The sequence below is a fragment of the Panthera onca genome, chromosome F2 (assembly GCF_046562875.1).
Source record: "Panthera onca isolate mPanOnc1 chromosome F2, mPanOnc1 haplotype 2, whole genome shotgun sequence".
NCBI lineage: Eukaryota > Metazoa > Chordata > Mammalia > Carnivora > Felidae > Panthera > Panthera onca.
The window spans coordinates 12579751-12723929 of NC_138356.1; the positions used below are offsets into that span (position 1 = coordinate 12579751).

Consider the following 144179-nt stretch of genomic DNA (forward strand, 5'->3'; position numbering starts at 1 on the left):
GGGCCGATTACGCTGGGAGGCCTGGGTTTCCACGGCAGGCGGGAGGCTTCACCGTGGCCCTGGTCAGCTCTTCTGTCCGTGCGCGAGCCTGGGGCGTATGGGACGGGGCCCACCAAGTCCCCAAGTCTTACACTGGGGCCAAGATGCGAGGGCCTGTTTTGCGGGGAGCGGAATCATTCTCTTGAATTTTTAGGGGTGATGCTAGCAGGCCGATGCCGGCAGCCCAAGCGACGCCTTTTTGGCCCACGCGTGGGCCCGGGACCCCCGGGTGTGACGTGGGCCTAAAGCACGCACCTTTCCTCACGCTCCTCACGCGTTGACGTGCATTAACACGTTAGTCCCCACAACACCCCCGCGTGGGGGGCGCTATTGCTGCCCCCCTTGCACAGATGGAGACAGGAGGCACAGAGAAGTCAGCCGGCTTGCTCAGCACCACGCTGCTGGTTAAGCACGGGCCCGACTCCGCACCCAGGGAGTGAGGTCCAGAATCAGTGCTCCTGACCGCGGTCTTCCCCGCGAAGATACAGCTTGCAAATCAATTCACGTATGTTTTCAGAGAAGACAGAAGAGGCAGTATGGTGGAAAGAACTGACTTCCTGCCCTGTCTCTGGCTTTTATAAGCTCTGAGATTTCCAGACGGCCTCTCGAAGCTTCTGCTGGGGGCAGTGGTTGAGCGCACCGATGCTGGACCCGGACCACTCTGGGCTCGCACACCGGGCTCGGCCACTTCCCAGCTGGGGCCCTGGGTGGCTCTTCCTCTGTAAATGAGGACAAAACCAGGGCTGTCCTCATGGGGTTGTGAGGGGTAAACAAGTTTATATAATTAACAGGCTTGGTCTGAAGTAAGCCCTCAATGAATCTTACCCGGTTTAGCTATCAGATGGTGACCCTTTCTATTTTATATGCTAACTGTAGGGATAAGAGATAATGACTGTGAAGGTGCTTTGTAAAATTTTCTGCGCTGTGCAAACGTTAGTGCTGTTGTTATTAACGCTGCATATAAGGTACGTGGAAGGGACGTAAATTAATAGCTTTAGCACGGATCAGCAAGACAAGGAGACTACCGGGGGTGGGGGTGCTAGAGAGAAGGGCCAGAGAGAGAGGAGGCGTAGACAAGTGCAGGCATACCCTGGAGGTACTGTGGGCTGGTTGCAGACTACGGCAGTAAAGTGAATATTGCAACAAAGTGAACATCACAACAGAGCAAGTTAAATGAATTGTTTGGTTTCCCAGTGCATGTAAAAGTTATGTTTACACTATACTGCAGCCTGTTAGGTGTGCAATAGCATTATGTCTAAAAAAACAGTGTCCATAACTGAAAAATATTGCTAAAAAATGCCAACCATCATTTGAGCTTTCAGTGAATTATAATCGCTGATCACAGATCAGCATAATATAATGGTAATGAAAAAGTTTGCAAGATTGCAAGAATTATCAAAATATGACACAGAGACATGAAGCGAACAAATGCTGTTGGAAAAATGGTGCCGATAGACTTGCTCGACCCAGGGTTGCCACAAACCTTCAGTTTGTGAAAAATGCAATATTCATGAAGCACAATAAATATTGCAAAATGCAATAGATCGAGGTATGCCTGGTAACTGTGATACAGAGTATAGGAAGTCACGCAAAAGAATCCAACACAACAAACTGGGGTCCAGTAGAAAAAGGGAGCAGAAAAGGCTTAATTAAAGGACTAAGTTTTGTAAAGGATATGAAAACCCATGCATTCGATGCATGTTGAGTCTCTACCCTTTGCCGGTCATTGTGGTAGATGCTGGGGGTACAGTGATGACTGAGACATATCATGGCAAACAGGACATGGTCTTTGGGATGAGATCTCAACTGGGATCCATTTGGAAGGGCATTTTCAGAGTAGAAAATAGGGTGAGCAAAGGCATAGAGATAAAAAAAAAAAAATAAGCAGGTTGTGTAAAGCTTCCAGGAGTCATCTGTGGCTGGTATGAAGTTTGTAGAGTAATAAAAGGTGAAAACAGAAAAGGTGTTTGGGGCCATATTTGGGCAGCTTTGAATGACAGTTTGTAATTAATTTGAAAGGCAATGGGGAGCCATTGAAGGGCAGTAATGTGATTGCGGCCACATAAAGGCCATTCTCAACTACAAATTCACATTAATGCAACTTATTTTAGCTATTTTAGAGATCATGTCCTAGATATAGATGATAGTCTATCCCAGAAAACACTCGAAACATTTTCAGGGCATGAACATGTATATTCAAGTCTTGGAGAGTAACATTAAGCCAACTGCAATAAACCAGCAATACCTTGCAATTTTTACAGATTTATTGCAGCACTTGCTCATGCACACGCGTGCGCGTGCACGTACACACACACACACACACACACACACACACTAGTAGACTATATTTTAAAGTAAGTCAGTTCTCCTTTTGGGGGTATTTACAAGTGTCATTTTCTCTTTCAGCTTCAAAATTTAGTGTGTCAATATATAAAATTCAAGAATAAATGTATATGGCAGGGTAATTGTTCAAGAATTAAAATATATGCCAACAGAACATTGGCAGGCTTTATTTCATGACATTTGGGGCTCCTTTCTTTGCACTGTTTCTTTGCAGTGAAAGAGGTAGATTGAAGATCATTGCAAATCAAAGTGATGCCTTCAACTTCTGAAATGAACGCCAGCTTGTCTTTTTCCACTTTTCATACATTTGCATAGATCTGTCAACCGAATTCTGAATTCTTCTAAGAGTAATCTTTAATACAAAGTTAGGAACACCCGCGTGCCACAAAATTGCTTTGCCCCTCTTTTCTGAACTTCCCACCCCCACTGCCCTTCGCTTCACCCTCTCCGGAGCACGTTTCTCTCGGAAGATTTCGCAGGAGCTTCCAGAGATGGAATCAAAGTCTTAAAAGCAAACCAATAGCTGCCAAACAGAACTTGCAAGTACACACTGACCCCTCCCTGTCACTGACCCCTCCATGTCAGTTTCTGTGTTTAATTGCCGTGCTGCTGACAGCTGGAGAAATGTGTTTTCAGATGTTTTCCAGTGAAATTCCTGGCGCATCTCCTGGTGGGATCTGAGTAGGCAGGTGTGTGTTCCTCTGGGGGTACAGGATCTGCTGTTGCCTTGGGTGGGGTTAAAGGCCCCTGAATAAGAGAGCCCTCAGCAGTGCGGGAGGATGGAAAGCCCTCTTCCCCCACCCCAAACCTGCCGCTTGCCCACCTCTTCCAATCTCATTGGGCAGTCACAGGGATCCAGTGGTTCCTTGGATTCTGATTGGCTGTCAGTGGTTCGTTGGATTCTGATTGGCTGTCAGCTGCCAGACACCCCTCAGGTTTGCCAGAACAGCTCTGCTTGTTATGGGTTACTAACCACAACTGTCAAGGGCTTGAAAGAAAACAAAACCCAGGGCAGGCAGGGTCTTGGTTTGGTGTATGTTCTCTTGTCTGTTATTTTTAATTCCAAATTAATAGCACAGATCAAGCCCACAGTTAAATAACACATCTGCCTGGGGTTTGGGTAGCGATTCACAATATGTTTTTATTCATTATTGCTTTAATTATGGCTCAGGATTCTTTTGAATCTCTCCCAAGTAACAGGTGGTTTTCTGACCATGATAAATGCTAAATGCTGTGGAGGATAAGGCAGTTAGGCATTGTTTTCCTAGCTGTGGTTACACCTAGGCCCCAGGCAGCTTCTGAATTAGCAGCCTGCAACAGATTGGAATTCCTGGGGGAATTCACTTAACCCTTAGTTCTCCCGAACCTGTTTTCAATGTGCTGTGGGTTGGGGGCTCCCCGTTACACCCCGAGGCACAGCAGATGTACTTTTTGTATCCTGGGAGGTAGCAGGAGGGTTCAGGGTAGGTCAAAAAGTTAATATGTCAATGTTCTGAAGGGTGACGGGAGTAAGAACTTAGTGTGATATTAAAGATGACTTGAATTTAGATTTTTTTTTTTTTTAGAATAAAAGCATTCTTTTATATATCTGCAATAGATGGTAACAATTAAATAAGTCACACATGAATCATAGAAATTAGAGTGAGGGCAAAGGCCTATTAGATCATCTAGCCAATTCCCCAGCTAACAGAATTATTCCCCACAGTATTTTCAGGAGAGTTTTGTACAGTCTCTTTTGTAAGATTTGAGCAACTGGGGCCTTCATTATTTCCTTAGGGACATACTTTCCCTTACTATAAAAGGCCACAGTGTTTTTCCTCCTTAGCCTGATATTCAAGTTTTGTTTTTTTTTTTTTAAAGTCTGCATGTTACATGCAAAATCATTTGCACAATGAGACTGATCAGTGGTAGTAATTATACCTACAGTTCGCCTGGGAAACCACGCGTGTATTCGGCCTTCTTCTGTGTACTCCCATTTCTGGTTTTTATGCTTGAATTTGCATACTCCTTGGAGGGGTAGTACTGAGACATCAAACAGAGGCCTCCCTGTTTCCAATATCGCCATCAAGAACTGGTCAGAGGTAACGCCGACCCCCTCAATTTGAAACGAGGGGGAAAGATGTTTTTGAATAAATTCTGTTCAGACTGTTCATGTTTCCAGGGTAAAGAACACGCAGTCATCCAGGAAATGGCAACTGCTTAGAATTCCTCTCTCTTTGGAACAAACTGGTATTGTCTTTCCAGGGTTGTTTGTATTGGAGAGGCTACTGATTGTGCACACACATGACCCGGGGCTCCAGGGCAGACACTCCCGCTCCAGATTCTCGGTAATCCGGGCAGAGAGCTGCTGATCAAGCAACAGCGGGCCCCCGCACACACAAAGCTTCCTGCTGAGTTGCCATGGTTTGTGTCCCCGTACCCTGAAGGGGCAGTTTTCAGTCTAAGAGGTAAGATTTTTGTGCTTGGAGAGTTAGAGACACTAACAGGGATAAAGCGCATGGATTTCCAGAACTCAGATTGCCGTGGTTTGAACACATTCCCCTTTCCCGTTCCCCTTACTGGTCGTTGGAGGCAGGTCAACGTGCCAGGCACTGAGTCCGGAGATGGGGGGGAACAAAGACTCAAGCTCCCTGCCCTGGAGGACCTTCTGGACAGGTGAGGCAGGCGGGAGTGGAGATAAGGGTGTGAAAGTGCCACAGGGGAGCTGCACTTGCAAATAAAGAGGGGGAAAGAAGCAGGGGCGCCTGGGAGTGACTCGGGGAGCCTGCAGGGATGGGCCCGCCTGCCAAGCCAGCTTCGAAGGTCTCCGAAAGGGGCTTGTTGGCCACATTTTGCAGATGAGGACGCCATGGTTCAGAGCCACGTGCCTTGTCCAAGGCCACAAGCAAGGATTGGACCCGCTGACCACGCTTGTCTCAGACGAGGCGGCTGGAGTACAAATTCAGGGTGGGCGTCTTTGTGGTCTCCTGGAGAGCGCAGGGGGCCGAGGAGCTGCAAGGCCCTGTGGAGCTCCAAAGGCAGTGAGAACGTTTTGGAATCCGCTTCGAAGGGACGGAGGCAGGGACCTCGGTGCCTCAGTTCACAGGAGAGAACCGGGCTCCTGCAGAGTTCCTCCGCTCTTAGGATTACTAAGAATGACTCATGTCCAGACAAAACCATGTGCCTTCTGCAGACTGATGATTCTGACCAGGGCTGAGACAGTGGCCGTGGTCAAAGCAAATGCTTAGTTTTGTGGTTATGGCCTTCTAACAGGCTTGTGATATATGGGAAAGCCATGGGGAGCGATCCCCACCTCAGAATTGAGGGCAGGGAAGAGAAAGACGAAGAGGAGGCAGCAGGAGGAGAGGCGGGCGTTGGCGTCTATGTATCATCAAATGTGGGCACTTGTGCTGGAATGATCTTCCCAGCCTCTTCCCTCAGGCCTTCCTCATCCTTACCTCAGCCTGGGTGTGGGAGGTTTTGATCTGATTGGTGAGACTGAGAGAAGCCAGCATGGCATCTTAGTGCTTTTCCACTCTTGAAGATTTTCTGGCATGTTCCACGCCCTCCCTGCTCTAGGGCTGAGAGGCCAGGCCTGCTGCTTGCTGTGTGCTTGTCATGCGGAGGGTACGAGGCCGTGGTTTGGGCTGTCTTCAGGTGTACACTTGGTCTTCCATTAGGAAGACCCATCGGGGACCATCACTAAACGGTGGTGTTCAGTTCTGACTCACCAGTAATAAAGATGCTGTTTGGAACACCTGTGTCTGCTTCGCATCAGTTCTGGACTCAGAAATGGAGGCGTTGTGATTATCACTGCTAATACATTGATGCTGTAGGATTTCACACCAGCCTCTGAGACAGAGGTCAGGTGAAGATGAGGGTTAGAGTTGGGGGAATTGCTTAAAGTAGACGCGTTAGATTATAAGCTCAAAAAACCAAGACAAACTCAGTATCTGACAGTGAGATTTTTGTTAACTAAATTTTGGCACATCAATACAATCAATACAATCAATACAATACAATCAATACAATACAAGATGACAACATTAAAAGTGATTATGTGTACCTCTAGATTGTCATAAAATAGTCACACTCTATTAGAGGCCAAAGCAGATTATAAGACAGTACAATTGCATTTTTGGTTAAAAGATGCATGCGTAAGAAAAAATCTGCAAACATATACCTAGAATATGAATAGATCATCTCTGCGAGAGGGGTTATGTGTATTTTTTTTCTTTTTCCTCATTTATTGTGTTGATTTTTTTCCTAACATAAATTTGGATTTCTTGAGTTGTTAAAGAAAATGAAAGATTGTAAACATTTTGTCATACGAAAGAGAAGATGTGGCAGAAGAAGGAACAGCATTGGATCTGGAGTCAGAAAGGTCGGGTCTTGAATCCCAGCTTTGCTCCTATTCTCGGGGTGGCCTTGGTGGTTGAGTCTTTTGTTTCTTAGTCCCCCTGTTGAGAGCTCACAGCAAAACACAAGGAGACGGGCTGTCTTCTGGCCAGTCCCTGGAGGTCCGCGGGTGCTGATGTGCGGACAGGCCCTGTGGCTCAGGGATTGACTTCCACTAACCAACTTCATAAATGACTCATTAGAAATGAAATTGCATGCATTTTACTTGATAGTGGGGTACAGTGAGCTGGCAAAAGGCGCAAGGACTTGAATTCTCTGTTTGATTCACTCTTCCCATGTAAGCAACTACATGGGAAGCCAAACTGTAATAAAAACCTTGGTGGGTGAGCCTGAGATTTTCACGTATTCGACAAAAGACGTCCGATCACCTAAGACGTGCTAGGCTTTGGGCTAGGTGCTGCAGATGTAAGGCTAACCAAATCGACATTTCCTTGTTGGGTATAACGGTAGAATATTAATGACTGTATAAGATAGTGGCTAGGAGCTTTGGAGGCAGGAGGTGCAAGACTTGGGCTTTTCCACTTACAGTGGAGACTTGGGAAAGTCACTTCACCTCTCTGAACCTATTTTTCACCTCTAAAATGGAGACAGCACCCACTCATTAATACTTTTGCTTTGTGTATTACATTAAATAATGTATGTAAAGCGCTTAAGTACAATGCCTGGCGTACAGAGTGCTCGATAAAAGGTGCTGTAACAACTACTGATATGCTATTTTAACCAGATGCATCCATTTCGCCACAGATCCTACCGGGACTTGCGAACCCCGGGCCTTCATCAAGCTAACGTAGTAAGTTAGTACTTGCAGGGGCACATCTGGCTTTAATTTCCTTTATTTTTTTTCTTGATTTTTAATTTTTTAAAATGTTTTATTTTTGAGAGACACAGAGACAGAATGCCAGTGGGTTAGGGGTAGAGAGAGAGGGAGACGCAGAATCCAAAGCAGGTTCCAGGCTCTGAGCTGTCAGCACAGAGTCCGACGCGGGACTTGAACTCACGAGCTGTGAGATCATGACCTGAGCCGAAGTCAGACGCTCAACTGACTGAGCCACCCAGGCGTCCCTTGATTTTTAATTTTTTTGATTTAGTTTTCTTGATTTTTAAAGCTTTCTCAGTTTTCTTGATTTCTTAAACATTCACTGACCTTTCTGATTATTTTTTTTCTCTAAATATGTTAATACTGTTAGTTAGGCTGAGGGTTGACAAACACTTTCTATGAAGAACCTGATAGCAGATATTTTGGACAGAAAGGAAAGGGAACAGAAGCAACAGGGGAAGGTGGGGGCTTGGGACACCTACATCACATACTGGGGGACCCTCGTTGCCATGTGGGCACTATTTCCTCTGAAATAACCCTCCCGTCCTCTTTCCTCGCTGCTTACTCGTTCCTTGCCTGCCGTCTCTGTGACAATGCGTCAACTCTGCCGTCACGGGACAAGAGCAGAGATCACTTGTAAATGAATGAGCATGACTGTGTTCCAGATAGGTAGCTGGGTTCGGCCTACAGACCGTAGTTTGTTGACTCCTGATTTAGGCAACAGTCTGGTTGCCACTATTTAGAAGCCTTCTTAGATCATTGATCTCATCCATTATGTATTGATTTTATAATGTAATTATTAGGTGCAAATTTATTTCCAAATCCATAGGGCCTAGCTCACTGTGGCTGCACCCTTCTCCACACCCCTGTGCCCTCACGTAATGGCCACCTGTGTCTTGTAGACCAGATACACTTTATATTTGAGGGCTACATGACAGAACATGGATTAAGAGTGGCACACAGTGCCCGGTCATGTGGGTACTCAGTAAATGTGACTTTTCTGATTTCCCTTTTCCCTTAAGGTCGTGCTTAGAACCCGTCATCAACACTGAGGACTGAGTGGGGTGAAAATGGGGGTGCTGCCCTAACTTTTAAGATAAGAAGGATGCTTCCTTTACTCCACACTCCCGCCTGGTAAGTAATCTCTTGTGCTCATGATGAGTGGTATGGAGAAAAGAGCCACGATAGTGCACTGTGGAAATCATACCATTAGATTCTTCCAGAAAATACTCAGGTTGAGGTCATCGGAGCTCGGACCACATCTAGAGTGCCCTCTCCCCTACCAACACTTCATGTATAAGTAACCCTGTTCCTGCCTTGCTCACAGGTTAAGCATATATCTGGCTCCTAATCCTATCTTGAGAGAGAAATTCAGTGCTACAAAATACTTAAGACAGAGGTGTATTGTAATGAAGATACGGTAGAGATTCAAAAGGAAGAATTCACAATATATTCCACACTGCAAAAACACAATAAAACATCCTATGAGACATTCATTTTGACTCCCACAAATCGTTTCTTGTTTTGGCCAGCTTTCTTGTTACCCTTTCTTCTCTGGTCTCAAAATCCTCTCTATCTTCCCAAGCAATTCAACTCAGCATTTCTTGTTCTATTCCAGAGCATTCTTTTAGGATCCTTTTGTTCTTCTAAAGTTTATTTATTTATTTTTGAGAGAGAGAGAGAGAGAGAGAGAGAGAGCAAGCATGGGCGAGGGGCAGTGAGAGTGGGAGAGAGGGAATCCCAGGTAGGCTCCATGCTCTCAGCACAGAGCCCAATGCAGGGCTTGAACTCATGAGCCATGACGTGAGATCATGACCTGAGCCGAAATCAAGAGTCAGACGCCTAACTTTCTGAGCCGCGCAGGCGCCTCTCATTTGGTCCCTTCAGATGCTCCCTTGATGAGTCTGTAAATTGTAAACTATATTAGTTTTTGTTTGGCCACCAGTTTTTTGTTTCCATGTCATTCTTGAAAGATACTATTTCCGAGAACACAGTTCTAGATTGACAGTTCTTTCTTTCCATCTTTTGAAAACATGGTTCCACTGTCTTTTGGCTTCATTGTTTCCGTTGTAAGTCCACTGTCAGACCACAGTCACTCTGCGGTAGGTAAGCTGTCCTTTCTGTCTTGTTGCTTTCAAGATTTTCTCTTCGGCTTTGGTGCTTTGCAGTTTCACACGGTCTGCCCGGTGTGTGTGATCGTTGAGCAAAAATTTACCCTGCTTCAGATGTATTATACTTCCTATCCCTGACGACTCATGGTTTTCATTAGATCTGGCATTTTCTTAGCTATTATCTCTTCAAACAAGGTTTCTCTCTTTCATTCCTTTTCTTCTTTCTTGTGTAACTCTGGAACTACGTTAGAAAGGCTTATTCTTTCCTCTCTTTCTTGTTCTGTTTTCTATTTTCTTATCTTTTTATGCTGCATTCTAAGTATTTATTTATTTATTTATTTATTTTGGCTCTGTCTTCAGTTTACTAATCCTATGTTCCCTCACGTCTATTTGCCTGGTTCACCTATCCATTAGTACACACACACACACACATTTTAATATATATAGCTTTAATTATATATATACATATATATATATTTTTACATTTATTTATTTTTGGGAGACAGAGAGAGACAGAGCACAAGTGGGGGAGGGGCAGAGAGAGAATGAGACACAGAATATGAAGCAGGCTCCAGGCTCTGAGCTGTCAGCACAGAGCCCGATGCAGGGCTTAACTCACGAACCGTGAGATCGCGACCTGAGCTAAAGTCGGACGCTTAACCGACTGAGCCACCCAGGTGCCCCTAATTGTATATTTTTTAAATTTCAATTTCTACAAGTTCTGTTTAGTTCTTTGTCAAATCTTTTTTTGGTCACTTTTGATAGCCCTCTTTTCCTTGTTCCTTTTCTATCATATATTTCTTTCAACATTTCATACATAGTTCTTTTATGTTCTATACCTGATAATTCCAGTATTGAAGTTTTGGCGGTTTAAATCATGCTTGTTGCTTTTGCTGACTCTCACTTATGGTGGTTGGTTACTTTGTGGTTTGGTAAATTTTTTTCTCTTTTTAAAAACATATTTAATGGGGGCACCTTGGTGGCTCAGTTGGTTAAATGTCCGACTTTGGCTCAGGTCATGATCTCATGGTTCGTGGGTTCAAGCCCCGCTCTGTCGGGCTCTGTGATGACACCTCGGAGCCTGGAGCCTGCTTTGGATTCTGTGTCTCCCCCTCTCTCTGCTCCTCCCTAATTCGTGCTTTGTCTGTCTGTCTCTCTTAAAAATATATAAACATTAAAAAAAATTTTTTTAACATATTTTATTGAACTTAAGCTATGAGGATCCTCACATGACTGGGTTAAGAAGGCTTTGTTCTGGCGTGGATTTGCATTTTCATCTGCCAGGCACACAGGTGTTACCAAATGGGGATTGCTTTAACTTGTTTTCTTTGTTTGGGATTTTCAAGATTAGGTGGGTAATGAAATATTGAACCTGAGATTCATGGGACAGGAGCACATAGTTACACATTCCCAGGGAAACCATTATTAGTCTTTTATTATTAATATTATTATTATTAGTATTACTATTATTGATAATATGATCCACCTGGACCTATGGTAGGAACAGATTTCCTTCTGACTTATTTTGCCAGGAGGCATGTTTTTCTAGTCCACCCTTTTCCTGGACCATAAGCTCCTTTGAAGGTTCAAGCTTATCTGAGACTCAAGTTCATCTCTATTTTGTGCAGGCCCAAAGACCCCATTTCCCTGCACAACCATTGGAGGTTTTCTTAAAGGATCAGTTAAGAAATATTTTAGGCTTACAAGCCATATGGTCTCCGTTGCAACTACTGAACTCTGCTGGATACATAAGTAAATAGGCGTGGCCATTTGTCAATAAAACTATTTACAAAAGGGGCTCCAGGGTGGCTCAGTCGGTTGAGTGTCTGACTCTTGATTTCGGCTCAGGTCATGATCTCATGGTTTGTGAGATCAAGCCCAGCATCGGGCTCTGTGCTGACAGTGCAGAGCCTGCTTGGGATTCTCTCTCCTTCTCCCTTTGCCCCTCCCTGCTTGTGCCCTCTCTCAAAATAAATGATAAAATAAACTTAAAAAAAAAAAACTATTTACAAAAGCAGGTGGTTCGCCTGCATACTGTAGTTTGCCAACCTCTGCTTTAGAGTCCCTGTGTTGGCATTTGTTTCCCCAGCAGCCCCAGCTTTTGAACCTCTTACTTGTTTGTTCATGGCTTATTTTGTTTTGTCTTATCTTACTTTATGTTAAATATGGGAATTTCCCTTATTATCTGGAGAGTTCATCAATTTGTTTACCATCACAGTTCATCCAACACATCAGGGTTTTGCAGTGGAAGGATTTTCACCGTATCTAGTCTTCTGTATTTCCGAGAGCAAACCCAACAACTTGTCTCTCCCCTTTAGCTTGCATATGCTCTCACCTGAAAAAAAGCCGGTGAGTTGGCTGTGACCACCATCCGTTTTTCTTGAAACATCTCCCCGAGTCCTCTAGCAGCTTGTTGCACTGATTTATAGCTCCGGTTCCATCTGAGAGCTTATAGCTTCAGTTAGCAAGATTTCAGAAGAGTTAAGAGTTGAGGTTCTGGCCTCTCTTCTACCATGTCAGATGACAGCGTAGAAGAAATTTGGGTGTTATATATGGATGTGGCCTTCCACAAGTTCTTTCAACCATGTCTGTTGCTGCTGTAGGGGCCAAGGTTTCCCAGCAGATGAGACAAAAGAAAATCCTGCTCTCTTGGACCTGGCATTTTAATGGAGAGGAACAGGTAATAAATAAGTGAATAAAACCAGAAAATATCAGGAAGTGAGAGTGCTATGTTGAAAATAAAAGAAGCCGTTTTAATGGAGTATGGCTGGCAGGTTGTTTTTATTTGTTTGTTTAGAGTGGGGGGCGGGGGGCGGGGCTCAGTGACGGGGTAACATTGAAACCTGAGACGGGTAACATTGAAACCTGAGACGGGTCATACAACGGAACAAGCTCTAGAAGGATCTCAGGCAGGGGATGAGGGAGGACCGTTCAACACAGGGCAAGAGCCGTGCAGAGGCCATAAAGTAGGAGCAGTTTGGGTATTTTCTGGGGGCAGAGAGGATGCTAATGTGGCCGAGATATAATGATAGCAAAATTGACACTAAAAAGTCTCAAAGGAAAAAAAAGTGGGAATCTGAGAAATGGTAGAATTAACCCAGGAATATAATGAAAAGTGGCCCTAGGGTGATGGTTGAGTGGCAGTCTTAGAAAGCAGTTGGTCCAAATGAGTCTAGGTAAGCATAGGGCCCAATAAAGAATGGCTTCCCTAAGAAAGGGCTTTCTATCACAGACACTGGATGATTAAGAACCTAGAAGATTTTCATGATAAGACAAGCACATACGTCTCCTGTTAATCACAAGACAAGAAAGGTAATAGAAATTGTGAGAAAAAATAAACATTTTATAAGAAATTTATAGTGTAAATATGGAGCAAGCTGAGACGCGGCACGATTCAGAGCAGCTGATGTCATTCAAGAGAAGAGAGCACGTTTGATCTTGACGTGTGGGACATCCTTCTTTGGGCAGCACAGAGTGAGTTAGTGGCCTTCGGTCCAGTTGCTACACTGGCTTTTTTTTTATGAGCGCAGTCACATTTCTCAGTGCTGCCGTGGGCGATATTTATGCAATAATAGTATTGTTTTTAAAGTCTATTTACTTATCTTGAGGTAGAGAGCCCAAGCAGGTGAGAGGGGTAGACAGAAGGAGAGACAGAATCCCAAGCAGGCTCTGAGCTGTCAGTGGCGAACTGGATGTGGGGCTCGAACCCAGGATCTGCGAGATCATGACCTGAGCCAAGATCGAGAGTCAGATGCTTAACCGACTGAGCCACGCAGGTGCCCGTGTGCAATAACGGTTTTATTATAGATGTTGTTTTCGGGTTTAAAAATTTAGACGCAACCTTTATTAACAAAGCAAGAAAAACTACGACTGAGTCAAGGACAGAAGATAAATGTTATAAACCGTGACGCTGCGGAAGTGTGCGCAATAGCTGAAGAAGGCAGGAAGGACCATGCTTGTTTCCTTATCTCACGTAATGTGTCTCGAGGGCACTGAGGGAAATTCAAATTTTAAAGCCTTTGGTACACCAAAAAACTAAAAAACTCCCTTCCTGTCTTATTTTTGTAACTTATTTTAGAAAGTTCTTTTATTGCACAATATTTATGGGATATTTACTGCCACTCACTGGAGAACAATTGCAGAACAAGGCAAGACGCGTCCCTGTCCTCATGCAGCTTCTATTCCAGTGGGCGAGAACGTGCCTTACTGTAAGTATCAAAAAGACTCCTGTTAAAGACATGGGGTATTAGTAACCTCTCAGTCATGCTGCAACTCCCACAGTCCAATTGCTTTGTATATATTGGTGACTCCTAAAACTTTATCTTCAGAGCAGATCTGGTTCCTGAGCCCGAGAGCTGCACATCTGAATGCCTAATGAACATATCTAAACCTGATCTTCCACATCCTGCCGCTCCGTCAGAAAACATCTTCCTCGCCTGCACCCACACGACACCCCACATCCAATCAGACACCAAGCTCTGCCGACCTTGCCTCCCGGGCAGAATGCAATTCCCGGGTGTACGCCCCCTGCTCCTCCTCGGTCCTGGCCGTCATTTCTCGACTTGGCTCCTTCCAACCCTTCACTGCCTTCCGATCCATTGCATGCTGCAGCCAGAGCAACATTTCAAACAAACAAATCTGATCATCTCATTAATCCGTCTAAAGTCCGTCAGTGGCTTCCCATGGCCTAGGAAAAAGTTCAAATTCTTTAGTGTGGTGTGGCTGGCAAAGTCCCTCTCTTTTTCTCTCTCTCTCACGGATGTGTGTGTGCCTGCTTGCGTGAGTGTGCACCCACCTGAGCCTACACATATGCTGCTTTCTCTTTCCAGAATGTTCCCCCCATCACCTTGCTCTCTTCTACTGGGGTCCTCCGGTTCCTCCTGTGAGTTCAGCTGCTTGTGTTGCCGGCAGGTTATGGGCCTCACGCTTGGCTGTGAGCATCTGCTTGTTTTGGTGTTCCCTCGGCTGTGCCTGACTCAGGGGAATTAGAGAATGCCGGCCGGGGGTCCCACCCCTTGGTTCAAATCCTGCTTCTGCCACTTCCTTGGGCTGTTACCTAACTTCTCTTAAGCTGTGTGGGCATCTGTAGAATGGGGATCATGGTGAACTTAACCTCCTAGATTGTTAGAAGACGTGTGACATGCCCAGAAGTGCATCTCTGTTCCTGCTGTGACTTGCATGGTGACTCTCACGCTTCTGGTCTTGGCTTAATGAGGCTCTCAGGTCGTCCTTGAGATGCCCTCTGTTTTCATGGCTCCCACAGGTGCCCTGCACACAGGCACCCCCTCTGTGGGAGTCATTCGTAGATTATTGCTAGTGTATAGTTACTGATTGCTGGTGTGTGAGTGCCTGGGGGTGGAGGGGAAGACCAATCTCTTGTTTCCTACGAATTCCTGGTGTTCGATACAGAACATGGGACCGTGTAGTTTGGTACACGTGGAGGTCAATAAAAAAGGAGAAGCTGTGGAATACATGGGACAGATGCAGGACTTGGCTAATGTGACTTGAGAGTCATAGGACCCTGTAACACCTGAGCAGGATACTCCACATCTGGAAACGCACTCTGTCATTCTGTAGCAGAGAAGAGCTTCCACAAATGTATTTCTATATTAGTTAAAAAAAAAAAAATCCTTGTTTTCCAGCCGTGTTTCTAACTTAGAGACTGTTAGAACATGTGACTGGATGTCCAAATGGCGGACCCACCTTTGCCAGCCGGGAGTAGAGGGCTTTAGAGCTGAACCAGAGGAACCCCACACGCTCCTCAGTCTGCAGTGTCTCTCCACTTTGGGAGGCTCCTCTTTTAAGGGGCAGTGTTATCTACTTATCGATGCCCCCCCCCCCCCCCAACCTGTCCTGGGACCAGCCAGTGCTCCTTCATGTCGCTGTGCCCTGAGGCCCACGTCCAAGTTGGGGGTGACCCCAGCTCACGCGGCGATTTGGCTCCTTTAAGAGCTGGGACAGGCTCCCAGAGCCCTGCAGCTCCTCCGCAGCCCAGCCGGGAGCAGAGACCAGCTGTCGGCACCCCCCTGCCCCCCCAACCTCTCTGTGTTTACATGCACGGTCACATGGTAACCTCTCCCAGCTCGTGGGCTGGCTGCACAGTTACCTCATCTGCAGTCCAATGACCTCATCCACGTAAAATGTGGCAAGTGCGAGACAGGAGCAGAAAGGGCCCAGCTTCTCAGAGCCCCCAGGAGAAGCTGTCCTCCGCACTGGCTCAGGAAATCAGCCAGAGAGCTGTCCACTCGGTAATTACTCCCGGCCAGGAGCTGATTCATAAGTCGAGTGGATGTGTCTTCCTGGGGTCGGGGGGGAGGTGGGGGCTGGGAGGGGCCTGTGCAGAAATGTGGGTGCCCACACCTGGGAGCTGCTTATCTCAGGGGCTCGGCATCCCCCCCTCCCTGCCAAAGGACCACTGACCGCAGGCTAGGCTGAGCCACTACTCCTCATCCTCCGGCAGCTCAGGCGCTTTGAAGATGTTGACACACAAACAGGATGAGAAATGCACCACAGAAGCAGAGAAAGGCACGTGTTCTCTTAACTTGGGGGTGGAAGTGTTGCCAGACATCATGGTTTTTTGGTTTTTGTTTTGTTTTGTTTTTTTTTTTTTTGCTGTTTATCACTTTCTTTGAATTATATTTGCTCTCCCCCTCCAAAAAATATTGCATGTGATGACTAGGAATATAAAATAAATTACCTTTGCCATAGGCTGCTGGGTTTATTAGCCCCTTTCTAGCTCTTCACAATGTAAAGGACAGGCTGACCTAGAGTGATCTCCTCCTTCCAGTGGGCTCTCTCTCCTCTCAGCAAAGGGAGCTCTGCTATTTGTGCATTTAACAGCTTAACCCTTTCAGTGACTCCAGACCTCCGTATTCTTTCAGGGATTTTTTTTTTTTTTTTTTTTGGAGGGAGAGTGTTCAGCTTTGGGGTGGCCTTTAAAATTTTAAGGCAGCTGATTTATATTGTCCATATCCTGTATATATTTTTAAAAAAATAAAGAGAGATGAAAACCAAGCCCAGGAAATAAACATGGAAGAAAAACACAAAAGTCCAATAGCTTCAGAGGTCGAGAATTTATTTGGATAAGGTCTGCACAGTGAGGGTCTTGCTGGAGGGGGCGGAAGTTACCCATTTTAAAGAGCAAATGTTAATAAACGTACAGAAGCCTATCCCTGACTATATGGAGATCAGTTAGTGAAATAGGACCCATTGCTCTTTTCCTTTAAATGCCTGACAAAACCAGTTATTAAAGGTGGGATCTAAGTCTTCTAAGGAGGGAAGCAAATGCTAGGTTCTAATGAGCAAAAGAGCAGAGGTCATTATTTCGCTGGGGTGTTTGCTATTTACTCCCAGTCATGCACTTGACATAGTCCTTCTTATTAGCAAGGCTGGGGCAGCGCTGGAGAGTGTTCAGATCATCTCCTCCCAAATCTGGACTCCTGGACAGTCCTCCCCCGCACGGATGAACGCCCCCATGAGTAACTCGCCTCCCCAGCCTGTCCGGAGTCACCTAGACTGCTGGCAAATGGTTCCTCGGAGCAAGGTACTCACTACGGAGAACCGGAGGCTGTATATTTAAACAATTATGGGCCTCCGTGTGTCTCTGCCTCCTGCTGCACAGTTCGGAGCAAGATGGTGTAATATGTGCATTTTACATATCAATGGTAGAAGAGGCTGTTTCCAGATGGCCGTACCTATTTCAAAGCCACCTTTTTATGCACGAGGAAGACTGGGTGACCTCCCTCCAAGTAAATGTGTTTTGTGAGCCCTGGGAATGAATGCTTAAAAAAAATGGTCCTGGGCTATATTTCATGTCCAGTCCATCGCGTTGTGTGTGCACAGCTGTTCGGGGCTGGCATGCGGTAGCATATTAAAAGGAAGATTACCATTTCCCGTTTTTTCCCCCTTCTGAAGGCTTGATCTGCATATATGAAACTTGTGGAAAAAATAGGCATAATGAGACAAGGAAGCTGGGTCTCAAGGCACTAGTCGGTGCACATCTGGAGTCTGTAGCATTCTAGAGATAGTTACTTATTCCCAGGAGTCCCCCGCCGGAATGGGAATGGTAGCCCGGTATCCATGGTGAGCTTCCCTATCGCACCGTGCCAGGTGTGCGTGTGTGTGTGTTATTTCTTGGAAAGGCCGTCCTCTGAGGGGTGGGAGGGGAGAGGACGAGAGGAGGGAAACAACAGAAGGGAGGTAATTAGGCGCCACCTCGCCCAGTGGAGCCAGCCCAGGCGTCTGAAATCAGGAGTGGGTATCGCAGGGGCGCTGGAGGAGTCAGATGGTGTGCATGGAGCCTTCTCGGCGCCTGCCAGCTCCACGCTTGTTTCTATGGGGACAGGACCGGGGAAGAGAAGCCCTGGGGTCAGAGGAGGCACACAGATAACAGTACCAAGCAGGAAGGGTCTGGGAAGGTCCTAGGCAGTGTGATTCTGTTCTTGAACTGACCATCTGAATTCATGCTGATTATTTCCCAGTTAAGAAATCGGAAGTGGTTCAGACCTCCTAGGCGGTAATTTAGAAAAAGACTTCATGGGATAGCCTTTTTGTTGGATAGCTGGCCGGCCGGTCTTTGTATTCCCATTTAATGGATGGAGAGGTGGGGGTCTGGGACTGTACGGACCTGCCTCACCTAAGGGGTAAGGCGGGAGGGAGTCTGGGAAGTTTTCCCAAGGAAGAGAGTTCATTAGGGTTTCACAGATTCATGGGATTCGTGGCCTTTTTTTTTTTTTTTTTTTTTCCTTTTGTGCTGCAAGATTGCGAGGTTCCAGATGCTCTGTGTAAAACAATGCCCCACAGGGGAAAGCCAGGGAGGGGAAGTGTGAGGTCCAGCTTGAGGCCACCCTAAAAAGGGCTATAAACAGCAGCTGCTTCTATTGTGTGTTGCACTTCTATTCCAAATGCTGCCTGTTAGTTTAGGCCTTCCAGCTCCTTGTTTCTTTCTCTGAAACCAGATGTGGCCAACAGGAGTCTGTCAAGTCAGGGGTGGACCCCAGATGGTGGGAGTCCGGGAAAGGAAGCCTAGGGGCACACGGAGGGGTTTGGGTGCCCAGCGGGAGAGAAGGTCGTCTCCCCTTTCTCGGGGACTCCCCCGTCTCCACATCTGATCTGCGGTCCTGCACCCAGCGCTCGAAGTTTGGCAGCTGAGGCAAAGTGGGAAACGGGGGCCTGACTCGTCTGATCTTCTGGCTCAAACGTGGACACCTGGAGGGCACGGGACACACTTGAGGAGGAGAGAGGACGGCAGAGGAGTCTCAGAGGAGCCACGGTTAGGTAGCCCCCCCATGCAGGGCAGGAAGACGATAAACAAAAGAGCTCACGCCCTGGGACCAGGCAGACCTGGGTGATGAAACAGGAGGACGTGGGCAGGAAAAGACAAGTATTACGCTCAGTCCCACCAGCAAGGGGCTCCTCAGTTCCCCTGTGGGTAGGGAATCGACGTCAACTTCAGAGCCATATCACTTCTAGTTAATTGTGTGTGTGTGTTTACCATTTCGGAATCTGTGCGTTCAGTGTTCTTAACTAACGCCTCCTTTCTCCTCCTTCTTTCTTTCTTTCCCGAGTTCGAGGACCTTTTGAAATATGAATCAAAAGAACTGTCTGAGATAAGTGGTACCCTAATAGCACAGCCAAGAATCAGAAGCGCAGAATGGGGAGATGATAAGAATCCTATCTGCCGAGGTCCTCAACAATGCTCCCAAAGCTATTTTTGTCATATTTTGTTTGACAGCTATTTCCGAATCACACAACTGAATTCTCATCTACAGCTGGTAGAAGTGAGATGGACGGAACCATTGTAGAGAGCAATTCAGAAATATTTAGCCATATTGTCTATTTTTATATTTGGAAACACGGCTATCCCGATATATGCCAGAGAAAGTCTTGCACAGGTCCAGACGAAAATAAATGTGCACGGATGTTCCTCACGGCCTTATTTTGGGTCCCAGGGAGTTGGAGGTGATGTAGGTATCTATCATTTGGGGAACGGGTAGATGAAATCTGATAGAAGCTGATGGTGGAAGATGATGCAGCAGTTGAAGCGATGGAAACCATTTTTTAAAACATTTTTAATGTTTTATTTTATGTCTGAGAGAGACAGAGAGAGAGAGAAAGAACATGAGTAGGGGAGGGGCAGAGAGAGAGAGGGAGACACAGGACTTGACACAGGACCCAGGCTCCACATTGTCAGCACAGAGCCCGGCATGGGGCTCGAACCCACTAACTGTGAGATCATGACCTGAGTCAAAGTCAGATGCTTAACTGATGGAGCCACCCAGGTGCCCCTCAATGGAAACCTTTTTTAAGAAAGAGTGCTAAATGAAAAAGTAAAAAATAGAACAGGATCTGTAGCATGATATTATTTTAATGAAGTTAAGAAAAGCGTACATAGACAAGCCCTTTACTTTTAAGATATGTGCATTTCCAAGGGTAAACTCCTAATACATTAGAGGGATGTAGAGAGGAAAAGAGACAGGTCATGGGGATCAAGAATAAAGGGGAGAACAACCCAAATAAAGTTAAAGACGGGGGAGGTTTTTTACTGACCAATTACAATGTTGTATCATGAACTGAAGGGAAAATGAACTCAGTTCTGTGCCTGAGTTCCTATGTATAGAAAATTCTCTCTCTCAGCGATCTACATACCTATAAAATATCATAGTTTCTGAAATAAGAGGTACGATAGAAGTTCATAAACACATTTCAGTATCATCACCTAGCAATCTATCATCAAATACTCTTTAAATCTATACGATGGGTTGAATCGTGTTCAGTATGATGGGACAGGCGGTATTGTCTTTGTTCTTATCATGAAGCTTGGAAACCATACATGAAATATTTGCAATTCTACAGTTTATAATTAGGGTTGAGACGGTGTGAGGCATACCACAGGAGTTAAAAAAAAATTTCATTGGAGAGGACAGGAGTAGTCAGGGGAAATGTAACAGAGGGAGAGCCTCTGTACCGGGCCGTGAAGGATGGGGCGGCCTTGGCTTAGATGGGACAGTCAGCAGAGTGGCCAGACCCAGAAAGGGGCAGGTGTGAGGTGTGGAGAAGAGGGGATGCAATGCCTACTTCCCCTGTCACGTGTGTGACATTCATCTCCTGAGAGATTCCCTTCCCCGGCTCCTCTGCCCCCTTGGGATCCTCAGGAGGCCATTTTGTGTTACTTCCTCAAAGCCTCTCTTGCGCCTGGTCAGGGCGAGGGCCGTGGAGAGTGGGATTTGGGATGTGGCCCGGGGGAGGCACGTGCTGTGTTCTCTGTCAGCTTTCTTGTCCATCTGACATTTGGGGCTACCTCCCAGCTTTGACAGGACGACAGGAAGGGGTCACGTTTTAAAGTGACAATCCTGCATTGGTAATATTACACAGAAAATCCTTAACCCACACACTTGCGGACAGACTGTCCACCGATCATTTGTCAAGATCTTTTCAAAAATCAAAATCCCGGGCGGCTGTGTGGCTCGGTTGCTTAAGCACCAGACTCTTGATTTTGCCTCAGGTCATGATCTCACGGTTCATGGGACTGAGCCCCATGTGGAGCCTCACGTTGGGATTCCCTCCCTCTCTCTCTCTGCCCTTCCCTGCATGTGCTCTCTCTCTCTCTCTCAAAATAAAATAAACTTAAAAAAAAGAATCAAAATCATATAGGCATGAGTTTGAAGAGTCAGCGAATACCGTGATGTCTCAGAGAAGCAGGAGTCCCAAGCCCGTTTTCCCTCCATTTTCTCCTCACCCAGAGGCATTCAGTTGGAGCAGTGTTGATAAATTCCTTTTGTTTTCACTTGTTTCTATTTAATAGGATTATACTGCTACTTTTAATTTTCCAGTTTCAGATGTTTAGGATTTAGCTTTCTTCTTCTTCCCTTGACACAACGAATGTTTCCCCTCCCACACCTTCCCAGTGGAGTTCATATTATAATTTTGATTAAATGAATACTAAGGCTATGTTACTTGGAGCTGAGCTATAGAGTGACAGGGATTACGTTTCCTTTCCCAAATAACTTTTGGAGCTCTCTGGATGCCAGCTGTCCAATACAGTAGCAAACAGGGACATGTGACTATTGAGTTCTTGAAATGACTTAGTGTAACTAAGAAATTTATTTTAATTTTAATTAGTATTATTTTTTAATGTTCACTTATTTATTTGGAGAGAGAGAGAGAGAGAGAGAGAGAGAGAGAGAGAACTTGAGCGGGGGAGGGGCAGAGAGAGAGGGAGAGGGAATCCCAAGCAGGCTCCGTGCTGTCAGCACAGAGCCCGACACGGGGCTCAATCTCACGAATTGTGAGATCATGACCTGAGCCGAAATCGAGTCAGACACTTCACCAAAAGAGCTGCCCAGGCACCCCGGGAATTAATTTATAGTATTATTTAATTTTAATTCTTTTACATCTGAATTTAAAAACTGATGGCATTTGGAAAGATTTTAAGTATGTTTGGAACACCTTTGGTATGTGAACAACTTCTTCAAAAGCTGCAAACTTAATGAAAATGAAATTCAGATAAAATCAAGTATTTCTGAGAAATTTTAGTGTGCAAATTGAGGTGGGCTGTAAGTGCAAAATATACACGGGATCTCAAAGACTTAGTATGAAAAAAGAATATAAAATATCTCATTAATAATGCTGTATTGATTTTACCGTGAAATAATACGTTAAATATGTTGGGTTAAGTATGGTGTATTATTAATATTAATGAATTTCAGCTTTATTTATTTATTTATTGTTCTATTTATTTTTTATTAAAATTTTTTAAAAAGTATTTATGTATTTTTGAGAGAGACAGAGGATGAGCGGGGGAGGGGCAGACACACACACACACACACACACACACACACACACACAGAATTCGAAGCAGGCTCCAGGCTCCAAGCTGTCAGCACAGAGCCCGACACGGGGCTCGAACTCAGAAACTGTGAGATTATGGCCTGAGCTGAAGTCAGATGCTTAACCAACGGAGCCATCTGGGTGCCCCTATCTATTTTTTTTTTTTTTGTTTCAGTAAACTCTGTACCCAATGTGGGGCTCAAACTCACAACCCCAACACCAAGAGCCACATGCTTCAGCACCAGAGCCAGCCAGGTGACCCTCAGTTCTTTCTTCTTAAAATGTGATTACTAATAAATGTAAAATTACATATGGGGTTCACACTTTCTTTCTACTGGAAAGCGCTGCTCTGGATTATAGTGGTGTTGTTTCTTTATTTGATTTTCACTACACTTATCAACCTCTGATACTGTACCAGTGTTCTAGATCTCCTCTTGAGCTGTGTACTCACTTCAGACATTCTGTCTCTTCATCTTCTGGGCAAGTCTTTCCTGGAGTCCTCTGATGAGCTCTTGTCTGAACTGGCTGCTGTCATTCTGAGATCCCTCTTCACTAACGTTCTGGAAATTCCCTTTATTGTTCTATTGTGTTGAAACCCGTTTCCTGGATTTCATATTTTCTTCCTTCTTGGTTCATTCCTTTGTTTTATGAAGCACACTCTCCCACAGTTTCCTTAAAAAAGTGTGTGGGAGATTCATTTCTCGTATGTCTGCAAACGTCTTCATTCTGCACATGTTCATAGTTTGTCTGGGTAAGTTCAGTGTGGGGATAATTTTTCAGAATTTGGAAGGCGCTGCACCATTTTGCTCCCTGTGTTGCTACTGAGTAGTCGTTCCATCATTTATCATTTGTATGTGACTTTTCTCTCTCTCAATCTCTGTCCCTCTTTCTCCTCCCTCCCTCTCCTTGCAGACTTTTCTTTTTCTAAGTAATGTTAGGAGGTTTCGTGATGATGTGACTTGGTTATGTCATACCCATCAATTCTGGGAAGTTCCCTTGAGTTACTTTATTGGTGATTTCCTCCACTCCATTTTCTCTGTTCCTTCTCTTTGGAGCTCTTATTATTCGGATGAAATAGATACTTGCTGGGCTGTACTGGTCCTCTAATTTTCCTATCTGATTCTTTTATTTTTCATCTCTGACTTTTGCTCTCCTTTCCAAAAAGTTTCCTCAGCTTATTCCCTCACCCTTCTGTGGAGTTATCCACTTATACGGTCATAAATGTAATTTCTGAAAGCTCTTTTTTGTTCTTGGACTACTTTCTCTTTTTAATAACATTCTGTTCTTGTTTTATGGATGCAATGTCTTCTGCCGTATCTCCTTCTTTATGGACAATAATGATCATTTTGCTTTTTAGCTTTCTCCTCCCCTCATAATCTATTTCCTCTAAATCTCCTTTCTTCTGGGTGCTTCTCATGAAAGATGTTCTCATAGGTCTGGTGATTGTGGCTTGTTTGCACATGGTTAGGGTAGGGGACCGAGAGGTGATTGGAGGCTGTCTGTAGGTGGTGTCCTACAGAAAAGAAGCTTCTCTGTAAGGTGGCTGTGGGGAGCTCTCAAGTGAGTCACTTTAGGTGTTTTCTCTAGAGCTGGTCAGAATTCCCAGAGGAGAATCTGCCTGTGTTTTTTTTTTTAGGGTAACATCGTGGCTGCGAGAATTCTGGGAGCTGAGCTGGAGAAGATGGCTTGGGATTTCAACACCCATCACGTATACATTCACCAAACCCTCTTGTCTCTGTGAGACACCCCAGGCTGCTGTTGGCTGCCTTTTCTGTTTAATAAACTACCCTGAAACTTTGTGGTTTGGAGCCACCATTTTATTTTGCTTCTAATATGGAGGGTCAGGAATTTGGCAGCTTAGCTGGGTGGTGTATCTCTGATCACATGGCCTTGGCTGGTGCAGCTGGGATGGATGGTCTACTTCCATGCTGGCTTCTCACTCCCAAGGCATGGCCTCTCTCAGTTTCTTTTTCTCTCTCTCCATGGTGTCTCGCTCTCTGGGATCTCTGCATGGCTTGGGCTTCTCACAGCTTGGTGTTCTCAGGGTGGTCATGCCTTTTAAATGGATGCTGACTTCCAATAGGCAGGAAGCAAAACCTGTCAGGCCAGTATAACCAGAGCTGTCACAGTGTCACTTCTAGCATATTCTATTGGTCAGAAAAGTCACATTGTTCCTCCGGCCCCCTGCCTAGATTTAAAGATGTGGAGAAATAGACTCTTCTCCTTGATAAAAGAGGAAGGTCACTTTGTATATGAGCAATTGTGTTTTGGGAGATTTGCCATCTTTGGAAATTTTAATCTGCCACACTGTTCAGATTAAAGTTAATTAAAAAAAAATTCTAATGTGGGGCACCTGGGTGGCTCAGTCGGTTAAGTGTCCAACTTGGGCTCAGGTCACGATCTCTTGGTATGTGAGTTCGAGCCCCGCATCGCGCTCTGACAGCTGCGGGCCTGGAGCCTGCTTCGGATTCTGTGTCTCCCTCTCTCTCTGCCCCTCCCCTGCTTATGCTGTTTGTCTCTCTCTCTCAAAAATAAATAAATGTTAAAAAAATTTTTAAATTCTAATGAAAAAAATTTTAAAAATTCTAGCGAGCATGATTTTCACCAATAGAAATATTTATCAATTGTTTCTTCTTCATAGCTATTCTCCATAATGACCTTTCAACATGTCGAAAATCCGAATTAAAAATCCCTGCTTTTTGGAATAAATTCATAAGTTCATGGATTAAACATTTGCTCTGATTCTTCAAAATGTGTTCTTTTTTGTGTACTAAATCTTTTCATATATTTTGGGGGTTTTGTTTTGTTTCAATTTGCTTTTTCCTTTGAAAGGAGATCTATATTTATCTGGCTTGGAAATTTGAGACCGCCTTTTCCGTGATTGTGTTGGTTCCTGTTCTCTGCATCCCAGGGGGAAAATTTTAAGTTTTTATTTCTTTGGTAACTGATGAGGGCCTTCCCCAAATCCCTCCAGGAGGCCCGCAGCTCTGTGTACGAGGCACTGGGTGTCGTTGCCAAAGTGCCCCACGTTCCACCCACCAACCATCTCACAATCCCATCTTTTAGTAGTTCACGTGTGAGTTTCCCAGGGCTTTGGGGAAATTTTACCCTCTTAGTTCCCACATGGCCTTTCTCTGTCAGCGCTGCCTCATTCTTGTTAATACTTTGCCCCCTCTGTTTTCACCTCCACCAAATCATGCCCGCCTCCTCAAAGTTTCTAGCACATCAATATTTTCCATGAAAGTTGAAGACTTTTCTCCCTATGATTCTTTCCGTGGGATCTGAGAAGGGAAGGGCATCCAATGTGCCATCTATAAGTCTCATTGGTCGCTTTGTCATTGGTTTTCGTCAACCAGGCTTACTAAGACCTGCTCCAAAGATTTACTTATGCCTGACACAATGAATATTTTCCATTCTGTGGCTAATAAGAGGTGCAACCGTTATCTGTAGAAGTGGTTCTCAATCCTGGCTGTGCGTTACAGTCACCTGGGGGGCTTTGACAAAAGGCTGAAGTCCAAGCTGCACCACCAGGTGTCATGATTTGATTGACCTGGGACGGGGCCAGTCATCAGGATTCATAAAAGCTCCCCAGGTAGTTTTGGTACTCAGAGTGCTCTTAGAATCATGGGTGCATGTGCGATGCCTCTGAGTGCCTTCGGAATGGGGAAAAGGAGAAAAAGGAAAGAGTGGGAGTAGAAAGGGAGTCATCACAGGGCTGTAGTGCCTGCGTCCTATTTTTGCTCCAGAACCAAATGTCTGCATAACCTTATATTATTACCTCTTTGAGGCCCCATTTCACTCTCTATAAAGTATCAATAATGATATCAACCTCATGACCTGGATGCAAGATAAAAATGCATGTCTGTGAAAGCAAATGTTTGTTATTTTTAGATTTTCATTTTAGAGAGAGAGAACATGAGTAGGAGGGATGGGAAGAAGAAGAAGAAGAAGAAGAAGAAGAAGAAGAAGAAGGGGAAGAAAGAGAGAGAGAGAGAATCCCAAGCAGGCTCCACACTCGGCATGGACTTCAACGTGGGGCTCTATCCCATGACTCTGGGATCGTGACCTGAGCCTAAATCAAGTGTCAGGTGCTCAACAGACCGAGCCACCCACACACCCCATGTTATTATTTAAAAAAAAAGAAAGAGAGAGAGAAAGAGAGAAAATGTAGTGCTAGAAAAGGAAGAGAAATGACATGAAAGAAAAGGAAAATTCATAAGATTGGGAACAATGAATGGTGTCCCTTCCATTGGCTGTTGGACTTTGGCATGAATATAAGTCACTTGTCTTTTTTTTTTTTTTTAATTTTTTTAATGTTTATTTATTTTTGAGAGAGAAAGCACAAGCAGGGTAGGGGCAGAGAGAGAGGGAGACACAGAATCCAAAGCAGGCTCCAGGCTCTGAGCTGTCAGCACAGAGCCCGACACGGGGCTCGAACCCACAGACTGCGAGATCATGACCTGAGCCGAAGTCGGATGCCCAACCGACTGAGCCACCCAGGCGCCCTATAAGTCACTTGTCTTTTAATGGTGAGAAACTACAGGGAACATTCCAGGAAAGGAGTCAAAGGTGCCTAAATTTGGGCTCCAAATCTTTGAATGCTTCCTTAGTTCTACCAGCAGGAGCTCAGAGATTCCACCCTCAGTAAATGTTACCGGTATTTCCTGCCTATCTTCCTAAAAGACCACTTGCGATGTAAACTCAGGATTGATGGGCAGGTGACATAAATACTGAGGAAGTCTTGTAATCTTTTATATAAAGTTTGTGCAAAGACTTCATGTCTAACTAGGGGCAAGAGAAGTCTCTATCGTGAAGCACCATTAACTTCTCTGCCCTCATAAGTCGATTGCGTTCGTAACACATACACACGTTTATTTAATATGTACTCAGTATTATAGATTTTGGGAGAATACTAGGATCTTGCTTCTTTCCATTCTCCTCAATAAGGAGTTGAATTATGTATTCCCCCAAAACATACATCCAAATCATAACCTTTATTGAGTGTTGTCTCTGACACCAACCAATTCTCCAATTCTTCAATACCAAAAATTGGTTGCCCAACAATTCAGTTACATTCTGGCGTGGATTACCCAGTTAGTGCAGACCCCACAGATTAAGGGCTCAATCCCACAAGACTGCCCCACTCCAGATGCCAGTTGTGAGTCTCAGGTCACCAATACTTCTGACCATGTATAAATGGAGGGTATCCATCCAACCTCCTCAGGTTTGATAATTTGCTAGAATGGCTCACAGAACTCAGAAAAACAGGTTACTTATGTTTATTTGGGTTACTATAAAGGATGCGATTCAGGAATAGCCACCTGAAAGAGATGCACAGGGCAAGGTCTGGGGCAAGGGCATGGAGCTTCCAAATCCTCTCTGGGAGCGCCACCCTCCCACCTCCTGGATGTGTTCAGCAACCCAAAGCTCTCTGGATCGCATTGTTTAAAGGCTTTTATAGAGCTCAGTCTCCAGCCTTCCTCCTGACCCTTCCCCAGAGATTGGTGGGTGAGGCTGAAAGTTCCCACCGTCTAATTACTTGGGTCTTCCTGGTAACCATCCCGATCCTGAGGGGATCAAGAGGCCCTTAGTTACCTCATTAGCATAAACTCCAGTGTCATTGAAAGGGGTGCATTATGAATAACAAAAGACACTCCTACCACTCAGGAAATCCCAAGGGTTCTGAGAGTTCTGTGTCAGGAACCTGGGGACAAAGACCAAATATATTTTTGTATTATAATACACCCATGGTACCTGTGCATGTGATCCTATTTGGAAATAGGTTTTTGCAAATGCAATTAAGTTAAAGATCTTGAGATGAGATTATCTTAGAGTTAGGGTAGGTTCTAAGTCCAGTGATTGGTATCTATAAGCAACTGGAATGGAGAGACAGACACACAGAAGAGAGGGTTTGTCATGACCGAGGCAGGGTAGGAATTATGCTCCCATGAGACAAGAAATGCTTGGAGCCACCAGGCCCCAAGGCTAGAAGAGGCAGGAGAGAGAGATTGAGAACTTTGAGAGGGAGCAGCACTATCCTGCTGACACCTTGATTTTTGACTTCTAGTCCCCAGAACTGTGAGAGAATAAACTTTTGTTGTTTTGAACCATCAAGTTTGTGGTAATTTGTTAGCACAGCCCCAGGAAATGAATACACCCTTCCCCATACCCTAGTCTTTCTTCTTCTTCCTCCTTTAGCTTAATTATAATGTTTAAGAAATTATTCATGTTTTCAAGAAAGGTCTAATTATGCTGGAACAAAGCACACATGATGTGCAAGTTAAGTGACCAAACAGGACCATAAGATGGGGATGTCAGGAGCCACCAGGTGGCTGAGTGCTAAGTATACGGTACATATAGTAAGTACAGGGAGGTCAGAGACTCCTTTGTTGTCAGACTCAGTGTACTCTTTTTTAAAAATTGTTATTTAAAAAAAATTTTATTTTAAGCTTTTGAGAGAGAGAGAGAGAGAGAGAGAGAGAGAGAGAGAGTGTGAGGTGGGGGGAGAGGGGCGGAGGGAGAGAGAGAGAGAGAATCTTTTTTCTTTTTAAGTTTTTTAAAATGTTTATTTATTTATTTTGAAAGAGAGAGAGCCGGGAAGGGGCAGAGAGAGAGAGAGGGAGAGAGAGAATCCCAAGCAGGCTCTGCACTGCCAGCACAGAGCCCGACACAAGGCTCGATCTCATGAACCACTCAGATCATGACCTGAGCTGAAATCAAGAGTCAGCCGCTTAACTGACTGAGCCACCCGGGTGCCCCAGACTCAGTGTTCCTCTTGATCAAGCATTTCTTGATCCTGAGAACTAGCTTTCCCTCTTCATACCCTAGAAGAAGCGTTTTATTCAGAAATATCGCTTTGATCTCTCAATTCTGACCCTCCTGTTAGACTCTTCTGGGTCAAAGAGTTTTCTAGATCATGCTTCCAGCATATTTTATACTTTGCTTGCCTCTGAGAGGGATTTTTAGAATATGTGACTTAAAGATGGCTGACAAAAATCACTGGGTCTTTAATCTCTCGTGAGATACCATGAGATGGTCAAGATCCACACTGATAAATATTTTTTCACGTTTGGTAAAAACATGAAAGACATTCGAATTAATTATTATTTTCTCTCTCTTGCTTCTAAATTAAAACCAATCACTACTGGATGACATCACAAAAAGATGGTAAAGTAGGTAAAGTTCTAGGAATCTGTCCCTTCACCAAAACAATGATTGAGGTGGCAGGAAATGTCAGCCCATTCACGGGCTGAAAAGTGGCTTCCGAAAGGACTTAAACAGAAAGAAACTATTTTTTTTCCCTTCCTTTCACCCCTTTTGAAAGGTGGACATTTATAGAAATCTTTGTCAGGTTGCTGGCTGATTACAGGCATAAAAGAACAGAAGAATCGGGTGCCTGGGTGGCTCAGTCGGTTAAGCGGCCGACTTCGGCTCAGGTCATGATCTCACAGTCTGTGGGTTCGAGCCCCGTGTCGGGCTCTGTACTGACAGCTCAGAGCCTGGAGCCTGCTTCCGATTCTGTGTCTCCCCCTCTCTCTGACCCTCCCCCGTTCATGCTCTGTCTCTCTCTGTCTCAAAAATAAATAAATGTTAAAAAAAAAAAAATTAAAAAAAAAAAAAAGAACAGAAGCATCAGGGACCACACAAAACAAGGAATACAAATGTTGGAAAAATAGTTTGGAAAAGTAACAAAAGGTTGGCTTTAGCTTTTAACAAGTAAGATTTAGGAATTCTGAGGGTGTGGGAGAGTTAAATTTCAAGAGTTACCATAACTTAAGACTCAATGTCCAGTTCCTAACAACAACAATACAGGATCGACCAAAAACAAAACAAAACAAAAACAAAACAAAACAAAACAAAACAAAACAAAAAGCACCCACCCCAAAAAACAAATAGGAAACCTCAAACCCAAAGAAACCCCGAGAAAATATGGCCCATTCACAGGAGAAAACTAATTTGATAGAAATCATCTCTGAGGAATCCCAAACATTAGAATGATGAGTCAAAGCTGTTCAATCTGCTGTGTTAATAAAATAGTGACTAAGAGAAACTATGGACAAAGAACTAAAAGAAATCGGGAAAACAACATCTGAACAAAATGAGAATATCGACAGCCAAAAATTATAAAAAGGGAATCAAGCAGAAATTTTGGAGCCAAACCTACAGTAACTGAAATGAAAAACTCATGAGAGGGGCTAAGCAGAAGATTTGAGCAGGCAAAATAAAGGGTCAGTGAACTTATAGGTAAGAAACTGAAATTATCTAGTCTGAGAACCAGAAGGAAAAGAAAGTGAAGACAAGTGAACTGAGCATGAGGGTTGTGTGCAATAGCATGAAACATACTAACATACACATTTAAGGAAGGAGTCCTAGGCGGAGAAAGAAAAGGGAAGAAAACAATCCGAATGATTAATGGTTGAAAATTTCCTAAATTGGAAAAACCATACGAGATACACGTCTAAGAAACTCGATGAACTCCATGCAGGATAAACTCAAAGAGGTGCATTAGAGTCAAACTGTCAAAGCACCAAGGCAAAGAGAGAATCTTGAAAGCACCAAGAGAAAAGGGAATTATCCTGTTTGGGGAAAGCCACAGTAAGATCAACAACTTATTTCTCTTCAAAAATCATGGAGGCTGGAGGCAGTGGGAGGACATTTAAAAAATCCTGAATGAAGTCGGTCAACTGAGAATCCTGTATCTGGCAAAACTGTCTTTCAAGAGCGAAGGCGAAATTAACACATCTCCAGAAAAACCAAAGCCAGGGGAGTTCAGTCCTAGTGAACCTCCTGTACAATAAATGTTAAAGGGAGTCTTTCAGGCTCATGAAAGGACAGTAGACTTTAAACCAAAACCATTAGAAGAAAACCCAAAGAACACTGGTAAAGGGAACGGTATAGGTAAGTATAATATCCTATCATTGCACTTTTGTTACGGTTTATAACTTCTTTCTTTTTCCTATGTGATTTAACAGGCAGATGCATGAAACTATGATTCTAGGTCTATGTTAGTGGGCGTACAACCTGTAAAGGTGCAATCGGTAACAATAACTATGTAAAGGGGGAGAGCCGGAGACATTAAGAACAGAGTGTATACTCTTGAAATTCAGTTGGTATTCCTCAAACGAGGTTGTTATAGTTTTAAGACGTTAACTGCAATCCCCAAGATCATGACTAATAAAACAACTTAAAAAAAGGCAGGGGAGGCCAGAAAAAGGAATGAAAATGATGTTACTACAAAGTCACACACTACCAAAACATTCGACAGTTTTTTCAGAGTACCTTGTAATGGTTTTTACATATGAGTTCTCACAACCCAACCTGTGTGAGGGGAGTCAGTCCCGTACTCTACTTGGGCAGCTTGGATCAACTGGCCGTGAGGTAGTAGCACACTGAGCCAGTTTGACCTCGGGTTCAAGAAAGAGCACAAGAGAATGGAGAACGTGCCAGAAGACAGAGGAGGTGGGTTCTAGCTGCCTGCCGTCTTCGTCGCTAACAAGCCATATGACACTGGGCAGCCCTGAGTTTACTTTTCCCTAAAGAGAGGACCTTGAGCTAGATAACCTCAAAGGCCTCTCCAGGCTGCTAATGAACACCAGGCTCGCACAGCGTCCCCCTTGTCAGGGCGTGCCCTCCGAACTGAAGAGCGTGAGTAATGGAGACGTCTTCCTACTCTTTTCCAGCGCAGAGGTGCATTCTCGGAGACTAGTTTTAAGAGAGATGAAAAGTGTCATGTGGCTGGAAGGGACCTTGCAAAAGGACTTAGTGCGAGAGGAACCACAACTACAATACTGATAACTTCTGCCTGTGTAGTTTCTGTGTAGTGTTACCTCCAGAAGGAGCCTGCCACACACACACACACACACACACACACACACACAAATATACTTTTTTTTTTTTTTTTTTCTTCTGGTGGTTAAATGGTTTTATTTTCTGAGGACGCTGGGAGCAGGGGCTTCAAGGTGAGGTGCGCGGGGGCTGGGAGCCGGGTAGGGCAGCAACGAGCCGTGGGCGCTCACTCTTGACGTTGGCAGGCAGGCAGGTGCAGGCGCCGCCTCTGGCCAGGGCGAGGGCGAGGCCACCAGGCGGGGCGAAGCAGTAACCGGAGCTGCCCCGGCAGGCGCTTGGCCAGCATCCCCTGGGTGTGAACCAGAGTGTGCCCAATATCGCTTCGAGTCTGTGAGTCAGGGAAGGCAGACGTTCGGTTCACGGGAAGGAATATTTGTTGACGGTCCTCTGTGCGTCAGGCAGTGTGGTCAAAGCTGCGCACGAGAAAGAAGACGCGTGTCTTTACGGAGCCCGTGTGGTTCGTCTGCCCCGGGAGAAGAAAGTGGCGCTTAGTGAGGTTGGGTTTCATGAGTGACGTTGCTCATGCACCGTTTCTGTGTTCTGGAAGAGGCTGATACAGAACTTCTTTTGGAAATAAACTCTGGTCTGGCACACCTGCCTGTAGGGATGTAGCTCTATTTTTTTTTTTTAAACGTTTATTTATTTTTGAGAGAGAGACAGTGTGTGTGAGCCACGGAGGGGCAGAAGAGGGGGAGACACAGAATCCGAAGCAGGCTCCAGGCTCCGAGCTGTCCGCACAGAGCCCAAGGCGGGGCTCGAACTCACGAGCTGTGAGATCATGACCCGCCGAAGTTGGACGCTTAACCGCCTGGGCCACCCAGGCGCCCCAGCCATAGACTGTAACTCTAATCAGTAGGCTGAGTATCTCATGTTGAAGTTAACACTTCCTCTTGTTCTGTGTAATTGAAAAACACACAGTCCCTGCCCTTTTTCACTTCTGGTGGGTGGCATAAGTTCCTCATTCAACATTTTGCAGAACACGTAAATACATCCCCCTCGGGGCAGGATGTGAGGCAGAGGGGAAGAAAGCAGTTACCCACCCAAGCTCTCCAGGACAGTCTGGGCCCGAGAACCAAGCACGCTCCAGCGGGGAGGTTTGCAAAGCCTGCACTTTCTTCCCCTGGCTGTGAAGAAGCAGGCCTGATTCTCTCCTAGGCCTTGGTGAAAACTGAATTTTTTTTTTTAATGTTTATTTATTTTTGGGACAGAGAGAGACAGAGCATGAATGGGGGAGGGGCAGAGAGAGAGGGAGACACAGAATCGGAAGCAGGCTCCAGGCTCTGGGCCATCAGCCCAGAGCCCGATGCGGGGCTCGAACTCACGGACCGCGAGATCGTGACCTGAGCTGAAGTCGGACGCTCAACCGACTGAGCCACCCAGGTGCCCCATGAAATTTTTAAAGGACTTACATTCTCTTTAACCATCCCATTAACTCTTATCTAATTATTTCAAAGGGCTTTGGCATGGACATCTATTTTAATTTGGTGCCAATTTTGTCACATCTTCAAAACAATTTTATGTCTCTTCCTGAAGGCCAGAATTATATGGTCAATAAAGAATTAAGGAAGCACAGAAACTGTAGTGGGCTGAATGGTGGCTCCCAGAATACCAGGCTCTCATCTCCAGAATCTATAAATGTTACCTTACTTGACAAAAACAAGAACAAAAACCTTTGATGATGTGATTAAGTTAAGACACTTGAGGTGGGGAAATTACCCTGCATTATCCAGTAGGGCCCTAAATGTAACCAAAAGTGCCCTTATAAGAGAAAACAAGAGGCAGAGGGAGCTCACACACACAGAAGAGGAGAAGGTGATGTGAAGACAGAGGCAGAGGGGCACCTGAGGTGGCTCAGTCGGTTAAGCGTCCGACTTCAGCTGAGGTCATGATCTCAGGGTTCATCTGTTCGAGCCCCGGGTTGGGTTCGCTGCTGACAGCTCAGAGCCTGGAGCCTGCTTCGGATCTGTCTCCCTCTCTCCGCCCCTCCCCCGATCAGGCTCTCTCCCTTAAAAATAGGCAAACATTAAAAAAAAAAAAAAAAAAGACAGAGGCAAAGATTGGAAAGATGTGGCCACAAGTGAAAGAATGCTGGCAGTCATTAGAAGCTTGAACAGGCAAGAAATGGACTCTATTCCAGACCCCCCGGGGGGAGGACAGCCCGACAACATCTTGATTTCTGCCCAGGGAGACTGAGGTTGAACTTCCGCCCCCAGAACCGTAAGAAAATATAAGTTTCTGTTGCCTGAAGCCACCACGGTTGTGGCTGTTAGAGCCGCCACAGAAAACTCAGACAGGGACAGAAACGTTCAAGGCTCTGTTGTTAGAGCAGTCTGGCAAAGCCTATGGCTCCTTTCTCAGCAGAATGGTTTCAGCACATGAAACAAAACATGTAAGCCCATGCGGAAAGCCACGTCTATTGAAATACAGTTGTTAGGAACCAACCCTCTACGGCCTCGAGTGCCCTAACCAAGAGGACACATTTCAGATACAGGCAAGTTAGAGCCGATGTTATTTTTGAGAGACACCAGTGCGGAGAGCCCCTGTTGCCCAGCCCGCTGGAGTCCCACCCTGTGTTTTGCAGCGGCCTGCCCTGAAGGAGGCTGAGAACACGCGCGATCCGCTGTGGGGTCCAAGACTTGCTTTTGGTTTGAAGTAGTGACCCAAGTACAGCGTTCCCAGATGTGGACATTAGCTGCTACGCCATCAGGGAAATAGCCGATGCTCTCTGGCCCCGGGTGCCACAGACCGCTGATGCTCTGTGCTTTGCTGCCTACCCATGGAAGGAAATACCGCATTTCAGATGCTGCACCTTGGGCGCAGGGCCGCTGGCTCAGAGAAAGAGGAAGCGGGAGCACCCGCTTGAGCGGCCGCCGTGTGGGGCTGCAGGGAGGCCGAGGAGGGCTGCTGGGCAGGCCTTCAGCCTGCGTGGGACCCGGGCCCCTCGGACGGGCACTCTGGGAGGCGACAGCTCCAGGAGCTGCCCGGCGATGAAGCAGGCACGGCCGATCGGACAGGGTGTCAGGTTGACTATGAAATATGATGGATTAACAGCCGAGGCTGGTGGTATGACCTGCTTTCCGACACTTCATTTAGAAGTTATCATATTGCTGGATGCTTCCTATAATTTGTGATGATGCTGATTGTGATAAATCGTGAGTTGCTGGCAAACTCCCCCAGCCCGCTCCAATGGCTGAACAGAGAAAATGTGTAATTCTGTGGGAACATTCGTGCCACGAATGAGAGCGGGATCTGGCTGTAAACAGAATGCTCAGGCCGTGAACAAAGTAATTAAATCGAGCTAATTAAATCACAATAAAAATAATTTTAATTTAATTAATTTCTCTGCACTGATTGAACATTATGTTGCAACCGTGAGGCTTTCTGAACGCTAATAGAATTTAGGGGCTGGGACACTTGAAGTTGTGGTCACTGGTGTGGTACGTGGGTTATTGTTGAGGGAATGAAATTAAATACGTTTAACGAGATGCCGAGATGTTGACTGAGCCACAAATAGAAAATGGTTTTGGAATTAAGATAATGAGGTCTTTTCCTTTCCCAGTTAGGCTTCTGTATTAACTGGGGCAATAAATGTCAAATTTGGTAATAATTTAAAAGGTCTGAATAAAGTCGATGGAGCACAATTGCTTCACTATGTCGGGAGGTGGGAAACCATGGTCAGTATCTCAGTTGTCAGCAGAAATGCTGGGGATATTTGCTCATCGTCAGTCCTACCCCAAAGTCCGTGGTACCTGATAAAGACCCTACAAACCCTGGAACTAGAATCCTGTGAGGTCCTCGGTCAAGGACTAAATGAATGGCAATGGGCTTTTAACAGCAACATAAAAGATTAAGGTGAGACATACAGAAGGACTTTTTATCTGGGACAGGTATTAACCAATAGCTAGTTACTTCTCATTCTTTTTCTTCTTTTTGTAAAATGTTTATTTATTTGTTTTGAGATGGCGGGGGGCGGGAGAGGGCAGAGAGAGAGAGAGGGAGAGAGAGAATACCAAGCAGGGTCTAAGCTGTCGGTGCAGAGCCCGACGTGGGGCTCAAACCCACGAACCGTGGGATCAGGACCTGAGCCAAAATCAAGAGTCTGACACTTAACTGACTGAGCCACCCAGGCGCCCCTCCTTTTTTTTTTTTAACCAAGTACTTCTCAAAAATGTGAACCATGCCCCCTCACCCCATCCCCCCATCCCTTATCCCCAGTGATAAGCAGAGAGCCTTACACTAGTTGGTACTCAAATATTTATTATTCAGTTGAATTATTGAGTTCTCAGGGAATCTCTTCCTCTAGCCCTTGGAAATTAGGACGGATGCTCTTGCAGGGTTGTTTAGACATTGTTCAGTTTCTAAGCAGGAAGATACTCACACGAGGCGACCTCTCAAGGTCACCTCCCCGAGACTAATTTTGTCATGTAAGCAACACTGGAATTCTGAATGTGTGTTCGCAGGCGCTCGCATAATTACCAACTGTGATTTTAGACGAGCCTGTGCCTCGGATCCCAATATTATTTATCATGCACGTTATTTTAATTAATATTTTGTGTGTGTGCCAACATTTGAACCAGACCTCATTATGACTAGTCGGGGCACTGCATTGTTTGTTGAGTGGAATTGTTTTCTGAGATGCAGCTGGTTTCCTTCCTCAGCAGCCAGGGAGGGCAAAGAGACCAAGGGGCCAGCTTTTGCAAAAGGCTCCCGCTGCCGCAAATGTGTGCGGTGATCCTTGGTCCTAGATGGCTCACCAGCCAGGAGCTGTTTCTCCCTCCAAAGGAGTGGGGTGGGAGGGTGGGGGCGGGGGGGTGGGGATGCCCCTAGGGAGGGCTCTACGCAGGAATGAGGTTCCCCAGGGAGAAGGAGGCAGGATCAGTGTTTGTGATGTCTGAGTGCTGCACACCAGCCCCAGGAACCAGGGGTGTCCGTGTGCCTTTGAAGAGTGAATTGGCACCTTTTCTGTTGTCTGTTGTTTCATAATTGTGCAAACAGTGTGAAATCCAGGCTAGCACGATGCCCACGAGCTCCAGCTGGTCGCTCGGCTCAGCCTGCACAATAACCAAAGACCCTCTGCCTCCCCTCACAGGCTCTGCCCGAGGGACGTGTGGGCAGGTGTTCCTCTCCCTGGCAGAGCTGCCCCCCGAGGTTAGGGCGTGACATTTTCCAGAAGGAGACTTTGGTGGCTCTGGAAAGAACTTCCAGCTTGACCTGCGTTCCAGCCCTTTCTTTCCCACCTCCTTGACTTCAGCCCCACCTGCATTCTGATCCCCCACCCGACCCCGAAGCACTTCCTGGGTGCCTCCCTTACTCACGGTGCAAACATCCACCCTCAGCAGCAGGAAGGGAAAGCACAGATGGAATCCCCATCACTCTAGAGCATCGTTCCCATTCTCGCACCTGATTTTACAAAGATGCTACCCACCAAAATGAGGCTTCGCGTCTCAGTATTTGCTGTTGAGCATCAAAACCCTAAGATTGCTTTTAATCCCTTTCCCTCGCTCTCATAGACTCATAAGCCGAATTCTATTAACGTCATTCTTTTTTTTTTTTAATGTTTATTTATTTTTAAGAGGGAGAGTGAGACAGAGTGTGAGTGGGGGAGGGCCAGAGAGAGGGAGACACAGAATCGAAAGCAGGCTCCAGGCTCCGAGCTGTCAGCACAGAGCCCAACGTGGGGCTCGAACTCATGGACAGTGAGATCATGACCTGAGCTGAAGTCGGACGCCCAACCGACTGAGCCACCCAGGCGCCCCTATTAACGTCATTCTTTATTGTGCTTCGGATCATGAGATCCAACCTTCACTGGAGGGCGGACGGGGGCCCAGACCTGTGCTAAGCACCTGACGTGCCCCATGGCGTTTAGTTCTCACGGGAGCTCTGTGAGGCAGGTGCCGTTTCCATGTCTTTGTTAAGGACGGGACAAGCTCCACAAGCGTCCTCCTAATCCTCTTTGCCAGCCCGGAAAGCCATTTTACAGAAGGAAGATTTTGGACCCACTAAGAATGTTAGGACTATTTTTTTTTTCCCCTCTGATAAAGTAAGTGAACTACACACAGTGCATCTGTGTCGGTCCAAGGATTCTGTCACAGGAGGAAATCTCTATAAAGGGTTTGACTCGGAGGCCATAAGACACCTTGAACGCTGGCCTCGAAAGCAGTGCTGAGGCCCGGTCCCGTGTCTGCAGGCGACGCTCAGCCCGGCGTCACGGTGTTTCTCAGCTCCCCGGGCGGTGCCAGCCACAGGCAGGCGACCCCAGTGCAGCTCCGTGTACCTGCCCGCAGGATTCCTCCTGGATCTCCTCCTCTCTTCTCCTCCGCTCGTTTTTTTCTTTTCTTCTTCTTCTTCTTCCTTCTTCTTCTTCTTCTTCCTTCTTCTTCTTCTTTCTTCTTCTTCTTCTTCTTCTTCTTCTTCTTCTTCTTCTTCTTCTTCCTTCTTCTTCTTCTTTCTTCTTCTTCTTCTTCTTCTTCTTCTTCTTCTTCTTCTTCTTCTTCTTCCATCTCCAAATCAACGTTGCCGGTTCCCCTCTTCGTTCCTCCGCCAGCCGCTCGCTGTCCCGTCGTCTTCACTGTGCCGTGGGCTCCTCACCACATTGCTAAGGTGGCCTGTGCCTTCATCCTTCTCTGCTGAAAACTAATGACAACAGAAAATCCAAGACGAGAAAATGTCGAGCCGTTCTGAAATGGCCTGAATTAATGAAATTATGTTTTGGGGGCATTTAGATTGAACTGGTGTAATTGTAGGATGCAAGGTATAATAGTAGCTCATGCAGGGATATCATTTTGTGCTGTTTTCCTTTCAGGGTTTTGTTAATCCAGTGGGTTTGGTGGAATCAGAGGGCTGCTCTGAAAAAAAAAAAAAAAAAAAAAAAAAAAAAGCCTGAGCAACCTGCTGGCCAGAGAACAGCCTTGTCAAACTAGCAGGTAACTGCACGCTTAGCCTTTATCTGGCGCACAATGAGGGCAATCACCGGGGCCTGTAGAAAGAGTATTGAACTGTCCACACAGGACATTTTTGTTGAAAGTAGTGCTTTTGATTTCATCTTTGCAGCCTAATGTAATAAAAACAGACATTATGGAACACATTCATCTCAGTTTGATAGGGACCATCATGAATACCCAGCAACGTGTGCAGTCACAAAGGTTACCCAACTGCCGGAAGTGACTTGGAAGGTGATTGGGAATCCGAAGGCTGGGACCACCTCACCCCGGATGGGAGGGGGCTGGCTGTCACAGGAGCAGACCAACGTGTGCGTGGAGGAGAGACGCGCTGTTGCCACTAGGAGAATATTTAGCTTCCCGAACATTCTACCTGGTAGCCGCAAGCCCATTTTCTCCAATTAGCCAGGCCTTGTGGGGTTATCTCAAAGGAAGAAGAAAGGAAACCAAAGTAGAGGACTCTCGAACTTATGTTTGCGAATCAGAGGGCCATTTCCATGGAAACAAACAGAGGCAGGAACCAGCCATGGTCAGAGGCCTGGTTCCTGTCAGCTTCTCCCGCTTTCCGTATTCCCGAATTCCAATACTCTGCTTCTGGGAGTTTATGACCTCGGTGGGGACCAGCTGCAAAGCAAAACGCTTCACGTAACTTGCAACTTTTGGAGTTTGCCCCCAAACAAGAAGCTCATAGAAGTTAGGAGTTAGGGTCCCTGGCATTCGGGAGGATTCAAACTTACCACAGCTTCTCATTCCTTTAACTTCTCGCTCCATTCCAAGTATGCTGTGACATGGTAAGGTTTTACCATTCATTTGCTCCCCCGTTCATTCAGCAAATGCCATCGAGCGCCCACTGTGTGCCGAAATTCAGGTACTGGATTCCGGGAGGTCACGGACAAAAGCCAGTCCCTGCCCTGAGGCAAATTACAAGCGAACAGTGTTTCTAAGAAAGGTGGATGGTTCCAATCCGGTATGATAAGCACTTTGGTAGGGAGATACCCGGGGGACAGTGGAGTCCAAGAGAGGAGCCTCAGATCTGCTGTGTGTGCATTTGTGAACTCATGCTGCGTGCTCATGGGTGTTTTGAAGTGTATGGTTTAAAAGTAGGCTTTTTGGTGGAGACGATGTCTAAAATAAATCTTGAAAGATAAATGGTAGACAATGACAGGGGAAGAGGTTACATTCTAGATAAGAGGAATAACACGAATAAATGGCATTCCGAGTGCTACAAGTTACTTTGTTAATGGGAGCTGTGGTTCCTTGGGGTAGAGGTGATGGATGTGTTTGGAGAAACGGGCAGTGCTCTTATGTTCCATGCCAAGGGGGTGATTGGTTGAAGGAAGGAAGGAAGGAAGGAAGGAAGGAAGGAAGGAAGGAAAGAAAGGAGGCAGAGATGACAACAGGGAGTACCGACGAGCAAGAAAGGACCTAAGATTTATGTTCTGCCGGTGTCCAGCGATTTTCCTAAGTGCATCATGTCTTTTCATATTTAGCATCTGAACTCAGTTTAACCATTTATGAAATGAGAGCTATCCGTCCTTCAGGGAAGTTGTGAGGAGCAAAGGAGACACCGACATAAGATGCTTAGCACCGTCCCTGGTACGTTACTACTCATCGGTAAATGGTGGTGGTGATTCTTACGGTGAGCATGGGGCGTGGACAGCGAGGGACGAGACCTGAGGCAGTACCGAGGCTGGAATGGGATGCCAGTGAGAGATGATGGTGGCCTCAGGGTGGGGAGAGAGCACCTGATGGCATAGATGTCGGGGAGGCAGACTGGCGGGGCCAGTGACTGCCCATGTGCAGGGGCGAGGGAGACGAGCATCAGGAACCACGTGGAGGTTTCCAGCTGGGTGTCCGGTGGCCTTTCCACTGAGACGGACACAGAGGAAGCCGCAGGCAGTGTCTGCAAAGTACAAGACCTTACACCGCCCAAACCCAAAGCAGTCCCCGGTCTGGAGAACTTGTTTTCAGAGCTGGACTCCAATTGGGAGTATGGGATGCTGTGGGGTGTGCCGGTGGGTGGGATGCAGCTCCATTCATTCGGTGAGGTGGGGGTTCAGAGCAGTTCCGGCAGACGAACCTTCCTCGATGTCACGTGATCACCGGCACCTCTTCCCTGTCACTTGACCTGCTTCTCTCCAGCTCCCTGACCGCCTGTAAGAATCAGATCTTCGGCCAGGTTTCTTACCTTGTCATATGGCCTGTGATGCTCATGACCTCTGATCCTCCCCAACACCAGACCCAGTGTCGTTGCATATAAATCTGCTGCTGGGACCAAAAAAAAAAAAAAAAAAAAAGACTTATGAATCCTGCTTCTTTGTGTTCTGGCCAAAGTAATAAACTATATTCCCAGTACTAATACTGCAGTTTAAATTTATTATCTTTGTGCTTTACAGTATCCATAGCAGTAAAATCTAATCCCAAGAGGATCATTACAATTTCCAACTACTTAAGGAATTATTTTTGTTTATGTTTTAAAGCCACAGCAATAAAATTTAATACCAACAATAATACTACAACTTTGTATGCCCTTAAAACTTGCCATAAGTGATAATTGTGAGGAGAACGTCAGTAAACATGTAAATGCTTTTCTAGGAGAGAGCAGCCTCTTTGGTTTGTGTCATCGTGAGGTCCAGATTCTGAACAGAGCATTGAGAAGCACACTCGTTTCCAATTAGTCTAACAAGTCTTGTTGGTCCTGTCTCCTGAGTGTCTCTTGAACGGGCCATTTCTCTCTATCCACACAGCCCCGCAGCCATGGGCCATTGCTGTTTTCTGGGGGTGATTCCCTCCTGCCTGGGTGACCCCAGCCTATCACTGTCCTCTCTCCCGCCTTTCCATCAGTTCTCCACACAGAAGCCAGGATGAAGCTTTCAAAACACGGATCTTGCCAGTTTCCAAGAAGATATGGGGGGATGGAAAACAAGTTATATGCTACCGCAAAGAAGCAATCAGCCAAATGCAGAATGTGGGACACGATGCGGGGCAAATGACCTGGTTTCTCTAACAAATCAATGGCATAAAAGAGCGAGGGAAGAAGAGAAGAGGCGGCTGTGATGGAATCAAAGAGATGTAAGGACTATAAACACAATGACCAAATATCATCTGCGGGCTTTGTGGGCTCCTGATTCCCGAAGCCAACCGTATAAAGCGTTTTTGAGAAAATCAGAGAATGATGGCGATGCTAGAGAACTACGGTTAATTTTGCTGGCGTGTGCCTACCTTCTTAAAGCAAAGGCTTTATAGGTAACAGGTGCATTCTTTCGCATTTACAGAGGAAATGACACGATGTCTTGCATTTGCTTTAAAATGTTCCATCCCCCTTCTGCCCCAAAGTGGACGGGTGGTGGGCAGAGAGGAGGATCGAGATCGCCAAAATGTTGACAATTGTTGAAGCATGGGCACATGGAGGTTCATTTTGCGTTCTGTTTACTTTTGTGGATGTTGGAAAAGTGGCATAATTAAAAGTAAAAAATTGGAGAGGATGGGCCAGAGGCAGCGTTTGCTCCTTCCACAGTGACTGATTTATTCAACAAAGATACTTTTTCATCACCTGCTTCAAATCAGCAGATTTTTACTGAACATCTACCCCATGCAAAGTTGAATAAGGCACAGCCCCTGCCCCTCAGAAGCTCAGAAGAGGGGAGGAGAGACCTACATTTGTTAAAGGCAAAGAATATGAATACGGGGGCACCTGGGTGGCTCAGTCGGTTGAGCGTCCGACTTCGGCTCGGGTCATGATCTCTCGGTCTGTGAGTTCGAGCCCCACGTCAGGCTCTGTGCCGACAGCTCGGAGCCTGGAGCCTGTTTCGGATTCTGTGTCTCCCTCTCTCTCTGACCCTCCCCCGTTCATGCTCTGTCTCTCTCTGTCTCAAAAAAATAAATAAATGTTAAAAAAAAAAATTAAAAATAAATAAATAAATAAAAAGAATACGAATACGAATACTGATATAAGAGCTGAATCAACAGTATTCAAGAGTTGACAGCTATCTCAAAAAGGCACAGAACAGGGCATGGTATATTACTTTTTGAATATATATGGACAAAATAACAATTTATAGTCATATTAGCTGGTATAAGCACAAAGAAGTCAGGAAGGACTCTTGAGAACTATGAAAACTTGACATCTATTTAGGAGAGAAGTGAACTGGGGGCCAGGAAAACCTTTTACTGAATGCCCTTCTGGTTTTTGCAAACATGGGAATGTATCGTATAACCAAAAAATTAATTCAAAAAGTGAAATAAGCTTTCAGCTCCTGCCTCATAGTAGACCATGTCTCTCATCTATGAAAAGCCCTTTATCGGGTCCTATCGTCCTTGCTGTATAATGCACAGTCTTTTTGGTGGCTTTTCAGGATGGTCTGATCTGGCTGTTGTGTCTCCTCACCCCTTGCCTGTCCCCTCTCGGGCTCGGGGCTTGGCATAGCCTGGGATTCTGCAGGCCCTCCGCTCAGCCAAGCCCACTCTGATGATGCAGGATGCCGACAAGATCTTTGCTCTGCCTCGTTTTGACTCGCTCCCACCTGCTTTGACCAGCCCCTGCTCATTCTTCAGGTTTTGCTGGAGGTACCATTCTCCCAGCAGCCTCCCCTCACCTCCTCAAAGCCCCAGAGCCCATTCAGCAACTTGCTTTAGGACCCTTTGCTCTATGTTCCCCAAGAAGCCTATACTGCTCTATGTTGGTAAAGTAACGTGTCACATTTGTTCGTAATGGTCTGATTTTATCTTTTTTTACTCATCTGTAAACTCAAAGAGAGCATACCTCTGTCACATTTTCTCCTGCGTTCCATCAGCTATCTCCAAGCCTCCTATTTAGCGGGAGTTCAGCCTAGCATGTTTAGGTGAGGGGGCCACAGTTATAGAAAATAAAGACACAACCAGTTTGAATGTGCATGATAGAATCAGGAGTCTTTTTTAAAAAAACATTTTTAAAATACTTATTTATTAGTTTTGAGAGAGAGAGAGAGAGAGAGAGCAGGGGAGGGGCAGAGACACAGAATCCCAAGCAGGCTCCAGGCTCTGAGCTGTCAGCACAGAGCCTGCCGTGGGGCTTGAACTCATGAACCGTGAGATCACGACCTGAGCCAAAGTCAGTTGCTTAACTGAGCCACCCAGGCCCCCCTGGAATGCAGGAGTCTTAGTACTTTCCTGAGAAGTAAAGGCTAGGAGAAAGACTGCTGGAAGGATCAGACAGGAAGTGGCATAAAACAGCGGGACAAGACGTGAAGAAAGGATACTTCCTCAAAAGCATGGACCTTCCTTGAGTCAGCACAGTGGAGGACGGCATATGTATTGCAGAGAAAGAAGCTGTGGGCGAAATGGATGAAGAGAAAAGACTCAAAATGTATTGGAGGGGAGGCAAACATGTAGGGTAAGGTTATCAGCCAGGTATCTGTGTCCATGCTTTTGGAGGTGCTTGGACCTCCGGCAACTGCATGGAAACTTCCATGGGGATCTTTATGTGCATTTTTTTTTTTTTTTTTTTTTTGAGCAAACGTCATAGCTTTTTTAGGATTCAGAAAGTCTGGAGATTGAAGACGGACTGAAGATCTTGTCAGGCTTAGACGAACCGTGAAGTAAAGAGAAGAGGAAGGAAGACACGAGGCTGTACGAGCCGGACTGTGACATCCTGGAGAAGCAGGAAGTGAATGTTGGACGTGCTTCACAGAAATAGCAGCGGCAAAGGGAGGTGGGCGGGGAGTGGAGTCGGGGAAGGTCGTGGAAGGTCACTGAAACCCGCGAAGGAGCCCCGTCACCGTCTGAGTTGTCAGCACATCATCTGCTTCATTAAGCCTCATTTTCACTGTGAGGAGAAGGGAGGGTTGGGGAGCATGACAAAAATACCTTCTGGTCTACCTCATAAGGGTGTCATGAGAGGGTGAGAAAGACTCTTAATGTGTAGAAAGTTGTGGGGTTTCCCCCCTCTCTTTAATTTGTTCTTTATGCCGTTCCCATGAAATGTCACGTGAAAGTAACTACAGTCCTACTGGGTGGCGGGGACCGGGAGGCCCTTCGCACAACTCGGTCATCAGCTCCTCATTGACCTTCTGGGACTGTGAACAGAGATTTACAGCATCTCCCAAACCACCGAATCTTTTCCCATTTAGCTTTTATATTGTCCGCTCAGAAGGGCCTACGCCTCTTTCCTAGAAGTTCCAAGCAGGGAATTCTACTCCAGGAGGCGACACTCCGGAAGCAGTTTTGTGGTGTGGCCAGCATCTGGGCCCTCGGGCCAGCCTGGGTGACCAGGCTGCTGGCTGACCCTGAGCCACGCACCTCTGTGCCTCGGGCGTCTGATCTGTAACGTGGGAATGACGGTAGCCCCGAGCTAAGGGGCGGTGGTGAGGATTATCCGGGATGCTGCCGTGAAGCCCTCGGAGGAGGAGAACGTGCCCACGATAGCTGCTCACGGCTTGGCTCGTCTGACGGCTCCACACTCCCCCGATTGCCAGGAGATGCGTCACCCTCACGGCAGCCCCGCGCTCCCCTCCCCCCTGCACGATACAGCTGCTCCCCGGTGCCAGGTTGAAAGGGATGCCTGCTCATCTTGGAGAAGGGACGTTTTCATCCAGTGCTTTTCCTGCCTTGGGGAGGGGGGGGGTGTCTTTTCAAAGCCCCTGAGTCAAAGCCAGAAGATGCACGTTTCGTCCTGCTCTGCCACGTGCTCGTGCCGGAATTCTGAACAAATTACTTCCCATCACTGAGCTTTTGCACCCTGGCTTCTCGACTGACTGTTGGAAGGTGCATCCGTCGGCTGGGGCTCCCACGCAGAATACTACAGGCTGGGGGCTGACACGGCAGAAGTCCGTTTCCTCAAGTTCTGGAGGCTAGGATTCTGAGATTAAGGAGTTGGTAGGCTTGGTTTCTGCGAAGGTTTCTCTCCTTGGCTTGGAGAGGGCCGTCTTCTCCCTGTGTCCTCACGTGGTCTTCCTTCTGTCCACGTCTGTGTCCTAATCTCCTCTTTTTGTGAGAACGGCAGTCAGATTTGATTAAAGACCACCCTCAAGGCCTCATCTGACCTCTGTTACCTCTCCAAATACGGTCACAGTCTGAGGTACCCGGCGTTAGGATTTTAGCGGATGAATTTGGGGTGGGAACACAATTGGGCCGGTAACGGAAGGCTAACTGAGAAACTTGTATCTGAAACCGTAGCATAAAGCAGGCATTTCATAAGTGCTGGTTAAATATGTTGACACGGGTCACCGCCCCGCACTTTACTGAGACAACTGTGCTTCGTGGAGAGGGTGGGCCTACTGCTCTTACTTGGCTGAATCAGGCTTTATTTTCTTCTTAAAAAAATTTTTTTTTTTTTTTAACGTGTGTAATCATCTGATTTATAAAAAGATGCAACAAAATTCAAAATGATACAAAATGTCAATTTCAAAACAACATCAAAAGTGAGTGTATTTAACCATACTCAGCTCATAACAGAGCAAATGGGTAAGAAGGAGAATAATTCATGTTACAGCATATTGCTACATGAACTGGCAACAGAAAAAGTTGGTAAAGGAAGGCAGAGGAACTCTATCTTTAGAGTGTTAGAATTAGAATCGAGGGGCTCCATAATCATCTGGCATCTGCTCAATGTTGTACCTATGGTTAGAAATGTACATGATGGGAACTCCAGGGATCTTCCGGATCCTTCGTTTAAGGTCCCGGTCAACTGTGGCCACGATGTAACACTTGTGCTGAGTTACTCTCTGTACTAAGCAGTCATCTGCATAGGTTCCTTTGTGTGTGCATGGTAATCGTTCAAATCTTGGATCCTTGGCAATCCTTAGAGCCACTCGATACTTTTGTCCCAACTTCTCAATTTCAGCCATTACCCAGTCATTTATACAAGGGATACACTTGGCATAGAGACAGTCCATCATTGATTGTACTAAGTCAAGTTTGGCTTTAATGGAAAAGTTGATAAAGTTGGTATCAACCAGGATGTGGTAAGGTGGGCCCAGCTGTGTGTTATATTGGAAGAATAAGCAGGAAGGATGTTGGGGGACTTCTCTTTCCTTGAGTGCACTGGGATCTTTCTTTTCTTTCTTTTTAGGTTTCAATCTATCCTTCTCTTTAAGCCTCTGATCTCGGAGACTAAGCATTCGCTTCATGGTCGCATACTTTCTTGCTTTCTTTTGCTTCCCCATGTTCACGCCGCACTCTTAAAAAAATTTTTTTATTGGTTCATTTTTTGAGAGAGAGAGCGAGAGAGCAGGAGAGGGGCAGAGGAAAGAGGGAGAGAGAGAATCTCGAGCAGGCTCCACACTGTCGCCAGCCCGCAGCCCCACGTGGGGCTCGAACTCAAGAACCGTGAGATCATGACCTGAGTCGAAATCAAGAGTTGGACGCTTAACCGACTGAGCCACCCAGGCGCCCCTTGTTTTCTTCTATTTCAAAGCACAAGTCCCTTACGTGCCATGCCTAGCTCCCTGAGGTGCCCCCACTGGTAAGGGGCAGATGAGTAGAGAGCGAAGAATTTGTTTTGGCTCCAATACTGCTGAACGGACAATCGACTTAGTGACTCTCCTCAGGCCGCATATCCTTAGGGGTTTTAGGGCATCATCTCCCCTGTCTGGACTTTGCTCTCATGGTCACATGCCCCGTGTCACTGGAACACAAGCTCACAATTGTCTTCTTATAAATGAAGGAAAATCTGTCCTGAGCCGTTCGGGTTGTTTGCAATATCTTTACAAAATAGCTTTTCAGTATTTCTTCCATTAAAACAAAAGCAAGCAAGCAGCAGCAGTAACAGCCATCACAAAAACGAGCAAAGAGGGAGAAAGAGCTCCTTGGTTCCAAAGATAAGAAAAGTGAAAAGCTCTCTTTTACTGGATCAATCTCTTGGAAATTCTATGACCAGGCCCACAGTAGCAGCTACTGTTGTTGGGTTCCTGGGTTCTACAAATGCCGTCCCCAGTTATGTGTTCCTTTGAGCAGTGCTCCGGGGGCACTCTGTCACTCAGGGTTTCCCTCTGGCCCGGGTTAATGACTGTGAGCAGGGACTTGCTAGCTTGCACTCACCTTCTTCTGGAGAGAGGCAGACTGACACTTGGGAGCCCACACGTGATTGCCAGCAACCTTTGACCCTCCAAGGCCTCTGCACTCTGACCTTCTCTGCTCTTTCGGTTAATGACAATTATAAGTGCTCAGGAGGCACACCACTGAGGCAAGAGGCCTCGGCTAATTGGGCAAACAGATTAAATGGCGGTAGATATTTTCCCCTCTTGGATATTCCAAGACCATAAATAATGAATTTGAGAAAAAAAAATTAAGCATGAAACCTAATGGCGGTTTCAGAAGAAAAAAAAAAAACATTATTTCTAGATTGCGGTGGGGGGGGAATTTCTGGTTGCAATTTTTGGATTTTCGTGATGGATGGATTTGCTTCAGGTGGGGCATGTCAAAGGCTCAGGTGTGAGTGGCAGGGGAGGGCCGACCAGCTGCAGTACAGAGAGGCCAGATGGCTCGCAAGGAAGGAGCGAAAACTCAGGGAATTCTAATGATGAGAAACCCTCAAAGAGCTTTCAGAGTGCGGGCAGGCATGCTGGGAATTCTGGAAGCCATCACAATTAGCATCTAGAAACACCTTGCCTAAAATCCAGGCCTACAGGCAGTACTGTCTCAGGGTCTGGAGCGTGTGCTCAGAACAAACATATGTGTAGCAAATATATGTGTGCAACTGTGTGCAAATTTTATATATTTATATGTATGATTTATATATACACACACACACACACACACACACACGTCTGCCCACACTACACATTTGTTACATCGGTGCTGATTAGAATAAAATCAGACGGGGAGGAAGTTTTCCCAGTCTCCATCCATTGTCAACTCTCCTGTGTTGTTCCTGGGAACAAGTCCCTGGTCCCCTACCTGGGAGGGCAACGGCTTCCCAGAATGTCGGGCAATGTCCAGCCCAGCCCAGCCCAGGCAGAGGCATGCTGGCTACATTCCACAGAAGCTGGGCCACCAAGGAAAGGAGACACTACTCTCTCTTCTTGAGCTGAGAAGAGCCTAAGACATTTTCGTTTAACTAGTACAGGACAGTCAGGTGGTCACTGGCAAAAGAAGATGTTCTAATATTTATGCAGAGTTCATAGCAAGGAACTTACAGCACTCTTGGGATTCTTACTAGCCCTCAAAGATGCTTGTGTGTGTGTGTGTGTGTGTGTGTGTGTGTGTGTAATGGCAAGAAGCTTGGGAGTAGTAGAAAGGAAGACATCATCTTCTTTTTTTAAAAGTTTTTAAATTTATTTTGAGAGAGAGAGAGAGAGAGAGAGAGACAGAGAGAGAATGTGGGGAGGGGCAGAGAAAGAAGGAGAAAAGCTCGATGCGGGGCTCAGTCCCATGAACCATGAGATCATGACCTGAGCTGAAACCAAGTGTCGGACGCTCAACCAACTGAGCCAGCCAGGTGCCCCACATCTCCTTCTTTTTTAAAAAAGTGAGGCACTTTTTTGGTTTGCCCATCATCCCCCATAAAGATAAACCCAAGTAGTGGACTCTGAGTTGAGGGCTGTTTCAGGGAGGACCCAAGACATGGTGGGGAGAGAGGGCTGGTCATACTCCTTTGCTGCCGGTGCTGAGTTAGTTGGTAGAAATTTGAGAGGACAGGCAGAGGGGAAAAGAGAGGCGCTGTGTCATTCTGGGGGTGCTGGCTAGCTGGGGCCCACCTACCACCTACCTGCCTCCTGCCTGTCCTGACATCATCTTCAAGCTTGAACCACTCAGTCTTGTTCTGTGAACTTATCTGACCTTAATTCCAATGCTGTGTGCGATACCACGATACCTGACTGAAGTCTCACGTGAAGATGTGACAGCTTGCCCCTGGTGGTGACGATGGGGGTGTCACTTCTCCATGGCTCTGTGTGCCTGCCTGGTTTAGCTCCTGTCACCCTGGGTGGCACAGGAGGTGGATTAGGGGACAAAGAGAATTCCTGCCAGACTTGGGTGCTGCAGGAATTCTCTCTACTGCCCCTGGCTTCTGGTTGATTTGTGTGTTTTAGAGTAATACTGCGTTTTCTGCTCTCTGGGTCTGTTCCTGGTCTGGGGTGGTGGGGGGGGGAGTCGGTAAACGTGACCCCCAAAGTCTCAGTTTAAAAAAAAAGCCCACAACAGAGCCGTCTGTTTGTTTGTTTGTTGTCGGCAGCATTTTCCTTCCTGTGTAGTACCAGTTTGTTGACTGTCTCACTCAGTGTCGGTTGAGTTGGCACAGGTAGTCCCCTTGTGCTGCTAGAGACTCTTCCCGCTGGGCGTTTCTTCTCTTTCTCCCCTCTAATATCTATGTGCTCCCGGGGAGTGCTACAAAACACACTGAGGATGAGAAGACAAAACACAAATGAGCCCCCGAGGTTTTACAGTCCGTGGTGGTTTGGGAATGCAGGGGACAAACCCACCATCAAACGACCGGTGGCTTGGGGTATGATGGGCTTGTGCGAGAGGGAGGTGTCAGCATGGCAGAGGGGGCGGAGAGCAGGGTGGGGGACCACCAGTGACAGCATTTCAGATCACAGCCCCACTCTAAAGAGCTCACAGCCAAACCAAGGAGTTTGCTCTGAGACGGAAGGAGACTTCTAGCTGACTCGTTGCACTCAGCTTAGCGTTCATGGCCACTGGCTGGCGGTTCTGGGCAAAAGAGCCCACATGGGGGCTGGGGAGCGGGGTGGTGAAGAGGAGAGGAGGCAATGTGGGTAAAGCCAAGCCAGGCAGAGGACTTATGGAGGAGATGAGAGGCTAGAAATCCATGAGGAAATGAAACGGCGGGTATGGCAAAAAGGCACAGTGGGCTGGAGGCAGAAGACTAGGGTCTCACCTCTGCCCTTCAGGACCCGGGCAGCCTTAGGAAAGGGGTATACTCCCTTTGAGTCTCCATCTTATCATCTTTAGAATAGAGCCAAAGATCATCTCCACCCTTCCTACCTCACAAGGATACTGTGAGAGTTTATCATCTTTAGAATAGAGCCAAAGATCATCTCCACCCTTCCTACCTCACAAGGATACTGTGAGAGTTTAAAGGAAACCCATCAAAACCCATAAGCCAAGGCTCAGGCCAGCACAGTACTTGGCCAACTGTGGCTATCAAGGAACTTGGGCCGAAGAAAGAAAGAAGTCGGTGAGCGTAAAACAGAATATGGAGTAAAGACGATTAATCAAAGTAGGCACGAGGGACCCAGGGAAGAACCAAGGAAGAACCACATGGTGATGGTGATGGTGCTGGTGGAGCCACCAGAGTCATTCAAAAATGCAGACAGGGTGACAGCGTGCGGTGAATGAGTAGCAGTGACCCGTGCTTGAGAACCTAACGTGTCGGCTCCTGTGCCGATGAGCGGGAGGCCGAGATGGGGAGAGGGGTCAGCAGGGAAGAAGCCACAGGTGGGAGAGAGAAAGTCAGGCCAACAGCTTGTTTTCGGGAGACTGAGGCATAGGTGGGCATTCACATACTGACAGATGGAGTGGGCTTGCATGGGCCAGAGTTGAAAGCGAGGCAGAATGAGGCATGTCACCCTATTCGAAATTGAAGATAGATAAGACTTTGGCTCAAAACGGTAACCGACGAAAGGGACTTACAATTTTTTTCCGGAGAGAACGCTTTCGTGCATTTGCTCTGAATCCAGGGAATTTCGTTTAAACTGGGGGTTTCCTCGCCCGCCACGGGGACGAGAGAGAGTTCCGTCTCTAAGGGGAGTGAGGGCAGGTCAAGCTTCTGTAATTCGGTGTCATGAGAAGTAGGGGAAAGAGTTTTCCGCAAGGAGGTGACAACACTGTTTAGCCTTTCAGGAAGAGAGCCTTTCAGAAGTGAAAATGGAATGATTGTAGTTGATTTAAGAGGTAAAAGTTGAGAGGCAAAGGACAACTAAGGTTGAAAGGGTTTCTCTGAGTAGTCCTTTTGTTCATGGGCAAGACGTTGTCGCTGATGGGTTCAAGGGGAGTGGGAAGGCACGGGAGAGGTGGGAGGGATGATGGATTGCCTACGAACCTATGAAGAATGAGGCAAAGCAGCATGAAACCATTTGTTTGGGCTTTATAGATTTTCTAATAAAAACGTCAAGGTTTTTTCACACCATTTTGAAAATGTCATCAAATGCAAAACAGTTCTCCTTGTGCCACAAAGGCTGCATTTCCAATGGTAACTTCCAGCCCCAAATGCCATAACAAACTTTGTCAGGTTTTCCTCCAAGTCGAACCAGGGGTCAGGTTTGGTCCAGGTCCCTTCAGGGTGACCTTTGATCCTTCACGGCAACTGCCCCTCCCGATAGAGCCCATAACTTTCCTGACTGTGAAGTGTTTGGGGAGTTGATTAAAGGTTAGTGTAAGCCCAGTGGAAATGTCCCTAAAAACAGAGAGCACACGTCTGAGCCATGTCTGGGGATTGAAGAGCCTATTTCTGACTCTCTGACTTAGGTTCTTTCTGGTGTAACCATTAAAAAAATTCTTTCAATGAAGCTTCCTTGCCTCTTCTCCCCGGACTCACTCTTTTGTAATCTGCTTAATCCGCTTCCTCAAAGTTATTATTATTATCATTATTATTGTTTTAATCATGTGACAGCCTGGCTCCAAGACCTTCAATGGCTCCCCTTTGCCTTCTTTTCGTTTTCATTTTTTTATGACCATTTTATTTAACGCAAGAAATCTAAAATATTATCATCTTAGATATCATGTAACTTACATCAGAATGATGAATGGGATATTTTATATCCTTTCTTTATACTGAGCTTCAAAATCTAGTGCGTACTTCACAGTTACAGCACATCTCAATTTGGAAGTTAAATTTAATCAGATTCACTTAATTTGTATTTAGCTTTCATAAGATTTACAGTTAGAAGAGAAGATTCACAGGCTAGTTGTTCAAATATACCTCAGAATTTTCCAATAACTGACTCAAATGTCAGTTTTTAAAGTTGAATTTACACTGGTTAAATCGGAATCCAAATTTAAAGATCTCATTCTTCTTATTGCAGAGTGGTATCCCACTTTAGAAATGGAACACTCACCCCCCCCCCTTTGTTAAGTGCAAACACCTTTAATTGGCTTTCTGCACCCCAATTCCTTTGCAGTTCCCCTTTGCAGTTCTGCACCCCAATTCCTTATCTTTTTCAGTTCCTGGGCATGTGCCCCACACTTCGGCCAAATTCGCCCAGGCTGTGCCCCACACTCACTTCTCATCTTCAGTGAAATATCACTCCCTCTATCCCGGGCATTTTTCCCTTTATGCCATCTACCTGTTAAAATCTTGCCATTCCTGGGGCACCTGGGTGGCTCAGTCGGTTAAGCATCCAACTTCAGCTCAGGTCATGATCTCGGGGTCCATGAGTTTGAGCCCTGCGTCGGGCTCTGTGCCGATGGCTCAAAGTCTGGAGCCTGCTTCGGGTTCTGTGTCTCCCTCTCTTTCTACCCCTCCCCCATTCACGCTTCGCCTGTCTCTGAAAAAGGAATAAGCCTTAAAAACAAAATTTAAAATCTTGTCGTTCCTTCACGATTTATCTGACAAGCCACTTCTTCCCTACAATCTTTCCTGATTTCCTCAACTGCGATTTTCCCTTTCTTTTCATCCCTTAAATCGCGTTGATGCCTCCAATCGATCCTCTTTAACACGTATTCTAGTCTATTCTCCAGGGCTTGTCTCCTTGAAGCTGAAGTAGGAAACTGTGCCTCACGCGTTTTATTGCCCCCTACACCCACCACCTGCAATTAAGTTTCCTCCAGTGGCCTCCTGTCGGCCACCGCGATTGGGAAAGGGTGGAAGCATTCGGTTCAGGGTGAGGTCTTTTTGGGTTCCCTTCTATTACTGTATATGTTGAAAGGACCATATATGGAAAAAAGAAAAGAAAAAATCAGGGAGAACAGTTGAGTTTCGTACGTTGGTTTTGTCTAGCACATCGAGTCTGCTGCCTTTTGACTTTGGCGGATGTCTTCTACCTGGCCCGAGAGACAGAGGCCAGGAACAGACTTGCACATATGCCCCTCTCCTTCTCTCGCTGGCTTTCTGCAGCTCTGATGTAAAACGTTAAAGGACCAAGAAGGAGGAGCGGTTTCTGAAGGGACTCTGTTGCCCTTGTGGAGTTTCTTGTGGGGCTTGCTCTCTAGAGTCACGAGGTCTCTCGTAGGGTTCTGTTCCAAACATTTCCTCTTGGATCTTCTAAGCATGAGGGGTATTAAACACTGGAAGGGGTCACGTCTGAGGATCGAGACAAACACAGGAATTAAATTCTTTGACCTTTAAAAAAATATCCCTGTTCTGTCTGGAAAACACAGGGGTCAGCTCAACAGGCTTCCCAGGGGCCACCAAAGTGATGGTTGTGGGGGCAAGAGTTTGCAGGAAGACAGAAAGGAAGGAATGCAGGGAGAAAACTTTAGAAGCTTAATAAGGAAGCTCTCAGCTATAGGGTGGAGGAAGCCAGTACAGGGGTAACTGGCAATGACCTAGTTGTTAGTCAGAATTGGATGGTTTGGACCTAGATCTACCAGTGGTTTACTGTAGAATCCTGAGCAAATCCACCTTGAGTGTGAGTTTTCCCTATGTAGATGGGACTGGTGACTGTCATTTCTGGCAAACTGGCCAAACCTTATGACCACTTTAGGTTCAAGCTGGAAAGAAATGCAGCTGCCTTCCTTCCTTCCTTCCTTCCTTCCTTCCTTCCTTCCTCCCTTCCTCCCTCCCTCCCTCCCTCCCTCCCTCCTTCTCTCCCTCTCTCCCTCTGTTCTTTCCTTCCTTCTTTCCTTTCTTCTTTCCTTCCTCCCTCCCTCCTTCTCTCCCTCCCTCCCTCTGTTCCTTTCTTTCTCCTTTCCTTCCTTCCTTCCTTCCTTCCTTCCTTCCTTCCTTCTTTCCTTCCTTCCTTCCTCCTTCCCTTCCTCCCTTCGTTTGTTCTTTCCTTCTTCCTTCCTTCCTTCTTTCCTTCCTTCCTTCTTTCCTTTCTCCCTCCCTCCTTCTCTCCCTCCCTCCCTCTGTTCCTTCCTTCCTTCCTTCCTCCTTCCCTCCCTTCCTTCCTTCCTTCCTTCCTTCCTTCCTTCCTCCCTTCCTCCCTCCCTCCCTCCCTCCCTCCCTCCCTCCTTCTCTCCCTCCCTCCCTCTGTTCCTTCCTTCCTCCCTTCCTCCCTCCCTCCCTCCCTCCCTCCTTCTCTCCCTACCTCCCTCTCTTCCTTCCTTTTTCCCTTCCTTCTTTCCTTCCTTCCTCCCTCCTTCCCTTCCTCCCTTTGTTTGTTCTTTCCTTCTTCCTTCCTTCCTTCTTTCCTTCCTTCCTTCCTTCCTTCCTTCCTTCCTTCCTTCTTTCCTTTCTCCCTCCCTCCTTCTCTCCCTCCCTCCCTCTGTTCCTTCCTTCCTTCCTCCTTCCCTCCCTTTCACCCTTCCTTCCTTCCTTCCTTCCTTCCTTCCTTCCTTCCTTCCTTCCCTCCCTGTCCTTCTTTCTTCCTTTCTCCCTTCTTCCTTCCAACAGATATTTATCACATACTTGCCCTGCTCCAGGAGGATCTAGAAGTGAGCAAAAACAGTCGAAGTCCCTCCGTTCATACATAAGCTAGCAACAGCCAGACAAGTAAATATACATAATATGGGGTAGTGATAAATGCTCCAAAGAAAGATAAAGGTGGGTGAGGGGACAGACAGCAGCACAGAGCTGTGTGAGACACAGCAATCTATCTGAGGCAGCTTCATCTGAGAGGGTGGCATCGGAGCAGAGACCCAGATGAAATAAGGGTGTCACCGGGGGGAGCTGTGTTGTATGTGCAGAGAGAAGAGCTGAATCAGACAAATGTGCCAGCTGCGTGACCCTGGGCAAGATAATAGCTTCTGTGAACCTCCCTTTCCATGGTTTAAAATAAAACTAACACCTACTTGACGAAGTGCTTGTGCAGATTAAATCCAGCATCGCGTGTGAGGCTTGGCACGCGGTGGAAAATGGATGTGGGGTGGGTGCCAGCAGTGAGTGCACGCCCCTGGGTGCAGTCTGGGTGAACAGATTGGGCGCCCCTCCTACCCTTCCCCAGGCGCCACCGGTCCTTCAGGGTCTCTGGGCCCCTTTCTCATTCAGTAGAAAACGGGCAGCGCGTCCCCTCCTCGAAGGAATGCAAAGGGTCAGGCGAGGGGTAGCAAATGCAATAGTGCTCTGGACCGGCTCTTCCGATTAAAGGTGGGCAGAGAATCAGAGCACGTGTGAGAGGCCGAGCCTCGCCCCTGGGGAGAGGGCACCTGGGGGCAAAGGCCCTCTAACCGGGACGGGTCCTTTAAAAACGTGGGCTCAGACGGAGCCAGAGACACATTTGCTAGCACCAGAGAGGGCTGGGAAGAGAGCCAGTCCCGGGGTGGAGGCTCGCCAGAAGGGCGGGCTCGGGCTGACCACCAGGAAGCAACAAAGCGGCAACACAAACAGGAAGCAGGACCGCTGGTGACAGGATGGGGCCCTGCGAGAGCCGGGAAGAGCCCGGAGCGCGGGGGGGCCGGGGAGTGGTGGGGGGCGCGAGTGAAACTGACATTGCCACTTCAGTACCTAGTGATGCTCCCCCTGTCATGCTCTTCAAAAACACAGCAGAAAGAACCCATTTCTGCCTCTTTGGTAAGCCCTCCCCCCACCTCTGTGGGGAGAGGGTTTTTCTACTTCCCTCTCACCCACTTACACAGCCACCTCGTAATTAGTGGAAAAGCACCTCATCCCGGGGCCCTGCCACTACCCTGCGCTGATTCCACAGTCCCGGGAAGCAGGGCCTGCCTCGTTATTTAGAAAACTGCCGGTAAGGGCATCCAGCGGATGACGGACTCCAACGAGAACAGGATCTACATCTAAAATAATATGAGTAAACTGCAGATTGATTCATGGGACAGAGCACCCAGCAGCCCAAACTCCATTCTTCCTTCCGAGTTCCATCTCCTATCTCCTGTCAGTCTCAAAATTGATAGAACAGTCTGGAGCCATTGAACAGAGTTATGTCTGCAATCACCTTTCTAATTCTTGCATACAGGTGCCAATATGTCAAGAGGACCCAGGCAAGGGGACAACGGGGTGGCTTTATTTAGCATTATGACAAGCAAACCCTTGAATACCAAAAGGAGCTCGTGAGCTTTCCAGCAGCAAGGAAAAAAAAAAAATTTTTATTTATTTATTTATTTTTTTTTAAAGCTCCTGTATGGTTGCCTGCCCCTGGCTCTCGTGGCCCTGCACCGGTGCGAAAAGGAGATCACTAACAAAAGGTTATTCAGCGCTTTCCCCGAATACACCCAAAGGTACCAAGTACGGACACAGCAGATGTCAGGAGACTGAGCCCTATTTTGGACAACTGCCGAGATATTTAGAAACAGCGCTTTCTTATTAACCCAGGCATAATGCTGAAAGTCCTTTAAAATAAAACTTCCCAGATGCCACCTGCATCTGACATGGCAGGAGGGTGCATGCCAGCCGGCCCGCTGACACACGAAAGACTCTTAAGAAACAGCCTCGACTGATTGTTCCGGCACAAACAAATCACAACCTAATTTATGTATTCCTGCAGCTGTACCCCAGCCGAGGCAGGAGTCGGACCGATTCACAGTTGACTAGTGCTGTCTCATTCTTTGCAGATTTTGGCATTTAACTGTAATTAAGATTTATTGTTCACTAGCTTGCAGGTCAGGGCAGGCATGACAATATGGGCAACTTTTCTGTTTACTAGTAAAATGTCTGGTAGGAGGAAGCCTCAACCCTTCCAAGCAGAACCTGACAGAAATAAATAGCACCTCTTCACTCCAGGACCAGCGCATTACCGATTTTAATCAGACCCGAGAGTTCTCGTTAAGGGAGGGCAGGGAGGAATCGGAAAGAGCTAGTGAACTGTGCCGTTGCTTTTGCACCAGAAGGGTACGGGCCGGAAGCCAAATCAATTATTGCTGATCTTCTGGATTTGGGGAAGGGATTGTCAGCTCGGTGTGGGAGGGACTGAGACCTTGCTGCCGACAAAGGTTCTGCAGAGACTGGGACCTGTGGGTCTCCACGGCCCCTCCTCGCAACCGAGAGGAGAATCATCGCTCGTCTGTCCCCACTCTCAGGGATGCCCTTGGACCAAATCAGATGGCCCGAGGAGGAGGGAGGCAGGGTTCAGCAGGCAGCGGCCACTCACCTTTTACAGTCTGTCTGCCGAGGTCCTGTGCAGGTGACCCACGACGCAGTGGGTGTGAATGAACAAACGCTCTGCAAGCAGACAGACGAAGAAGGGCATCTCATCCCACTGGTTTATTAGAAGGCAGAAATGCTGAAGCATAATGTCCTTCAGTTCTGCAGCGTCTATAATTTATTATGTATTATTGTTTGTCCTCCTTGGAGTATTTTTGTCAGAGCCTCTATAAAATAAGAAAACATTACTCACATGGCCCAGAGATCTGGACCCTGAGTTTTTCCTGTTTCTCTTATTCCCTTTCAGAGGAGGGGCGGGGGAAGAAAAAAACCAAACCAAACCAAAACAAAAAAACCCTTGCTCTTCAGAGCACCAATGACTACAGAATGCAATTTTATACGATATTGTAAAAATGTCTTTGTACCTCACTCGAAACTGCAAATCGTTCACATTGTGGCTTGCAAAAATCCGTACACAGCTTTAGGAAAAGATTAAAAATAAGTGAGGGAGAAAATTGGGTGATCGTCTACATTCTCCCGTTGTACGTTTTTTATTAATATTAGAGCTACTAGTTCACAGAAGTTGAAGAGGGTTGGTTCTATTCTGCAGCGATCTGCTCCTTCCCCAGTTGCCTTAATTCTAGCACATTTGTTCTCCTCTTTGTTGGAAAAGGATCTCGAGATTCTAAGAGGTATAAGGGAGCTTTTGTTTTGACATTAAGAGAAAGCTGTAAGAGAACGCGCCTTTCCCAAAGGTACAAGGGGGAAAATGGGTGTGAAATTAATTTTAATGGTGGATAGAGACAAAATCTAAAAAAGGATTTAAAAGAAAACTTCCCACCTATTTTACCAACTGAAGGTGCTTTATAGTCCTAGATACCAGATTTTTAGTCTTGGGGGATCCAGTTCAATTAAAATGATGCTGAATCACAAAAGAGGAAAATATAATTGAGGGAAGAAGGATTCCAATATTTAGATTCAGTTGTTAGTGATATTTTTAACCACTTAAAAAAAAAAAAAGCCATTCTTCCCTTCCACTGAACTCACAATTATTAGTTTAATTTTCAGAGCTGGCCAGTTTAAGCCAGCATTACTCTTTCCCGAGGACCCTTGAGCCGGGCCCAGAAAAGGTCGAAGGAAGTCTCACAGGGGGCACATTTGACCCTAAACGTGAGCCTGGTTTACCAAGCCACAGAACTTTGATCCTTGGTGACGCCTTCCGAGGTGGTTGGGTGGGGGGGAGACGGGGCGGGGGGGAGGAGAAGACGACAGTCACTCCACAGCTTCTCGGGTGGCTGATCCGAGCAAAGCACATTTACACACTCGGGTCTCGGCCCTCACGGACGCAGACGGGCGGGTAGAAAAGGGCGAGCAGGATGCTGCAGTCATTTAGCGGGCAGGACATCGCGGTGCCCACTGCTGCTCAGTGCAAACAATGAAAGCCGGAGACAGGGAGCTTGCGGTGGCTCCGAACAGGTGGGAAGCTGGAGGAGAATCACTTGGCTCTCAGCTGGGAAGGGCTTTGTGGCGGAAGCAGGATCTCAGGAGCTGGGAGAATGATTGTAGGAGACAGCTTGCGGAGACGGGATGGGGCAGGATTCCAGGCGCACGGCCTCCTGCCCAGGAACGAAGCAAACCTTGAAGGAGAGAATATGGTGCTTAGTGGAAGGGGCAGTGGGAAAAATTCCAAGGAAGGAGGAGGAGGAACGGGCCGTGTAGTAGCAGGACCACTCAGATGACCAGCATTTCAGACGTCCTCCTCCACTCGAACGCGGTCGCTATCAGCCCATCTTTGCCGAAAGTGTTTTTACTCTGTTACAGCCTTTGGCATTTAAAGCTTTGTTTTTTGGGCTAATATTATGCCCACGTTGGTCGCCACGTTCTTAATGGAGTGTTAAAAAATGAGAAATGATTCATCGGAGACTGCCCGGAATATAGATAAAATGGATCAAAACACGGGAAATGGAAATTAACGCCGTTGTTTGCACAATTTTAAAATGTGGTTTTGAAATTAGAGAAGGCGGTTGGTGGTGCCTGGGTGGCTCAGTTGTTTAAGTGTCTGACTTTGGCTCAGATCATGATCCTATGGTTCCTGAGTTCGAACCCCGCGTCGGGCTCTGTGCTGACAGCTCAGAGCCTGGAGCCTGCTTCAGGTCCTGTGTCTCCCTCTCTCTTTGCCCCTCCCCCACTTGCTCTCTCTTGTTCTCAAAAAAAAAAAAAAAAAAAAAAAAGAATAAACATTAAAAAAATTTAAATTAGAGAAGAGGGGACCACGGGGTAATGATTATTTCCTGAGATAGCAGGAAGCGGGAGTTTTCTTCTACCATGAGGAGGATAAACAACAGTTTTCTATCTTCAAGGAGGAAACAGAGATGTCAGAGATCTCAGGTGCTTTGAATAGATATTGCTGAATTGTCCTTTAAAAACGGTGTAGGAATATTTATGCCTACCAATAGCCTGTGCGAGACAGGCTATTCCCCAAAGCCCTTCCCAGAAATAGAACTTATCAGTACTTATGATATCAGAGAACTGGTATCTTGTTTCAGCTTGACCTTCCTTGTGAGGATGAGTGCTTATCTAAATCCACATCCCCATCTAAGTGGAAATCTATGTCTATATCAAACCTACCTTCACCACTTGCACCTCTTCTGTGACTTGCCTGTTCAAACCCTTTGCCCATTTTTTAATTGAGGTCTTTATTATTTATTATTTTCCAGAAGTTCTTTGTATATCAGGGATATACCATTAATATACTGCACATTAGGGATATACCATTAGTGCAAAAGAGTGCTCACTCCATTTTACCCTGGCTAGCTTTCCATAGAGTTGATTTTCTTCATTTACCAATTTAATAGTCTAAAAAGGGATTTTTTTAAAGTTTATTTATTTGTTTTTGAGAGAGAGAGAGAGGGCAGAAGGGGCAGAGAGGGAGGGAGGCAGAGGATTTGAAGCGGGCTCTACTCTGGCAGCAGGGAGCCCGATCCGATGCAAGGGTCGAACTCATGAACCAATCATGACCCAAGCCAAAGTTGGATGCTTAACCAACTGAGCCATCCAGATGCCCCTAAAAAGGGAATTTTGATGTTTTAATTTATATCTAATCTATATTTACTTGGTTATTAATGAGGCTGAATTTTTTCCATATTTTTATCAAAAATTCATATTTCTTTTGCAAATATCCCCTCGTCTATTTTTGGAAGAAGGTCCCCATTATGGTTTTCTTACTGGTTTATAGGATATAAACCCGGGATCTATTATTTACGGCAAATAACTTGTCATACAACTTTTAGGCTCTTTAGGTATCCACGTGAGTTTTTCTGCTCGGTTTTTGAGAGAAGTTCTGGCTCTGCAGACAGGGTGGGGCAAAGGTGTGTGTTTCCACTCTGGCTTGGATTTTCCTTAAATTTGGAAATGAAATATAATTTACCATCCTGAGGATTAATTTCCTTTTGAAAAATACCCAGTCTGATGTATATAAGAAACGGCATTTCTTCCTGTAAGATGGCTTTGACCATGTACCACATAACATAACAATCCTGGCCTTATTGTACTAAATGTGCGTTCGCTTGACTTTGTTACCTTTGAGCTGATGACTGAAAATGCCTCTGCTGGGGTGCCTGGGCGGCTCAGTCGGTTAAGCATCGGACTTCGGCTCAGGTCATGATCTCATAGTTTGTGGGATAGAGCCCCTGAGTTGGGCTCTGTGCTGACAGCGTGGGGCCTGCTTGGGATTCTCTCTCCCTTTCTCTCAATCAAAATAAATTAAAAAAAAATTTTTTTTAAATGCCTCTGCTTTCTTTCCTGTCCGTAGGAGCTGGAAGCAATGGTGTAGTGGGTAGGGAAGTGGGGCCCAGCAAGCAGAGAGCAGAATACCAAGCCGTAGGAAGGGCAGGGAGGAGCCTGGAGCCTGGCATTAGATGCCATCAGTACCCTTGCTCCCTTTGTCTCTGCTTCTCACGGACTCCTGACTTCATTTTATTCTCTCCTTTGGTAAGTTGGCTTTCTTCACAGGGCAGAAACCATCTTGCGCCTTTAGCTCTTGGAGAGAGGCTGACTCAGTTCTCTCTCTTTTTTTTTTTTTTTTTAATGTTTATTTATTTTTGAGACAGAGAGAGACAGAGCATGAACAGGGGAGGAGCAGAGAGAGAGGGAGACACAGAATCTGAAACAGGCTCCAGGCTCTGAGCTGTCAGCACAGAGCCCGACGCGGGGCTCGAATTCACGGACCGCGAGATCATGACCTGAGCCGAAGTCGGACGCTTAACCGACCGAGCCACCCAGGCACCCCAATGACTCAGTTCTCTTTTAACTGCATTCTAGAGAAGGCACTCTGTTGAAGGTCCATTTTGGTTTAGGCATAAGGTTGCCAAATAAAATATGGGATGCCCATATATATTAGAATTTCAGGGAAATGATTCATTTCTTTTTAGTTATAAGTATCTCCCCAAAGTTGTATGGGATATACTTACTCTAAAAAATTATAAATCGGTTATCTGAAATTCAGATTTAACTGGACAGCCTGTATTTTTATTTGCGAAGTTGGGCCACCCTAGTCAGGAGTCTGCTTCTAGACCAATCGGCCCAAAGTCGGGGAATTGGGGTTCCGTCCACCCTCGCCTCAGTTAGTGGTCGCCAGTGGGCTAGGTTGTGTCCTCGCTGCTGCTCACTTGCTGAGGGGTGGGGGTGGGGGTGGTTACTAGGCTGAGCAGACAAGCCTGTGGGAACCCGCCGTCCCTGCCTCCTTATACTAGCCCTTCCTCTGCCCTGCATGGGCTTCCCCGGTGCCTGATCACACCCCTTACTCTCCAGCACGGTGCTCTGATTCATCGTCTCTGTTCCTTGTGCTGTGATATAGGCTCCATTAGGAGCAGGACCACGTCAGCGGCTTCTTCAATGCACACCAACATTTTATTAAGGGTCTGGCATGTGTCAGGTGCCAGTACCTGGTTGGAGTGAGTTCAGCCCCAAATCCCCATATCTGTTCCGCGGTTTTCTTTCCCACCTGTCCCCCAGGCACCAGTCTTGCGGGAGACCCAGCCCTCGTCTCTGGAGGCTGTCTCCCAGCCCTTGAACGTGCCGAGGACACGAGCGCTCGTCCCTTCTACCGCGCAGCTTCGGCCTGCGTGACCATGCATTTCCCTCTGCCCCTTCCATCCCTGCCTGCCAGCTTACCACCCAGCCTCACGTGTATGTGGGGGCTCAGCTCTGGGTGTGGGTAGCGCGTCAAGGTGATCCTACCCGCGAGGGAGACCGTGGTGGGGCAGATGCAGCGGACAGGACTCTGGGTCAAGACCGCAGGAGATCAGAATGAGCTCATCCAGGGAAGCTGCACCCGGGACGCCCTGGGACAGCTTGCTAACAGATGGCTCGAGAAGGGCAAAGGTATCCAGGCCTTCCCCTCCCATGCTCTCCCTCTTCCTCCTGTGCTCTCCTCCTCTCCCCTCTGCTTGTCCAGGATTTGCTGTCCCTTCCCTTCCTCCTATTTCAAGAACGCTTACCTTATCCTGGACATCCTACACACTTTTTTTCCCCCTTCATTTCATCATTTTAACATATGCTTTAACATCACATCATTTTAACATAACATCGTTTTAAATACAGCAATTTGTATTTCAAAGTGGAAACATTAGGAAATGAAAAACCTTAAAGAAACCCAGCCAGAGTGTGATGGAGATGGGCTCTTAACCCAGATCTTCGCACTGCAGAGCCTGCATTTGTAAGCAACACGTTATACTGCCATTTCGCCCTCTGCAGATGAAATTTCAGATCGCACGGTATGGATACGGGTGGGTGGGCAGGCAGGTGCTCGGGCTAGCTGTGACCGCACTCTTCCAACTTGATCCATGACCAGACCTGGTACTGCCGGCCCCCTTCCTCTTTCCATCCATGCCAGGCCTCGCCCCGCCCACAGCACCCCTTCGTCACCTGCCTCCACTCTGCCCCTTTGTTTTCCATTCCTTCTACTGTTAGGTTAGCTGTCTCCTCCCCACATCTAGGGAGGCATTATTACTTTGCAAACAAAACATGTCCTGCTTGCCCTGGAAGATGGGCTGTCTGGAGAGATTTCCTGCAGACTGCTGTGCTCATCCTGGCTCGGGGTTCTTGTAAACTGCAGTCACAGAGGGTGGCACTTCCTGCCAGAGAGAAACCTTGTCCTCTCCCTGACCTCTGTCTTATTATCCCTTGTCGTCCATCTTGGAATCCCTCTCTGGTTCGCACTGAGGCCTTGTCCTGCCAACCTCTGGATGCCTCGGGCAGACAGCAAATGTTGCCATTTGGAAGTGGCCGGGGACAGGCAGACATTGGGGAGTGGGACGCATCCCTGCCTCCGTCCTCACAGGCCTTCGGCTGACACACCCGCTTACCCTCCCCCAGAACCACTGGAGGCCACGGCTCGGCTCGCAGCGTTCCTGAGCTCCAGCGTGGTCAATTATGTCAGCGAATAAATAAAGGTGGAAAGAGCAGGGGTTCCTTCCTGGCCCCTTTCTAGAACCTTCCGTGAATGACATAATTCTAATCCCCAGCTGCAGCTGAGAAAGTGTTTCAAGGGCTCCACTTCAGACAATGCCAGCCACAGTCGCTCCTTCCTCAGCTCCCAACTGTATTTTGCCTCTGGCCTGGGAATCTCCTCTCTCTCTCTCTCTCTCTCTCTCACTCTCTCTCTCCATTCTCTGTCTCTGTTTCTCTAGGCCCCTCGGTCACTCTCTTTCCAGGTTTTAAAAGGGGAAGGGATTGGGAAGCAAATCCAAACCCTGATTTTTGAGTGGGGAGAAGCCTTTCACATGAAGAAAGAACATACATTAATAGCTTGGAAAACAATGGTAATATTTAATTAACCTTTTGAAATGGCTGATCTGCAAATCTGCACGTGTCAGCTCATCTTCAGAACAGAGGCACTGTGTGTGCCGATGCCAAAATCAACATGCTGGGTCCGTGCATTTCTTCCGTGGGGATTTCACAGGGGGGAAGAAGCACGACCTGCTACTCCTCCCCCCCACCCCCCCCCCCCACAAAATCAGTTGTGTTACTTTAAAAATTCATGTGATCCAGCTGCCCTCGTCAGAGTTGGATGTAGCCTGTTGTGCTACACATCTGAGAACCCCAAGCTGAAGCTTGGCTCCTCTCCCTGTCACTGTAGCAGACAGGCTGTGGGCCTCCCGGGGGCCTGGGGGTCAGTTCCGATGACAGCAAAAATCAGCTCGATGCACTTGTAGCTCTCCCAACACAGCGCATGTCCACAGGACAAAGGGAATTAGACTCATCTGCAGGTGTCAACTCTCTGGCTTTTTTCGTGATTTTCTTTCTCTTTTTCTTTTTCTTTTTCCCTCCTTTTAAAGGGGGTGCGCTCTCTTAGTTTGAGAAGCCCCTTCATCCGGAGCGCTAGGGTTGGCTCATTAAAATATCACCTGGTTAAAGTAAATCAATGTTGATGGAGTTGTTTGAGGTATTCCCCCTCGTGGAGCTGGTGTCAACTTGTTAGTCCCATCCCTGGGCTGAATGGAAACCCCTCCTTCTCCTCTGCATCCCATACCTGCATTAATGAGCAAGGCTCACACTGCACCGGGGAGCCTGGGTTGAGGGGAGGTGACTAATACATTTCATTTCCTTTTATCAACAGCAGTGGCAGAAAGAATTAGAGGGTGATATTTTACTTTTTGGGGGACTTCCAAAAATGAAAGAGGGTGGGCATGATAGAGTGAATAGGAAATAGTTGATTTGTACTTGTAAACTGTACAGGCACATCGATGAAGCAATAAGATGCATTTTGAAACGCTAAGAAAAACTGCTGTAACTTGTGAAAAGCCTTTTGTTGTCGCTTACGTGCGTTTCGAATCATCAGGGAGAAAAGGTTTGGGGCTTTTAAGAAATGTGGCAAAATCTGCCAAGCTTTGGGTGGGAAAGATTCAAGGCCCATGAAGACTTGATCAGGCGGGAAGATGTGCAGTTGATCAAATAAAGCAACTATTTGGTTGTTAAGCTCTCTTTTTTTCCCAATTGGAAGACTATGTCTTCTTAGCACAATTGGGTACAACAATGGCAAAAGGATCTTATCTGTGTCATTCTAGCAAGATCAGGAGATGTGGGGATCAAGAAATGAGGCTAGAATGAGTGAGATCTTTCCTGAGATGGCCAGGAAAGTGCCTTTCCACGAGAAGTAGCCCACCTTTGAGGACCATATCTCCCAGGAACAAGCCTAACCATGAGTAACTCAACTCACACAGCCAAGGACAAGAGCATCAACAACAATGACCCAGAAGTGTGATAAATATCAAACCTACCAGTGGCAATGGCCTGGTTGACAGCCAAGGTCTTTTCAAGCGTGGAAGGTAAGGTTTTCTGGAGGTAGAAAGCACTCACTATACTCCAGCCTTGTTCTCAGCACTTTATATGCCTTATCTCAATTAACCCTCACAACAAGTCTTTGAGGTATTTACTAGTGTTAGCCCCATTTTACAGGTGAGGAATCCGAGGCACCGAGAGGTGAAGTAACTTGCCCAAGGTCACACGGGATATGCTGACTCTCTAATAATTGAAGAGTTGAGGAGGAAGGCATCAGTTATAGCCAATGGCTTATATATTTTTTCAAATGCATTTTCTGTTTCATCTTGTCTTTGTTGTGTTTAGTAATTGGCCTCGGCTGTTCAACCTGACTTTCACAGGATGTAGTAGCATCGAGAGCCTCCGATGTCAGGATCTTCTGAGAAGCTAACCTTAACCCCCTCATCCACTCCGGGATGCATGGGTCTTTACTCTGTGGGAACAGAAACAGGGCAGATCTTAGATTGTGCGGGGAGGGCATTTCCATCCTGAACGCACTCAGGGACCAAAGTCAGCCAAATTGAGAAAAGAAAGCAAGGGGTGAGGGAAGGTCTCCACGAATGTAGAACATTCCGTCCCCTCTCCGCTTCCCTGCTTGAAAAAGAAAGCTCAGTTTCAGGAGGGAATTAGAAAGGGAAGCAGAAAGGCAAACCAAAGGAGATAGGTGTAGGAAAACGGGGCCATTTTCCCTACTGGACCGCCCCCTTCCTTGGGGTGTAATGATCCATTTGACCACTAGATTGAAGACGTGAGTGAGGGAAGGTAGTGTCCCTTCTAGTGTCCTGAGAGCTTCAGATCTCAGAGCCGGGAAGGACCTCGATCCACGACCTGTTTGAAGAACTTCAGGCCTGGGCATGTTCAAACCACCCAGAACAAATACAATATGGCAAGGGGATAATTTTTCAGTAAGGAAATAGCGTATGGGTATGATATTATGGGGTCCCTCAATCCAAACAAAGTGTCTCATGTATGGGCCATAACACAAAGCAGCTTAATCCAGCCCTCAACAGATTTATTTTGGGAAAGCCTCTAGGCTCCTCTGTAGGGGAGTAGCCTGTTCGCCGAGACCCCCCTCTGACATTCAAATGTAGAGGCACCAAAAGGAGATGTGAATGATAATGTCACCACCGCCCAGGATGGTGGAAACATCTACCAGAGCCCAGGGACTTTTGGGTATCCCATGTATTCATGCCTAATTCCCTGGGCTGCTAAGCTATCACATTTAGTGATTAGCTCCCTTGAAAGTCTAAGTTGACTCCCAGGAGGTGGGGGAAGAAAACTGCACGTGCATACATAAAAGCGGAGGCTGCACGAATGTGTGTATGTGCGCGCATTTGTGCCTGCGAGCGCTGAGAAGCTGGGGGTCTGAGCAGTTTTCCGAGATTCCCCAGAATACGGAAGGCTCGTGGTGCATATGGGAGAACTGACAACTACACCAGAAGGTGAGGAAATGGCTGGAAGCAACACTAATGCCACTCCATCTGGAAAGAGGGGTACTGTTTAGTACGTCTGGAAAGCATTATTTCTGCAAATAGCTCAACCTCTATCAACTTTCAGGCAGGGATCCCGATCTGCAGCCAAAATGAGATCTCCCTGATGGCTGTGTGGCGGGAGAGGCTGAGCAAATGAACGAACAGCAGAAAGCAGGAAATCTGCAGAGATGGCAGCCGTTAAGGTACCACACAGCAAGCACCTGTCTCTCTCCAAAAAGACAGCCGGGGCTTCACATCACATTAGGCCGGGCCTGTGCTCGGGGTGGGCTGGACCCCGGTGGGATTTTGGGCTCACCAGCCACCTCCAACAAGTCCTCGCGATTTTTTGGGCTCAGAAAAGCCCCACGTACAGTTGGCCAAATGGCTTTCCTGCATTGATTTTTATACCCGTGGGTATTTTGAAGGAAATTAAATCCATGTGTTTCTGATTGAGCTGCCATTAGCACATGAAAACGCTGTTTTGTGAGAGTTATGGTATGCCGTGGGTGCCTTCTCACAGTGCCGCTAAATGCCATAAAATCGTCTAGCCAGACACGGAGGTGCAAGAAGCCGGGTGCGTTCTGCCATACGCCATTTCCCTGCCTATCCAGAAGGCAACATGTTTTTGTCATTTGCATCCTTTCTGAATGTAGCACAACACGGTTTCTCATGCCCGTGAACCATCTATCATTTCCAATTTGAATGAAGCCATCTTAGTGTGGATGATGAGACGTTGCCTTTAACCGCTAATAGCTGGAGGGGACTCGTATTAAAACAGCCACCGAGGGGCGCCTGGGTGGCTCAGTCGGTTGAGCGTCCGACTTCGGCTCAGGTCATGATCTCGCGGTTCGTGAGTTCAAGCCCCGCGTCGGGCTCTGTGCTGACAGCTCGGAACCTGGAGCCTGTTTCAGATTCTGTGTCTCCCTCTGTCTCTGCCCCTCCCCTGTTCATGCTCTGTCTCTCTCTGTCTCAAAAATAAATAAACGTTTAAAAAAAAAAATTAAAAAAAAAAAAAAAAAAAACAGCCACCGAGGCTGGCACTGGTCTCTGGGTCTCCGGGCAAAGAGGCCAGCTGAAATGTATTCCCAGGAAGGCCCACACAGCTTCTGGTCTACACCACCTAGAAGCAGCTAAGCCTGTGCGGACAGGGAGAACTGGTGGGAGAGTCCTGACTCGGGTGCAGGAGAGGAGGGGGTCTCAACCGGCCCTGCTACTTGCCCTCTCTGAGCTTCCTCTCTAGTGATCATTGGGTCAAATGCTATTGGTTTAGGGCCCTTCCTGGACTTGACATTGTATGATTAAAACTGGCCCCTATTTGTCCTTAGTTATCACATTCATTGATGGTTGCATGTATTACGTCCCTAGAATGTTCTAGTATGTTTTGTGCTCAGCGTCGAGGACACATGAAGAAAGGCATGTTTTTGCCTTTGGAGGGAGGGAGAAGGTGAGGGGGACTAATCTGTAGAGTATTGGCTATGAGTCTGACCCAGTGTTAGGGGCTTTATTCGCCATTTGCAGTTCAGCTTCACAAAACTATTCCAAAGGAGGCATTATTGTCCCCATTTTATGGATAGAATTGCCCTAAGGATCAGGAAGATTGGACAGTTTGCTCAAGGGCACAGAGCTTGTAAACGGAAGAGTTGGGGCATAGAATTTCTTATCTCTGACCCCAAAGCTCAGTTATTGTTCCTCCTTCCTGTTTCTTACAGCTTAATGTGGTCAGTGTTAAATATATATGTACAATACGTAAGATTTTATATCTGGAACCACAGAGGGCAGCGTGCCTAATTCTGTCTTGGAGACACTGGGAGATTTTACTGCCACGATATTTGCACTGACTTTTAAAGGACGAGCAAGAGTTGACCAAGTGGGAATGGAAAATGGATTCGGAATGGCAGGGTGCAAAGGAGAGCTAGGTGTTGGGGAAGCGGAAAGTCTGTCACCTACCTCATTTCTGCCACATTAATGTCTAAACTACTGACAATGTCCGGGTCACATTTCTCCTGTGGACCCACTTATATCTTGGTTGTGTACTTGTAGGAAAGGTAAGATCACCAGTCTCTTCTGCCCTCCAGTCCAGTCTCACCGTTCCCTCTATGGGACTACATCGGACGCCATCTTTGAGAGCAGATGACAACTCCCACTTCGACTTTCCTCAACCTTGACTAACTCTCGGTGGAGGAGGGGCTCCCTAAATTTTCCTCCACCCACATTATCATCAAAGATGTTTTGCTTTTCACTTGCAGTGGAGAAAGCTGAAAGCACAGCTGGTGGCAATTTTGCTTTGAATTCGAAGGTTGCGGAGCAAACGGGAAATTTCATGCTGCAGCCGTGGTGGAGGCCGACCGAGCTTTCATAGCTTACTTGGTGTGTCCACAACCTGCTTCCCGTGAAATTGCCTGTAAGTGTGGACAACCTGGGAAGCCGCAGCTGAAATGCCTGTCTGGAAGGCTCCCTGGATTTCACAACAAGGCTCGGCCCAGCAATGAATAAAACCGCATTCATTCTCCTAGGCCCTCGACTGGTCGAACTTGCCCTGCATCCTATTGCTACAGTCAGATTGCTTTCAAAGGCAGTCTGATGGGCAGTCCACTAAGAGCTGTTGGTCCCATCAGAAGGCTATCAGGAGGTCTCTCGACTCCTGGCCCCGGGGTGTGCCGTGCTCCTGACTGAACGAACTTGCTTGCTTTTGTCTAGATTTAACATGTAGCTCGAATACCTTTGTTGACGTGTCGGTGCTTTTAATAATGTCTAAATTCATCTTTCGGGTGTTGGTGTCAGTCAGTTGTGAGAATCTAGCACTCTACTTAGATTCAGGGCACTAATCCATTTAGTCCAGAATCTTTTCCTAAAAAATAGGCTGCATCATCTGCTTAGTGAAGAGGTCAGACCACATAATTGCTAAGGGCCTATCTGGCTTTCAAAATGCTCTGATTTCACTTGTTCTAACTGTGTGAGAAGTTGAAGATCACTGTTTGCTCTCATTCAAAGACAGTCTCACTCTCCCATTATCACTCTAAAGACTTTTCTAGGTCCTACATCCCTAGCTGTCTCTTTTTGCTCCCCAGACCAATGCCAATTATTTGGTCTTTTCTCAGAAGGATGATTTCCCAAACATATCCTCATCCATGTGTACATGAAACTCTTTGGGACTCTCTCCAAGGCCTTTATATCAAACTTCCAAACAGAACATCAATATTGGGGTTGTGTGGCTGGGTATGGAGAGAGTCAGGTTCTGCCTTTCCAGACCTTGCTTCTCTGAGAGCTAAACCATGTCTCGGAGTTGTAGCCGACTATCGTCTCCAGTTGGGGTCTTTTACAGTATAGACAGCATTAAAAGTGTTATAAATATGGTGGCCAACAGTGAACGTCCTGGACCCATTCCCCTCTTGGCTTGCGTGGAGAGAGGGCAGTCAGGTGGCGTGGAGACATTGTTGGCAGGAATCATCGCTCCCTCTATTTGGGAATGGAGGACCATAAATGGTGGCTGCCTTCCAAACTGCCAATAAATAAGTAAATATAGAGTGTTGACATTGGTCTTCCTGCCAAACGCCAGGCTGCTTCTCTCCTCATCTTGGGGGAGACGAAAGAGAGAAGGGCTATTGAATAGGCTGTTGAGAAGTAGCCTCCGTTCTACTTGGAATCTTTCCTCCTTTTGGAAACCTTTCAATCGGTTTTCTGGCCCTTCTTGGGGAGTGAGACAATTCTGTCAAACATGAGATTGTGTTCGCTTCTTCATAATAATTATCAGCCATAGGCTGAAATGGAGCTGTTTCTAAGGATGAACTGTTGTCAACACATACTTGGGCTACAGTAACGGCATAACTACTGAGCCCCTGAGAGAGTCTGTGTTGGCGTGCAGTGATCAGGGGGAGAAGGGAAGACAGTTGAAGGCCCTTCCAGGCACACACCGCCTGAGGGACACTCAGCTCTGGGGCTCAGTTTCCTCTCTCTCCACAGGCTCACAAGGTTTTCAACGCCTACCTCCTGAGTTAGAGGATTTTGTGCGCTAAGTTAAAAGCCCGACAAAATGGTGGCCGTGCTTCTATGGAAGAAAGGCATCCAGCAGAAATATCTTGTTTGCTTTTGTATACCTATTGCTTAACATGGTGCCTGTCACATCACAGGCACTTAATAAGTATTTGTGGAGTGAATGGATTACTTTGGAGATGCTTTGCTTCCTGTCTGCCGGGATCTCCAATCTCAGACCGTTCCTGTATTTTGAATTACTCCAGAGCTTAAGCTTAAGATTTGTCTCTTTCGGCTGCTTCTCTTGCCACCTACTCACGTACAGCTTTTTCTTCCTCGTGACCATCGCCGGCACTGTGGCAGGGCTCCTCATAAAGGTGGTTCCAGCCACGTTTCACACACCCTTTTCCTGTTCTGAAGCGTGTGCCTACAGATCTTATGCACTTGCTGCCTTTTATTATTATTATTAGTAGTAGTAGTATCAGTTCCCTGCTTTCCTGTTTCTTCTTCCCTTTTCCAGGAAAAAAAAATCAGGATCCTTCAGTACCAAGAATTCACAAAATCTGAGAAACTGAGGACACAGAAGTCAAGGGGCTAATGGAGGAATGAATAGCACCATAACTTCTCTTTTCTGAAGACCCCAGGGGGGTTTCCCCCTTGGTATCTGGTCTCCCGGCAGAGTCACGAGCCTTAAAGGGCCATGCACACTTAAATTTCCCACTATTGTTTTGACAGCTGAACTGCAAAGGAATGAACTTTTTGAATCAAAGCCTGCTATAGTTTGATTACCGCTTTTCTTTAAAGTGGGATTTATTATCTACCTATGAAGGCATGGTATGAGGGCATATTCTCACATACACACACACATTGGATATCATGGAGGTTTTGACTCCTTTGGAGATTACTGCGTTCCCTACACATTCTCATGGCATCTGAATGACCCAAGAGTTCCTATTAATGATTTCGAGATAAGACTTTCAGGTAATCAGGGAGATTCTGTTTTCTAAGAAAGAAAGGTTCATCTCTTCAGAACTCTGGTTCCAAAGAATTGTGGCTTATTGGTGTGGACGTTTCAGTGGCCAGCCTTCAATTTGGGGGCTGGTATCGTCTCACGGGCAGCTTTTGCTGTCCCATATCAATAAAATTAGCTAAATGTGCCACTTACCTGCTTTTGCATATTTTTAAAACTATAATAAGCATGTTTGTGTCTATAAGGAGACATAAGCCTGCATTACTGTTTTTCTCCCTCCCCTCCCCCCCCCAGGGTTCTTAATATACTTTCACTATTTATATTTTTAGTTGCGCGTAAGTACCCGGAGGCTTAGTGGTAGAGGAAGAACGTTGTGAAAATTGAATAAATAAATAAATTAAAATTTAAAAAAATCTGCGTTAGTGATGTCTGACTTCCTCTATTCATGTTATTGCTACTCTTGTTGCTTTTTGCTTTTTGTTTTGCTTCTTGACTGTTGTTGTTTTCCACCAAAGCTGTCATTTATCGTGAGAACAAGAGCAGCCATGTGTTGATTTTTCTGGATTCTTTTTGGATACTATCCCAGTGCTAATGAAGGCCCTTCCAAAGTGCTAAAGAGCGGGTGCCAAAATCAGTTATGTTGAAAACAATAGAGGCGAGTGGTGCACAGACAGCATGTATATACCCATATATGTGCACACACTCACAGATATTTGAATTAATACAGTGTGTGTGCAAGTCCCTACGTTTATGCAGATATAAATACATGCCCATTTTGCAAATATCGAATGCATGCCTTGGAGCTCCGCCGAAGACGATGTAAGGCTGCATTTTGAATAAAGGACTTTTTGTATCTGCTTGCAGAAAATTTTCATGGATCAAAGGATGAACAGAATTCCCAGACTTTGCAGGGTCCTGATTTGTCAGTTTAGAAGCTGTTAGAAGTACACATTCACATTTGGACGTGGACATAACGATTGTTATAGACCTTACTTGTTTGTATTATGAAATGAGGATTTCACTTCAAGAAGCACCTGGGAAATGCTTAGCTTAGGCTTAGCTGCTGTGCTAATATCGATAAAAATTTTAACACTGGTCTTTGAGTACCTTTGAGGTAGTTTATTACCTGAAATGGGGGGACATTGGGGGCTCTCTCTCTACCCTCAATAGATTCTCCTTTCCTTTTTCCCAATGTGTAATTATTCTCCCCTCAATTTGTTTACACAGCTTGGAGATGGGGACAGAGTTCTCTGGCGGCCATGCAACTGAGTGCAATCACCCTAAAGAGAAGCATTTAGAAGCTATAAAACCTAAATGCCCTGCCATGCATCATTACATCGCACAGTTATTCAAATTTAGTAAATTAAATTAAATAATCTCAAATAACTTGATTTCGGGGCTTTAAAATTTCATCTCTATGGTGCCCAGTACTCCATTTCCTTTATTATTATTGTTCATCAAGTAGAATTTATGTTTTTTATGAATCAAAATCCTTGCGTGCCTCGCCAGCCAAAGCTGCTCGAGGCTGGCTCGGCGGAGTCGGTAGCTCGGCGCGCCACCTACCGGTTGATTCGGGCACGGCGGCCGGCTCCGGGGTTCGAGAGCGGCGGCCACATCGCACATGTCACTGTGAAAATCAGACAGGACCACGCTCCCGGTTAGTGCGCTAACTGCTCCCGTGGGCTTTGTCATCGTGGGTCGACTTGAAGGCGCGGGGACACCCCAGCGAGATTTGCTGTTGAGGCCGGGGGAGAGTTTTCTGATCCGGCTGCAACGCCAACACATTGGGTCCGGTGTGTGTGCTGCTCCCGTTCTTCGTTATTAAAGGCCAGATGATCCAATCAAGCTGCTGTTTACCCGACAGATCCGGGAAGCCGTTCGTTCATTACCAAAAGCCATTCTCTGCTCGTGCATGTTACCGTTTGAAGAGGACGCTGATGTTTAGGGACAGTGACGGCTGGTGCCAAAGGCGTCATGTCCCAGATAAAGACCACGCGGAATTTTGCCATGTGTGACGTTTTAAAAAGTACCCTATTTGTAGGAAAATCTTTTCCCCGTAACGCTTCTGCAGCGGAGTTGAATTCTGCCGTGGCAGGGGGAGCTGCAAGCCATACGGTGTTTTAGAGGCTGGTTTAAATGTACTTTCAGTTTAATCGCTTCATAAATAAACAACCGTCAAACGATGAGATCCTTTCAAGGCAGCGTTAAAATATTCCTTATTCCAAACTTCTCTGACACCTTTGTTTAATCTATCTTGCTTCGGTGACGTTGTAGAAGTGTATCACTTACATGCTTTCACACATTTTTAAGATCCAGGCATCCCAACCAAGCATCCAGGAGGTTTCTTTTCTCCTTAGGCTCCCAAACCGAGGACTCAGAGTTGATATTTATGTGCCTGAGAGTGTGCCTTCCAATTTGTCAGCCCGCTCCTCTCCCTCTCCCCCAGTCAAATGGTTCAACATAGCAACAGATGGTGTTTTAGGCTTTTTGCTGAGTTTGGGATGGTCTAGTTTGTGCTTTCTCAGGGAGGTTTCGACAATAAATCCACTCTGGTATTAATAAGTTCAAATGAAACATTAGAACCTTTTTTTTTTTTTTTAAAGCTTATTTATTTATTTTGAAAGAGACAGAGAGAGGGCACGCAGGGGGAGGGGGCAGAGAGAGGGAGAGTCCCAAGCAGGCTCCCTGTGGTCAGGGCAGAGCTCAACTCGGGTCTCGAACTCATGAAACTGTGAGATCGTGACCTGAGCCGAAATCAAGAGTCGGTCACTTAACTGACTGAGCTACCCAGATGCCCCGATATTAGAGTGTTCTTTTAAAAGAGAAGCTTACTTCACCGAGACCCTTGGTTCATTTAAAAAAATTTTTTTTTTTAACATTTATTTATTTTTGAGACAGAGAGAGACAGAGCATGAACAGGGGAGGGGCAGAGACAGAGGGAGACACAGAATCTGAAACAGGCTCCAGGCTCTGAGCTGTCAGCACAGAGCCCGATGCGACGCTCGAACTCACGGACTGTGAGATCATGACCTGAGCCCAAGTCAGACACTCAACCGACCAAGCCACCCAGGCACCCCAAGACCCTTGGTTCAAACAGCATTAATGTGTGTTCCCCATCCTCAAAAGGAATTCTCTCCCCTCTCCTTAACAGGAAATCTCTCCTCCTCCCTTGTAGCATTATTCCCCATCGTTTCTAAGCATTTTTTTCAGATATTGGTACAGAAAAGAAGTGTAAGGAAAAAGTCAGATTGGGAACAAAAGCACACACTTTGTAGTCCTTTTGCACGTGCTAGGTTAGAAATCTATGAAGATTATATGACCATTTTATCTTTGTAAAATTTTTTTTAGTATTTACTTTTTTTTGAGAGAGAGAGAGAGAGGGCAGGGGAGGGGCAGAGAGAGAGGGAGACAAAATCGGAAGCAGGTTCCAGGCTCTGAGCTGTCAGCACAGAGCCCGACGCGGGGCTCGAACCCACGAACCATGAGATCATGACCTGAGCCGAAGTCAGATGCTTCACCAGCTGAGCCACCCAGGCGCCCTGACCATCTTATCTTCTGAACCAGAGTCAAAACTTCATAGAGTCTTCATTTGATTCAAGAAAAGCAGACTGAATGGTGCTAGATGGTCCTGTTACTGAGTCTACAGAGAATCCCATTCTTGAAGGACTAAGAGCCTTCCTCCTTGCCGGTCAGTGGTGTGAGGAAAAACCAAAGACTTTTGCCAGGTTGTTCACTTTCAAGGCGGAACCATCTTTCCTGCATCTGGTAGCTGAAGGCAAACCCTTCCGGATAGGCTGGCCCTGAAGTTCATATCTTGATGGTATCATTATCATTAAGATGGCTCTGATGGATGGGTCGCTGTGGGAGTGGTCCTGTGCTCGTTCCAGGTTCTGCCAGTCTCTACCGAGCCGCCAGCGCACAAATCCAGGAGCCCTGTCCTGCGGGTACGCACCTGCACCTTGGTCTATCCCCACTTAGTACTGTGGTTTTCTAGCTCTGGTGGGTTTTTTGGGGTTGCTTTGTTTTGTTTTTTAACTCTACTGAGTATAAAGGAGTTGACAAAAAAAAAAACAACACAGGGGTGGAGTAGTTCCCCCAAACTCGATCCTTAATTTGTCTTATTCTTTTCTAGAGGACACCAGAAACAAAGTGTCTGCAAGGTTGTGTTACCTGACATCGAAATACCTACAGGAAGGTGTTATGGGCTGACTTATGTCCCAACACCAGAGTTACCTGTTGAAGTCCTAACCCCAGAATGCGGTCTTTACAGAGCTAATTAAGTTAAATGGAGTCATTAGGGTGAACCCTAATCCAACTGAAGTGGCATCCTTATAAGAAGAGGAGGTTATGCACGGACATGTGCAGAAGGGAGACCATGTGAGAGGACAGAGAGAAGATAGCCATTTACACACCACGGGGAGAGAGGCTCTTCCTTCAGAGCCCTCAAAAGGAATCAATTCTACCGACATCTTGATCTTGTACTTTCAGCTGCCAGAACCCTGAGACAATAAATTTCTGTTAATGTTTAAGCCACCCAGTCTGTGATTCTTTGGGTTTTTTTTCACCTTTATTTTTTTAATGTTTGCTTATTTATTTTTGAGGGGGAGGGGACTGGGGGAGGAGCAGAGAGAGGGAGGGAGGCACAGAATCTGCAACAGGCTCCAGGCTCTGAGCTGCCAGCACAGAGCCCGACGCAGGGCTCGAACTCACAGACTGTGAGATCACGATCTGAGCCGAAGTTGGACACTTAACTGGTGGAGCCACCCAGGAACCCCTGCGACCCTTCGTCACAGCAGCTCGTGCAAACTCATACGGAAGGTGAGAACGTTAATTCAGCCATTGGTATATTTTGGTATTCTGGAATGACTTCCATGATTTTGAAGAGCCTGAGTCTGATCTTCCCTGGCAGGAAAATTGGTGCTTGGTGATGGAAGGCCTCTACCATACACTAAACGAGGCCCCCGGGGGTCTCCAGCCTGGTGCCAGCTTAACTGCCGAATCCTGAGTACATCGTAAAGTAGCACTAAAGTCTGCATATCATTATTGCCATGTGCAAGTCCTGGTTAACAATGGATATAACTGTCTTGTAGTTAGCTTCAAAAATCTGGACACAATAAACACTTGCACGCTGAAACTAAAACACTTTAAGAACATTGTCTTTCTGCAGCTTTTGCAGGCCCTCGTGATTTCGAACAGAGTTAAATTTGCAGTGGGCCGGCAAGTTCAATCCCCGGGGACGGATGCACCTGTCTATGTCAGCCAGACAGAAGGCTCAGGCGGGAGCTTTCGGTTTGTCCGCTGAAAAGTGAGGCCTTCATCCGTAAATGCTCTTTGAGGACCCATCCGATCCACCTTTTCATCCACACAGTTGGTTTTTTTTTTCCGAGAAGCGTTCGGACAAACACTTCTTTGCTGGATGCCATGGGCATTGAGTTTATCCCATAAACTCAGGTGTTCGTAATAATGCCTTGCTTGCTATCTGGAAGACTTACAAGTACAGCCACTCTTCTGGGGCACCCGGTGGGTTTGGGTGAGAAAACAGACGTGAGAAAACAGCTACAACTCTCAGCTGAATTTGTGGGGCTTTTTTCCAATGTTGGTAAATAAACATTTCAGAACCAAGTCAAATCGTGAGAACTCAATCTCACTGAAAAAGAAGGGTGTTTTTATTTTTATTTTCTTCAGTGCACCTCACTATGTAACACTGGCTTACTGAGGTGGTAAAATCTGTGGAAAAGTGGATAAAACTCACAATGAATCTCAGGGCACCTGGGCGGCTCAGTCGGTTAAGCATCCGACTCTTGATTTTGACTCAGTTCATGGTCTCACGGTTTGTAGGATCGAGCCCTGTGTCAGGCTCTGCACTGACAACGCAGAGCCTGCTTGGAAGTCTCTCTTTCCCTCTTTCTGTCCTTCCCCTGCTTGCGCAGGCACTCTTTTTCTCTCTCTCTACATGAATAAATAATCATTAAGAAAGCCTTCCAAATGAGTCTCAAAAAGGATGGAAAGGCAGCAGAGTAGTGGAGCAAAGAAACGCTTTTTGCATGGGCTTTTATTAAAGCTTAGTAGAATTTTTAAAAATCAGGTATTTTTACTAGTGTCACTTTAAGAACCTGCGAAGTTACTAATGGATATAGGTCATGATGACATCCTTAAATAAACCTTAGGCAATAAACGAATCATGTTGCCTTTTCATCAGATTGCCATCATCTCATGCCTGTTCCAATAGGGCAAAGAACGAATGAAGGAAATGAGTGTGATAGATATATATATCATACTGTCACACCCATGAGTGAGAGTAACAATATCTCAAGGAGACTCACACTGTCTTCCCGATAAAAGCCAACAAGAATGCACATTAATTTGGATCCTCTACTTTACAATAAACTATTCACTACCCTGGGTTAGGTTGTGTTCTACACACATACGCAAACACACACACACACGCACGCACACACTGGAATAAAAAAGAATTCAGTAGATATTAGGCATTTGCTCTTGGGATTTGGGAATTAAATACAAAGAAGGCTAATCAAATGTCAAAAATTGAAGTGGTATTAATAAAATGAACAGAATGAGTTGTCTAGCTCATAATTATATATGTATGTCACCTTTGCTTCGGGTCTGTATCTCAAGACCCCACATAAATTAAGTTTATAGTTTGACCTGTTTAAAAATAACTCTCTTTTGCTGTTAAGATCTTTTAAGGTCAAGTTCAAGAAGTGTCAACACTCCAGTGATTTACCAGTTTGGGTTTCGTTCCTGAATATCTTTCTCCAGCATTGGTGTGTTTCATCTTTCCCCTTTCCCAATTACACCAGAGAACTGATGGGCTACGTATATTTACAATATCCATTGCCTGGTAAGAATATGACAAATATCCGCATTGTTTTCCATTTTTCACTCGTCATCAAGATATTTGAGGTGATATACTAAATAGGCTCATACAAAGTCCTAGGACTTAAAATATCATTCTCTTCAAAGTAATCTGACTCTAACGTTCGCATTTTAAAATACGATTTTGCTTATGGGTGAATCGACCACTCGGTGATAAGGTGTGTTAAGCAATCAAGAGAGTATTTTCATGGTTTAATAGAAAAGATCCTGATGTCTTTCCTATCTGGACGGTCCTTGAGATGAATGTGGTGTAAATGAATGTTTGATACATTTCACTGCTACAGAAGTAGCTCAGAAATCTTTTCGCGTATCGATGGGCTAACAGCTGCAAACACAAGGTGACATCTTTAAAGATAAGGACACTGAGGTATTGATTAGACAAATCTATTTGGCAAGGTGGCAGTGATGTATAGATAGGGGACAGGGAGAAATCTGTGAATACATGTATGTGAAAATACCTTGCAGGGTTTGTAAATAATCATAATAAAGGCTCTGCCAGTGGCTTAAGGATCTTAAGTGATATGAATTGATTGTTAACATTTCACTTTAAAGATAGATTAATTATACGGGATTAATGAAGATGAGTAATTATGATATATTAATTAATTAATTAGTATGGTAATTCTTATGAAAGTACTGTATATATGACATACAAATTCATACCGAATGAATTCGCTACAAGTGGGCTAATTATAGTGAATACTTGATAAATTGATAACAACAAGACATTTAACATTTCAGGCATTCGGGTACTGCGGGTAGCAAATCCTTGGTCACTGCTGAGGCTTCAGGTCATGTGAAGCCCAATTCTAGAAGTTCCACAGTCTTTCAGTGTGAGTTTCCCTGATGGCTGGGTTTGAGATTTCTCCACTGGCCATTTTGCCTCTGCTGGGTGGGTCATGTTGAGAGTGGTGTCCGGGTGATTGCTCACTCTTCCTTCCTTCTTTCCTTCCTTCCTTTTTCAACGTTTATTCATTTTTGAGTGACACAGAGAGACAGAGCCTGAATGGGTCAAGGGCAGAGAGAGAGAGAGAGAGAGACAAAGAATCTGAAGCAGGCTCCAGGCTCTGAGAGCTTGATGTGGGGCTCGAACCCACGAACTGTGAGATCATGACCTAAGCTGAAGTCAGATGCTTAACTGACTGAGCCACCCAGGTGTCCCCGGGTCATTGTTCTTCTATGGGTGCTGGCTGCTCCGTGAGTCTCCTGAGCAAACTGTTATCAGAGCAATGCTGATGAACTAGAACAAATCACCAGGTGCTGGTTAACAAAGAACTTTAGAAGATCCCCCAAAGGAGGTTCTATTCTTTGGTTAATCTTCCTGATCCTGCTTGTGGTCTAAGTGTATTGCATTCTGGAGCTTGTTCTGGCTTTCAGGGGGATCTAGTAGAATCCCCCCAGTTTTCCTGGGTCTACTCTAAGAGAGAAGGGGAGGAACTTGCCCAACTGGACACACCTGTAAATCCCCAGGCCAGGATTCCTCCTTCCGGCCTCCACCAGGGCAACTTCACCAAGCAGGGAGCTGGGAGGAAAATGCAAGGGTGTTTACCATTCAGTAAGACACTGCATGACTGGAAATACGTTATGGATGGGTTCATTTCCTGCCCTAGGAGAAGGGCTCTTGCACGGAGTTCTGGGCTTTCTAGGCCCTCTTAAATAATTCAGACTCTTTCCCGCTTTGCAAAAAGCGAAGAAGACCTGAGACCTTGGAGCTGGCTGTTTGCTCATGCGTTCGATAATTCACAAATCCATGAGAACAAGAAGAAATGAAGTCGAAATATCAAATAGCTTCTCTCTTCTCCCAGTATCTAAGCAGAACCCTTTTTGAGAAGCCAAGAGAAGTCAAATTTCTTCGCATGACCAAAGACCAGGAGGTGGGGAGAGTGGAAGGAATTTGGAGTTGCTGCTCTGAAGAAGGAAATCCTAAGGAGGACGTTGGAAATCTTGCTGTGTGCTTTATGGTACAAGTCCCCCCCCACTCTTCCCACTTCAGGGTTCTTGCCTAAAGCTTCCATCATTTTGTTTAAGGCTTTTGGAGGCGGTGTGGCTTTGCATACGACACTGCAGAGAGACTGAGCTTCATATGGTCTACCTTTAATTAAGTTTTAATATTTCAAGCACTATGCTAGGGTCTAAGGCTAAAAGGTGACTAAGACCCCATTTCTGCCCTCACAATGGAGGCAAAGGGAGAGGAGGCACCTTGGACTTTCATAATGAACTATTTGGTTAATGTCCACTTTCCCTACCAGACTGTAAACTTTATGAGGGCAAGAACTCACATTTTTTCATTTCCTAATACATGAAGGATAATAGATTCTTTTTTTAATTTTTTTATTCTTTGAATGTTTATTTTTGAGAGAGAGAGAGTCCAAAGCAGGCTCCAGGCTCCAAGCTGTCAGCACAGAGCCCGACGCAGGGCTCAAACCCACCAACTCTGAGATCATGATCTGAGCTGAAGTCGGCACCCAACCGACTGAGCCACCCAAGCGCCCCCGGAAGGATAATAGATTCTTAACAGTAGTTGTTAAATGTGTGACTGTTGTATCAGATTTTTAGGGCTGCTGTAACAAAATACCACAAACTGGGTGGTTCACAACAATAGAAATGCATTCTTTCACAATTCGGGAGGCTAGAAGTCCAAAGTCAAGTCGTCAGTAGGGTTGGTTCCTTCTTGGGGACTCAGAGAAAGATTCTGCTCATGTCTCTACTCCTGGCTGACTTTATCTTAACCTATGTCTGCAAAGACCCTATTTTTTTGTTTGTTTGTTTAAATTAGAGCAAGAATTACTAACACACTCCACTCATTGGGCCAGAGACCCTTATGATATTAACAAAAGACTTGCACACCACCTACACTTCTGTGGAAAGACCTTATTTTTAAATAAGATCACTTTCATGGGCACCAGGGGTTAGGACATTAACATATTTTTTTTTTTTTTTTGGTGGGGGTGGGGAGGGGGACAGAGTTCAACCTCCAACAACAAGTGGTGAATAACATGAGTGCGTTTTTGAGATAAATACTTTCGTGAACCATATCCCAACCCAGTTTGGACAGGATGATCTCCAGCACCCATATGTATATCCATTGAGAAGTGGACAGGTGCTGGACCGGGAGAGGCCTAGGATATGCCCCACATGGCTCTTGTGTCTTCTCTTTTGATCCTGCTTCTCACTCGGACTCCTGGCCAGCCCCCACCCACTCTCTCTCCTTGCCCATCTTCTGTCTGCTTGCCTCCCTCCTCTGTTATCCCTAGATGTTCCCCCGCCATGACCTTTCTTGTATCTGTTTCTACTTCAACTCCTCCTTTGGTAATGTCACCTCAGAGGAGGGTAAAGAGGGCAAGGAGATTCACTCTCCTCCCCCAACTAATGGGTTCCGTACACATGGTTCCAGTGGCCAGAAGCAAATGCTGCAGGGCCTGGGGACCTTGCTGTGGCCCATGCAGTCTGACTAGGAGACTACACTGAACATAATAGCTAATGTTTATCAAGCACGTACCGTATGCCAAATGTTGTGCTGACTGCTTTATGTCTGTCTTGATACGGCCCTTTGAGTCACAAGTCAAGTAATTTCCTCAAGGTTACCTAGCATATTAGACGTGGGTTGAGACTTTAACCTGGATTTGTTTGTCACTGATGTTTGACTGTTAACCTCAGGCTCCCAGGCAGCCCTGGGGTCCCACCTGGCCCCGGTGAGGGTGTGGCCTCCCTGGGAGTGTCTGGTTTCCTGCGAGGCCCCTGCAGCCACACAGAGAAACTGGGTCAACTGTGAAGGACAGCCAGAGGGAGGCGGGGCAGAGAGGGCGGCCACTGGGCCGCAGGTGGAAGTGAAACGTGTCACTTCTGGGCTGAGGTGAGACTCTGAGAACCAGAGATGCCTTGAGCACTCTTGCCCCCATCTACCAGGGGAGGGAAGAACTTTGAGATGAAAGGGGTGTGGCAGGAGGGAGCTCTTGGTCTGGACAGTTATCCATCCGGGTGAGAGATAAATCTTGATGGTCTTAGGTCACGAAAATGTTGGTCCCTATTTTTTCCCTTACCTATAGGGTGCACAGATGAAGGTCAGGGGTGTGTTAGCTCATACTTCAGTCAGTGTGATTATACCATCCCCTCTGTTGGAAGGTATTTGCATCTAAAGTCATTTGCAGGAATCCCAGAAAGCACTGGAATCTTCAGTGAAGGCCCCGGCACAGCCCAGCCTCCGAATCCACTTCTGGGCTGCCCATTCGGTGGCAGACCACTGTGCACGCCCAACAAGAAAGCCCTGTGCCAACCACCGGAGATCCACGCGTATGTCTCCATCCAGACCAGAGCGCTTACTCCTAACAGGACCACGGTTTTCAAACTTTTTCCTCAGAAATAATTTCAGTCTTATATAAGAAATGTTCCTGTCCGCGGAACTTAGATCACCCTTGGGGGCAAAGGAAATGAAAGGCATGGCAAGCAGTGTCTGAATTGACTGAGTGCCCAAGAGGGACTTAAAAAAATAATCTAGAATTGACTAAATTATCATGAAATTAGCAAGACAAAACTTAACATCAGTGGAGCTGAGGAGCTCCAGAGAAGCTACATTTGATAATTGAGCAATAAAGGTGACTATGTCTTTGCATGCGTGGTGTAGCTAACACATTTCACATTTTTCCTCCTATGCACGGAGTGCTGGGCACAATTCTGCTCTCCCTCTGGGGCTTTTAGAATATCTTGACAAAGCCACTTTGGGACAGGATCCTGCTCAGCATCGGAGAAGGTGGCTGCTGACAAGGTGTCCGTTTGTTCATCCAACAGATATATTTATTGAGCACATGCTATGTGCCAGGCACCAGGCTTTCCAAGGTGCTGAGAAGGTCCCTCCCTAAAAAGATAGCTCCCTCCCTACCCGAAAGTCCTCATATTGCTGAGCTACACTGTCTAAATACTTTGCTGAGTTCGCCACCAGAAAGGAAGGGTGCAGAGCAACCCAAAGGCAAAGGTTTGAGAGTCAGGCTACCTGGCCCCAAATGTCAGCTAGGTTCATGAGTTTGGGCAAATCAGGAACTCTCAGGGTTTTCGTTTCCTAGTTTGTAAGATCAAGATGATAATAACCCCTATTTCCTTGCAAGGTTGTTTCAAGGATTAAATGCGATCATCTATTTAAGTTCCAGGGTATGTGAGCTCCAAGTCTATGATGTTCTGAGCGACTCAGTAAATTGTAGCTCTTGTAGCTGGTAGAAATGGAGGTCAATGAGATGAAGGAAGGAAAGATTCCGCAAGAACAGAATTGCATGGAGAAACCGGGCAGTGTGCTTGGGCAGCCAGCCCTCAGGCTGAAGACAAATAGCTCGGGAGGTGACGGGTGGGAGTAGGGGCAGAAGGGTCACGGGAAGGGAGACAGATGATGCACACTGGCCTTGCCCCCCTTGACATACTGTCCTGGTGGGAAGCCTGGTCACCGGGAGCCCACACCACACTTAGTACGCATTTGCTGGGCTGTTAGCACGGACTTCTGGTACCATCTTTCCAGGAATGGACCCTTCCCCACCCAGAGGCCACCCTCCTCCTGGGTTCCCTACCCTCCCAACTCCCAACCCCCCCTCCAGCTCCATCCAGCTCCACACTAGGAGTCGTCCAGAACAAAGTGCTAAAGGGGCAGCTTCTGTGGCACTTTCGAGGGTGAAAGCCACCAAAACAATCGACAATGTCCCAATTCTTCTCTGTACCTTTTAAGAAAATCACCATTTTATTCCTTGGGGTTTTACAAGGTTGCGCTCTCATTATTTTCTGTTTGGAGTAGTAAATGGACGTAGAACCGCACAGCAGAGGAAACAAACCGAAGCAATTGCACAGTGCATGGCCACTGAGGAACGTGAAATCTAACAGCGTGAGTGACACAAATAATCCAGTACAAAATGGGGACAAGGTGACTCGTGGCTTTTCCTGCTGAAATCCTTTGTAGAAACAGGTGGGCTTTCAGGAGGAGCGAAATGCAGGTGAAGCAAGAAAACACTAATTGGCACGTGTTCTAAACGAAGGCGGACAGTGGGGGGAAGATGCAAAGTTAAGATTTCGTGATAGAGAAGATCGCAGGCGGAGCGTCTTCTGGGTTTGGGTGGAAGGAGCCAAGGAGACAAAATAAGATAAAATATGGAGGCAAGGAGCAGTGGGAGGTTTTGGTTTTCAGACAAAGACACCTGATCTTGACACAGGTTCAGAGATACTGTGTGTCGGGGAGAGAGCGAGGTATGAGAGCCGGTTGTGCAACTCAGCCAGAAATAGCTGGCCCAGAAAGCAGAGCCCAAGCCCAGGACGTGCGTGTGGCGTCGAGGATGACAACGCGATGATGCTATCGGGAAGGCCTGCTTCCTTCCCAAGAGGACAGCTTGTACCCTGGGGGCCGGGAGGACGTCCAGGGTGGCAAAACAGGTGGGGGTGCTGAGTCCTGTGTTACAGCATTTCTGCCTTGTGGTCTTCATCATTAAGCGCCTAACGGGCGATTTTCTCAGGCGAAGAGTAAACCCGAAGAGGATGGAACCAGCTTGGTGACGGGCTGTGGCTCCTCTAGGGTCTCGAGACCTTGTCTTCCATAACCCCTCCGTGGGGTCAGGATCTCCTTCTGAAGCGACTTCCTGTCACCCCGTGTGGGTAATTTGTGTGATACAGTCCAGCAGTAAAATGGTGCTGGCCGAAGGGCTGATGGCTATCGACAGGAGACGTCAATCACCAATTAGGTCTTGAGGGATTGAGGGACAGATGGCAGGCCTCCCGCCTCTAAAGAAAAGCGGGACATGAGTGAAGGCAGCCAGAGGGTTGCTCCTTTTTGTGCGTAAGCCCCTCCGCCGTTTACGAGTCCGTCATGCGACATGGGAAGGCGAGACCACAGAGGAAGGGCTGAGAATGAGTGAAAAGCTATTTATTTCTCGTTTAAATGTCTCTAAAGCCTCTTCTATTCTTAAGGAAAATTGCGGTGCAAGAAGTTTGCAGGCCCAGACGGGAAAACCCAAAAGGATGTATCTGTTAGTTATTGTCTCAAAATGCTAGCCCACAAAGTTCCCCCAAACTCAAGAACTTAAAACAACAGTCCTTTACTAGTTCTTACGAGTGTGAGGGCCTGAGATCCCGCTGGAAATGGTTCTGGCTCTGGTGTCCTTGAGCCTCCTTCTGGGCCAGCCCTGGCTTGTCCTTCTCATGACAATGGAGGGAGTGCAAGAGAGCAAGGCAGTCACAGAATCTTTGCTTGCTCTGTGTGGGCTAACACTCCATGGCCCAGAGCAAGTCACAGGGCCGAGCCCGGTGTGGAGAGTGGGGAAGTATCCACGCCCCCAGTGGGGCGTGTATCAGAAGAATCATCCAGAACCACGCGTGGGTCGTGCCGTTGCTGTGTGTCTCTGAGCAACAGAATGAGCTCCTGTCTTCTCTCCTTTATATGGGAACTTGGGTTTGACCAAGTGAGAGCTTCCTGAGGCACACCTCAGAGAGGGGAGGACGAGTGGATGGCTGGGGGAGGAGCCTGGGAGAGAACCAAGAGCAGAGAGGGCTTCCCAGAACGGGGAGCCTGTCTTACAGATCTCTTTACTGGGTGAGGAGGGAAACCCGAGAGAGATTTCTTCTGGAAACCCGAGAGGGGTGAGTGTGGGTCCATCCTTCCTCACTCCCCCTGCCTCCAGGCACTTGTGGAACTCCTGGGGGAGCTGTCCTCAGTCCAGCCAACATCTGGAACATTCTAAGAGTTTCTGGTTGAAAACCTCAGGTGGGAGTGAAGATAAAAAGAGAGAGAGAGAGAGCAGCTCAGGTGAGACCACTCAGCTGTGGTGTCACTTCTGCCTCCAGTGGGTTCTGTGCCCCTGCTTAATGCTCAAGCGAGGAGCTCCCTCAGGCTGCTGAAAGGGAGCTGTATTTTCTGCTGTACATCAGGGCTGGGCCGACCTTGACACATGAACCAGGTCATGGAACAAATGACCTGAGTTGAAGCTCAGGAGTGAACAACACCCCCCTGCAAATAACCTCTGTCTGAGAGACGTGGGGTCCCTGAGATGGAGAAGCAGTCCCTTCACTGCTCCTCGGGCTGGGTCAGCTCTGCAAGGTCTTCTCTATCATTCCCAAGTTCAAGGGGAAAGTTTGGAGCCCCAGTCCACAGCTCCAGGCCTCAAAAACCAGCAATGCTTTACTTGGAGCCTGAGAAACCGGGAATGACCTTTCAACATTTGCGACACCAAGAATCATTTGTTAAGAAGTTTTGTCAATTGTCTAACAGTTGCTCTCTCTTAGGACGTTTAGGGAGCTTGCACATCACGCGGCGGCCAGCGTCAGGTATAACTTTGAGTGCGACTTTATTTTCCTGGCGGTTGTTCCAGTTGTATTCCTGAGTTGGTTCCTGAGGGAAAACCCATCTGCTGGTTGGATAAAAGAACCAGAGAACTTGAGAAAAAGAGAGAAAAATCCAGGAGGTCCCCAAACTCAAGATACACTGGATAAAGATATGATACATACACAACTTTCCCTGAGCTTCCAGATGTTCTGGCCGGTAGATATAGTCCACTTTTGCAGACAAATCATTGGACCCTAGTGCTTTAGGTTCAGAGATACTTCATCGGAAAGGGAGTCTAGAAGTTGAAGGAAAACATTGAGCATATCATTTGAACATGTATCTTAAGTTCGTTTATCGTTGTCTGACTTTGCGAATAATATCTTGGCATCTGTTTATTTTAAAGGTTGAAAGTACAGATGCGAATTGCATCGAGCAAAAATAAAGCCCCTGGACTTCTTGGTCTTCGGTGTTTTCTTTTGAAGGGAAGGCTGCAGCTTTCGGTTTTCTACCTTGACCTCGATAAGATTGTGGCGTGGAGGAGGGGGAGGGTCTGAAATTCCTCTGTGGCTAAAGCTGTCCCGTTCCCTAGAGCTCAAAAGTCACAGTGTCTTCATCACTTCCTTCTATTGTTTGCTGTTGCCAGTCTGAAGTTCTAGGTTTTTTTGTTTTACTCTTTTTAAAAGGTGTAAGAGTAATTCGAAGATACCTCCGCCTCGCAGAGAGCTTGCCCGTGTTTTGAAGCTGATCCTGAAGATATATTGGTACAGTGGCTCCGGCCTCCTTGTGGCAGGTCCCCTGATGCCCGACCTGTCTCCCCGTCACCAAGAGCCGGTCTGTGTTGTCAGGGGACGGCCAGAGTTCAGAAAAGGGAAAAAAGGAAAGTCTGGTTAGGGTACTCTATGAGCACAGGGCCACAGGTATGTGCCCGGGGTGACACGGTACCATTTCTCTTAGGCACGGGAAACCTTCCTTGGACTTGGTGAAATCATCAAGATGAAGCAGACGCCCCAGCCATGGTGATAAATTACATCTCAAAGAGAGTAAAGTGCCCCCCTCAGATTCTTTTTCTTCTTTTAAAATTATTGTTTTTTTTAAATTTTTTGTTTATTTTTTATTTATTTTTGAGACAGAGAGAGACAGAGCATGAACGGGGGAGGGGTAGAGACAGAGGGAGACACAGAATCGGAAGCAGGCTCCAGGCTCCGAGCCGTCAGCCCAGAGCCCGACGCGGGGCTCGAACTCACGGACCACGAGAACGTGACCTGAGCAGAAGTCGGACGCTTAACCGACTGAGCCACCCAGGCGCCCCTGTTTTTTTTTTTTTTTTTTTTAAATGTTACCCTTACGTACAAACTGGTTTCACTGGATACCAATAAGGCAACTTATTTCTTGGAACAGATTTCAATTCAATGGCACTCGAGGGTGCACCTGATGAATGCTTTTTTTTTTTTTTAATGTTTATTTATGTTTGAGAGAGAGAGAGCACGCTCACAAGTGTGCACAAGCAGGGGAGGGGCGGAGAGAGAGAGGGAGACAGAGGAGCCCAAGAGGGCTCTGTGCTGACGGCAGAAAACCTGATGCAGGGCTCAAAGCCACAAACCGTGAGGTCATGGCCTGAACTGAAGTCGGATGCTTGATTGACTGAGCCACCCAGGCTCCCGCCCCCCCATGAATTCTTTTAAGGGGAAGGTGACATTGTCTAGACACAGTCACCAGGGACTTTTTTTTTTTTTTTTTTTTTGTACCGCTCCTCCCTCTCGGTGACTTCCCTCCTCATGGCCACCTCCACCCCTGCCCCGTCCCGCACAGCACACAACACACCCACACGAAGCTGGAGCTCCCGTAGTGGTAAAACTTGTATTGAGGACATTGGTGTCTCAGGACCTTAAGTACCATTTCTAAGGCTCTTTAGGAGACGGTGAACAGAGCAGAGGAGAACGGAAGAGTTTGGTTCCCACCTACCGGGGAAGGCCAAAGAACAACCAGAGGAAATGAGGTCTTTTGGAACTCCAAAATGGGACTCGGGAACAATGCAGCCTTCTGGAAACCGTGGAGTGTTAAGGGAAGTGATCCCCTGTTACGGGAAGAGTGAGTGAGGCAGCGTGTGTCGTGGCACCTCTGGCTGGGCTCCCAGCTGCAGAGGAGCACCGGCTGGGGAAACCAGAGGAGACTTCATTTGGCAAGACTCGGGCTTGGCCTGGAAGAAGACGCAGAAGCCTGTCTCTGAGTTGTTGTCTGTATTCAAACATAAGCATTCAAATAGACCAAATAGTTGAATATGACTTGGCTTTTCAATTCTAAGAAGATGAATTAGAAAGTTCTTCCCTTCCCTTCTCTCCCCTCCCCTCCCCTCCCCTGTACTTTCCTTCCCTTCCAGAGAGCTGTAGAACTCACTGGTTAACAACGTGGGATCCCGCTTCTGCCTCTGCTCCCTTACTTCCTCGCCACGCGCTCTTAAGCACGGTACTGGGTTCTCCCTGCCCCAGTTAGTTTTTCTGTCAAATGTGACAATGATAATCATGTGTGATTCCTCTTTCAGAAATAAATACAAGAGAAAATTCGACCTTTCTTATTTAAGATTTCCCCCAAACTTGATTATTTGAAAATAGTCGTTGTTAAATCCTCTCACTAGAAAACGGGATCGAAGCGGTTTCAGGAAATAATCCTACCAGAATCTAGGACATGAATGTTAGCTTCCTTAGCACACTTTCGAACAATGTCTTTTATCACGGACTCCCTTCTCTTTACCCACCTGTCCGTACTTGCGTGCGTCCTGCCGTTCCGCCAGCCATCCAGTCAGCGTGTATTTCTAAATACTGCCATGTGTCGTATGTGGTCTGTGGTCAGTATGTAGTGCGTCACACGCGGGGCTATACGGAGAGCCTCCCCGATCGGACAAGGGAAGAGAGGAAACCTCCACCCAAATGAGCCAGAATACAAAACTTTCATTCAGTATGTGACCAAGATTCTCATTACTTATACATTAACGTTTACATAGAATACACTCTGTTTTCCCACAATACCCAAAGCATCCACGAGTGTAGTAATAAACACTTAACACTTTTTGATGTATTTTTTAATTTTAGTTTTTAAAACTATGGTAAAATACACATAACGCGGAATTTAACCATCTCAACCATTTTTAAGTGTGATGTTCAGTGGCATTAAACACATTCACATTACGGTGCAACCATCACCATCATCCGTCTCCAGAACTTTCTCGTCTTCCCAAACTGAAACTCAAACACCGAATCCCCATTCTTCTCTCCCCCTCGCTGTCTCTATGAATATAAGCGCCTCACATTAAGTGGAATAAGACGATATTTGTCCTATTTGGCCCATCCAAATGTGCTCAAGGACATGTCACATGGTCTTTCCCTTTCAGGTTGATGATATTCCATTGTTTGTATAACCGTAATTTTATCCATTCATCTGTCAGTGGTGTTCACTGGTGGGTCGACACTGGTGGGCCACTTCACCTTTTGGCTATTGTAAATAATGCTGCCATAAACAGGAGTATATAGATATAGATGTAGATGTAGATATACATTTAATACTTTGGTAATAGTAATTCAAAAGCAAACCAATTGCTTAATGGCCAGTAACAGGGAACAAAATTACAATTTCATAAACGGAACTCATTGACTCCTTCAATAAACATCCACTATCTTCTGAGTGCCAGGTGTCCAGGGTGAACCCACAGGCTGTCACAGAGTTTCCAGTCACCTGGGGAGGGAGATATTAAGCAACCGAACATACCGATCAGCATGTAATTATTCACTGCGATCAGTGCTGTGAAGGGGAAGAGGAGGATGGACTGAGAAAGCATCGATTGGGCGACCTGACTCGGGCAGGGTGGTCAGAGAAGGGCTTTCTGACAAGGTGACATTTCCCCGAGGCCTGAGAATGAGAGGCCAGGCTGGTGTGGAGTGGGGGGCGGGGAGAGAAACTTCTGGGTGAGGACACAGCACAAACAAGTTCTGGGCCAAACTCCGGAGCTGTTTTTCCAATGTCCCTTCTTCAGATCGGTTCTGACCGTGTTTCTAGCTGCTCAGTGTGACCTGAGTTCCTAACATTCCAGCAGTTCAGAGTTTTAGTTTATGAGCCGGGCATAAATCCACCTGCTGTGGACATGCTTTGTGACTGGAATTGCAGCTTCTTGGGGTGGTGAGAAGCATGAATGTCCTTCTTCTCCAGGCTGTACTTAACCCAGCCTCATCTTAGGACTTGGGGCCTTGAGGAATCCGTAACAAGGATCCTTGCTGGTGCTTCCCAAACAGGAGGCGATGGTAAGTAGGGTGAGGGTCTCGGAACTGTTTGGGAAGGGGAGTGCTGTCTCAATATGAAGGACGACTCATATAGAGCACTTTCTGGATAAAAAATGCCTTGAAAGCCTAGACACTTCCTCTTTTTCATTTTATACCTTTTTGACCCCTACGGGAATAATTCTCAAGCCAGGAGACTTTATGCTGCAGAATGGATTGCTAAGGAAGAAGTTCTGGACTTTTGTATAGTCAATCAGAGTGGTGGCCAGTGGGAATAAAAAATGGCAGTTGTAGGGGCGCTTGGGTGGCTCGGTCAATTAAGCGACTGACTTTTGATTTCAGCTCAGGTCATGACCTCACAGTTGGTGGGTTCAAGCCCCGTATCAGGCTCTGCGCTGACAGTGTGGAGCCTGCTTGGGATTCTCTCCCTCTGCCCCTCCCCTGCTCATGCTCTGACTCTCTCTGTCTCTCAATAATAAATAAACATTAAAAAATATTACAAAGTAATAAAACTCCACCAAAACAATATGTATTCTTCCTTTAAGAGATGCAACCTAGTATTTTCTCCTTAATGCTATTCTCTTTAATTATGTTCTATTTAATTTTTAAAATGCCAGTCAAAACCTACTGAAGTGTTGTCATGATTCCCAACGGGGTTAAGACAGTGTGCAACAAGATCTTTGAGCCTTCTGTGGTTCATTACTTGTTCAGCATGTACAAGTTTATCTCAACAGGCTTTGAGCTCCCTTAGTACAGTATGGTGGTTTTTTTTTTTTTTTTTTTCTTTTTCTTCAGGGCTCAGTACATGGTATGTGTTTCCCTGGGAAAAATGTTTGAATTAGGTGACACTCTCTTGAGTTTTGAACCTCTTGCCATTCCCAGGTTGGCTTGAATCATAGGAGGAAAAAAACTTGTTTGGATAGGTGAATTAAGAGTTTTGGGGAATTTGCCTTCCTCTGATCCAAATTACAACTAGCTGGAATCTCTTTTTTTGCTTTGATCTCTCTTGTGTTCATTTGATCATAAACAGCTTTAGGGAGACAGGTTGAGCCTTGAATACTTCTGTAAGTATGAGTTTCCCCACCCACAAAATAAGGAAACCTCTCTTATAAGATTTTGAGGATTAAGTCAAATAATATAGGGAAAGTACTTTAGTAATTACTCAATATTAACCTTTCTAACTATTGTCATTTTGACTTTCAAATATGTTAGCTGTTAAGAAACCACAACATTCTCTATGTACATATTTGGTTCTTTTAGCCTATGTGGTTAAGAGAAAGTAATCAAAAGAAGTTGGAAGGGAAAAGTTCCAGAAGGCTGTGGGCTGTATCTTTTTGACCCCTACATCTCCAACATCTAGCACCCATTGTAAGTTATCCAGTAGTTGATAAATAATGACATCATAAGAGAATGAGGACGAAGAAGAGAACAGAAACCTGAGGTCCCAGTTGAAACTCATGATCAGTTGCCCAAGTTCCAAACTGGAGCCAGTTCTGAGATGCCCAGTGATTGAAGATCAAGTCTCTTAAGAATGGATTCTGCAGCACAGAGGCAAATATATAAAGTAGTGATTTCTCAGTACTTCCTTAAAGGAACGTAAAGCAATTTACTGTCAGGAATAGGTTATACCCAGCTTGATCACAGGCTGTTGGTTACAGGTCTGAGTTAGTGTTGATTCCTGCCTTTATGCGACTGATAGCTCTGGTCCATCTCATGATGCATTCTTTTCTATAAGGAAAGAGGAAGGGTAGCAGTTAGCCTTCAAATGGGAGGGACAACAGTATACAATCATGATCTAGTCTGAAGGATATATTGATTCTCTTGCACTCTGTCATAATATAGTCTGAAAGATCCGGATCGGCTGGACATTCTGAAGAATATTGATCCACTATGACAAGTACTTTGAATACCTTGGAAAGATAAATTCTCCAGAGGGTAAGAGCTAAACCCTACAGAGATTCAGGGACCCATTGCACCCACCTATTGAAGATGATAGGTGTCCAGTGGGTTGGGGTGTGCCAGGATAGGCTCTCCAAAGTAAGAAACAGGTAACTTGTTCTTAATAAGGACAAAGTAAGGGAAAAGTGGGTGCCTTGAACCCACTGCTACTAAGAAAGAAGCAAGACCATTGTTAAACCTTTTTTTTTTGTTTTTTAATTTTTTAAAGCTTATTTATTTACTTATTTATTTTGAGAGAGGGAGAGAGAGAGTGGAAGTGGAGCAGAGGGAGAGGGAGAGAGAGAGAGAATCCCAAGCAGGCTTTGCACTGTCGGCACAGAGCCCGATGCAGGGCTTGATCCCATGAACTGTGAGATCATGACCTGAGCTGAAACCAAGAGTCAGACACTCAACCTACTGAGCCACCCAGGCACCCCGACCATTTGGGTTTTGAGAGCAGTATATTATATACTTGAGAATATTTCTCTAACTAATTAAGTGACATGGAAGGTTGCTAGTTTTGCATTGGACCCAGAACAAGAAAAGTCCTTATAGTAAAAGCAGTCCCGCTGTTTGGAATATATGATTCAGCAGACTTCATGGTCATACAGGTATCTGGTTAGAAAGGGCTGCTGATCGGAGGCTTTTCCAAGCCCCCAAAGGAAAATTCCAGCACAGACTTCTGGGGTTCTGGAGCAACGCCTACTGCCTGTAGCAGAGTATCATACATCATTTGAAAAATATCTCTTGATTTGTTATTGGGTACTGGTAGAGAAGGAACATCTCAATATGGAGTAGATATCAACTGAGCACATGCCAAACTACCTAACATGACCTGGGTTCTATCAGCCCAACCAAGATATAAGGTCAAACAGGCCCAGCAGCAAACCATTATAGAATGGAAGTGGTACATCCTTGGCTCGGCTTGAGCAGGTCATAGGACACAAATAAGTTGGTGGCCCAGATCTCCATGTATTGCACATGACCACACACCAAGACCTACTGTAGGAGAAGTGCTACACAAACAAACAAATAGGATGAGTTGGAAGCTGATGTCAGCCTCTGCCCTTGCAATGGGTTCATGAATGGAACAATTCTGAAGGCAGAGATGGAGACTATACATGAGCCCAACAGCATGGATTTGCTCTTACTGACGCGGATCTAGCTACTGCTGCTATTGAAAGTCAAATCTGAGTTCCTTGAGCAGACCAGAAAGGCATTGTAGTACGGCTATTATATAAGTCCCCTCTCATCCTAGATAAAGCAGAGATTCATGCTCACTAAGACTGACACATACTCTGGATATGTATTTGTCTTTTCTGCCCACAAGATCTTGGCCAATACACTCTGCAAGGGCTCAAGCAGAGTCTGATTCACTGACATGGGATTGCCCACAGCATCTCTAGATCAAAGACTCACTTTATGGCAAAGGAGGTGAGGCAGGGGCACATGACCATGGGATCACTGATTCTACCCCATACCACACCATTCAGAAGTCGCCAACCTGATAGAACAGTGGGAGAGGCTTTCAATAAAGCTGCTGAGTCACCAGCTTGGAGGTGACAGCCTGTGTGAGTTAAGGCACTATTTCAAGATCCAGGAGACTTTTTAGACTAATGCTATTTTACATGCTATATCCGTAAGAGGTAAAAGCATGGCACCAGGAAATAGACAGGCTTTGTTCATCATCATTTCCATCATCATCACTGACTTGAGAAATCTGAGCTAGAATCCTATCTACACAATTTTAGATACCCTGACTTTTTAGAGGTGGCTGCTAACTCCAAGAAACACAGTAAGGGTCCTGGTAAAGCTATAGTTGCCTCTCTGGTCACATGGTCTCCTTATGACAATAGACAACTGGGCAAGGAAAAATGCACCGCACGAGGAGGAACAACTGATTCTGACCGTCATGAGGGACTGCTGGTACATGCAGAGAAGTGGGCACCACGTGTTTGGCATTTTGATGATCCCCTTGTGGTGACTCTTGGTGCTTTCAGGCTCAGTTTAAATCGCAATTGGGCAAGTAGAGGAAACATGGCCTGATTAAGACATGTTCAGAAGAACTTAGATCCTGCATGAAAATCACTAGAACCACAGAGTGCTACCCAAATGTGAGGGGAATCTACAATGGGTGCTAGAGAAGGGCAACTGTGGTGATTAAGTATGGCCCTGGGACCAGCTGCAGCCATGGGGGCTATAACTCATTCCAGTAACAATCCTCTTGTAAGTTTCCTTAGGAATTGTGACACAAATCCTGAAAAATCCACGCCTGGATGGAGTGCACTGCTGTGAGAAGCAAGTGGAAGTGAATACTGAAAGGGGTGGACTGTAGTAGGTTCTGTGCTGCCGTGCTCAGATCCACTGTCCTGGGCCGAATGCCCCACTGTTGTAGGTCAGTGGCTTATGGGTATCAGTTGTCCCTTTCTCTAAAACATTTCCTTCCACTGATGGGGACAGCCTTGTCAAGAAAATTTTCACTGACTCCCAGGATGGGGGAGCCCACAGGCAATGGTTAACTGAAAAAGGGGGTATGAAAGCAAGATCTTTTGCATCATGTGGGAGCGATAATTCTGCAGTTCTGTTTATGCTCTGGAGCTCCCTTCACCCCCTACCACAGATTAGGTCAAGGACAGACTGTCCTGAGATAACAGCCTTGCTCAACTCTACCCCAACCCCAGCCATCCTTCACCCCCTCCCTCACCAGTTTTTTCTGTAAGGCACTTCCTCAATAAACCCCTGAAACTCTGATGAGGCTCTGATCTTCTCCCTCCATTGGCCCTTGGGCCTGGGGAGAAGACATTCTGCTCATTATCCCATCAACAAAAATAAGAATGTTGGTGAATGGAGCCACCAGAAAGCAGAATTTTTAGAAGTGAAGGGTACCATGGAGGGCAAAATTTACTCAGGATCACCTCTCATTTTTATGTTTTTTTTTAATCAATGCATAATGCATGCACAGAAAAGCACTCTGAAATATATGGCTAGCTGAATTTTTACAAGAATATTGCAGAAGAGGAAGAGAAAGGGTATGGGTGTCATATACTCTCCTATAACCCGGGCCCGGAAACAGCCATCAATTTCTATTGTTGTTTCACGTGCTAGGGCTTATCACATCGCCCACCTACAAGAGGAAGGGAAAACTGGATGTGGGTAAGATTAGGAATTTCTATAGTAATAAACACAAATTTGGCAGTCATTTTTTTTCTCCCACTGAGCTTTCTTGTATGTGTCAATTTCTCTCCTTTCCCCAGTTTTGGTGGCCACCCCAAACCATGTCAGCCCAACATACAGAAAGGAAAGATTTTGTCTTCCGTATAAATTCTGTAGCACCTGATTGATTTGATTTGGGCTAAATACCACTAAATGATAGTAGACTCACCTTGACTCAATTTGAGGGTCAATTTGAAACAAAATGGTAGCTAACCAACATTCAATTAGGCATGTCTTCTGCAATTTTTAACAACTTGCAGTGAAATTTTGCATACGGATAGAGGCTGCGAGAACACCTGATCACGCCAAGAGAGATGCACAATTTAGAGAACCACTGATGATACCAGGGGGAAAAAATGTAAAAAGAATCACAGATCCTTTGATATTAATGCACATTGTCATAATGACTGCCATTACTGGCTGTGGGGCCATATTCCATAATGAGCCTTTTTTGGGACTTCGCGTCGCATAGACGTGCCAGAGATACTGTGTCTATTAATGAATGTGTATTTCTAACCTGGAACAATGGTAAAACTGTATTATTCTGTGAACAAAATCCTGCTGAATTCACAGCCAGGTGACACTGTGTGGGCACTAATGTATATGGAGCTCTCTGTTGTAATAAGACTGCTATTCTCTTTAACACAATAATGCTGCATGTGCCTTGGACTTATCAGTAGGTGCTGCTTGCTAAGACTTAACTCCTTGTGGTCTGAGTGAAGCAGCTCCTTGCAGCCCTATCAGTGGTTTCCGACATCAGAAAGTCGCATTCTTGTTTTTATTTTATTTTTTTCTGCTTCCACCCGCCCTTTCTTTCTTTCCTTGTGTGTTTTCATAACGACCCTCTTTGCATCCAAATTCTTCTTTATATGGAAACGTGATTTTGCCCGTTTGTCTGAGGACACAGCTGACTGACGTCTTTATTCAAGGAGTCTCGGGGAGATGCGCCCTTGAACTTTGCCTGCGTCCCCCACCTACAAGAGCTCCATATGGCAGGATCATTTCTCCCCAAAGAACACATTCTCCCGGCAGTAGTGACTGCTCTGTGCTGTAAAGGGACATTAAACGTCACCGAACAGACTTGGACACAGTATGCTGGTCCAACAGAGGGCCATGGGAGGCCAGAGAGAACCCTGCTTCTTGTTGGCCTGATCACACACGGCACCCCAGGTCACATGTGCACAGGAATCGGAGGCTTTCCCTGCACGAGGGGAGAAGGCCAACCTGGGCTTATTTGACTTTTCTCCATTATCTGCCTGCAGACGATCCACTTTAGTGATTACGTGGGGGAAGCAGCGGCCTTGGGCCGTCTGGCCTTTGCACTGTCCTTGGTTCCCTCCCTGGCCCTTGGTGCCTGTGCTCGGCCTGCCGCCCGCCAGTTGCAGGGAGAAAATCGGGAAGGAGCGTCCACCGCATCCCTGGGCAGCTATTTCTGTCAACTGAAAAGGCCATTTAAGCAAAACACTTAATTACCTTTCCTCCTCCTTGCAACCCCTGGGAAAGTATGAGCCAGTCAGATAATGAGCTTAGAGAGCACAGCAGCTTGGCGAGGGCCGAGATTTTCATCAGGCAGAGGAGTGACCTCACCCGATCCCATCACGAAATGAGGAATGGAGGGAAGAGTACGAGGGTGGTATAAACACCCTCCTCTGCGGTCAGCCGCACTCTTGCACTCACCACGCGGCAAATTCCTGGAGCATTAGCGAGCTTCTAGTTCCCAGGTAAAGCAACCAGGCCTGGCCTGGGTTCAGCCCATCTTCGGGGATGGAGACTGCTGGCAAGGGAGCCCTCGGCCGGCCATCCTCCCTGGGCACTGCCCTTGCCAGCTGACTCGATCCCCTGGGCCTCCTGGGCCTCAGGTTTCCCACTGGTAAAATGAGGATACTGGACTTGGAAGGTCTCTAAGGTGCCTTTAAATTCTATCATGCTAAAAAAAAATTGCTTTGGGTGCTGGGGAGTCGGGAAGCCTGCCTACAGCTGGGGGAGGCAGCGTGGTGCATTGTCGCCGGTGTGGGCCAGGCCAGTGGCGGCGACCCTTATGGGGTCTCCAGACCAGGGGTTCTGCCTGAAGAGGTGCAGCCTGTCACAGGAAAGAAATGAGGAGCGGAGCCTTTAAGGTGAGAGAAGGCGCGGCCCTGCAGGGAGAGCCTGGCATCTTCCAAGAGCTCCCATCAGCCCTGACTGGAAAGGATGACAGATTGCCTGCCTCCATGGCTGGGTTTGCTGGACATTGTGTTCTGGCTCTTATCCACTTTGACCTCAGTGTGTCTCATGGTTTCTCCCCCCTCGTCTGCCCTACCCGGACCTGGCATCCTCTGTGTATCGGCCGAACAAAGGACTGAGGCCTCGCGGCTCCTACTGGCTACCGCAGCCTCCGCCGCCCGGCCCTGTCTAGCCGTCCACTGGGCCCCGTCCCACGAGTGGAATGTCACAGCCCACCCACATCTTCCCTGCTCTCCAACCCTCCCACCTGCCCCCTGGGCTCTGGCCTCACCCTTCTTGGCCACATGCTGCCTTCTTGCTTCCACCCGGGCAGTGAGTCTGTGCTGCCTCCTGGTCTCCACGTACAGACTGTTGGCAAAGGAGACCCAGAGGGTGAGACCAGAGGGTGGCCCCGGTGGGGGCCAGACTGAAGGACTGAGAAAGTCACTCTGTTTCACTCACTCATCAAATTGTTGACGGCTTATCATACCAGCACTAGGTGGTGGGGACATAGCCCCGGGCACACAGACAAAATCACCTCCCCCAGCAGAGTCTAGTGCTGGGGAGACAGACAAGGACTAAAATAAATAAGCGAAAAAATGGAACCAACTAAATAAGTTAAAATATATTAAAAAAAAAAAATAAGTGTGTTAGAATATAATCACTACAATGGAGACAAAACAAGGCAGTGAGGAAAGACAAGAAGTGCCAGTCAGGAAGGGGTTTGCGGTTCTAGATCGGGGTGGTCAGTGAAGGGTTCATGGAGAAGAGATATTTAATTAAAAATCTGATGGACATGAAGAAGGGAGCCGTATAGGTATCTGGGGAAAGAGGACTCCAGACAGAGGGAACGACAAGTGCAAAGGCCCTGAGGTATAATTGTGTTTGGTGAAAGAGAAGAATGGCAAGGAAGCTGATGAGGCTGGAACCGATGGAGTGGGGGGAAGGCCGTCAACTGTCAGGAAGGCAACGGGGAGGGGTCTGTGGGGAGGTAGGGCTTTGCAGGCTACTCTTAAGAGTTTTACTTTGGGTGAGCTGAGAGTCACTTCAGGGTCTTACCTGGAGGAAGTCATTGGTTACGTTCACAGGCTCACTCTGACCGCTGAGCTGCGTGAACACTGCAGGAGCAACGAGGCAAGGACAGGCACCCAACTGGGGGCAACTGTGATCACGTACGAATGGAGCGATTCATCGTTAAGGGCAAGGAGAAGGGGTCACAGAGCAGTTTGGGGGTGCCGACCAAGAGCTCAGTGCTGGAAGTGTTTCTTGGAGATGCCTGTTGGTCACCCTCGTGGGGGAGGACTCCAAATGGAGTCTGGGGCTCGGGAGAGGACAGCAGTCGGATACAAATTTGGTGCCCACAGCGAATAGATGCCATATAAGGCCGCAGGCTTGAATGAGGTTACCACTGGAGTGCACACGGAAGGCAGCAGAGACAAAGAGGTCAGTCCTGAGTTTCAGGGCTGCGGCACGAGGAGACCAGGGAGATGAGGAAAGCCAGGAAAAGGCTGCGGAGAAAAGGCCCAGTGAAAAGGAAAACGAGGAGCATGGGGTGTGCTGGACATCAGACACAGCGTGTCAAGGGGGAAGGAGCGGTTATCCATGGCAACCAAGGCAAGGTGTGAAAATGACTAGTCATGGCAAAGTGGAGGCTAGTGTTGAGCCCCGTTTTCTGCAGAGAAAACCCTTCACTGTGCTTTGATGGCAGCTCCTGGCCCCTACCTTAGCCGCGGGGGTGGGCTTGTGGGTCCGGGCCTGGCTAATCAGTGATTGGTTCAGAGATGAGCACGTGACCTGGAGGGGGCCAGTGGGGCTTCTTTGCAGACATTTTCTCCCCGAGCTGTCAGGATACGTTGGCTCCCTTCCCCGTGTTGCTAAGTGTCGACCCCTCACAGATATCCTGCTTGTGGAGTGGATTCACTCTTTGTTTTTATTTTTTATTTAAAAAATTATTTTTTAATGTTTACTTATTATTTTGAGAGAGAGAGAGAGAGAGTGGGGGAGGGGCAGAGAGAGAGGGAGACACAGAACCCGAAGCAGGCTCCAGGCTCGGAGCCATCAGCACAGAGCCCCACGCAGGGCTCGAACTCACAGACCTGGAGCTCATGACCTGAGCCGAGGTCGGACACTTACCCGACTGAGCCACCCAGGCGCCCTGGTGGATTCACTCTTTGTAAGGTGGAGAGAGAGAGAGGGCCCCAACAATAGCGTTTGAACCAGTTCCGGATGTAGCTCTGCCCAAGTCCGGCTACTCCTTTGGATTCCATTTCACTTCTTAGCCAATAAACTATTTTAAGCTGGTTTGAATCCTTCCTCTGTCTCTTGCCTCCAAAAGTGCTCTAACTAATCCGGGAAGACGTCCCCGAAGTGCGCTACTCACTGGTGGGGGAGAGTGTGAAGAGGGACACGTTGCTGACTCATCAGTCCAGCAAAGACTGACGAGACAGGGCTCGGAGCCACTGCTCGGAGACGCTGGCGGTCCATGCTGGACAGTCCTCTAAATGCAACCTTACTGAGCAACACCTGGACAGCTGTCTGAAATTGCCTGGAGGAGTTCAGCCTGGGCAGGACCAAACAGGGTCACCTCCCTACCTCCTCCGGTGGCAGCCTCTGACGCAGGCCTGAAATCTGGGGCAGGTAGGATTGCAGCGAGAGAAGCTGGGTAAGGGCGTCAGGTTCCACCCGTGACCTGAGAGGTGGCATCCTGTGGGGCTGCCAGGGCTCCGTCCTGGGAGTGTCCCCTAGGAGATTATGAAAGCCTCCGAGGGGCGGGGGTGGGGGGAATGCTGTGGGCTTAGAGGGGACAGGGTCAGCATCTGGGGAATGCAGATGAAGTAATGGGAGACCAGGGCTCGGGAAGCAGTTGCTAAAACAAACTGAATAATTCTGCTGGATGAGGTTTCTCTGGCCTCGAGCTCTTTTTAAAGGGCCAGCTGCACACAAATGGCAGCGTCTTAAAGACACCTGGAGCAGAGCACAGGTCCTGTTATGCTGGCTTTTGGCTCTGAAGGTCCAGTGTGCCACCTTCGGGTGTCTTCCCATCGTACTGAGAGGGAAGCTATTTGTTTTCACACGTCTTCTGGGTCTGTGTGCAGGCAGGGTACTCAGATCGTCTCGTTGCTTTCCGGTCCTTCGGCAGGTGCATGAGTTTACCTGGGGAGAGCCCTGACCTTCACTTTCTGCATCCTGACCAAGAGAAATTATGCTTCAGTGGCAATCCCCGGTTGCCTACGCGATGCAAACCGGTCAAGCGTTGAGAGCCCTGCAGTGGCTCTGCACCGAAGGGTATAAATCCTTTCGTCCCGAGTTGGCACCTCATCACTTGCTTCTCTTTCAGGGATTTCCTCCATTCTTGGAGAAGACACACCTTTCACACCAACCCTTTCATCACCTAACTATGGTAGAGACCTCCTTCCAATCACATACCTCACCCCCGTCATGGATTCTGAAGGGTACCAATCAATAAACCTCCTAAGTGTAATGCCACACGTTGGAAAATGTGTAGTATTTGACAGAAGCCGAAATGAAACCGGCTTGTTGCTCAGATAATTACAGGTAGTGTTTACCGGACTAAACCCATTTGAGGGAAGGGTGAAGTTAAATGTGTTTAAAGGAAAAAGTGTTTTAAACACTGTCAAGCACTTTAAACCGTCGCATTGTTGGGGCGCCTGGATGGCTCAGTTGTGGAGCATCTGAGTCTTGACTTGGGCTCAGGTCATGATCCCAGGGTCGTGGTGTGGGGTTGGCCCTGTGCTGGGCTCCAACCTGAGCATGGGGCCTGCTTGAGATTCTCTCTCTCCCTCTCTGCTTGCCCTCTCCCCCTCCCACCTCAAAAAAAAATGTCATATTGCACCCAAACAGTTGATTCCGGGCACACATACCTCTTCTCTAGTCACAAAATCAAGCTTTTGAGGATTTCTGGCAGGCAATGGTTGTTTTGCCTACTTCTTATTCACAGCAACAAAACTACATAAAAATCCTATCGTTCACTCTTTTTGGCTAATTACTTTGGTCTCTTCCCACAATCAGTCTGAAAACAAATGTTTCACTTTATGAGTTTACCCTTCAGTGAGGTATGTTCTTGGTGCCACAACTGAATTCTGCTCTCTAAGTCATATAAAGAAAAGGGTTTCCAAGGTCCCTCCACACTTCCTGGAGGTGGAACACAAACTGCAGGAAAGAAAAGTCCTGAAGGCTCAGAAGTAGGTAGGCCTGCCTCTCTGGAAGCCTCCTTTTCATTCTCCTGGGTCTGGTGCTTTGGGGTTCACATCACGCTCTCTGGGAAGGTGAGCAGAACCAAGGCTCTGGAAAATTGGCTAAGAGAGTGCTGGCTGCTCTCACAGGAAGATCCCCACATCGTAGCAGCTTTACATACTCAAAGGTTCTATCTTGATCTGTAACGGTCCAAGGCTGATACTTCTGGCTGGACAGCTCTCCTCCTCGGTGTGATTCAAGTGCCTGGGCTCCTTCCATCTTGTGGCTCCCAAGGTGGTCCCCAGAGTTGACATATGCCAGCCAGCTGGGAAGAGAAAAGCACATGGAAAATTGCACATGGTTTTATGACCTGGGGTTGGTGCATATCAATTCTGCTCATTTTCCACTGACCAGAGCAGGACTGATGCTGGACCTCCTTGCAAGGGAGGCTGGGAAGTGTAGTTTAGCTGTGTGCCAGTGTTGCATATACATATAATAGTTTCTGCCTGCTGCAGCTGTAATCGAGAGGCTTTTTACTCTGGCAGTGGCCATGCTCTCACTCCAAAAGTATTTGGGAATACTCGTTGGGGCAGGCCCCAAGAGACTGAGCAAAATCTGTTATTAAATTAATTTCCTTTATTTGCCAGTCAGTTTTGCTTTGCTATTTTTATTTCATTGGCTTCTAGGCTGGAATTAAACATGTTAAACTCTCGGTCTACAATAACATCTCAAAAAACTACAAAAAGAAAAGAGTCTATAGCAAAAGAAGTAGACTTGACCTTGTTTTCTTGTGAATCACCTGAAAATGGAAGGCTCCACACCAGAATGTGCTAGTGAGCTGAGGCAGACAGAATCAAGGTCTCTCCTTCCCTCTCCTTCGTCCTGCGAGACCTGGATGTCGTTTATCACCGAGTACCTGACTGTCATAATTCAGGACATTGGACCTTGTACAATAGGGTTCCAAAACCACTGAGGAGTCAGCTCCCACAGTGGGGCCGATGTGGAAACAAATCTCCAGTGCACCGCAGAGTAGCTATGAAGTTACTGCAACGTCCTCAACCTTCCTGAGGCTTAATATCGTGTAGATTATTCTCCTCGGCTCCTTATTCTGTGAAAGTGGGGTTGATGATTCCCATCTCATGGGGGCATTTTAAGAGTTAAGTTAGCTGTTGAAGGAGAAATCACCTAGCACAGTGCCTGACATCAATCACTCCCAGCTCCCTTCCCGCCTCTTTCCATGCAGGGAAAGGTAAGACACCAGGGCCTTTGTCAGAACAGAGGTGCCACTACGAGTGAGGCTCCCTCTCCCCGACCCCACTGACTTCACCGAGCTCCAGCAACAGTTCTTCTCTCCGTTCAGGCAGAAGTCAGAGGGGCTGAATGCGAGGAGGGAGTGGGAGCAGACAAGGGAGCCATTACCCCCACATGACTGCCTACTAAGAATTCTGGCTAAAGAAAAGGCTTTTCTGCAGTTTGTTTTTGCAAATCCTGCTCCAATGAACCCAAGAGGTAAGGCTTTCAGTCAACAGGAGAGCCCTGATCTCATTGTCCCCAAATTCAATTTAGCTAACCTCTGGCGTTTTCTATGCTTTGTCTTTTCTCTCACACATTTCCTTGATTCATCAGTATCTAGTCCAGTTGGCACTGTTTCCACTGATCAACTCAACTAACCCTCTCTCTCTCTCTCTCTCTCTCTCTCAGGCTATGCCTTAGTACATGTTGGAAGATGAAGATCACTTCCCCCAGGTCTCCTGAATTGAGCTTATGAGAACCAATTATAATCCTTAAATCTGCTCATTCTTATACAGGCTTATTTCTAACTTAGTTCCGGTATCCCACTTTGAGCCATTCAGATCAAAAAACAAAACAAACAAGCAAACAAACAAAAACCCCTTTGCAGTGGCAATACCACTGCACAACTGTGCCCCAACAAGGATGATATTCTGGGATAAATCGGCAAAAGCCTTGGTTGTTTCCGTAGTAATCCTAAAGCTCAACAGAAGAAATTTCTTGAAGTGGACGGATAAAATTCTTAGAATCATCCCGCCCACGCCCTCTAGAATTCCTTTATGATGGTTTATCTATTTCGGTCTTTCACGTAGGAAGATTCCAGAGTATCGCCCCAATGAATGCGCAGTGCTGTCGGCAAGGAGCACGCCGCTGCAAAAGGGATTAGACTTGAAAATGCCTTCTGAAGGGGTTTGGGAGAGAAAGTCCCACTGATGCTACCTGAAGCTCGGGGGAAACGTCTTCAGCCAGTTTTCAGTGTGATGCAGATACGACAGCTTTTCTCCCTCTGTTGGAAAGGTCGGGGAAAGTGAAATGACCCAGCGGGCCAGGTCAGCATCGACCTAGCTAAAAACTTGGCCGGTGGACTTGAACTGAAGTGCCAGGAGGGCTTACGTGCAAGGTGTGGTCTGGCAGGCAGGGCTGAGGCTGGAGGGCAAAGTCCCTGGCCGTTGGTGCTGTGGATAGGTAGTGGGTGGGGATTTTAATGGGACGGTTCGGAATGGGGTGTGTTCGCTGTAAGGGATTGGGACCAGAGTTGGGAGCTTGGCTGGTGCTGGAGAAGCACGTGAGCCAGAAGCTGGGGCCACAGCTGCAGACGGTTCTCTTAAGCCTTACTTCTCAAGAGGAGTCTTCCTTTCATAGTCTCTCTTCCTCTCATCCAAATCTCCCAGAACTTAATGTCAAAGTAACACAAAGAAACTGTATGTGGAGGAGACTTCTGACTGACCACCAAATTCCATTTTTATAACTATCCTTAAAAATAAAAGAATTGGGGCGCCTGGGTGGCTCAGTCGGTTAAGCGTCCGACTTCAGCTCAGGTCATGATCTCGCGGTCCGTGAGTTTGAGCCCCGCGTCGGGCTCTGTGCTGACCGCTCAGAGCCTGGAGCCTGTTTCAGATTCTGTGTCTCCCTCTCTCTCTGCCCCTCCCCCGTTCATGCTCTGTCTCTCTCTGTCTCAAAAATAAATAAACGTTAAAAAAATAAATAAATAAAAGGCACACACTTTTTAAATTGTGGGAGAACTGACATACAATAAGTTGCATACGTATGTGTATATTGCACATACAATAAGTTGCATAAGTGTACAAGTTATTACTTTTGACATATCTCTCCCCCATGAGAACATCATCACAGTCAGGATACAGACACCAAAAAGTTTCTCTGTACCACTTTGTAATTCCCCCATCTCTGCCCCTTCCTCTTCCCCAGATGACCATTGATCTTCTTTTTATTACAATAAGTTAGTTTGCATTTTCTAGAATTTTATATACATGGAATCATGCATGCTTTTTTTTTTTTTTTTTTTTTTTTGGTTTGCCTTTCTTCACCCAGTATAATTATTTTGAGATTCATCCATGCCACCTGTGTGTCTTTCAAGAGTCCATTCCTTTTTATTGCTGAGTTGTATGTCATCAGATGAATGTTATAAAATTTGTTTATCTGTCCAACTTTTGATGGGCATTTGGTGGTTCCCAGGTTTGGGATATTACAAATAAAGCTGCAATGAACATTTGTGTGTAAGTCTGAGTAGAGACATATGCTTTTGTTGTTGTTTGTTATTATTATTAGGTACATATCTGGGGACAGAAAGACTGGGGCCCTAGGTAGGTATACATTTAATGTTGGAAGAACCTCACAAACTGTACCATTTTGGATTCCTATGCTAGCAATGTATGAGGGTTCTAGTTTCTCTGTGTCTTCACCAACAATTCATAAAGTCTATCTTTGTGACTTCAGCCCATCTAACAGATGTGCTGTATCCTGTATGTTCCTAATGACTCTTGATGTTCAACGTGTTTTTGTGTGCTCGTTTGCCATCTGTTTATATTATTTAGTGGCTGTTTAAGTCTTGCATTCATTGTTTTTGAGCTGTGAGTTTTCTAATTATTGAGTGTTGAGAGTTTATTTTTTATTATTATTTTTGAATGTTTATTTCTTTTTGAGAGAGAAAGAGACAGAGCATGAGCAGGGGAAGGGCAGAGAGAGAGGGAGACGCGGAATCTGAAACAGGCTCCAGACTCTGAGCTGTCAGCACGGAGCCCGATGCGGCGCTCAAACTCGGGAACTGTGAGACCGTGACCTGAGCCCAAGTAGGACGCTCAAGGGACTGAGCCACCCAGGCGCCCCTGAGAGTTCTTTACTTATTCTTATGCAAGACCTTTATCTGATATATTCTTGGAAAATATCATTGACTCATCTTTAATCCTCTTAACAATGAATGTGCAATCGTTCTATAACCTCTCTTCTTGCTGGATACGGCCATGTGACTTGAGTTCTTGCTCATGGAACATGAGTAGAAGTGAAGCGTGCTGCTTCTGCGTGTGCTTCTCCAGGCTCTTTTATGTTCTCAATCCATTGATCCAGCTCTGATCATGCTGGTGAGGACGGTGCCCTGGGGATTTCAGAAAGACCTGTGCAGCAGGCTCACTCCCCTTTGAAGCGTTGCATGGTAGAGAAAGAAACTTCTCTCTACGTTTAAGTCATTGAATTTGGGGGTTTCTTTGTTACCCCTTAGCAGCTTAACCTTACCCTAACTAATATCCCAAGAAAGGTACACCTTCTCCCTTCCTTCCTACTTCGAGCACATTCCAACAGCAGTTCAGTTTGGCTGTCCGGAGGATGAATTCATTTTTCTAGACAAGAGAATAAAAATTCCTTGAGCAATAACTAAGGCACCATGTGATGCCTCTTGCCTAAAAAGAGGAATGAGATTCAGATCTTGCTCTTGAGAAACAGACGGCCCGATGAAAATCTTTTAGGTTCATGCCTACCCAGTCTGAAATTGTAGAGTTGGCTTTTCTGCAGGTTAGGGTCGGAATTTTGCTGAGCTTAGAAGAATCTACAGAAACGCAGAAATTTGGCTTCAACTTGGTGTTTTTCTACTGATATTCTGCAAAAAAATCACATTAAAGTGAGACTTTGGCCCCTCTGCCTGCCAAATGCGAACAAGGTCTCCACGTCTAGGTGCCTGCTGCCCCATGTTCATTGTAAGTCTCCCTGGGTTCAGTGACATTGGACAATTACCATTTATTTGAATTTTTAAGGGACTCCTTCAAAAACATTTTTTTTTTAATGTTTATCTATTTTTGAGAGAGAGAGAGAGAGAACGCGTGAGTGAACAGGGGAGGGGACAGAGAGAGAAGGAGACAGAGGATCCGAAGCAGGCTCCTCCCTGAGAGTTGAGAGCCCGATGCAGGGCTCGAACTCATGAACCCTGAGATCACAACCTGAACCTGAGCCATAGTCAGATGCTCAACAGACTGAGCCACCCAGGTCCCCCCGCCACTCCCCGCCCCCACTCTGCCATGGACTTTTGATGTAATTCAACTAACTTGCTTCTCTCAAGAATCTAACTGAAGTTTATAGACGAGGAAACCGATTCAGGAAGGAAAACTAACTTGTCTATGGCCCCAGAGCCGGTCAGGGATGGGAAGAAATTATGTAACTAGTCCTGCTACCGAATTCTTACGCCCTTTCCTGCAAAGCTCTGCTGCCTTCCCTGGGAGCGGCTTTGGACTTAGATTACTCAGATAGCTGCTGTGGGTTTTTTTTCTTTTCATGGAAGAAATAACCTCACAGACTCTGGTTCTGCTCCCACAGCCTCCTCAGCCCCAGGCTCGAGACCAGCCTCTATTACTCAGAAGAATTTGTGCAACTCCGTGCTTCTCTATCTTCAAGCATCAGCATGTTCGACTCTTGGTTCCAATCCAGAACCTGCCCTGTTTTTATAGAACAAAACTCCAGCTTCGTTCTGAAAATGAAATGACAGACGGTCCCTGGAAAACAACCCAGATCCCAGGTCCGCACTTCAGTACAGTCCAAAGGCAAAGTTTCTGGTGGGATACTTCCGTTACCAGCCTTGTCACCTTGGTAAAGGCTTTCAGACACATCAAACCAAAGGAAAGAGGCTCTTTCTTTTTCTTGTTGTTCCAGATCAGATAACGTTGCCTGATTAGTTCCTCCACCATGAATTCATACCGCAGGTACCCACATGCCAGCCCTTTGCTGAAAGGCCATCAGCTATATTGCTTCCTGCATAATCATTCATATTTTGCCTCATGCTTTCCCTTCTCCACCTCTATTTCCGGCTCCTCCCCCTGAAATAGCAAAATGCTTGCAAAGAAAATGTGTCAACAGGTGAAATTTATAGGAGTTTCCTGGCCCACACAGAAACACGAACCACAGGCGTCCCCAAAGGGGAGATTTTCTTACCCAGACACTTACTCTCTTGAATATGCCCTGATTCATTCATATATGAGTTCTCTAGAGAAACCGGTTATCTTTTTTAGGGAATCACAGTATGGAGCTTCTGTTTGGAAAGAGTGGCTTTGATGAAGGCCAGTTGGGATTATTTAGTTGCAGTTACAGAAAAGCCCAACCCAAACTCGCTTAGAAAGGGAATTTAGTGATTCAGAAGCTGAAAGTGCTGACTTCAGGTTTAACTCTATTCGGGACTCAAGCAGATGGGTAGCACCTGCTTAGTTTTTTAATCTCCATTTCTTTGGGGCGCCTGGGTGGCTCAGTCTGTTGAGCGTCCAACTTTAGCTCAGGTCACAATCTCACGGTCCGTGAGTTCGAGCCCCGCGTCGGGCTCTGGGCTGATGGCTCAGAGCCTGGAGCCTGCTTCCGATTCTGTGTCTCCCTCTCTCTCTGCCCCTCCCCCGTTCATGCTCTGTCTCTCTCTGTCTCAAAAATAAATAAAACGTTAAAAAAAAAAACAACTAATCTCCATTTCTTTGTTCTGGCTTCCTTTAGGTTGACTTCAGCTTTCAGTTTTATGGGTACCAGAAAGGTACCTACCTGCTAGCCTGATTCATTCTCCTATGTTTTAGGTCAGAGGTTATGAGTGAGAGTCTCTTTCCCAAAAGATTCAGGGAAAATGTCACTGCATCTCATTTGGCTTTGACTAGGCCACGCACGATCCGTGAAAGTCAGTGGACAGGAAATGAGACATGCTGATGGTTTAGGCCTGGGTCACAAGCTCCGCCCCTGAGGCTGGGTGTGCAGTCAGCTTTAATGGGACCGCATAAGAATCAGGTAGGGACCTGGAGGTCTCTGGCAATGACCACTGCGGTCAGCTTTGCCTTCTAAGAAATGATGCCTACGTGTCACGTGATGTTTTGTTTCCACTGAACAAGCCAGCTGCCTGCCTTGAAAATAGCCCGCATCTTCTCATGTAAAATAGGAATCCACCTCCAAAGCCAGGCTGACTTAGGGAAAAGGTTACTTTCTGATCTAACTTCCAGCAGTGAGACTAGGTTGCCAAAGTTTTGGTGTAAGTGGGTTGGTATAGAAAACTTATTCAAAAGTATCTCAAAGTCTATAGCAGGAGCACTTAACATTCTTTCTTCTTTTTTTTTTTAAGTTTATTTTAAGAGACGGAGCAGACGAGGGGCGGAGAGAGAGGGAGAGGGAGAGAGAGAATCCCAGGCAGGCTCTGTGCTGTCAACGCGGAGCCTGATGCGGTGCTGGAACTCACAAACCGTGAGATAGTGACCTCAGCCGAAACCAGGAGTCAGACTCTTAACCAATTTAGCCACCCAGGGTCCCCGGACCACTTTATGTTCTTTAAAGCATGAAGATCCTCCACTGGTTTGAAGCCTATTACAATAAGCCTTTCTTATTGGTCTCCTTGGGTTTTTGTTTTTGTTGCCTAAGATTAAGATGACCATGATATACTTAGACCTCTGTGGCCTGATCAGGCTGCCCCAGGAGGGAGCGGACGAGGTTATGCGCCTTTCCAAATAAACGTTTGGGATTAGGATTTTAATCATTGTTATCAACTTTTGACCTCAAATGTTCAACCTTTTAACCCCTGAACAACTGTCACTGCTTATTGTACTTCCTTTATTCAAACACTTCGTTGTTGCTTGTGTGTCAGACCGTCTCTGAGCCCTTCACACGCATTATTGCATTTCTTCCTCGTACCCACTCTATGACATAGAGGCTATTATTATTCCCATTGTATGGAAGATGAAATTGACTTAGAAGAGATTAAACATCTTGCACAAGGTCACACAGTTCAACCGGAGATCTTAAAATCATGCTACCTAAATAAGCAAAGGTTTTTGCCCCTGCGCCCCATGGTGCAGCACAGGAAGACAGACCTATAAATAAACCACTGCATTAGATGTAATATTTGCCGTGATAATGATCTACACGGGGGTAAGTGAGGATGTGAGAGAGAGAAAGAGAGAGAGAGAGCAGTCATTTCCCTATGGGGGTGGGGAGGGTTTGAAATGGGTATTGGGACAAGTTCTCTAGAGGAGGCTAAGCTCAGGTACATGAGAAGGTGTTTTCTGGAAGGTTAGGGCTGAGAATAGCTTCCCAGAGATTGGGAATGTGTGCAAGTAAAGCGCTGAGGCATCTGATAGAAATGCATGATGGGAGAATCCATGACTGCAACATAAGGTTCCAGAAGAATGGACATAAGAGGAGCAGGACCCAGTCCATGAGCCTGATTTTAGTGAGAGGGATTTTTTTAAATATTAATTTTTTTAATGTTTATTTATTTTTGACAGAGAGAGAGAGCATGAATGGGGGAGGGGCAGAGAGAGAGGGAGAAACAGAATCCGAAGCAGGCTCCAGGCTCTGAGCACAGAGCCTGACGCAGGGCTCGAACTCACAGACCGCGAGATCATGACCTGAGCCGAAGTCAAATGCTCAACCGACTGGGCCACCCAGGTGCCCCATATAGTGACAGGGATTTAGTCAGATCAAAATGAAGGGCTTTAAGAAAAAGGGGACAATTATTCATAATCAGTATCTTTTTCTGTTTTTAAAATTTCCAAGCTTTAATTATTTTTGGATTTTTTTAATTATGTAAAATACACACAACATAAAATTTGCCACTTAAAAAAGTTTAATTGGGTATTCAGTGGCAGCAGGTACGTTCACGACGTTGTACAACCATCTCCACTATCCATTTCCAGAACCTTTCATTAGCCCAGACAGAAATTCTGTACCCATTAAACATTTATTCCCCAGTTCCCTTGTAACTTGTGTCAATCAAAGGAAGCTGCCTTGAAAAATAAGGAAAAACAAGTATACAGATCCTCAATGTACGTTAGTGCGAAGAACACTGTGATTTGTGCTCTTTTAAAAGGAAAAGTGTCAATGACACTACATTTTAGGGATGAGACAGTCCAGGCAGTGGCATGTGAGTGTGGTTGTTCCTGCCAAATCCTCAAGATAATGGGGATGTGCCATTTTTAAAAAAATTTTTTTGGGATATTCCATTATTACTAAGATGTCCCTCTGTAGTTTTCCTGGAAAAGGAAGGCCACTCACGTTGTTGATAAATATCCCATGGCAATCAGCCGTGTCACCAAACACACATTGATTGAGCACTTGCTGTGTGCCCGGTCATGTGTCAGGTGCCATGAACAGAGAAGAGTAGGCAACCATCCACACGACCTTCAAAGGAATCATAATGTAGTTAGGGAGAAGAACACGGGCAAGCCAGTCTGTGACGTAAGGCAGGCTAGAGTCCATTCTTCCTCAACCCCTGACCTGTGTCGATCCTACCTTCTCACTGCCCAGTGTGTGGCTCTTTACGGCGCTAATCACGTGACACTTTTACATCAGTTTGAACGTCTCCTTGTATTAACCATCAGACTGTTCACTCCATAAGGGCAGGTACCTTTTTTGGCTCATTACTGCCTCTCCTGCGTCTAGCATAGTTCTTGGCACATAGGACGTGTTCAGCAAGTACATATTGAACCAATGGTTTCTGTCATTATTTATGTGTGTATGTGTGTGTGTATTTCTAGCGACTATTCATTCTGTGCATGTGTCCGTATGTGTAGATGTACAAGTCATATGTTTTGAAAACACAAACAAAAAATCCTCGGCTACAGAGTCCTAACCACTTTGGAATCCACAGCTTCTTCGAGGTCTTACTACTATTTCACTACAGCTACGACTCCCGTGGTTGCACAGCTCTGTGAGTCAGGCCAGTCTCTCCCGGCTTTGTGGGACCTCACGCCTCCGGCAGTGGACACAGAGTGGGGGTGCCTGGCACCCAGCGAGTGGTTGCAGTCAGGCTTCTAAGGCGTCCGGACAGACTCACACGCTCACTCCTTAGCTAATCAGAAGACTATTTATAGACCTCAGCCCTCCTCTGAACACCCGAGCTTAACTCCTGCCCCCTCACTCTCAGCAGACAGCCTCACCTCATGACTCACCGAGAAGACTGAGGTCATCCCGGTGCTTTCTGTCGCTTCCTGCTTTCTACCTCCAATTTCCCTCTCCCCAGTGGAGCCTGGCCTCTCCCCAGAGCCCGCATCCTCCACCCCTGTGTGGTTTCCTCACCCCCCTGGATTGCCTGCAACAGCCTTCCTAACCCGTCTCGCATTTCCATTTTCCCTCTTCCACACTGCAGGCAGAAGGATTCTTTTAAAACGAGGGTCACGGGCAATGCCCGCTGCAAGAGCTCCCACTTTTCACTCTTCCCGGAAATCATCTCAGGATGTAGATAAGTAAGAGCGATCGTTCATCCTAAGTTTTCCAACCCTTCCCTCCTGCCTCCCTCTGAAAGTAAGTCATTTGCAGACGTGCGTATTTATTAGTACTGACACATTTCTCGGGGTGCATCTTATAACACGGGGCACATCCGGTGCGGGACATCTTGACGCGGTCCCGGGGAGTGGTCTTCCCTGTGCTCCTCACCACCTGGTCAGGGGCCTCCTTTCCTTTCTCCCGGCTGGCTTCTCACTCCCTCCCGCCAGCTCCCTGGCTCTGCTCCCGGCACCCCTTGGAAATTAGGTTCTTGTCACTCCCTCGTGGCTACTGTCATTCGCTCCCCCCTCCTCGTCCTCTGCTTCTGACAGCGTCTGTCCTGCTTGCCTTGCCTCCAGACTTCTCACCACACCCTTCTTTTCCCTCCAGGCTCTCTCGGTGGTTCCTTTCTCCTCCTGGAGGGTCTTTTGTTCTGCCTGCCCTTGAACGCTGTGTCCTCCGGTTCCAGGCAGAGTGCCTGCTGCTCCCTCTCCCAGCTCTCTAAGTTTTCTGTGGGTGGTTTTATCCCCTCACGTGCTTTTCGTGCATTCTTCATACTGTGAGAGCACGGCACACACATCACATTGTGTACACACGACTCTTGTAATTTCACTGTCATCCTCCAGGCCTTCTAGGGCTTTAGCAGGTCATCGTGGAGCCTTGCTTCCTGGGCTGGAGGCGTTGTTCCAGAAAGAATTATATCGTGAGTTGCCTAAAGTTCTTTTTGTTTTATGGTCAACACTATTCCTGAGGGCACGAGGCACTTTGATGGCATCTTAAGACGAAGCAGCACATTTTCCCAGGTCTTCAGCATTTCTGGTGCTTTCCCTACCTTCCACTGCAGTACTTGCTGACCTCAGCGTGTGCTCCCGGACTTGGAGCCTGAAGGAACCCTTCTGAGCCCCAAAAAGTGGCCTGTTGCTGGGGCCCCTTCCGCATTGATCTGCGCCTGGCAGCTTCCCCACCCCCTCTTTCCCACCCAGCTTCATCAGGTCTCCCTTACGCCTCCCTCTCCCCGTCCCACAGAACTGTGCTGCTGACCTGGGATGAGCTCTGTGCAGCGGAACAGGCGGGGAAAAAGAAAGGTTTCCCCTCAAGGAACATCCATTACGGACGCTGCCAAGTTTGCCCGTTTTTTTTTTCTCCTAGAGAAAAACGTGTGATAGCATGTTGTGCTACACGTGTGAATATTTTTCCAAAGAAGCGTCTGCATTAGTGTCCTGCTGCTGCTATAACAAAGGGTCACAAACTTGGCGACTTAAAATCACACAAATTTTTATCTTCTTACGGGTCTGGAAGCCAGAAGCCTGGAGACGGTTTTATTGGGCTGACATCAAGGTTAGCCAGTCCGCAGAGCTGGCTCCTTCTGGAGGCTCTAAGGGCGAATCTGCTTCCCTGACGTCTCCAGCATCTGGAGGCTGTCTGTATTCCTTGGCTTGTGGACTTTTCCTCTCCTCGCTCTCAGCCCTCCTGCTTCCACTGACACATCCCTGACTTCCTCCTGTCCTTCTTTACTCAAATCTTCCTCCCCGCTCTCGAAACGGCCCTTGTGATCACATTTAGGGTCCACTAGATACTATAGGCTAATCTCTCTATTTCAAGATCCTTAATTTAATCACATCTACAGCATTCTTTTGCATATAAGGTAATATTCACAGATTTCAGGGATTAGAACATGGGCCCTTTGGGGGGACAGTATTTAGCATACTATAATATTCACACTGAATTTCACCTGCCCTCGGACTACTCACGTATCTTTGTGTCACCTTCTTGCGTTTTATTTTGGCCAAAGAACGTTACTTAATAAGGCATTTCCACAGATATGTATACGTACGTGAAAATATACCAAGTTATTTGTTATTTATATGTTTTACTAGGTATTTGATAACCTTTGAGGTATACTGACATATCTCGAAGAAAGAAAACCCATTCAGAGGGTATGATTTCTACGTTGTCAGTGTTTGTGTTGAACTTCACAGAAAAAACCATCATGCTGATATGATCTCCTCTTTCAGCCTGTTGAGAGAGAGCCCCTACGAACACAGGTAAATGGGTCATGGGAGATGTGTCATTTGTGGACAGCTATTGGGCTGGCTGGCTCAGAGGCCACCTTCTCTCTAGTCTACTCAACTCCGGCACCCAGAGTGACTGGTACTCCTCGCTGCCGGTTCCACTGACTGTGCCACCCAATTCACCTCCAACTTCCCTGGCTTGTCCTTTGGTGTCCTCGGCTCTGCCCACTGCCTTCAACACCCAGCTGGAGAAGCTTCCGTTGACGTTTGTCCACCTGCCTCCTTCATAACTTTCTTCTTTGGTTATCTTGTCTACTCCTGCAACTTCAATCCTCGTTCTTGGGGATAAATTCCAGACCCATGTTTCTCATGTAAAATACTAAAAGTAGAGTAGTCTCTCAAGTACCTCTACTATCTTGGTTCAAGATGTTTTAAAGATACGTTTCCATTTGTAGAGGTTGTATATTTTAATGATCCACCTGGGTTGAATATTTGGTTTGGTAACACTCTTTTTATAAATATACGTAAAAAACAAACCTTACTTAATGTAATCAGGTTATCGAATTCACTTAAAAAAAAAAAAAAAAGATAGGCCCAGAAAGATGCATTCGAAGTTGTGACAAATTAAATTTGCAAAAACTTGATTCTGAGTATCGAAGTTTAGAGTGGAGATTTAAATACATCTAATGGGCCCATTCATTGCTTACCGTATATAGCACCAAGGGGTTTTAATTATGGTGTTCATGCAATAAATAGAATCAGACTTCCCAGCTCACATTATAACGTAAAATAAAATGACACTAAGCACCATGAGTATAGATTTGCTAGTAAACAAACTCTCCTCTAAATGGAACTGCTTCGCTATTGTCTTTAAGTCAATTATCTCAAATTTCTAGGAAAGTCAAGCTCAGTGAGAAGGAATAATAAATAACAACTGAAACGATAAGGCTTTCCTTCATTGAAGTTTACACATTTTTGGGGAATTTGGCTATCATTTATTGATAATATTGATAACGCAGAATTCCTTTCATCTGATTTTTACATTTATTCTATTTATGATAAAAAATATACCATTGGGCTTCATCTCTGAGGTAAAAGTTTCTGAATACAAGCCTTGTAAGTTTCAGTTCCTTTGTTAGTTACTGGGTTGCCAAGTTCGGGCAGAATGGGATATATGTCCTCTGCCTCAGGGAAAAAACATTTTACATTCTCCTTGAATATTAGACAAAATGTCTAATACATGGCTGTTTTCTAATTGCTTGCACTTATCATAATTTCTGTGCTTGTGGAAATTACCATAGTGTGTGGTGTGTAGGTATATAAACCATAGGCTTTCAGATTTCCTTTCACTGGCTTTTTCTAATAGCTTCTAAAACCATGACAGTATTTTAAACACATTTATCATAAGCTATGTTTATGAAGAAACTAACAAACAGAAGCGGGCAATGATCCCTCGTGGAATGTATTTATTTATTCACTCATTCCTTCCCTATTCGCAGATCTACTCATCACTCACTTACTGAGGGCTCGCAAGGTGCTTGCTGCACAGGGCTATAGAGTGCCTTAAGAAGATAGGCATTACTTGGCACAGAGTTTCCCTTTCATGAGCCAATAGTCTAATGTGGGACTTGTCGTTAAAAAGCTATAATCAGGGGCGCCTGGGTGGCTCAGTCGGGTAAGCGTCCGACTTCAGCTCGGGGCATGATCTCACGGTCTGTGAGTTCGAGCCCCGTGTCAGGCTCTGGACTGACAGCTCGGAGCCTGGAGCCTGCTTCGGATTCTGTGTCTCCCTCTCTCTCTGCCCCTCCCCCACTTGTGCTGTGTCTCTCAGAAATAAATCGATACGTAAAAAAAAAAATTTAAATAGTGGTGTAGGGTAGGGATGGGACTAGATGGATAATAATGGTCACCTTGCAGGGTTGTTTGTAAAAATAAACATGCGTGTAAAGTGCCTGATACTTAGTAAGCACTTAACAATTGTTAAATGAATAAATACCGTGGGAGTTCAGAGAAAGAAAAATTTACTCCCAGTTTGGCTGAACAGAGAAGGCTTCTAAAGGGCTATCTGATCTTACAGAATCTGGGGGATGGGCACACTTAGGAAATAGAGATCGTTCTCTCCCTTTTAAAATGCTTTTCTACTTCTTTAAAAAATTTTTTTAAGTTTATTTATTTATTTTGAGAGAGAGAGAGAGAGAGAGCTAGCAGGGGAGGGGCAGAGAGAGAGGGAGAGACAGACTCCTAAGCAGGCTCCATACAGACAGCACAGAATCTGATGTAGGGCTCGAACTCACGAACTGTGAGATCAGGACCTGAGCCGAAACCAAGACTTGGATGCTTGACCGACTGAGCCACACCAGCACGCACTTTTCTATTTCTTTTTCCTTTTGTTCCAGTGCGCACACACGGTTTCTATGATCATGCTGTAATCTTGACTTACACTTCTTCCAAAGGCAGCACATGATCAATGGCCGAGCTTGGGGACAAGGACTCTTAAGCAGTCTTAAGGAATGGGAGACACCCAGACTGCTCCAGGAGACTGGGATGGATTGATGGATTTGGTGCCAGACAATGGCAGGTGGCTGTCTTTGTGTAGCAGTCAGTGGCAAATGAAAGAGGTGTGTAAGGATCACTCTCCCCAGAGGCCATTCCTTTCTCTACAGCTGAAAGGGCAATAAGTTGATCCTAAACAGGACCAAAAATTCAAAAGACTTCTGACAGATCAGTCAAGCACCCTTAAGTTTATCTGGATAAAAATTCATAATCACCCTCCCATGTTGACAAAGCTGTGACACCTGCAGAGGTTTCAAGGGGAAGATCAGAGCTGAGCTGAAGGGGCTGTTATATCCCATACATGCAAGAAAAAGATCTGAATTAAAATGCATTACGCTTTACATGGGTCACATCTTCCTAACTTTAACTTGGATGGGAACTAACTATGAGGCAGGCAAAGGTTATCTCCCAAGCAATACATACCTAATTTGTGATTGCCCATGAAAGATTGGTTGCGTATTGGTTTCCCTCAAATAAGCTTGCACTGCTCTTCATATACCCCCCTTCTTAGAAAACACCCAGACTGTCTTGGGCCCACAGTGCCACCTGATTACCAGTGGGATATGGCAGACGTGTCTCCTGCCCCTCTCTCTTTTTACAGCTCAATCAATTCAAGCTCAGATAAATCTGTTCTCACATGTCCCATTTAACTTCCTTCCTTGTTCCCCTACGTCTTCCAATTCTTGCCCAGTTAGATCAGGAAAAAAAAAAAAGAATTACTATCAGTATTTCTAAGAGTTTGATGCTATGGAATTAAACAAGGAATGCAGATTTTGGCACTTCCTGAGTTTAAATCCAAAGGAGAAAATCGTTTATCTCTATGTCTGTTTCTCTACATACTTACTCATCATGAAATGAAACGAGGTGGGGGGATCCTGATTGGACTCAGAGAAAGTTATAAAGAAAAGCCATTTTTACAAATGTCTTTCTTTTTTCGTTCTCTTTCTCTCTCACCTCTCCACCCCCCCCCCCACCCCCTTTTGTCAACCGTTTTTTATAGCATCTGGTCTGTTTATACGCTTTGGCCTTATTTACATGACTGTTCTACTTTTCAGTTCTACACTAGTATGGAAAATGTGTGTGCATGCTGGGTGGGGACCCCTTTGTCTCTCATTTGCCTTTTCCTTTTCCCTGTGAAATCAGATATCCACAAGAAAGGGCCAAGATCACAGCACGTGGTAGCAAATGCACAGAGCGGCCGGTAATCTCTCTTGCCTTCTGTGCTTCCTTTTCCTGACTATCGAACATATCAGCAAGTGTTTTTCTGCAATGCTGGCAGGATCAAAAGTCAGGCAAAGATGATTCAGGTTCCATTTCTATTATGAAATAATTGTCTTATCTGCATGAGAATACACACATATATTCCTGCTAAATTATCTACATCCTAAGCATCCATTCATGCCCCAGAGAAGATGATGAATGTACCAGATGCTTACATGTTGTGGTGAGATCAGAGATGGGTGGGGCAGGGCAGTCTGCCAACTGTCTGGGTGGCTATGTCAGGAGAATGAGTCATTCCAGCAGCTCCTGCTGTATCACCCCGATATTGTTTTTAATATGTCCCACTGGAAGAAGGCCAGAGGCCTTATACCAAAGTTTGGGCCCATTTTTCATCTCTTGGCAATGGTGTAGTTCCTATATTACCCTCCCCCCGCCGCACCCCCCACCCCCCAGAAAGCCTCAGCCAGGCCATTATGACCCCGTTGCGGACGGACTGCGTTTCCCCAAAGCATGGTATGATGCTTTGTTCGGAGGCTTCCATTCCTGGTTGATACTTTATAGTTGGTCCTCGAAATGCTTACCAAAACGCGTTATCAGGCCTGGGCCAGGTCTTAGCTTAGAAACCAGATAATCTACTCCCCCCCACCCCCCCCACCCCCCCCACGGAATCAATAGCACTCCACCATTCCTGGGTCCCTTAGAGTCAACAAGGCTTCTAAAACTAAACACTCCAAAAGCTTCAGCCTGCAGACCCGGGCTGGGCATTGGTCTCCAAGGGGAGGAGACGCTGTGCCCTGGGTGAGACGGTGCCTGTGCTCACCCGGCCCCAGCCGCCGGCGGAGCACCCGGCTGGCCCGAGCGGGCCTGAGACCACGGAGGCCGCGCGGCTCGGGCGGTGGGCTCGTTGCGGCGCCGCCACGCAGTGGGCAGGAAGGGGGCGTGCGCGCCTTGGGTAGCTTTTGTGCTCTTGAGCTAGACTGAGCTGCCTTGACTTGGGATCAGACCGCCCCTGCTGTCCTATTGTCTTAAGGAGTCGTGTTGGGGGCGGAGGAAGCTGAGGGGGGCGCTGATCTGAGGATTTCAATAGAACCCCTGTCTAGGCTTCCCCGAGGTTGGATCCAAGACTGCATCCGTGGCCAGCCCGCTGGCGGATACGGCTGCCTGTGTGAGGGGCGCGGGGCGGCTGATGAAAGAGGCTGCGCGGTGCATGCTGTGGGAAGAAGAGAGGTTTATTTATTTTGCATTTGGCAACGTGATTATGTTAACTTGTCTGTGGGACCCAGACACACACAGCGGAATAGCCCGCTTGTGCGATGTGATGAGGCCCAAGTGATTGCTTTTGGTCGTTGCATTGGGCCCGATTTGGACGAAGACACCTGGCAGTTTAGAGTGTTTGTTTGCTTATCTGCCGATTTTAGCCATCAGGCCGGGGTGTGTGTGTGTGTGTGTGTGTGCGTGCAAGTGTGTGTGTGTGTGTGTGTGTGCGTGCAAGTGTGTGTGTGCGTGTGTTGCGGGGGAGGCAGGGTAGGGAGATGTGCGCGTCTTGGTCAGGGAGTATGGAAATTTCTGGCTTCAGCTTGTATCTATTTTTAGGGCCATCTTGATTTGTGTTACCTTTTGGTTTTCTATGCGCCTGGAAGGCACACTGACCGTAAGATTCAGAGCGAAACCTCAGAAGATTTAAGGTAATTCATTTTGAAACTGGTTGAATGTTTACTCTAACAACAAGTCTAACAAGTTCAAGGAACACTTTCTGAATTCACGAATTTTCCTTCTCTCTTTTTTGGTGTTAGCCGACAAAATCCACCGTGACAGACACCTCAGGCATTTTTATGTATGTTGGGCCACTCCTCATCTCTCAATTTGCCAACAACCCTATTGGGCTAATGTTTCCCAAACGATTTTCCAAAGAATTGGGTATCATTGGGTCAAAGGGCTTACATAAATGCATTTTTTTCCTCATTAAACTCCAATTTTTCAAAACCACTACCCTATTATATGATAAACGTTAAATGTTACAATGGATAGCTGTAATACCAAACTAGCCCAGTTAAGGGATATTTACTTTTAGAATTTTCTGAAAACAACATTTGTGAAGATTGAGAAAAAAAATAGGTAGGAATATTTTACCTAAGATCAAAAACATGCCACAGACCAAAGCATTATTTCTCTCAAAGAAGCTATTTGGAAAAACTCAAAACATCTGGTTTATATTATAAAATATAAGAGTAGAGAGAGTAGTGGTTTTTGAGGCATCAGTTTTTATACTTCTGGAATTTTATAATCGCTCTGTCCCTGTTTCTTTCAAAACAAAACAATACAATACTTCTGTTTTTTCTATTTATGGTTTATTCAGTTGTCAGGGAGGGGCGGTAGGGGGAGTATGGGGGGACATGTCACAAATGATATTAAAGGAGGCCCATGTGATTTTTTTTTTCTTTACTTTTCATATCTCAATTCCCTGGCCATTCAATTTAGTTCCTGAGGTGCTGACAGCTGGTAATACGCTAGACTGCAATCCACTTTTCAAAAGTTATTGATATTTCCTAACTGAGGTTTAATGGTGTGCTTGGCCTAGGTGAAAATGTGCCAAGGGCTTGGGTCTCCTGTCCCTTATCCGGGTTTGCTACAGTTCCAGGAGCATACTGCCAGGAGCAAGAAACCACGTTGCCTGGCCCTCGCAAGGCAAATGAATCTTGAGTATGTATTTCTTTCAAAATGCTTCTACACAGACCGACAGAGGGACCAAACAGTGATTCTTTCTTTTGGACTGTTTATTTGTTCAGTTTATAAAAGCTGGCGAGTCTAAAAGATTTAAACTACCTAATTCTGCAAAATTAATATCCGCCTACATTATAGAAACTAGCCCTAATTTATTTTAGCAAAAAGCCATTAGGAAAAGAAAAAGAAAAAAAAAGGTCAGTAGATCTGGAATGAGAGAGTGGTGATGATCGCACAACATGGTGAATGTACTAAATGTCCCTGGTGGTAAATTTATGTTGTGTGTGTTCTACCACAATAATAATAATAATAGTAAAAAGTCGATAGAAAGAGTTTGTCTTATTCTAGTGGCTTAGAATGTTGATGTTGATGATCATTGCAGCTGTGTGGTTTCCAATGCGGCAGAAGGAGGCACGAGCAGAAACAGAGGAGTAATATTCCCAACCCAAAGTTGTTTGTGCTGGAAACTAAATTATATTTATGGCAAGTGGCAGATAATTTGAATATGCTTCTCAGGATAGCAACTTCATAACTATAAGGATTTAATAGTTGTGGTGGTCATTATTTGTAACAAAACCAAACGAAACCAGCTTAAGGTCCATAATGGGGTTATTTGTCATTCGGAGGAGATAAAAACAAACAGCACACATTGCCACTCTAACTGGCTACCAATATCTCTCTGGGTTGTGTATTCCCAGCATTCATGAAGTTATCAAAAACTTTTTTTGGGGAGGGGTGTAAAATGGTCATCAGGTAAGAGAAAAAGATGAATAAAGACAGAAAATATATTTAACATGTGGAGAGTTGGGTAAACACATAGCTATTGGCAGAAACATAATAAAGGATGAATTAAGGGCGCATAAGAACATTTTTGATTTCTACTGTTTGGGATTCATCAAGGTCCCTAGTCTTTTTCTCCTTTGTGAGTTTCAAGGATATACTGTAATCTGTTTTCTTCAATACATCAAAACTGTAATGAAGGTGCTGAAAGCCATGGATTGCCATCTTAAAACAACATGATTCTAAATAAATGAAAGATATATTTGTTAAGCAACTACTCTTTGCAAAACATGTTGTTGGATGTTGCAAAAATGTGGAGGTTAGTATGGCACAGACTGTCAAGACACTTGAGATATCATAGACAGAAAAGACAGGTGCCGAAAGGACAATAATACCTTATTAAGAATGCTGAGGGGCGCCTGGGTGGCTCAGTCGGTTAAGCGTCCGACTTCAGCTCAGGTCACGATCTCGCGGTCTGTGAGTTCGAGCCCCGCGTCGGGCTCTGGGCTGATGGCTCAGGGCCTGGAGCCTGCTTCCGATTCTGTGTCTCCCTCTCTCTCTGCCCCTCCCCCGTTCATGCTCTGTCTCTCTCTGTCTCAAAAATAAATAAAACGTTAAAAAAAAAATTTAAAAAAAAAAGAATGCTGAAATTGGATATAGCCTGGAGGCTCACAAAAGAGAGAGAAAGAGAGTGAGCAAGAGTTAGTTTTTGGTTACGAGAATGAGGAAAGAATTTATAAAGGAGAAGTGTTTGAAGACCGGCTAAGAATTCGGCAACCTGAGAAAGCATTTTAGGTGGCACAACTGAAGTGAGAAGGCAAAGGCACAGAATAGGAAATGCCCAGGTGTTGGGAAAATGTCTACAATTTTAGCTTGGCTAGGAGTCAGTTGCTTGCAGGAGATCAATGAGAATTGAGCTTAGAAATGCAGATTGGTCCTAAATGTCAGGATGAGGCAGGTTGTATTTAATCCAGAAAGCATTGGGAAGACACTGACAACTTCTGAGGAGGCAGTGGAACGATCCAAGTTGTGCTTCACTGTTAGCGAAAACTGAACTGGGAAGATTTGGGAAGAGACCTGCAGGGAAGAAGCTGGTAGAATGCCGGGTGAGGAAGAGAGAGCAGAAGGAATAGGAAATTGGGCCAGCAGGAAAAAAAATAGAGAAAAGGCAGAATCTAAATTTGATTTGGCAGCTAACCGGGTGCAAATGGATTAAGGAGAGCTCTGAGACGACAGCAACTTAAGTGTGCCCAGGCCTCTCCCAAATCCGTGCCCCCCTCTCAAAGCCGGCAGGATGCAGGACCAGAGGGTATGAAGACAGCACTACCTCTGGCTGATTTTGTTGGAGGAAGTTGATGCAGGACTTATTCTCTGTGTGCCTGACAAGAGTCTGGAGTTAGTGGAAAGAGCCTAAGTGAGGCAAATAAATTGCACCTTGGTCTGCAGAGAGGGGAGTTAGTGTAAGTAGAAGAGAGGACTCCTGGTTTTCAGTCTGCCATGTCAAAAGCTTAGAAGTCATTACTACCATCCTCACAGTAAGAAAAAAGCTAAACAAATGAAAAACCAACAAGTCTTATTAGATCTGTCAGAGAATTGAGGTCAGAGGGCAAACCACTGCCTTCAGGTTGGAGGGACAGATAGGTAGATACAAAGAATCACAGTTTACTAGAGGAAAGTCCATAAGCAGTAACCTCCATGAAAACCAGTACTGGGTTTCTTTTCCTCAGGATATCATACCGAACATTCAACAAAAAATTACAAGGCATACTAAAGGACAAAAAGCGTAGTTTGAAAAGACAGAGCAAGCATCAGAACGGGACTCAGTCAGATATGGCAGATATGTTGGCATTATGAGACTGGGAATTTCAAACAACTATGATTAATAGGCCAAGGGCGCTAACTTAAAAAAGAGACAACAGGGGAGCCTGGGTAACTCAGTTGGTTAACCACCCAACTTTTGATTTCAGCTCAGATCACGATCTCATGCTTCATGTGATCAAGCCCCACATCGGGCTCTACAATGACAGCATGGAGTCTACTTGGGATTGATTCTCTGTCTCCCTCTCTCTCTGCTCCTCCCCCGCTCTTTCTGTCTGTCTCAAAATAAATAAATAAACTTAAAAGGAGGGGACAAAATGCAAGAACAAATGGAAAATATAATCAGAAAGATGGAGACTCTACGAACCTAAAGGAAGGCCAGCAATCAAAACAAAACAAAGCAAAACAAAACAAAACAAAAAAACCTAAAACCAAAAGACAAAACAAAAAACAAAAAACAAAACTATAACAGAAATGAAGAACACCTTTCATGGGCTCATCGATAGATTGAATGCAGCTGAACAAAGGATCAATGTGCTTGAAGAAATGTCAATAGAAACTTCCAAAACAATGTAAAGACAAACGAGAATGAAAAAGTCAAAAGAGAATATGGAAGAACTATGGGACAATTACAAAAGGTGTGATATATACATAATAGAACTGCCAGAAGGAGAAGAAAGAGGGAGGAGCAGAAAAAAAATTTGAAACAATAATGACTGAACATTTCCTAAAATTAATGATAGACACCAAACCACAGAGGCAGAAAGCTCAAAGAAGCCCAAGCAGGATCAATACCAAAACACAACACCTGGGCATATCACATTCAAACTGCAGAGAATCAAAGCCAAAGAGACGATCTTTAAAGGAGCTTGAGGTTGTGGGGCGCTATAAGTCTACCTTATTTATAGAGTAGCAAAGATGAGACTTATAGCAGACTCCTCTTCAGAAACTATGCAAGTGAGAGAGTGAAATATGTATAATGTTGAGAGAAAAAGCCTAGAATTGTGTATCCAATGAGATATCCTTCAAAAGTGATGGAGTAATAAAGACTTCCTCAGATAATCAAAAATTGAGAGAATTTGTCACCAGAAGACCTGCCTTGTAAGAAATGCTCAAAGAGGGGCGCCTCGGTGGCTCAGTCGGTTGAGCGTCTGACTTCAGCTCAGGTCACGATCTCATGGTTCGTGAGTTCGAGCCCCGCGTCAGGCTCTGGGCTGATGGCTCAGAGCCTGGAGCCTGCTTCTGATTCTGTGTCTCCCTCTCTCTCTGCCCCTCCCCTGTTCATGCTGTGTCTCTCTCTGTCTCAAAAATAAATAAACATTAAAAAAAATTTAAAAAAGAAATGCTCAAAGAAATTCTTCAGAAAGGAGGAAAATGACATAGGACAGAAACTCAAATCTACATTTAAAAAAAGGAGGAATGTTAGAGAAAGAATAAATGAAGGTAAAATACATAGCAGAGAGGAAAGGGACACTGGATTGGATAATTATACATGGCACATTCTCTGTACTGTCCAAGGTAAACTGGTCATCTGTTGCAGGTGGGTTCCTTTTGCTACCTTTTTTTTTTTTTTTTTTTTTTTTGAGGATGGGTGAGTATGAGGAGGCCATAGAGCAGGTAAGTATCTTCTTGGTGTCTTGCCAGGGACCAAGTAACCACTGGACCACATGAAAAGGTTTGACAGCACTTTCCATCAGTCAAGGAGTCCCAACAGTTGAACTCAAGCCCCAGTGCACAAAGGAGGATACTAGCACACTTGACGGGGTTCCGGGGCCAAAATGAGGGAGAACAAATAAATAGACCTGGCCCCTCATAAAACTGAGCTGCTATGGAAGACAGACACCAACCTGAATGAAAGTAGGAGCCTAGAGGAGGTTCAAGAACAGCACCAAGAAGATTTTTGAGATGAAAGACTCATGATGTTATAGAAAGCTAAGCCATTGGTAGATAACCCGAAGGAGAAAATGGTCATTGTTGAAAAGCAGAGTGGAAGAAATGTCTTAAGACACAGAAGAAAATTACTAAGAGATGGAAACAGTAGGGACAAGATAAAAGACCTGAAGTACACAGAGCTCTAAGACCTGACATGTGGGCTAAAGGAATTCCAGAAGATGAAAAAGATAGAGATGGAGGGGTGACAATAATTGAATGCATGAAAGAAGGAACATACAAATCTGCAGTTTGAGAGAACTGAATAAATTTCAGGCAAGACTGATGGAGGGGGAGAGCAGAATAAAAGCGTATATTTGGTATGTTCTGGTCAAATTTCAACCTCTATGGATAAAGAGAAAATCTTACAAATTTCCAGCTAGTAAGAACACTATGAGAGGAAATGCAATCATTACTAGACTCAGACTTTTTAACCTGTCCCCCTTTGTGTTAGAAAATGAGGCAGTAATATGCTTAGGCTACTGAGAAGCTAGTACAAGATGGGGATTCCATACCTACATAAGATAACATTTATCTGACTAAATGAAGGAAAGATATTGGTGGAGTAGCAAGGATTTAAGACCGTATCACCCAATAGGATAACTAATTCATCCTGGTCTGTCCAGTACTTTGTCCATCTTAGCACTAAAGCTCTCTCTCCTGGGAAACTTCTCAGTCTTAGGCGAACTGGGACAACTGGTCACCTATAATATACTCCATATGAAGAAAACCAACATCACGTGGGGAAAAAAAAGGGACTTTGGGGTGGCATAGTGGTTCTCACCCAGGAACGTATTTGCCCCCTCCCCCCTCCCTGGAACTTGGCAATATCTGGAGATATTTTTGGTTGTCACACTGGGGAAGATCTCACAACTGAGTTCTGTGACTGGCATCTAGGGGCAGAGGCCAGAGATGTTGCCAAACATCCCATGGTGCCGAGGACAGATTCCCCTCCCTGCCAAACCAAAACTTGTCTTGCTCAAAGTGTCAGTGGTGCCAGGGTTGAGAAGCTAGATTTAGGGGAAGATAATGAAATACGGGGAGACTGGTGAGTTACAATATTAATGTATATAAAATTTAAATGCAGGTGGAGACTCAAAGATTGTCTTGAAATGTGTAATGTAAGAGCTAATGAAAGTTTCTTGAAATACAAGAGATGAGTTGCAAGGAAATCCTAATAATGATCTAAAGGTACAAAACTGTTCCTACAAAAGCTAGCCGTTGGGGAAGAGACAGGCAGCTGGTGAAATAAGCCAGACATTGAAGTATTAAAAAAGGCCTCAATTTATTGGGACGGGAATGGAAACGGTATAGGATATCTTAAGGAAGAAAATCAGAAGGGTCTTATTTTCACGTAACAGTGAAAAACTAGGGATGTCCGTAAGTGCCGGGAAAGGGAGTGAATGGGGTGGAAAAGTGTGTCAGAACTCCCATAGGAACCGAGGGTCAAAGGGATCAGGCAGCAACCTGATCAGATCTGCGAAAACAAGAGACATGAGCACATGGTTTGGGGGAGAACAATCTCTTGCAGCCATAGTTTTGCCAACTGTAATTTTAATGTCACTGTTTTCTTTTCGTATAATTAGAAAAATCCATAACCTTTAAATAAATATGTGTGGTTTAGATCAAGATGTGTAATGAAGTGGAACAAAAATAAATATTGCTTCTCCTCTCTCAAAAATTGTGTAAGCCGGTCTATGGGGTTGTGCCTATTGGTTAATAATTTGTCTCCTTCCTTAGATCTTAATCTTCATGAGGGTAGGAATGTGTCTGTTCTTGCTTATCATCATATCCCTAGTACTCTGTGAATATTTATTTTATTTTATTTTATTAAAATTTATTTATTTTGAAAGAGAGAGTGTGCATGTGTGAGTGGGAGTGGGAGGGGCAGAGAGAGAGAGGGAGGGAGAGAATCCCAAGCAGGCTCCACATTGTCAGCACAGAGCCCGATGCAGGGCTCTATCTCTTGAACCGCGAGATCATGACCTGAGCTGAAATCAATAATTGGGTTCTTAACCGACTGAGCCACCTACTAGCCCCTCTATGAATATATATCAAGCAAACAAATAACACCCCCTCAGTCTGTATAACAGGACTGGGTATAAGGAGAAGAAAGCCTGTGGCAACATAGTATTTGTGAAAAGTCTAGGAGGTTGTATATTTTCCTAAGATTTATGAAAACGAAACAAAGGGGAACGTAAGAATAAAGCATGTGACATTTCAATCTCGTGAAGGCTGACTTGAAAACTTGAAAAAGATTCAATTTGCATAACATAAAACTTGTGAAAGAAACTTCCTCCCTAGACCAGGGTTGCCAGATTTAACATATAAAAATACAGGACACCCAGTGAAATCTGAATTTCGGATAAACAATGAATAATTGCTTGCACAAGTATGTCTCAAATCTTTCAAGGGACATGCTTATACTAAAAGAATATTCATTGTTTATCTGAAATTCAAATTTCGCTGGGTGTCCTGTGTCTTACCTGGTGACTTCTCCCTAGACCATAATCAAAAGCAATATTTCTTGACCAGCTAAAGATTATTCAGAAAAAGCACTACGTTTTTCAAGTTAGCATTTAAAAAATACTATTCAAATATAACAACTATTAATTTTTTAGCATCAAACATCTTCTGAAATTTTTTATTCCTGTGCCCTTTTAATTATATTTCATTCCCCCCCCCCCCCCACTGCCCAGTTCCATATTTTTTAAGGGACCTGGATCCTGCCTTCCAAAGTTTTTTTCTTGGAATATAACCTCCAAGGTTGTCAATCATAACAGTAAAAGCAGATTATATTTGTGTGGTGCTTTTACTTCTGTATCCATCTAACGCTCACCACAGTGAAGCAGGTAATATTACCCCCATTTCATCAATGGGGCCAAAGCTATGGTGTGCTCATTGTAGTTGCTGTGCTAGTATTTCACTCTTGAGGAAAAGCAGCACAAGGTAGCGGCTGACAAGGACCACTGGCCATGGCCCCAAGGAAGCCAGGTCTGAGGGTGCAAAACAAATGAAGGTAGGTTTTATAATCTAATACAAGGCTGCTCTCTTCCACGCAAAAAGTGAAATATTTGATAATGCCTGTCAAAAGATGTTAAGTTAGAATCTTTGCCTAGGGCACTAATATATAAAGATACTAAATAACAAAGTGAATTGAGAAACAGACCCCCAAGATACAACTTTTGAAAGGGTGGGAACCTTCTATGTATTTATTGTCTAACCTCTCCCTTTCAGCTCCAGAAATTGAGAGGGAAACAGAGCGGAGTCAAAGAAATGCTCTGGGGCAGCTCAAAGGGGCGTGGGGCTGACCTGAACTCGCTTTGTTGGAGTAAGGGGATATGAATATGTTTTGCATAAGAGATAGGTACTGCATCTCTGGTAGGAAAGCCAACCTAGAGCCATGTTGGGTGCTGGGGTAGCAAGGGCATGCCAGCAGAGAATCTGTGTGCAGTGAACCATCAGGAGACCAGGCGGAGAGTGGGGGCATTAGCCGGAAGAAGAAAGTGCATGGCCTACCACATGAGCGTCACAGTTGGGTTCTTGCAGGAATCCCCAAGAGGATACATGAAGGAGTCCATTCTCGAATTTGCCGTGTCCAAAAAGCTTGAAGCGAGTTTATGATCGTACTGGTTAAGTTAGAACATTGTGCTTCTCTTTCCCCGACCCCCTCCTTATGCTCCGACTCAGAGGAGAATTTGGTAGGAACTCTGGGGGTGGCAGTGGAGGCGATCATACAGAGGAGAGGCTGACCTCGAGTAGAATGCTTATAATAATGCCCCACTGGAAGAAATGAGAGAAACAGATCTCAGCACTGTGTGAAGAATGAAGACATTCTAATTTCTGATTTGAGTCACGTGAGGTGACTGTAAGAATTTCTACTACGTAAGAATGACAAGCAAAAGGGCAGACAGTCCCTGGGAATGGTCAGCCATTCCAGCCAACTGGGTGGCTCAGTCGGTTAAGCATCCAACTCTTAATTTCCACTCAGGTCATGACCTCGCAGTTTGTGGGGTCAAGCCCCACATGGGCTCTGCACTGACAACAGATTCTCCCTCTTTCCCTGTCCCTCACCCACTTGTGCTTTCTCATTTTGTCTGTCTCAAAGTAAATAAATAACAAAAAACTTAAAAAAAAAAGAATGATAAGCAAAGTCATGGGGCCTATTGGAGTCTTTTTTCCAGTGGGGGGAGGGCTCCCCCATAATTTTTAAAGGAGAGTGGGAGAATTCTAAAATTATATCCTGGTTATACCTAAAAATTTGCAACATATAAAAATTACTCATCTTAATAAAATGAACTCAGCATTTGACTAAAGAAATATAGCCTGAAACCTTTGAAGTTCCCCGAGAAACCTCCCTGATCCCATTCTTTGCCTCCAGCTGATCAATATCTTGATACTTGGTTTGTTTTCATTATCTTCCTTTTCTTTGCAGAATTATTACATATGCTAGGGTTCTATAATGTGTTGCTTGATTTGTACTTTATTAAATGGTATCAGACCGGAGGTATACATTTTTCTATGACTTGCTTATTTCACTAGATATTAAGCTACTAAGATTCATCCATGTTGGGGTGCCTGGGTGGCTCAGTCGGTTGAGCCTCCGACTTCAGCTCGGGTCATGATCTCACGGTCCCTGAGTTTGAGCCCCGCATCGGGCTCTGTGCTGATGGCTCAGAGCCTGGAGCCTGCTTCGGATTCTGTGTCTCCCTCTCTCTCTGTCCCTACCCTGCTCGTGCTCTGTCTCTCTCTGTCTCAAACATAAATAAACATTAAAAAAATTAAAAAAAAAGATTCATCCATGTTGAAGCATGTAACTATAATTTCTCTATGTTCACCGCTGTATAGTGTTCCATTGTATGAGTATACAGCAATGTATTTATTGATTTTCCTGACAATAGATGGAATTATTGCCTTAAAAAAGGGCTTTTGTGCAAGGGTTGGTTAACTTAGTGTATCTACCTCAGAGTGGGATTGCTGGCATGTGCAGGATCACTTTTTAATTTTTACCTATTCTCCAAAGTAGTGGAATTAAATTATAATCTCCCCCTCCCTTCCACCTGAAACCCCTGTGTGAGCCACCCCGGCCCGTCCAGAATTCCCACTGCTTCTCATCCCAGGCAAAACTTGCTATGGTCAGCCTTTTAAATATTTGCCAATGTGGTGAGTTTCACATGATATCTCATTGTGGCTCCAACTTGCATTTTCATGATCACTAATGGGCCTATTTATCACTGTTAGAAATTCATCCAGTTCTGTAATGTAATTAAATTAGAATGGTGGAAATCAGATGGAAAGGCAGAATTAGATGGGTCACTCTATTTGTCGCTAATTTGTACTCCATCTAACAAATGGTTTACTGAAATGTATGATACATTCCTATGGGAGAAAGTCCATCAGATTCTGAGGTTAGCCAAAAATGGCATGGGGCGGGGGGGGCTCCAAGACATACGTGGATCACATACTGTGGCCGTCCTACCCTTAGTGCCAGGTCATACCTGTGGGATGCTTTGCTGCCACACGTGTGCCTGAGTCTCTCGCTGGTTCCCTTTCTCACTGTTGCTGGGTCAGTGGCTGGAAAATGAATGGATGGTTTGATCATCACTTCTACAGTGTCCGTATTGCCAGCAATGGGGACTTGAGCTCAGGAAATAATGTCCTTGATGTCACTTCTTTTGGAAGAAGTTATTAAGAAGCTCCCAGCAAGTAGGTTCATGGCTTTGTTTACCAGCCTGACACTAGTTTTTGGCTTCCTACAAGCAAGTTCTCCCTAATACTTCCTGCTGTAATTTGAACACCCCACTCCTGTTTTGATTATTCTCTGTTAGTCATTAGCATACTCTGGGCAGCACGGTTTTATTTTTGAGCATGCATTCTGATTTTTTCTGCTAAGGAAATATATCACAGTCAAAAGGTCTTTTAGATTATATGTTCTAGTGTATAACTTGAGATTGAATGATTGATTGATTTGAGAGAGAGAGAGAGAGAGCGCACGAGCTGGGGAGAGGAGCAGAGGGAGAGAGAGAGACAGAATCTTTAAGCGGGGCGGGGGGGGGGGTGCTCCATGCTCCCCATGGAGCCCGATGTGGGGCTCGACTCCATGATCCTAGGATTATGACCTGAGCCAAAATCAAGAGTCAGACGCTCGGGGCACCTGGGTGGCTCAGTCGGTTAAGCGTCTGACTTTGGCTCGGGTCATGATCTCACAGTTCGTGAGTGTGAGCCCCGCGTCGGGCGCTGTGCTGACAGCTCAGAGCCTGGAGCCTGTTTCAGATTCTGTGTTTCTACCCCCCCCCCCCACTCTCTCTCTGCCCCTCTCCCCCTCATACTCTCTCTCTCTCTCTCTCTCAGAAATAAATAAACATTCAAAAAAAGAGTCAGACGCCCAACTGACTGAGCCACACAGGTGCCCCTGTGTCTTGAGATTTAAAGACCCGACATGCCTTAACCCCACACTGAAGAGCCTTGAATGGTTGTTTTCTGCGTACATTGTGCTTTACAACATCAATAGCCTACTCCAGCCTCTAGAAGTCACGCCTACTTCCCTTCGCTGATTGCCCTGTCAATGCTGTCTGTGGCAGGCTGCATGATAGCTTGTAGGGTTTCGAGAATGTTATACGAGCAGAAACAGTGCCAGCTTGGACTGAAAGAGACACAGAGGGGCCGGGTGGAAGAAGGTGGGGGACTGCCCAGATTCCACAGGTAGGAGCCAGGCTGACAGAAGAACTCTGCTGCGAACATGTGCTGTCCTCCAAGAAAAGGGATGATTTCAGGGGTGGAGCTGTGGACCAGGAACCACAGAGAATCACTCCCAGGTCCTCAAATTTAACGGGCTTTGCCTTGTTGCATTTGAACATTGGTGGGACCAAAGACTTCTTTTACCCTTTTGTTGTCATCCCTTTTAAAGGGCAATGTCTGGGGGCGCCTGGGTGGCTCAGTCGGTTAAGCGTCCGACTTCAGCTCAGGTCACGATCTCACGGTCTGTGAGTTCGAGCCCCGCGTCGATTTCTCCCCCCTAGGTGGACTATTTCATTGTGATTGGGGATTTTTCTTTTTCTCAAAGAAAATAATGTCCTTTAAATGAGCTACGAAGAAGAAACTGAGTTACAACACTCCAGCTTTTCCTGACTATCTAAACTAACTTCGTTTAAAACACTCCCTCTCTAGAAGGCCTAGGTCCTCCTAGGAGAGGAGCCGGCAATAATGCATAATATTGCATTTGCCAAAATGGCCGGAAGATTGCCTTATTAATGTTCCTATGAAATCCAAATAGGGAAAAATGCCATGGTGAAAACTTGCGAGGTGAGTTTTTGATGGCATGGTTACTTAGAGCAGGTTTGGGCAGATCTGGCAAGACATTGAAGTAAAATGTGCAAGCTTTTGGTTTTAGGAAGAAAATCCTTCAGAGTGAGGTCTTTGTTGTTGTGCGTACGTCTTTGTTGTTGTGCGTACGTTCTTTTGACTGAGTAGAGATGCCAAGCATACAATATTTAACTCAAGGGTGAAGAGTCTTCAACTGGAAAAAGCATTAGAAAATTATATTTAGAAATTGCGGTATCTGTGTTGTAGAGGCAAATAACTTACTGGCTAGCATTTTTGTCTCTTACCATTTTTTTTTAATTAAGTACCAGTTTGCATTTATGGTACATGTGTTGGTCACAGTCCAGTTGGGCAACTAGATACGTGGGTTATGCAGGGTGTCTGGGTGGCTCAGTCGGCTGAGCATCCGACTCAGGTCATGATCTCACAGTCCATGAGTTCGAGCCCCGCGTCGGGCTCTGTGCTGACAGCTTGGAGCCTGGAGCCTGCTTCGGATTCTGGGTCTCCCTCTGCCTCTGTCCCTCCCCCTGCTCATGCTCTGTCTCTCTCTGTCTCAAAAATAAATAAAAACATTAAAAAAACAAAGATATGTGGGTTATGCATGTGGTGAACGGCCTGAGAGTCAATCAAGGACAGTGGGCAGACCTAGCAATCAGGTACAGCAAGATGTCGCTTCCTCCTCTAGTTCTAGAAGGCCAAGAGGAAGAGGTGGTGTATCCTTTCCCATCCCACAAATTTATTATCTTATAGGTCTGGAAGTCAGATGTCCAAAATGGGTGTCCCCGGGCTGAAATCAAGGTGTTAGCAGGGCCGTGTTCCTTTCTGGAGACTCTAGGGGAGAATCTGTTTTCTTGCCTTGCCAGCTTTCAGAGGCTGCCCACCTTCCTCGGCTACTGGCTCCTTTCCTCCTTCTTCAAGGTCAGCAATGGCTGGTCGAGATTTCTCATGTTACCTCGCTCTGACAGACTGATGCTCCTGCCACCTCTCCCACATCGAAATACCTTTGTCCTTAACTCACGATAACCCAGGATAATCTCCCTATTCTGAGGTCAGCTGATGCACAACCTTCATTCCACCTACAACCTTAATTCCCCCTTGCCACGCATGAGAACATTCCCACCGTTTTTGTGAATTGGGGCATGGACATCTTTGGGAGGCCATGAGTTTGCCTGCCCCAACAGTACTGCTGAGGCTTGTAGGCAGGGTGATTCAGTGGGAGCTGAGCCACGGCAGGAATTATGACCACAGAAGGAGAGGCACGGAGAAGACTCATCCCCCACAGTATAAGATGGGGAGGAAGAAATGCCTTGGCTCTCGCTGCACAGTGGGAAGGCTTTACTAGGTACACTCCCAGTCCCAAACATTTGACTTCTCTCCTTGCTTTTCTTCTCTTCATGTGGAATCTTGAAAACCTTTTATTGGGTGCAGAGAACGTATTTTTCTTCTTTTTATACCTTATTATATATATGGCAACCATAGACAACTTGATCAAGTGTGCTGATGTAGTGGAAAAAAAGACTAACCCTGTTGGAATTGGCATATAGAGCCACATACAAATACTTTCCTTATATCAGGTGATGGTTTGAGTTGTTTGTGTGGGAAGAATCATGTGACTGGAGCCACTGTGCGTTAGCGCTTTTCAAAAGAGTGGATAGCGTGATGATTTGTGCTCCGGCCTCTGTAACTACAGCATTCTTCCAGAACCCAGGCCAAATGAGATGAGTTCGTGGGTTCAACAACTGTGCCTTCTGCAAGTCGTTCCCAAATATTGGAAAAAATAGCTCATTATAATGTGCTCAGGAAAAAAAAAAAGATCATTTTTATGTCACCCTGCAGAAATTTACAGCAAATGGGATTCAAAGGATTACTGCATGAAGGAAATGCCAACGTTAAATCTATAGACAGTCTCTTTAGCACCGCGTGTCATAAATTAACAACAAGCAGCAGTGAGAAGGTGTGGTGAAGGAGAAAATAGTGAGGCACTCAGCTGATCTTCGTGTACTTTCTCCCTGGAACACACATGCTCGTTGTTCTTTCGTGGGCCCCTTCCCCACCCGGCAAGAAATCGCTGCATTTATCTACCTCGCTTGGCTTTTTTAGGCTACCTTGCAGTGCTGTTTGAAAAGCTCACTGCAATGCCTCCACCAGGTGTCACATCTCCTGAGGTAGCTGGGTTAATGGCCCTGCTGTTTTCCCTGGAGAAACAGGGACAGACAGGCCAGCCTTTGTCTCTGCCAGGAGAGGTCTGAATGTAAAACTTGGTCCCAGACAAAGTGCCCGGGAGCAGTGGGGTTCTCGGTCGTCTGGCCATTGTTCTTCTCTGCTCGACCACCAGCTCTGGAGGGAGACAGCAGCCTCGGGCCCACTGTGTGAGGCCAGGCGCTTGTCTCGGGGAAGGAAAATGCATCTCTCTTTCCTTGCCTTCATCCTGAGTTTGATTTGGTCCTAGAAGTCAGACTTGTGAATGGCTTTTTGCCAGAATTGCTGGTGGCTCCAGCCAGCCTCTGCTCTGAGATATCTGGGTATCGGGAGTGGGAGGGTGTGGAATCATGTTTTCCCTCTTTTTCCCTTTGCCGGTCCCTCCCACCACTGAATTTCTGAGTCAGAGCTGCAGGGCATTTTCATGGATGCTGGGCGGGCACACGTCTATTGTCCTCTGTTTGTTACTTGGTTGATGATGATGGCAGAGACCACAGCTAATATTCCCTAAACTCTATACACTGCTAAGTGCTTTACAACATTGTACCGGTTTATCCTCAGGAAAACTCAGAGGATGTGACGATTACCTTCTCTTTTAAACATGAGTAAACTGAGGCTCAAAGGTCGGGTAACTGTTGAGGGTGGTATTGTGCCCCTCACAGGTTGAAGTCCTAACCCTGGTCCCTCAGAATGTGACTGAATTTGGACATAGGGTCTTTAAAGAGGTGATTACATTGAACTGAGGTCATTAGGGTGGACCCCAATCCCATATGACCGAAGTCTTCATAAGAAGAAGAAATGAGGACACAAACACACATAGGGAGGCCCAGGTGAAGACAAGGGGACAATATGGCCATCTGCATGGCAAGGAGGGAGCCCCAGGAGAAATCACCCCCGCTGACACCTTGACCTTGGACTTCTAGCCTCCAGAACTAGAAAACAGAAAGAAGAGTATCAGGTTCTGTTTTTAAAACCACACAGCCTGTGGCTAGGCAGCCCTCCAAAGTAATACAGTAACATTCCCAATGCTACACACTGAGGAACCTGACTATAGAACCAATGTTTTCAGTGAAAACCTTACAATTTTTCTATAATGTATTTCAAGTACTATATAAGCATTAGTTAGTATTCTGAAAGGATGCGTTTTAAAATACTGGATGTCTTTATCTCCCTTCCTTTTAAAACATTTATCAAATTTTGAAAGAAGTCACTCCTAAACCTGGCCTTATGCTACCCTGGTATCCAGTTATGTCTAGGTGAGCTGTGAAATTTTAAAAACAAAACTCAATTTTTCTTTAATTAAAGGGGGAAAAAAACCCAACTATGCAAAACAGCTTTTGGTTTTTAGGGGTGGTAGGCAGCTTTCAGGAAATCAAACAAACAATACGGTTTGGAAATTCCCCAAAGAGTGGGGCTTTCTGACCCCAGAGCAGGAGGAGCAAGAGCGACCTCTCCCAGATGTGGAACCTTTCTTATTTTCCCAAAGGATTGAGACTCTGGGCATGGGGTGGGGGGGGGGGGGGGGGTAGGGTGCGGAGAGCTAGGGCTGGAAAGTCTGCTCAGGGCGGGCCTCTGGGATGTACCTCCGAGGTATCCTTTTTTCCAACTGGGATCCTGAGGGCGAAGGGGTTGGGGCAGCCCTGATGTGGCCACCCTCGCCAGGGGAGCTAGGGGATCTGCAGACTGATCCTGATCCACTGGTTGGAAATGTTGGCCCTAAAGGATCTTAACACAACTGTGTATTTTCAGTTTTCCAAAAGGCTGAACGTTGTAGCAAGTGGAGCCTCCCTAGCCCTCTGTTCTTTGGCCTACTGTGGGGTTCCCATGAATAAATTAACAGACACTCACAGCATGGGGAGCTGAACGTTTGGTGAGTTTCGAGGCACATCTGCTTTTTTTTTTTTTAATACCTTTTTTTAATACGTTGCTGAATTTCCTGGTTTAAGCTGTAGACCCAGCCTTTCTGAATTTTCCCTGGATTAGCATTAGCTAACTTCTTCGTTGGTTTCTTTCTAAAAAACTACCCGAGAATGATGAAACAAAGGTAGACAACAGCCTGTGTTGCATTCATGTAGATTTCGACAAAAAATAGAGGGTTCAATAGGTGGTCAATGTAAAAAATGCGATGGTAAGTCTGAGCTATGACCTTGTAGTAATCAATAGGCCGCTTCTTTGGCCGGGCAGAACCGACTTCTATGTTGTTGTTTTTTTGTTTGTTTTTGTTTTTTTCCCAGCAAAGTCAGTTACCTAATGATATTAAAATTTTAATCGATTATGCTGGATGTTCTGAAAATTGAAGCAGCTGAACTCAAACCCAATACGGTTGCCCTCCGGCCGCCATTCAAAATGGATGCGACAGCCATAAACAAATGCTGCCACCTACAGGACAGAGTGGGGATGTGCGCAGCCTTCTGGAGTCCTTTCTGTTTCAAACTCACCGATTTCTACGACTTTTTCTTCTACCCACTTCCCCACAGGATTCAAAAGACCAGAATCTGTATTTATTTGAGTCTTGATTTTGTTTTAGAATACAAAGCGAATGCCCGTATTCTGTAGGAAATAATTCCTCATGATGAATCTTAAAATTCTCCAAGACTCATTTATATAATGAATAGGATATAAATATGGAAAGAGGAGCCTGGAGAGAATAATTTGCTAGACACAGGGTCTGAACCCGTCCTGCAGACACTTGACACTTTTCTTTGCTCTTTTCCCTCGCTCTCAGACCAGCGTGTTTCTCACTGTGAAATGTCACTTAGTAAGACTCAAATCACGGTCACTAGTCTCTGCTGGAACTTAGGAGGTGGCCAGCGGCCTGCTAACTCCATCTTGGGTCAGTGCGATTAGCAAGTGTGTCCTTCAGGTGGATGAAAATGTGCTCACATGCTGGGTGTTGGGCCCGGCTCTGTGTTTTGGAATGACACAGAGAAAGCAAATTCCCTCTGTCATAGGACAGGGCTTCACAATTCCCAGGGAATTGTATGAAGAAGTCATCACAATTCCCAGGGCTTTCCCCTTTAGGCTGAAGCGCCTGTCTTCAGAGACTTGGTTCCTACGCCCCCAGCCACCCAGCCACCTGCTGCTCTGGGCCTGAGTGTTCATCCCCCGGCCTGTCCACCAGCACCGTATTGTTCTCAGTGTCGGTAGCAGACCTATGTGGGGGTGGTGGACAACATCACCTCCATTCTGCAGCCCTTGCTCTCTGTCCTCTGCAGCTCAACTCCATAAGCAAAGACAGCACTTTACACAGTTGAAGTGCTTCGAGGCCACTACTAAAAAGTATACGCGGCCGTTTGGGAGAAGGGTGAGCGTGATTACGTTTGATGAGCTCTCGCGCGCGGTGCTGTGCCTTTTCACCCGGCAGACTAGCAGGGGCCTTGCAGGTGGCTGAGTCACTCCTGCCTGAGGGTTTCCAGAGTACATGGCTTGTGCGTCTCGATGGGGCAGGTGTGAGTGCAGGCCGTTCTGGGGAGGAAGGAGAGAGAGTTCTGTATTTCGCAGCTCATGCTCCGCATGAGGTTGTGAAGGAGGCTACGGCGGTGCTTGGGACCTGACTCTGTCCTTTTGGCATCCAGACCCTCTTATTTGGGAAGACCTCATTTCCGCTGCTGAACTCAAGGTCATTCGTTCTCTTTTTCCCACGGAGACCTGTACTGAGTGGGAGGCGGAGTCTGCCATCATTTCTGTTGGGGTGGACTTAATTCGCAGGCCGGGTCCTCTGCTGTGCCATTCGGGGTGGCATGCGTGTTCGAACTCTCCTGTAACATTTGAAAAGAGTTTTGTCTTCTGTTAAAGGAACTTCAAGAATCCATGGTCACGTGGCAAAATGGTTAGGAGGCAATGGATCTTCCTGATGTCCCTAAAGTTTCTTCAGAAAAGGTCTAGCTTAAAAAAGCCCACAGCGTCGAATGTGAGAATCACAGTGTACATGGGCCCGGGTCAGGGCAATGACCACCACCTCAGGGCGATGATGGAACCATACATTTACCCGCCGCGATTACGGTGGCCCTGCTCATGAAACAGGTTAGTTTACTGTAATCATGAGATCAGATTAAAATGCCCTTTTAGGAAAAATGATGTGTAGTTGAATACTGGTTCTCTGCTATGTCTGGGTCTGCTTATTGTGGCATTGGGGGTTAACCCAGACCAATGTTTCTGCTAGAGCTTTTAATTATGCATAATATCCATCACCCCTTTGTTCTTCTGTATCTTTCATCCAAAGCTCAAAGTGCTCTTCAAACATTATTAACTCATTAATCCTTGCAACACTCCTGGGAAGCAGAATGGAAGCAAGGCGATTAGCCCATTTTCCAGACAGGGACATAGAGGCACAGAGGATTTCAGGTTTGCATGAGTCAGAGCTGGGTAGAGAAGAGAGCCCACTCATGTTCCACCCCCAGTCTGGCTCTCTGAACCCTCCCGCCTCCCAGGACTAAAAGCCAGTAACAGTTGGATCTTGGGAATTGTCTCTACCTGTTTTTGAACATCCGTGCGGAGCAAGGAATTGAACATCTTGCCAGAAACAAAGGGAAAAATGTCTTCTTTTTTTTTCTTGAATGGTAGAAGAGAAAAGAGATGTGTGTATTCATCACCAAAATAAAATTGGGCAATCACTTAAAGAGAATACTTAAGTCCTCAAAATCTAATATAGACTCTTACACTTTTCTTACACAGAATCAGGAAATTCCATTTAGCCAAGCAGAAATGAAACTTGAACTTCACAAGGGTTAGGATTCAGTTTGAAACCGAGAAGTACTAACATCTGTCTTTTAAGTTTGACAAACAACCTTTTCTCCTTGGTTTCACTTGAATGCAGGCTGGTTTCACATGGACTTCATTGTCATTTTAGTGGAGCTGGAGGAGGGGCCACCGTGTGATCTGGGTGGGCGTCAAAGGGGATAGTTAATGTCCACGGAGCCCCTGAGAGCCTGGGACCTGGGGTCAAAGGGCTCCAGAGACCGGCTTGAAAGGCAGAATAGCAAATTCAATGGGAAGTCGTGAGCCTTCTTGGGCTTTTGTCTTTATTTATTATTCATTTATTTATTCAACAAACATTTATGGACTATCTATTATATGCCAGTCATTGACTGGGTGCAAGCAATTCTAAGATGAATAAGACATAACATCTTTCAGGAGTTTGCAATCAAGGAGCAAAGATAAACAAGCAAACAACTGATTATTATATAAAGCAATGAGTAATTGTAGAGGTATTTACAAAGTCTAATCAGGGCAAATTAGTTTGAATGGTTCGGATAAATCTTCCAAGAGGCATCTCTTCAAGACCACAGAGGATGGGTCTGAAGGATAAGAAGGAGTTTGCTGTTATCCATTTGCTGAAGTTTATTATTAGGACTGACAGCATCAGGGGCGGCCGGGTGGCTCGGTCAGTTAAAGCATCCCACTTCGGCTCAGATCATGATCCTGTGGTTCGTGGGTTCAAGCCCCGCGTCGGGCTCTGTGCTGAAAGCTCAGAGCCTGGAGCCTGCTTCAGATTCTGCGTGTCCCTCTCTCTCTCTGCACCCCCCCCCCCCACTCTGTCTCTCTCTTTCTCTCTCTCAAAAATTAAATAAACGTTAAAAAATTAAAAAAAAAAACACAAGCATTTACAGCATCATTTACAGCAGCAGCAAGCAGATACTGAATTCTCAACAATAGCAAGCTGCTATTCTGGGCTACTGGAGATGCAAAGATACCCTGGAAGTGATTTCTCAAACTGAGAAAACAGGATCTACTTTAAAGGACAGAGAGCAATATAATGTGATGTCTAGTTAGCGCCACTTGAGAACTCAGTGAGCGGCACAATAGAAATCCAGAGAAAGTTGTTAAAAAGCTAGAATTAGGGATACTAATGGGGGAGATGGGTTGGGTCTAAAAGGAGAGGTACAAGAAACATTCTAGGCAGAAGAAATAGGTTGAAAAAGTCTGAGAGAGGGAGGAGAGAGGGAGAGCAAGAGAGAACAAGAGAGAGAGAGTGATCAAGAAAGAGAGAGAGTGACAGAGCAATGGATGGGGTATATTGGGTGGACCAAACACAGGCCATCTGGCAAGGAGGCAGGGCTCACGTAGAAGAGAAACGTGATACAAACATGGAAAGGCAAGGCAATGCTGTCTGTGCTCAACAAATCCGATGCCTGCAACGTTCCTTCCTCTTATGATGGCCGCCATGCCCAACTGTCACTTGACTCTTTTGCACCAAGCTGCACTCCAGGCTAGCAAGGTTGGGCTTTGATTTTGGAGAACTGGGGGCATCCAAAGACTTTGGAGTAGGGCAAGTCTAATGATTAAGATTTAGGATTGGTTGCCGGTGACTGAATATTTCAAATAGAAGTGGCTTAAAGTAGACAAAGTTTCTATGTAAGAGTCTGGAAGCAAATTGTCCAGGAGGAACCTAGGCTGCCGCTTTCTTGTCACTCTGCCTTGCAAAGGTCCCATTGTCAAGGCCATTTTGTGGTTGAAGTAGGTGCTGGAGGTGCAGCCATTTGCCCACACCCCTGCACGTAGGGTAGAAAGAAAAGTACACCCTTTCCTTTCAAGGAGAGATTTTGGAAATTGTTCACACTACTCCTGCTTCTCTCCCATTTTCCAGAACTTAGTTACATGGCCACACCTAGCTACAGGGCAGGGTGGGAAGTGTACTTTTTATTAGCCACGTTCACAGCTTCCTAAGGAAGAAAAAGAAAGGAGTATTAAGAGTATCTAGCAGTCTCTTTCACCGTGAGTAAAAGGACATTTTTAAAAGGATGAGAAACATACTGATTTTTGCAAACACAATTATTTTGATGAATAATATCAATTACTCACAGGCCTCCAGTTTTGCTCAGAGCAGTGAGAAAGGTAACCAAGTATAGCCTAAAGCATGGGAGACCTCCTTTGCCACTGCCTTTTTCACTCTCCAGATTTGTTAATGCCATTGAATCCCGCCGTGTGCATGGATGAAGGATGAATCTATTTTATACTTGACCAAAGGGTCTTTTCTGAAATGTTTTAGGACAACTGAATTTAACA

The 144179-nt window shown here is 46.1% G+C and overlaps 3 long non-coding RNA genes and 1 pseudogene across 4 annotated transcripts; 1 reads left to right on the forward strand and 3 right to left on the reverse strand.

The window, feature by feature from the left end:
* The first annotated feature begins 4676 nt into the window (after positions 1-4676).
* Positions 4677-77527, forward strand: LOC132664112 (uncharacterized). Of its 2 annotated transcripts, none has more exons than XR_013553528.1 (3): positions 4677-4829; positions 8620-8731; positions 77255-77527. It is a non-coding gene; the product is annotated as an uncharacterized LOC132664112 (long non-coding RNA). The 2 variants fall into 2 exon arrangements; XR_013553527.1 differs by lacking the exon at positions 77255-77527 and adding an exon at positions 12312-12469.
* LOC132664111 (rRNA-processing protein FCF1 homolog pseudogene) lies at positions 46699-47476 on the reverse strand (annotated as a pseudogene).
* LOC132664113 (uncharacterized) lies at positions 53210-58610 on the reverse strand. The gene is made up of 2 exons (XR_009603451.2): positions 58400-58610; positions 53210-54495 (listed from the first exon to the last, which is right to left on the reverse strand). It is a non-coding gene; the product is annotated as an uncharacterized LOC132664113 (long non-coding RNA).
* A 13906-nt stretch (positions 77528-91433) lies between the features above and the next one.
* LOC132664114 (uncharacterized) lies at positions 91434-106130 on the reverse strand. Its single transcript, XR_009603452.3, has 3 exons — positions 104912-106130; positions 102052-104437; positions 91434-92026 (listed from the first exon to the last, which is right to left on the reverse strand). It is a non-coding gene; the product is annotated as an uncharacterized LOC132664114 (long non-coding RNA).
* Positions 106131-144179: the final 38049 nt, after the last annotated feature.